The following is a 144,179-nucleotide window of genomic DNA, read 5'->3' on the forward strand; positions in this document are numbered from 1 at the left end:
GCCCTATGTCTCCAGCCACCTGCCATACATCTTGTGTCAGTTACGCCCACTTGCAAAGAGTAAGTTTAACCAGCACAAAACAGATTTTACATATAAGGACCTAGCTGGAATAAAACTTCTAAATTTAATATCTAGCTGAGACTTCTTTGCTAAAACACAGGCTCATACTTGTTCTTTTAACCTCTGCAGTTTGCAGGAGAGAAAATAAACAACATAAGTTATCTCTTTTCAGCAGAAGATTTGATTGCTGCAATAAATGTTTAAATAACTTAGATTTTCATGATACATGAGTAATACAAAACTTTTGCTCATTAGTTTTGTTAACTCTGTGCTTCCTGTTATTTGAACAAAATATATTGTTTTCCATACATAACATAGTGTGGTGGATTTTGTAACATGATGTATAAAAAGGGTAACAAAGCTCATTGAATTCTTCTAATTTACTATATGGGTGGAGTTCAGAGTTCTCTGTCTTGGGAAAACTAATCACTTAAACTTTCAAAAGGCTGATTTTCTTAAAGTCTACAGCTTGTGCGCATGGCAAGTTACTGTACTATAAGCCAGTGTGTGAATCTACAGCGCAGCAATCTTACTGCGTTGTAGCAGGGTCCACACAGGATGTGACTGCAGGGCAAGCGGGTGAACTGTAGAGTCACACCCTAGCTTGGAGCACAGCAACTTGACATCTAGACAAGCCCAAAGGCTTTGTCAGTTTCCCAAGTGAGTTCTTTCCCTCACAAGGCAGAATTGCTTCCTTGACTGAGTCACCAAGTTCCTGCTGACTCTTTATCCTATGAAGAAACATCCATTGTACACTCTACAAAACTATATTGCAGTATGTTGTATTTGCCAACATGCAGGACTTGCCATCCAAAGATAACACGCATTACACTGCAAAACAGAGATGGCGCAGAGTGAGTCAAAGGCAGCAACAAACCCCAGGGCTCCTGGCTTGCAATCCTGTGTCCTACCCGCTGGAAGCACTGCCTCCCCAATGGGCACTTTCAAACTGGTTTTAAGCCCCGTTCAGACTGTATTTTTTCATATACTATAAAACTTGACTCAATTTGTGCCAGAAACTGCCAGGTTTTGGGTTTTATTTTCCATCTGTGAATTATGTTTCCTTAAAAAACCACAGCCCTCTTGAAGTACCTTAGAAATGCACCATAAGCACTAAGCCAATGTTAGACAGTAATTAATGAGGCAAATTACATGTCAGGATGTGCTGGTGATAACTGTTTTCCACTGAGGACAGAAGCAGTGAAATTTTCCAGCACAACAACAGAAGCACTGTTTCCCTTACCTCCCAGCAAGACAAAAAATGAACTCCACCTCACACAAATCATAGAAGATTAGGGTTGGAAGAGGCCTCAGGAGGTCATCTAGTCCAACCCCCTGCTCAAAGCAGGATACTCTACTGCAGCCCTGCAAATACTCTACTGCAGCCCTGCAAACATTCACCGACCTGAGACTATCCCATTAGCAACACTTGGAATGACCTATGTGCTGCAGTTAGGTAGGCCAACCTGGGGAAGTCTGACCTTTAACCCCCTCACTCTTTTTTTGTCTGCATGCCCAAGAGGAAATCACATGCATGGCACAAGCCTGACCCAGAATATTGCAGGGAGGAGGATATTTTGTGCGAATAAGGAAGGGCAGGGACTGCAAGATGAATCACCGAAACAATAATTATCCTGAGGAAAAACCTTGGAGGGTGGATTAACTGTGATAACTGCCTTTTCAAGGTAACAACGTGAACTGTCAACTCTCCTGAACTGTTCGAAACAGTTTAGCACAAAAAGAGAAAAAGGAAAAAAAAAAATTGGAAGAGCATAAAAAGTGATCTGGCCAAAGAGGCACCCTTCAATTCCAAACTGATAGGATTGAAGCTTGTAATTGTTACACACTATGCAACAGTAACTGCTTCCAAAACTATTTTTAGCATACCGCACATATAGTGAAAATAAATAAAAAGACAGAGTTGCCATAAAGCCAGGAAATAAACTTTTGAAACTATTTAGCTTTTGGCTAAGCAAGGCAATTGAGCTACAGCATTCCTGAGTGTGCATGACAGTCTCTGATAAAGTGAACTCTAAACCATCATTTTCTCTTCCAACTCCAAGCTGTAAAGTAACAATCAGCACTTTTAAAATCGACCACACTTGAATCTTAAGCCCCTGTGTTCACTACAGGGCCAGCAGTGGTTTTATATCTAGTTTACTACTCATCTGACCTGGTTAGAACAAACGTGGCTGAGTCATGTTCACACATCAGCATTTTTTGCTCCACAACACAATCGCGCGTGTGTCTATATCTACCACTCTGGCTAACCATGTTTGTATCAGTGCAGGCTGGGGAAATCTGGGCAGTGGCCCCTTAGTGCTTCAGCAGGAGCTAGTGTCCAGAGGGCATGCACACAGAATAGGATCAGCAGCAAGTCAGACAATGCACTCAGAGATGTCCTCCTGCCCAGAGCTAGAAGGAAGGAGTGGTAGCCAAACTGGTTACTCAGCTATGCTTGTTTATGGGCTACTCTCTAAAATACAAACAAACAAACAAACCAAGAGTGCCAGGCCAGGCCAGTCCACCAGTAAGGCTCATTGGTAAGCATTGTTACCAATCAAGCATTAGGCACAGTGTGTGGGCAGACAAGTCATGGGCCTGACTCCACTCCCACTGAAGACAATGGTAAAACTTCCATTGACTCCAACGATGATGGATCAAGCTCCCTGTTTACAGGCCTCCAGGTCACTGTGGTCTTAGCTACAGCCAGGAATTTTAGCAAAATATTCCCAGCCTTGCTGCTATTGGTGGGAGCCCTAATGTACACAGGCACCAGCTTCCTCAAGGCCCTGGGGGTGCTCAACCCTTGCTCCACCCCTGCCCCCCATCTTTCCGCCCCCTCCCTGAAGCGCGCCCCATCCCTGCTCCTCCTCCTACCCCTCCCACCACCTCCTGCATGCTGTGGAACACCAGATCATGGCTAGGGTGACCAGACAGCATGTGTGAAAAATTGGGACGGGGTGGGGGGTAACAGGTGCCTTTATAAGACAACCCCAAATATCGGGACTGTCCCTATAAAATTGGGACATTTTGTCACCCTAATCACTGTGGGCGGGAGGCACTGAGAGGGAGGGGGAGGAGTTGATTGACGGGACTGCCGGCAGAGAGGAGGCCCAGGAGGAGAGTGGGGGAGCTTACTGCCAGTGCGTGTTCCAGCCCTGGGGCACCCATGGAGTCAGTGCCTATGCTAATGTAGACAAGACACCAGTGCCTTCCAGTGTTTTCACCACTAGGTGAATTAAATCTGCTTACGATATTTTAAACACTGGTTGCTGCCGGAGCCTTCGCTACACTAGGGTTCCCATCAGCATGCTTAACCTGATGACAGCACTTTTGCTAAAATTGCCTTGTGTAGTCTTGGCCTGACAGAGTTACTTACTTGGTTAAAATATCTTGTATCACTCATTCTCTGTATTGCACCTGATCAGAAAAGATCACTATCAAATTTGTACTAACACCATTTGTCAAATAAGCCAGAATTAGAAAGATACAAAACAGTGGCAAACAATTTCTCACGCTGCTTTGTGGTAACATTATTTTGCTTTGACGTGCAGGCTCCTCTCCTCTCCCCGTGCAGACACAAAGGTAAAAAAATCACACATTTTGCACCCGAGGAATGCAGTACCAGGCTCATAGTGATGTGTTTTAAATAAATGCTTTTCCTGCAGTATTTAGAAACAAGCTCAACATCTGCCAGAAACACACAAGTTTAAGACAGTTATGAAAAGTATAAGCAGATATAGACTTCCCAGAATAAAAATGAGTTTGGAAGAGGGGATTGGAAAGTCTGGACTGGGTGCTTCTCAGACACTTCTTTCTCACTCTGATTGCGAGGGCTTAAATTTCATGACCACAGGCTGTTCTGAAAACAAACCTCCACCAATTTAACACTCTAAAATCTACTGCTGTGTAGTTAACTACATACATTATTTACAGTGAAATACTCAATCATAGCAGTTGTCCATCCACTCCAGTATCCATTCTCAGAGTGATCGATACCAGATGCTTCAGAGGAAGGTGTAAGCCCCCATAATGGGCAATTGCACAGTAGCTGATCATAGGAAATATTGCTTCCTAACCCCAAGTGGTTAGTGTTGGCTTATGCCCCAAAGCATGAATGTTTATATCCTTGATATATTTCAGCCTAACTGTGAATGCTTTCATTATCCATACAAGTGTCTAGTCCTTTTCTGAATCCAACTAAATTCCATCAGGCCTAGCGGCAATGAGTTCTACAGGCTAATTACGTGTTGTGTAAAAAAACCCGCCACACACGCATTTCCTTATACCAATTTTATATGGATGCTTTTCAATTTCATTGAGTTTGAGAGTAAATAAGGACCTTCCATTTGACAGTCTCTAGACTAATCATTATTTTATATACGTCTGTCATGTCTCCCATCTAAATTAAGCAGTCCTGATCTTTTCAGTCTCTCTTCACACAAAGACTCTCCATGTCCAGAATAATTTTCATTGCCTGTCTTTGAACTCCAACTTACCCTAAAAAGAAAAGGAGTACTTGTGGCACTTTAGAGACTAACCAATTTATTTGAGCATAAGCTTTCGTGAGCTACAGCTCACTTCATCAGATGCATACCGTGGAAAGTATAGAAGATCTTTTTATACACACAAAGCATGAAAAAATGGGTGTTTACCACTACAAAAGGTTTTCTCTCCCCCCACCCCACTCTCCTGCTGGTAATAGCTTATCTAAAGTGATCACTCTCCTTACAATGTGTATGATAATCAAGTTGGGCCATTTCCAGCACAAATCCAGGTTTTCTCCCCCCCCCCCCCCACACACACACACAAACCCACTCTCCTGTTGGTAATAGCTTATCTAAAGTGATCACTCTCCTTACAATGTGTATGATAATCAAGGTGGGCCATTTCCAGCACAAATCCAGGGTTTAACAAGAACGTCTAAGGAGGGGAGGGGTAGGAAAAAACAAGCGGAAATAGGTTACCTTGCATAATGACTTAGCCACTCCCAGTCTCTATTCAAGCCTAAGTTAATTGTATCCAATTTGCAAATGAATTCCAATTCAACAGTCTCTCGCTGGAGTCTGGTTTTGAAGTTTTTTTGTTGTAATATCGCAACTTTCATGTCTGTAATCGCGTGACCAGAGAGATTGAAGTGTTTTCCGACTGGTTTATAAATGTTATAATTCTTGACATCTGATTTGTGTCCATTTGTTCTTTTACGTAGAGACTGTCCAGTTTGATCAATGTACATGGCAGAGGGGCATTGCTGGCACATATCACATTGGTGGATGTGCAGGTGAACGAGCCTCTGATAGTGTGGCTGATGTTATTAGGCCCTATGATGGTGTCCCCTGAATCCATGTGGGCACGTGGCAATGGGCTTTGTTGCAAGGATAGGTTCCTGGGTTAGTGGTTCTGTTGTGTGGTATGTGGTTGCTGGTGAGTATTTGCTTCAGGTTGGGGGGCTGTCTGTAGGCAAGGACTGGCCTGTCTCCCAAGATTTGTGAGTGTGTTGGGTCATCCTTCAGGATAGGTTGTAGATCCTTAATAATGCGTTGGAGGGGTTTTAGTTGGGGGCTGAAGGTGACGGCTAGTGGCGTTCTGTTATTTTCTTTGTTAGGTGTCCTGTAGTAGGTGACTTCTGGGAACTCTTCTGGCTCTATCAATCTGTTTCTTCACTTCAGCAGGTGGGTATTGTAGTTGTAAGAATGCTTGATAGAGATCTTGTAGGTGTTTGTCTCTGTCTGAGGGGTTGGAGCAAATGCGGTTGTATCGCAGAGCTTGGCTGTAGACAATGGATCGTGTGGTGTAGTCAGGGTGAAAGCTGGAGGCATGTAGGTAGGAATAGCGGTCAGTAGGTTTCCGGTATAGGGTGGTGTTTATGTGACCATCGTTTATTAGCACTGTAGTCTCCAGGAAGTGGATCTCTTGTGTGGACTGGACCAGGATGAGGTTGATGGTGGGATGGAAATTGTTGAAATGATGGTGGAATTCCTCAAGGGCTTCTTTTCCATGGGTCCAGATGATGAAGATGTCATCAATATAGCGCAAGTAGAGTAGGGGCGTTAGGGGACTAGAGCTGAGGAAGCGTTGTTCTAAATCAGCCATAAAAATGTTGGCATACTGTGGGGCCATGTGGGTACCCATAGCAGTGCCGCTGATTTGAAGGTATACCTTGTCCCCAAATGTAAAATAGTTATGGGTAAGGACAAAGTCACAAAGTTCAGCCACCAGGTTAGCCGTGACATTATTGGGGATAGTGTTCTTGATGGCTTGTAGTCCATCTTTGTGTGGAATGTTGGTGTAGAGGGCTTCTACATCCATAGTGGCCAGGATGGTGTTATCAGGAAGATCACTGATGGATTGTAGTTTCCTCAGGAAGTCAGTGGTGTCTCGAAGGTAGCTGGGAGTGCTGGTAGCATAAGGCCTGAGGAGGGAGTCTACATAGCCAGACAATCCTGCTGTCAGGGTGCCAATGCCTGAGATGATGGGGCGCCCAGGATTTCCAGGTTTATGGATCTTGGGTAGTAGGTAGCATATATCCCAGGTCGGGGTTCCAGGGGTGTGTCTGTGCGGATTTGATCTTGTGCTTTTTCAGGGAGTTTCTTGAGCAACTGCTGTAGTTTCTTTTGGTAACTCTCAGTGGGATCAGAGGGTAATGGCTTGTAGAAAGTGGTGTTGGAGAGCTGCCGAGCAGCCTCTTGTTCATATTCCGACCTATTCATGATGACAACAGCACCTCCTTTGTCAGCCTTTTTGATTATGATGTCAGAGTTGTTTCTGAGGCTGTGGATGGCATTGTGTTCTGCACGGCTGAGGTTGTGGGGCAAGTGATGCTGCTTTTCCACAATTTCAGCCCGGACACGTCGGCAGAAGCACTCTATGTAGAAGTCCAGTCTGCTGTCTCGACCTTCAGGAGGAGTCCACCTAGAATCCTTCTTTTTGTAGTGTTGGTAGGGAGGTCTCTGTGGATTAGTATGTTGTTCAGAGGTGTGTTGGAAATATTCCTTGAGTTGGAGACGTTGAAAATAGGATTCTAGGTCACCACAGAACTGTATCATGTTCGTAGGGGTGGAGGGGCAGAAGGAGAGGCCCCGAGATAGGACAGCTGCTTCTGCTGGGCTAAGAGTATAGTTGGATAGGTTAACAATATTGCTGGGTGGGTTGAGGGAACCATTGCTGTGGCCCCTTGTGGCATGTAGTAGTTTAGAAAGTTTAGTGTCCTTTTTCTTTTGTAGAGAAGCAAAGTGTGTGTTGTAAATGGCTTGTATAGTTTTAGTAAAGTCCAGCCACGAGGAAGTTTGTGTGGAAGGTTGTAAGGAGAGTGATCACTTTAGATAAGCTATTACCAACAGGAGAGTGGGTTTGGGGGTGAGAGGGGGGAGAAAACCTGGATTTGTGCTGGAAATGGCCCAACTTGATTATCATACACATTGTAAGGAGAGTGATCACTTTAGGTAAGCTATTACCAGCAGGAGAATGGGGTGGGGGGGGGGGGAGAGAAAACCTTTTGTAGTGGTAAACACCCATTTTTTCATGCTTTGTGTGTATAAAAAGATCTTCTATACTTTCCACAGTATGCATCCGATGAAGTGAGCTGTAGCTCACGAAAGCTTATGCTCAAATAAATTGGTTAGTCTCTAAGGTGCCACAAGTACTCCTTTTCTTTTTGCGAATACAGACTAACACGGCTGTTACTCTGAAACTTACCCTAAATCATTTAAAGAGGGAGTGACCAGAACTTAATATAGTATTCCATGTGATGAAGGTATATCATTGACATTACAATATTCTATAGTTCATTCAATTCAATCCACAGCAACAGTCCAAAAAAGAAGAGAGAGAGAGAGAGAGAGAGAGAGTGTGTGTGTGTTTACAAACATACATTTTATTTGCTTTTTTGACTGCATATTGAGGAGATATTTTCCAAGCTGCCCACAATGACATCTTGGTCTTTTCCCCTGAGTGGTTATATGCACCTGAGGAAGTGAGCTGTAGCTCACGAAAGCTTATGCTCTAATAAATTGGTTAGTCTCTAAGGTGCCACAAGTACTCCTTATAATTTTATTTATGACCTAGGGGGAAAGGCTTTAATATTTTTCAACTATAACTCCAAAAAGTTTTAAAAGGGTGTAAAACACCCCTGTTCCCCAACTTTGACTCAGTTGTGACGAGTACTGTCACTAGAGGAAAATATAACATCTACTGGAACAGATCAGTTTCCTTTACTATGAGCTTTTTGTTTTTAGGGCTTTCCTTTGCATACTATAGAAGCTAGAGCTAAAAAGTGTTCAACTAGAAACTAGTATTAATTTTTCCTCATGTCTAAATTATGAGAGTAAGTAATCACTGCAGTAAGAGTGAGAAAACCCACAGCCTGTTTGTCAATGCCAGGAAAACAATAGTGCACTTTGCCTCTGAAAAGTCACTACACTGAAACAGGAAGCGTGCTGCCAGTTTAATATTAGCCTGATGACTGATGGGAGGAGTGGTACGATTACAAATGTTGTTTGGGAAAAGTTTTTTTTTTCTTTTCTCCCCCCACATCCTCACTATGTTTAAAGAAATATTCACATTTATAAGGACACAACTAGTGGCATGGAGTCTATTTCTGTAGTGAATAAATTTAGGATGCTAGTCAGCCAAAGACTGTACCTAATACTTATGTGTGAGCTGCTTCCATGGGCCTTGGTCTGTGAAGTACAATGGTATTAGAAGAGAAAGTGCTTTATTATAGCACTGATGTAACATGCTTCTGTGCTTCTTTTAGTGTCACCTGCTGTAGGGGTTGGATAACTATTTCTTAAATGGACAGAAGAACACAGGTCTGGAGGGTAGCAAAAAATGGCTATACACAGAGGCCAATGTAATGGTTTTAAAATAAAAGTGGTTTTAATTCAGTGCTGCTTGCTTAACAGCCCTGAAGACTCAGGTCCCATGTTAATCTACAGGCCAGGTACAGCCTGGACAGTGATAATGCAAGCTTCCCCACCCTGCCCCTTTCCCACCTGCCTCTCTTCTGATCAGCAGGGCTGTAGGAGTAGGTTAGCCCTTGCGCCCTTTCTGTCCTTGTCCACTCTGCTAGGATTGCCGGCAGCATTCACTTGGTTGTTGGATATTTGTTTGTAATATTTTATGAGGTCCTGTTTTTTCCAACAGTCTACCCTGGAAATTTGGAGTCTTAAAACAGGACACCTCGGTGTCCTCCTGTGCTCAGGAGCAACCCCTCATTCTTCCTTTCCAGCAGGGGGCACTGCTGCAGGCTTTGGAAAGCCATCCGCCCCAGACCCCAGAGAAAGCAGCTGCAGCAGCACTTTCAGGTGGAGGATGGTAGCTGCCGTGCCACCTTATCACCACCTCCAGAGCCTGATGGGTGGCACCAGCCCAGGTGGTGAGGGGTCTGTGGGGAGGGGACAGGTGACCCTGCTTGTCTCTCACCTTACGTATACACAATAAGAACTCAACAACCAATTTTGAATTGGAGACGGTTGTCACTAAGTGCATTTACACCTTCCTTCCTTTGGGCAAATTGATTTCTGGGATCAAGTGATAGTCGAGGTTAAAATCCCTGTTATAGAGCTTTGGGTGTTAGTTCATTAAGGGACACCATTTAATCCATCTCAGGACACAAGGGGTGGACGCAAAAGGTCACTGTGTGTCATCTTTATGCCTCCCCCACAATCCTGGGGCCAGTTCACTCCTAGGTATAAGCAAGAATAGTTTCTGAGGCCTTTCTGGCAGCTGGGGATTGGGAGAACATGCGGGCACACTGGATACACCTAACCTCAAGATGGTTCAGGCTGGAGTGGTGCAAAGCTAGCTATGCTGGCCCAATGCCAGGGAATCCTTGGGTGGCTAGCCAGCCAAACTGGCCTTGCACCACCAAACAGAAATCACCTGCAACAGGGGCCTGCATCTGGCCCATGTTTTCTGCATTGAAGCAGCACAAACTGCAATTGGGGGAGGTTTTTTGTGGGGGAGGGGAAAATTAGTGTTTTAAACGTTGTTAATTAAAAAAAAAAGTTGCACAAACTCCCCTGCAGTGAATTTAGGGCTAAGGAAGGAGTCCAGAGAGGCAGCCAGGGAGACTAACTCTCCCTACCACACAGATCCAGCATGGGCCTCCACAGCCCAGTGGGTGGCAACAGCACCAGCCCAGGAGAAGTGTGTGTGCGCCTGGGGGCGGGTGACAGATGTCTCTGTTTGTCATTCTGACATTTGGTTAAGGAGATTTAGAACATTTTTCCTAATATGTTACCTAACTCTAAGGGTAATTCAGTATTGGAACAGGTTGCCTAGAGAGGTTGTAGAATCCGCACCATTAGAGGCTTTTAAGAACAGGTTAGACAAACATCTGGTAGGGATGATCTAGGTATGCTTGGTCCAGCTGTTCACTAGATGACCTCTGGAGAGCTCTTCCAGCCCTGTTTTCCTATGATTATGTGTTTCTATGGGCAGCAGAAGACTGGTCAGAAAATGGAGAAATAAATGCATTACATTACTTGAAAGTGGTTCTTGTTTAAAAAAAATTTTTTTTGCTTTCTTTCTTTGCCTGATTTGGATTTTTTTTTTAAAGCGATGGCTGGGGAAGGAATTTTCAACAACCAGGAAAAGAAAAAGATGGAAAAAAGAGGAAAAAAAAAAGAAAAATATCAAAAGAAAATATTGAAAAAAAATCAAATATGGATACATTTGTCAGAGATGGACAATATCCAGAACAAACCTTGTTGAATTAGGGTTAATTCCATAAGATTTAGGTTAATACCTTTGGGGTTAAAACCATTGTGTTAAAAATGCAAGAATATAGATGTTGTTGTGGCATTGCATGTACCTTTTCTAGTCGGGAGGGGGGATGCTAATGTACTTCCTCCGTCATCAGCCTTTGAAGCCACCCTTCCCCTCTTCCCCCAGGGAGATTTGCACATACCTGCACCTTGTTTTTAATATGTCTTCTCTGTAATGCTTTTAAACCTTCAGAATAAAGGCTTACTTAGAAAGAGCTGAGTGGTAACTTATATCTGTAGCGATCACTTATCAGTCTCTGACAAGAAAGCAAGCAGATCTGTATAGGCAGACTGTCTTTGCTGGGAAATACCCGGTGAAGGCAGGGAGCTGTGCAGCCTGGACATATCCTAGTCAAAGGGGTGACTCCACCCAAGAAAGGCAACAGCTGGGGAACTGGAAGCCTGGGAACAGATGTCCTTGCTGGACCACTGAGGGGAAATACAGATGCAGTTGCCCTGAACTGTGACTGTCAAGGTTCCTTCCCCACTCTGAACTCTAGGGTACAGATGTGGGGACCTGCAAGAAAACTCCCTAAGCTTATTTTTACCAGCTTAGGTTAAAACTTCCCCAAGGTACAAACTATTTTACCTTTTGCCCTTGGACTTTATTGCTGCCACCACCAAGCGTCTAACAGATATATAACCGGGAAAAAGCCCGCTTGGAAACGTCTTTCCCCCCCAAATCCTCCCCAAACCCTACACCCCCTTTCCTGGGGAAGGCTTGATAAAAATCCGCACCAATTTGCATAGGTGAACACAGACACAAACCCTTGGATCTTGAGAACAATGAAAAAGCAATCAGGTTCTTAAAAGAAGAATTTTAATTGAAGAAAAAAAGTAAAAGAATAACCTCTGTAAAATCAGGATGGTAAATACCTTACAGGGTAATCAGATTCAAAACACAGAGAATCCCTCTAGGCAAAACCTTAAGTTACAAAAAGACACAAAAACAGGAATATACATTCCATTCAGCACTGCTATTTTATCAGCCATTTAAACAAAACAGAATCTAACACATATCTAGCTATATTACTTACTAAGTTCTAAGACTCCATTCCTTGTCTGTTCCCAGCAAAGGCATCACACAGACAGAGAGAACCTTTGTTTCTCCCCCCATCCAGCTTTGAAAATATCTTGTCTCCTCATTGGTCATTTTGGTCAGGTGCCAGCGAGGTTATCCTAGCTTCTTAACCCTTTACAGGTGAAAGGGTTTTTCCTCTGGCCAGGAGGGATTTTAAAGGCGTTTACCCTTCCGTTTATATTTATGACAGTGACATATGGCAGCAGTGTTTGTGGGATCTGTAACAATGTAAATTGATTGAGTACTGTAGAAGTACACAGAGAAAAAGGTTTCAGTAGTCTTTTCAGAAAAGGAATAACAAAAAGAGAGATGGGGAAAATGAATGATGAGCAGCTGAAGACAAGTCAGCGGATTGATTTATGTGGACAAAGGGAGGTCAGCTCTGAAGACAGAACCAAACCACAGTTAGCTGAGTTGCTGTATTCTAGTGACCAGCTGACAAATGATGGTCTGGGTTTGCAAAGAACCTCCAGCCTGCTTACAGGAGGGTCCATCTGATGGGGAGATGGGAAGCCAGGAAGAAGCTGACAGAGGGAGCAGCTGTGTTCCATCAAGACCACGTACACCACTGCAACCACCAGCAGTGCCAGCACCACCATGAGATAGAGAAGTGAAGGAAACCAGCACCAGCGCAGGGATGCCAGCACGCAGGGCTGACTCTAGGTGTTTTGCTGCCCCAAGCTCTGAAAGCGCAACTGCAAAAGCAAAAAAAAAAAAAAAAGGATGGCCAGAATGCCGCCCCTGGAGTTGTGCCACCCCAAGCACATGCTTGCTTTGCTGGTACCTAGAGCTGGTCCTGCCAGCACCAAGGAACGCCAATGCCAGCATGAGAGAGAAGAGAAGGAGAAGCAGCGTAGGCATGAGGAGAGAGAAACGGACAGGGACCATCAATATCAGATTGAGATGGAGAAATTACACAAGCAGAACCATAGTCCAGTAGGTAGAACCAGTCCCCAGGTCCCTGTCCTGGTAGGTGGTGTAGACTCCAAATTTCTCCTTCGCTTTAGGGAGGGGATGACATGGATGTGTTCCTGCATGCTTTTGAAATGGGGTGTGACTTGAACATGGTGGGGAAAGGGGACATGGTAAGGTATCTGGCTCCACTACAGTCTGGGACAAAGGCCTCCGATGTTTTCATCCTAACAGGAAGGGAGGATTATAAAGATTATGATAATTGTAAACATGTTTAAACTGATCCTTGAAGCGTACAGGAGATGGTTTTGGGGAGTTCAGAAAAAAGGGGACATGACCTTGGCTGAGGTTTCAACTCAAATTATGTAAGGAAATGGGGAACTGGTTGGGGGGTTACTACGATCAAAGACGTCTACGGGTTAATGGGGATAGAAGAAGTCTATAAACTCTTCCACTTGGACCTGAAAGCATGGTTAATAAACAAAAATCCTAGAGATATTTGTTATGATAGCTGGAGAACTGGAAGACCAGCATGTGGATAGTTGTCCTGGGTTTGATAGAAAACCAACAGGGAAGGAATGGGATCAGAGGACAAGGATCGGGCTCAAGCCGAGATTCACACCCGGTGGCTGGGAAACCACCTCCACGAAGCTCTGGGAAAGTGGGGAGAAGGGGTGTGCCAGACGTGGCCAGCAGGGTCACTTTGCTGAGTCCCCATGAAGTGCTGGTAAGGCCAGCTGCACCTCCCCTCACAGAGTTAACTGTGTGACTGAACCTCCAGAGGGAGGGAGTCACCAAACCATTTGGCCAATGGCATATAATGTTCACCCCTTCCCCCCGCACAGCGTACATGTCATACAGCCGATGGCCAGTGGGAGCAGAAGGGGGTGGTTAATGGGGAGACAATCACAGGATGGAGAGATACTGGGCCTGCTAAGATGACAGTTAAGCCCCATGGAGTGAAACCCCATCAAATGTCCCAGGGGATGAAATGCGGGTTCAGGTTCCTGGTGTAAAAGCCCTCACTTGACCTACAGCACAGCTCTCAATACAGACCCAGGAAGGGCTGGGCTGCTGGGGGTAGGTGTGTTGTCAGATATTCTGTATTCTTTGCTTCTGTGAAATGATGTTACACATCACTGAAAAGAGAAAGGGTAAATGAGGCTCCCCCAGTTAGCCTCAGACAGGCAGGAGGGAGTGAGAGCAAAAATGCAAATAGACTAGCTGAGGTGTGTGTGTGTGTGTGTGTGTGTGTGTGACATTCCCTCAGGAAGTGTCCAAGAGGACTCAAGTTACATCCCCAGCTAAAGCAGACAAGTGCCTGAGGAGAGAAGAGATGAGATCACTGCCGGCTCCAGAGAAGGGACCAGACCTACTAACTTCAAAGGGAAACGTGCTGGGCCCTAAAGCCCAGATCAGGCAATTAAGCTCTCTGCCAACCCTTCCAGGGACCCAGGGGGCAGTAAAGCATGATGCTGGCAGTGTCTCCAGCCAAAATAGGGACACTGAGGCAGCTGTGGTGCACTGTCAAATCTATAACACCCACCTCAGGATGGGAAATGCCCCAGTAGAGAGTCAGACATCTGCTTGGGAGATGACAAAGGTAACCTGTAGCCAGGAAGGAAGAGAGTGTAAATCTCCCACAGTCTGCTTGCCTGATGGGCTACGAAAACAAAGGATCCTGAGGTAGGTGGGAGAGGGAATTCCGCTCATCTTTACTCAGGGTGTGGGGAACAAAAGGCCACCCTGATAGGGGATCAATATACCTCCGTCTCTCTCCAGAGAAACTGAGGTGAGGTCAGCAGCTGGAGTCCCCAGGCCCTGACCCTAGGGGAGGTGGGGCAGAATCTGGCTATGGGGGGTGAAGAGTCTCCGTGGTTCGACTCTTCCGCTGTTAAAAGCAGTGCCTGGTTGAGAGCCACTATACAGGGAGGAAGCCCTGACAGATTTCTCCCTTTGGTCTAAAGAATAGCTGCTTGTAATATTCTCAGGGGCTGGGGAACCTCAATCCAGACCTGAGTGAACCATGGGATACCACACACGCTCCTTAAAACCACATGGGAGGTGGAATTGGGAGAATCAGGTCTTAAGTTTAAACTCAGATGTTCTGGGGTAACAAGAGTAAGAATGGGCATGTGAAAGCTCAGTCCCATAGATTCCAAAGAGAGAATTTATGCAGGATCATTGTCAAATAACTCCGTACAGATTTCTAAAGGAAATATGCTGGCTTGATAGCAGGAGATTTATTATCTGAACAGGAGATATATGAAATTGTGAAAAGTAATGGCAAAATGGCCATGCAGGGACTAAACCTGTCCAGGGAATAAGTCAGTGTGTTCCCCATGGGTGCCAGTCAGCAACCTAGTTGCACTCACTTCGGGGGGGGGGGGGGGGGAATGTGACAGACTGACACTATCACGTAATATCCTAAACAAACCTTATGGAATTAACAAACTTTAATGAATTAGGGTGAATGCCTTTGGGACGCCTTGTATTAAAAAGGCAGTTGGGTATGTGTTGTCGTGGCATTGCATGTACCTTCTCTAGTAGGGCGGTGTGTGTGTGTGTGTGCTAATATACTTCCTCCATCATCCTTTGAAGCCACTCCTCTGGGCAGATTTGCATATGCTAGTTCAAACTGGATCCTCCAAAGTCCAGACCAAAAAAAAAAAAAAAGACTTCTGGATAAAAGCCTGGGCTTTAACGTGATTCAGGGCCTTCTTCCTGATCCTGCACACGGGCAGAACCCCGATCCACAGAAGGCTCCATTCCTTACGGGAGGATTGGATGGAGTCGGCCTACAGAGGCCTCATAAGACTTTGTGCTTTTTCTGAGCTGAAGCTCTGACGAACTTGTGACCTCAAAGAAACTACTCAGGTGGGGGTGATGCCCGATAAGATTATTAGCATGCATGTAGGTTCTTTCATTGTTTTTAATATGTCTTTTCTGTAATGCCTTTAAACCTTCAGAATAAAGTAGGCTTACTTGGAAAGAGCTGAGTGGTAATGTATAGCTGTAACAACTACTCTGTTATCAGTTGCTGACAAGAAAGCAAGCAGTTCTATTTAGGCTTTGCTGGGAATGACACACTGAAGGCAGGGAGCTGTGCAGCCTGTCAGAAGAGGTGAGATGTGGGTCTCCACCCAAGAAAGGCAACAGCTGGGGAGCCGGAAGGCTGAGAGTGGGTGTCCTTGCTGGTTCACTGAGGGGAAACACAGCCCTGCACTGTGACATTTTCTAGAAAAAAGTTAATAAAACAAATGTTTTAAATAAGAAATTTTTCAACCAGGTCTAGACAGCAGCAGTGCAAGCTTTGCAATAGAACTGCCTTGACAAAGTGTCAGAGAGTTCAATCTGTGCGTCCATTCAGTCTTTGTCCTCTCTGCTGTAGGGTAAAATTCAATGGTAATGCAAATTTAATGGTAACACCTTTCAGTTGATTCTGAATGCCTTGGGCCACATTACAATTACTGCACAAAAACCTACATTTAGATAAGGTATTTGCATGTGCATCCGTTAGAGAGCATGACCAAATTATCTCAGAATGTTTTCCATGAATACCTCACTCTAATAAAAGGAGGAGTTGCTGGGCCTGGGCTTGCATCTGTTGCATTTGCTTTGGGTGAACATGCTGGCAAATCAGTGTGATGGCAAGAGCATTCACACAAACTGCATGTTAGAGAACTTTCACAGAAAGCGACTTTTGAACTCACATGAGCTAACGATGGTTTCGATGGTTTCGTCTCAAGATCACAGCTTCAGTTCAAAGCAGGATGAACAGTGATCAAATCTTTTGTTTACCCTCCATGGCTGTTCGGTGGCCTCGGACCAATTGTAAGTGCACACAAAATGCTCCACAGAAATTGGCACTGTTGTTGGCTCTTGGAGCAAACAGGCCCAAGAACTGAGTGATTGAATCTACAAGATGCAGAGCATTCTCAGCTCCCATTGACTAGGCTCTAGAGACAAAAAGAATGTAGTCTCCTCAGGTAGGGCTGTACCTGTGCTGTGGATAAAGACATTCACTCCAGTATCCTTAATGTAGCACCTTTCACAAATTTACACGGTGCTGGATCCTCAGCTGGTGCAAATCAGCAGAGCTCTACTGAAGCCAATGGGGTTACACAAATTTACACCAACTAAGGATCTGTCCCAACACTCCTAAAAATCTAAACAAAACTGAACCCTTTGTGCCCTAATACTAGTTTGCCTCTATTTAGGGTGACAAGATGTCCCGATTTTATAGGCCTGGTCTTGATCTTCAGGGCAACCTCCCATCCTCTGTCCTGATTTTTCACACTTGGTGTCTGGTCACCCTACCTCTATCTGACATGGTAACCTTTATATTTTCTCAGTCATACAAAGGTCATGTTAGAACTTGATCAATTTTCTTCTATGCCATTATACCTCTGCAGTTTACAGGTATGTGTGTGATACCTTTCATTTATTTACTCTACAATTGCGGTTTGGAAATTTATATCTGAAGGGCAGTAAGAATCATCTTGAAGAGGTTAACTGACCCCATGGTAAACAGATGTGCATTAAGTAACACTTCCCATAAACACAAATTAGCGTTTTAGCTTCGTCAGGCATTTTCCAGGAAAACATGTTTTGATAGATTAGCACTGTTTATATAGTTTTAAAGAAAATACTGAATGCAAGTTCTTTTGCTTTACATCATGAGATAAAACACACTTCCAATTATGTAAATAGAGAGAATTTCCTGGCCTCATGAGGTAGTAGGAAGTTCTTTGTAGGACCGTGGAATCCTACTTTCTGCAATGCTGGGGTTCACAGTTAGCAATTAAAGTTATTTGCTACTAGCAAAGGTTACTTGAACAACAATCAAATCCAGTACAGTACTTTCCCCTCCTTATACTTCACTGCTGATTTAAGAATAGTTGTTAGGTTATAAGACGGGCCAGGGCTGAAGTTTCAATGTATGTTGTAACAAAGTCTGATTAACTTCTTGTATCTAGCATGGTTTACTACTATGGGTGTTGAACAGGGCTGACCGTGTCCACACTAGCAGGACTAATGTTTTCAACACCAGTTGAATGGGGTTAGAGAAGCCATGTTTGACACCCATTTTCATAGCATAGCCACAGCCTTGGCTGGCTGTGTTTCCTCACTGTGAGGATGTTCTCCCCATTGTTCACTTTTTCCTCTTTTCACATTATTTGCTCCTCCATCCCCTATATATTCCCCAAGCACAACAAACTCTCCTCTACACAAGCCAGCATCTCTAGCTTTCTGGTTCTTGCACCACTCAAAGCCACGTCAAATATTTTCTGGATCAGGTCCACTGTGATCAAGACCTTCGTCTAGCGACAATTATCATCTTTTCACCTCCACATCCATTTATAAATGTGCAAAGGAAATGTCAGTGTTAAAGACAAAAACAGCAAATGCCTAAGTGCATATTGTGATGAGCTGGGATTTTTTTTTTTTATGAATATGGTACAAGCCTCTGTGTGGCTGTTTATGATGGGTTGCTTGCTATGGGGTAATATAAAAAGGGACTGCTAAAGAAACCAAGCAGGAAAGGTAAAACGTTGGCCCACATAAGGAGTATCCATAGACACACTCAAACACAATAGCCAGATTTTATGAGAAGAGAAAGATCAAAGGGAACAATAAACCATTACAGGAACAGGGGCCGAGAAGAGAAGGGGTGAGAGGAAGTGTTCAGCGTGTGGGGAGGCTGACACAGACTGGAGCTGCAGGCAGGCAGGCCCACCCTCTCTAAGCAAGGCTTAAGCATCTAGGCCAGGAGCAGCTAAAAGGTTTAGTAAGATGCATGCTGTTAGGCCTCCCTGTGCTATTTTTAACCTAAGTCTCTGGATGCTGCATTCCTACTGTAAATATTAATCAATACTCTCTCAGAAGGCTGTGCGGTCCCTGTGTATTAACCATTAGTCACAGCCCAGCGTCCAGACCCCTGCTGGGCGAGCTGAAGTAGTCCTGGTTGGTACCCAGGGGTTGTAAACCAGCTCTCGGTCTAAGCGTGGATGAATTGCGGAACTCCACCCCAGGAGAGGTAAAGGCCTAAGGCGTGGCACCTGTGGGGGTGTACTCAGACCATGAGAAGGGTCAGTAGTGCAGCTAGCCCCATACACAAAAAAGGCAAGAGTAACAATTTCAAAAGTGACTCTGTCACTTAGGTTCCTAAGCCCTGGTCTACACTAGGACTTTAGGTCGAATTTAGCAGCGTTAAATCGATGTAAACCTGCACCCGTCCACACAATGAAGCCCTTTATTTCGACTTAAAGGGCTCTTAAAATCGATTTCCTTACTCCACCCCTGACAAGTGGATTAGCGCTTAAATCGGCCTTGCCGGGTCGAATTCAGGGTACTGTGAACACAATTAGACGGTATTGGCCTCTGGGAGCTATCCCAGAGTGCTGCATTGTGACTGCTCTGGACAGCACTCTCAACTCAGATGCATGATTGTTTGCCGTTGCTCTGACTCAGGGAGGGGCGACTGACGACACGGCTTACAGGGTTGGCTTACAGGGAGTTAAAATCAACAAAGGGGGTAGCTTTACATCAAGGAGTATTTCAGGCAGGACTTCACGGAGGGTTCCAATAAGAAATGGTGCACCTAAGTTATTGTTCTTATTGGAACAAGGAGGTTAGTCTGGCCTCTGATTGATACATGACTAGATTTACCTCGCTGCACCTTCTCTGTGAGTGACTGCAGTGTGACCTAGAGGAATGAGTCCCCTAGACGGGGGGCAAAGGGGCGGGGGTTGCAAATGAGTACAAAACAAAACTGGTCTATTTCTTGTTTTGATCCACTCCATCTATCTTTTACATCTTTGGCTGGCAGCAGATGGTGCAGAAGGACTGCATGCCATCCACATCTCATGGCTGCTCGGCAGAAGATGGTACAATAGGACTGCTAGCCATCCTCATCTCTTGCCTGCCCGGCAGAAGATGATGCAATAGGACTGCTAGCAATCCGTATCACCTGCCTGCTCACCATTAGATGGTTCAATAGGACTGACTGCAGGACTAAAGAGAATGACCTGATCAAGTCACTCCAAATTTAGTCCCTGCGCCCATGTCTGCCCAGGCGCTCCTGATTGACCTCACAGAGGCAACCAGGAGCACCTTGGACATGACGATGACGGCTACCAGTCCTATTGCACCATCTGCTGCCACAAGGCAATGGGTTGCTGCTGCTGTGTAGCAATGCAGTACCGCGTCTGCCAGCACCCAGGAGACGTACGGTGACAGTGAGCTGAGCGGGCTCCATGCTTGCCGTGGTATGGCGTCTGCACAGGTAACTCAGGAAACAATTGTCTGCCCTTGCTTTCACGGAGAGAGAGAGGGAGGGAGGGAACAGGGGCCTGACGATATGTACCCAGAACCACCCGCGACAATGTTTTAGCCCCATCAGGCAATGGGATCTCAACCCAGAATTCCGATGGGCAGCAGAGACTGCGGGAACTGTGGGATAGCTACCCACAGTGCAACGCTCCGGAAGTCGACTCTAGCCTCGGTTCTGTGGAAGCACTCCACCGAGTTAATGCACTTAATGCACTTAGAGCATTTTCTGTGGGGACACACATACTCGAATATATAAAACCGATTTCTAAAAAAACGACTTCTATAAATTCGACCTAATTTCATAGTGTAGACATACCCTAAGTCACTTACAGAGAAACTTAAACATTCTGAAAATGTTACTCTTGTTTTTTTCTGTGTTGTTACGTGTCTTGGTTACTAGGCTGCACTGCAGTCTCTTTTTGGAGTCTCACCAACATTATTCAAGGTACATTAGAATGGCAGATCCATACAGTACTCAGAGGATAATCATGTGGGTCTCTCTTTTTACATTTCCTCAATTGTGGAGAATCCATACCATCTGAAACCCAAAGCACACAAAGTACCTAGAAGAGACCCTCCATTAACCAACAGGAATAGAACTGTGCAGAGGCCAGCAGTTTGGGTTTGCAGGGGTTCGTGTAGACCTTTTATTTTATTTGTACCCCTTGATTTCCACTTGGAGTCAGGTGTTTGAGTGAACCCAAAATTCAAAGAGAAACTTGGCCAATACCCCCTGGTTTCATGTGGGAACCTCTGAGTTGTACTTGCTTCACACTCAAAACTAAAAGTCAGCACACGTGTGACAAGCTAAAGTTGCATCAGAGAGATAGTTGGGTGCCCATGTTTAATATGAACAACTCTCTCCAAGAGCTGGCGTTTAACCAAGGTGGTACAAACTTGGCAGAAATCTCTGGCTGCTTTCCTTCCAAGAAGCTTAACAGTCAGCAAACTCCAAAAACACAGAAACTAAACAAGACAACTCTTAGCTTTACCCAGAGCTTTCATCCTGGCTTCTCTTCTGCTCTTCTCAGCTCAGCTCCTTGTCTCGGTCTCCCCCTGGGGAGTAACTTAATTCTTCTAAGGCATGATGGGAGATGATCAGTTACTAAGGTCAGCTGTACCTAATTAGCTTTCAGCTGGAAGAGCTTCCCTGTGCTAATGCTACACTCTGTTTGGGAATTAACCCCTTGAAACCACAGGCCACTGTATATCTTGGCAGGGCTTTCTCTCAGGAACACCATTAGGGTGACAGTCAGAAGGACTGCAGATTCCTCACCCAGGGGGCACAAAAATCCCACAGGTCCTCTCTCAGCATCCTCAAGTCTGTGTCCTGGGCTCACTTCTAGTGTTCCCAATTTTGGTTGGAGGGACTCCTGGAGCTTTGATCACATGACCTAACCTTTAATTAAAGATTAATTTTTAATTCCTGGTGACTCCCGGACAATCCTGGAGGGTTGGCAACCCTACTTGAGATTCTCAACAGAGCTTTCAAATGGTTTGTAAATTCTGCATTTCAAAATCTAAAACTGGTCTAAGTCCCCAATATTGCTCCTGGCATTCTGAATGCCGGAGTCTGGACACTGAGGGACATAGACAATGGGTTACATGGGCCCCTGGCCTGCCAACATTCTGGAAAGCAGGCCCAGCCCCACCAATGTTTGAGCTGGGTTGCAACCAGAATTTTGCTAAGGCTGGGGGCCAGGTTATCTGCCTGGCTACCACCTAAATTTGAGTGGCATTGCAACTTGGTACATGGGGTTGCCAGACGGTAGGGTAGCTGGGCTAAATTTGAGTAGCATTGTGAGCAGGTGCACGGGTGGCCCTGCCGCCCCTCCATCATCCATGCCTACTTTGGGGGTTTTACTCCTCAGGCCCTCAAGTATAATGGCTTGGCCACTTATATCCCTACTGGGGGCTTTGCCCCTGACCCCCAGCAAAAATTTTACAAACCCGGCACCTATGCCAAGGGACTCTGTTTCATCCTTCCTGAATCCTGACCTGCAGCAACTGCTTACATAATTTACCCATCCCAGGATGCACTTCTGCAGCCTGCTATTTATTATTTGTTTTACTATTCACTTGGCAGTCTGTAAATGAAGTTGTAAAACTGAGATTTTAAAAAGAGGCATTATGGCAGTCAGCCTTGTGATGTATTAGAATAGCAGACAACAATGTACCCTGGAAATTTGTAAATGTTATTTATTTATTGTATTTATTGTTTTAAAAACAACCATTTAGGACATAAGTGTATTAACCTCTCAAATTCTGCCCCTGAAAAGATTCCCCAGACTGACTATTATAGGAGATGTTTTGACAACAGAACAGTGCAGCTATCATTAACCTGATAAAAGGGAGCCAGAATTTGGAATATTGATGGTATGTGTTTCTAGGATCTAGTTACAAAATGGGCTTTTAATCACATTCCCTACCATGAATTTGTGTTGTAAGAGGCCATCTTTTTAAAGCTTTCTTTTTTGGGGGTAACTTTGGATCTTTATGCTTATGAAAAATAAGACATCAATAACCCTGACCAGAGCCAAGCACTGTGCAAACTTCCTTACTAGGCTTAGCCAAGGCAGCAGTGAATCTATCGTATGCAGAGTGTCACTGTTGCTAGCCTGTTTTCTGGGTTTATGATAGAATCCAAAGGACTATATCAAGGTGACCAGACTCATCTTGCTCTTCTGACCTAATCCATATTTGAGCCTACAGTTTCACAGCTGATCTGCTAGCATATTAACTCACTGTACCACCTAAATCCTAAAAGCAACCCAGATAGAAAATTAATAGAAAACAATTGTGGAAACAAATGATGAATGATTCAAGGGTCTAACTTGGGTCTTGTCTTTGTTCAGGAGAAAGTTGTCACTGCTAAATAAAGAGATGGAAATGCATTCTTTGAGTAGCATATGATGACAGTGAATGTATCAGATCTGGAAAAAACGGCTCCCACTTCTCCAGAACATATGCTTTCTCAGAATTGTGAACATCTTGCAAGAAAGATGAGGGCTGTTGGCAGGTCCAGAGAGGCCCGGGCCACTTCCAGCTTTTGAGGCCCCTAGCCATAATAAAAATAAAAAATGATGACACATGAAAACAAAATAAGGCACCAAAATAAAGTGAGACAATTTGAATATTTTTTTTATTTGACAAATGCTTTTCTAGCCTTTTTCTGTGCAAACACACTAATTATTGAGGAAAAATCTAGCTTTTGTGCAATGTCACAGTTGATATTAAAGCATGGTGAGTCCATTTAAATGCTCTTGTCCCATAGTTGAATGGTGATAGTTCTATACTTGCTTCAACACATTGAAGGTGCATTCACCTGAAGCCACTGATGCAGGCAAATTGACAAAAATACACAATGCAATTGTGATATTAGGAAACACCCCAGAGAGTCCAAGTTCAAGTATTTTTTGAAGCAATTCCTTTGGCTTGCAATCCAATTTAAAGGTAGTGGAATATATTCGTTTGGGGAAGATGACCTTCTCACTGAGGTCTTTTGAGATTTCTTTGTTGTGCTGTTGCTGAAATTGTTCAGCTGCAGAAAGTAGATCTTCGTTACTCAGTCTCTTGAACTGCCAAAGAAACCCCAAAAGGGAACAAATTAGTTGCAGTGACTCAAATCAACGTGTAAGACCTGATTGAATAGAGTCAATGATGACAAGGAAGAAGCTCGGCATCGGATTCAGTAGGTAAGTTGAGATTGGTGGAGAGCTCATGAAATGCCAATATTCTGTGCTACTAATTTGGACTCAGTCAGGATCGCCTCCCATTGTTCACGAATCTGTTGAATGGCATTGATAAGACTTTCAATGTTATCCCTCTCAACATCAAGTGTAGCATTGCATGCTTCAATTACCAGATTAGTTTGGTGAATCATTGCAAGTAGCTTCATTCACAAAGATGACATCAGAATGCATTCAAATTTGGACATGTGCTTCTGAATAGGCTGAAGTTCAGTTCAAGCCTGTGCAGTGAGATTGAGAGATTCAAGCTCATTTAAAGCCTTTCTCACTGAATTCAAATGCTGCTCCACAGGTTGAACACCATCAATCCGTGCAGACCATCTAGTTTTGGACATCCCATGCAGTGAAAAAGGAAGATATTGCTTCAGAATTTCCCACCTTTGTGGACTGCTACAGAAGAGATTGTACATTTGCTGAACAGTTCCAAAGGAAGTAATTGCCTCCTTGCATGATTCAACTACAAGGTTTAGTGTGTGGTTTCCACAGCTGGAGAAAATATAGTTTGAATTATACTCAAGCAGAACTGCTTGTACACTTTTGTACTTCCCAGCCATATTAGATCCATTGTCATAGGCTTGACCAACGCAGACTTGAAAATCTAACTAAAAACCTTCTAGAATTGCTAGTACTTGAGCAGCAATTTCTTTCCCAGTTTTTCTTGTGAAATTATCAAACAAAATAAACCTTTCTTCAATTGAAAATTTTGAACTGTTTACAATCTTAACATAGCGAATAAACAATGTAGTCTGTTCCTCCTGAGAACAATCTGGAGTGGCATCAACAATGTTTGAAAAATACTTGACATTTTGAACCTCATCAAGAATTGTTGTTTGTATGAATGACCCACATTACACAGCTCAATAAACTTGTTTTCTATGCATGTGGAGAGATAATGGACTTGCATGCACTTTTGACTCTCTTGCAATTCTCGAACATGTTTAACATGCTCTAAGAAAAGTGGGCCATATTTGCTGAGAAGCTCAACTATGCCTAGAAATTTGCCATTTGCATGATTACCAATATGTTGACTGGAACCAAAGAAAGCCAATCCCTGCTCAGAAAGAAAAAGGATAACAGTCAGGACGTGCTCAAGAAGGGTTTTTTTTGCCAGTTATTAGTTTCTGTAGAGAGTTCAGTCAAGAGTAAATTCTCAACTGAACTTTTAGCTGATGCTGCCCTACTGGCTGATTTCCATGCAACATAGTTTTCTTTGTGTGACGTTGAACTCTCATGTGATGGTATTCGATCTTCCAACTTCCTCCAAACTCTGTTCATGCTCCATCCTGATTGATCAGAGAGAACTGATGCATTAGCAGCACTTTTGTTCAAAATGAAGCAGGGTGCACAGTACAGAGATTGTTTTTCCATATTCCAGCATAACCAGTCTCTTGTGCAGGTCTCACCATTTGGAAGTTTTTGTCAGCAGACAAGTAGGGAAAGCATGCTTATCAGCATCTCATGGAATGTTACTTGGAATTTCAAAACAACTAATTTGAAGAAAAGATTGCATTTGGGCAGCATTGCTCTTGTCAATAATTCCAATGTCTGTCACAGTTAAAGCTGTAGTACTCATAAATTGCTCTTGCTGTGTAAGATCTACATCTTCCTGTTGCTGTTGAGTTTCTTGATCGTACACAGGATCTTCTGCTGCATCTGTTACTGTTGGCACATCTCCTTCTTGACTACTGTTCCCATGTTCAGGTATTGGCATTGAAATATCACCTGTTGCAGTTCTGGAGTTTTCATTATCTCTAGCATTGTTTGTTGGGTAAGGTCTGTTTTCCAGTGGTTTAAGAAATGAAGTTATTGGCTTTGAGCTCTTCGCTGCTGCTTCACTCAGTCTCTTGCTTGCACCACTTTCTAATCTCCTCTTCATAGTGATCTATCTGGTCAATATGTAGCCTATCCACACTTGAAATATTCTGCTTTAAATAAGTAGCTTATCTACTCTTGAAATCTTCTACTGTAAACATGTACACAAATGCTGAATGGTACACAAATGCTGAAAAGACTTAAAATGAAGGAATACTAATTAAGACCACAAAATGAAACAGTAAGACAGGTTATTATCCTTATCACTGAATCAAAACTCAAGCACGCAAGGTATAATATAACAGGCTGAGCTGAAGACAAAGGGATGACATGTATATAGTAAACACAGCCATGGATACAGACAGAGGGATAATGTCCAAAAATTTCAAATGTGTGTCCTCACAAAACTCACTGTACAAGACGGTCCTCACAAATTTTGCCTTGAATCTGGGCCTATAGACTACGAAAGCTTAAGATAATGTCCAAGCTGCCAAGCTAGGGCTCAACCAACCAACCAGTCACGTCTTTTAGCTACCATATGAAGATAATAATGAGGAATTTTCACACATAAATAATTCCTTAGTCAACTCGACGTAAAATTATAAAGACACTAAAATGTAACAATTCTCTACCTTTCAACACACACTTGATCCAGCACCAGCCACTAGTAGTGGTTTGTTTATATAATTAGCTGATCTGAAAGGACACGTTCATCACAGTCTAATCTTGTGCCATCAAACCGATATATTTTTATTAAAATTTATGAACATTTTTAATTCTTTAATATGACAAAATCTATATTGGTTAACAAAAAAAATTATGTCTTTTACCAAATCACATCTCTTATTTGCTTAAATTTGCAGCTCTAAGCTGAGAGAGTGTGTCACATTTTGGTCCGATAGGGATGCGCATAAAAACAAATTGTGAAACTTATCAAATGCCAAAAAATTAACATGTGTCTAAATTTGAGGCACCCTTTGAGCTTGAGACCCAGGCCAAGTGGCCCTCCTAGCCCCCCCTCTTATTGGCTCTGGCTGTTGGTCTGAAGAGAGGGCTGAGAGTCAGGAACTTACAAGTTCCAGTCCTAATTCTACACATCAACTCACCCTATGGCCCTGGACAGAACACTTAGCCTCTCTAAGCATTAGATCTCTTCATCTGCCATATGGGAATAATGGAGAGACAAGGTGGGTGAGTGAATATCTTTTATTGGACCCACTTCTGTTGGTGAGAGAGATAAGCTTTTGAATAATGGCAAAATGGAGTTTACCTACCTCACCATGCAGCCCAATACCCAGCAAAGTATTATCTTACAGAATAGGTGAATATGTCAGTACTATTAGTTAATTATTATTTGTATTATCATAGCACCTAGAAGGCCTCATCATGGACCAGGACCCCATTGGCCTAGGCATAGTGAAGCCTTTTTTCTAAATGATCGGGTCAGCAGAACACAGTCCTGCTGGTTTGGCTCCTTAGGCCAGGAGCAAGTATCCAGTGTAACAGTCCTCTGAGATTTCCACTTGTTTCCAGAAGACCAAATGACAAAATTTACAGCCTTAGTGTTGGTAAAAAAAAAAAAAAGCTACTGATTGAAACAGTAGTAGGGTGTAAGGCAACATTCTGAGGCAGGCTGGCTCAGTGGCTCTAGATTCTATCAGGGTTGCACCATGGTTAGATTAATAGTCTCTGTTCAGGATTTTAATCTTTAGAATACTCCCCCAGTGAACCATGGGTTCTGAGGTTCCTTGTCGGCTACTTTTAAGGCCCATTTATATTTTGGTTGTGTTAGGCCTTGCTGGTTTCTATGCTCCCTCCTTTGTTCTCACATCTCTGTGGTATATTCGCTAGTCCCTTTTTTTGCCCTGTATTTGTGTTAACTTTCCTGAAGTCCACAGGTTTTGCTCTTGTACCACAATTTTCTGTTGAAATCAATGTTGTATGTCAGAGGGCTCCATATTTTTTTATTTTAATGAGTTGTACTGGTTTTATTGTATAGTGTTTAAATGCTATCTAATAGGCACACTGTAAAGGAAAATGGTGCGTATAGACACATTATAGGCTAGGCAAAACAAGTGAGAAGTCTAGATTAGGCTCCAGAGACTGTTGGGAGGGTCTATAGAGCAATTTAGGACTAATACACTATCAGACACCTCACCAAGCCAGATACCCTGTCTTCACACATTACACTCTGCAAAGGCTCACTATATACACACACCTCAGCACAAAGTAAATATCATGTGAACCAACAGAATAAGAGAAAGTCAACAGCACAGTAAGCGATTTGACTCCACTTTCTGAGGAGGGTTTTGTGCTTCATGCTTTTGCTGTGGTGTTGAACCATAAGGAGACAACAATGTGCTTGGTCTTAACCTAGACTGTTACTTCTTCAGACAAACAGCTGACCTAGAGTTTTTCATGCTACTCATATCAGCTGGGAAAATCAAGTGTTTCTAGGTTCAGTATCAGAGACAACAAAGAAAAAAACAGGGATTGAATTCTAAAGAGCTCCTGAATTTTATCTTATTTTGCATATCAAATTAGAAGACAGCAGGGAACATGAATTGAATCTGGAGTGGGCATTTTAAATTACTCTCTTATTTCTTCAATGTTTAGAGATGAGTTTGGTCTCAACACCCAATGTACATTTCTGAATTTATAACAACTACGGCTGGTCAAGATCTCAGCACTGTAGACTGGGTATAACCTTCCACACAATCTGTTCCCATTATATGTGGAGTTCAAGCAAAAGTGTGGGTAAGAGAACTATTGTTTTATAGCATCATTAGAAACATCAGTATTATTGTTAATGCAGCACTTAAATTTGAAGTGTCATTTAAAATTTGCTTTGGGCGTAAGCACTAACCCATAGAAAAGATATGATACTGTCATATATATATATGCATCGATAACTATTGTTAGGGCAGAAGTCACCAGATGGCACTATTACACAGTCTCAAGAATTCTCTCAGTGTGTGAACAGTGTTGAATTTTTGATGAAATGCTGCATTATTGTTAATTTTTTTATGTATATTCTTTTAGGGGGGCTGTGGCAAGCAGCAAGGGAGCTTGTTTTCTGCGTTAATATCTTTAACTAGTCAATTTCTTGGGGCAGAAATTAGCTCAGGGAAGCAGACATTGGTGTTTGGGCTGAGATTCTGGAAAGGGGATTGTCTGCCTGCTGTTTGTGATCACATCTGTTCAATGACTGTTGAATATCGTGTAAATAAAACAAGTTACACTAAAAAAATACCCAGGCTCTGCATCACTGATTTCTCTTCCAATGAGAAACAAAACTGCAAGGCTCCGAAGTCTACCACCACTTGGCCAAGGAGCAACAATATACAGAAAATCATGCAAGGTCTGGAATTCTAAAATGTACAGAAACAGGAGTACATTGTGCACCTCTTTAACGTGAATACAAAACCATTTAATCACATGTCAGCAAGACAGAAGAAGAAGAGCTCTCTGTAAGAGCAAAAGCTTGTCTCTCTCTCCAGCAGAGGCTGGTCCAATAAAAGATATTACCTCACCGGCCTTCTTTCTCTAATATCCTGGGACTGATATGGCTACAGCACTGCATGACAGCAAAGTAGTAAGAGACAAAAAACCAAAAGTTAAATAACAGTGTTGTGAAAAAAAGTCTTGGGATCATCCACATGGAAGTGTGGGGATTATTTTCATATGGGAGGCTTGGAGGTGCAGTTTAAGTCTGTCACAGTCTGGCTTCCTTGAGGGAGGTTTATAGGGCACTTAGTGGCCAGGGTAATGGCCTCCCACTCTCATGTAAGGCCAAGATCCCTGGGTAGAAACTCCTCAAATCCCATGGAACTGTCTGTATTATTATGGCAGTAGTGACTAGATGCCCCACCGTCATGGATCAGAACCCCATTGTGCTAGGTGCTGTACAAACACAAAAAATATGGTCCCTGCCCTAATTCGGTACAGGCAAAGCATATGCTATGGCAATAGGTACTTTGGAAATGCAGATAGGTTAGAAAGATAAATTGTGTTTCCAACATCTGCAGCACTTCTGCACAGTGTAAAATTGGGGGTCTGGGAAACACAGATAGTGCATATGCTTCCCTACTAAACCAATGTAACTTGGGTGTGAAACACATTCACGGGAAAATGTTCCTCTGTGCAAAACTGTCCTACACAGTCCAAATAGGCTGTTTATATACTCTCCAGGGGCCCATTTGAATACAAATGCGATCAATTCTGAGAGTGTGTATGTTCAGGACACCATGCTCTCCAAAGTACTCAGCATGCCTACTACAGAATGCTATTGTCCCCCTCTTCCACACCTGATCCATATGGCAGTAGATGGTGTTACATGCATTTTCCAGCATGATAGCCAGCGGTGGGGCTCACTGTGAGAAACAACACAAAGTGATAAGCCATGCTGATCTGGGGGGATAATGCAGTGCAAATAGGAACAACATTTTTATGCATGCCTTTTCATGGATTTCACCCTTTTCCATGGGTTTTCCTACAGTAGGAATCATTATAATTAATATTTTATCATTAGTATCTAAAATTAACATTTATTTGCTGCCTTGCTTCTAAGAAATATGCCCTTTGAGGTGCTTGGAAAATACCGTATGCAATATAGAACATGTGTAATACTGCTCTGGACATGGTGCTGGGTAACTTTCTGACCTAGTGTAGGTTGTAGTCATACCTTAAAACATTTTCCATCTGAGACTGCAAATGCCTTGGGCAGGAAACACGGCCAAAAAGTTCAAACCCAAGTGCCCAAAGTTAACCTCCCAAATCCACAATTAGGTATCTAAATGAAAGTGGCCTGATTTTCAGAAGTGCTGAGCTCCCACTGATTTCAATGGGAGCTGCTGGATGTTGACCTTAAGGTTCTAATTTTGACTCCTGTTTTTGAAAAATTGAGCTGTCTTGTGCAGTGCAAACTAGACTGCCAGTGCTAACACTTCAATAAGTGATTTAAAACACCACCAAAAAATTTCTGTCTTATCTGAATTCTGGGTTCTGCAAGTTTTTTTTAAAAGCAGAACATTTTAGTTGAGACCAAAGTCAAATCCCCCCGTGGGGTTTACTTATAATTTTCTCTCAGGTACTGACGTTAACATTTAGTGCTAGATGCAGGACCCATTTTCTTCCACTAGATGGTGCATTTACAAAGAAAACTTACCTTGTCTCCTCTCTAGGTATTATCAGAACAAATCTGTGGTTCATCTGTGCTTCAAATAGTCCCCCCCCCCCCCGTCCCCCCGGTGTGTGTGTAAAGTTTGCACATGTGGTTTCCCCCTCACATTTTATTTTGTTTTGATCACAAGGTGCAGAGCTGATCATCCACCTCATGCAGTCTGAACCAGGCTAAATATATGCCTAAGGGAACAGTTGCCAAAGAAACTTGATATAAAAATGAAACTTTTGTTACATCAAAACACACAGAAAGAAGAACCACCCTCACAGTACACATGTATACACACAAATGATTGTGAACATAGCTCAGAATAATGGTGATTTGTTTTTGTGTTAACGCCAAAGGGTTACAATCTCACACCTATCTGGGGGATCTTCGTGGGGTAGAGCCACCCAGTTCCATAAGCAAACACTTCAGGATTTAAGTGTGGATTTTTTAACAGCTCATATTGCCTTGAGTACCAGTGCCCAGCCACTAACCAGTCAATTAATAGAACGTTTGTACATTGCTTTCCTATTCCTAGCTTTTCAAACTTACTCAGTTATTTCAAATCAACTTTCTAGTACAAATCATGAAGCCCTGTCATTGTTTTTGGTTTTCAGAAAAATACTATGAGCAGAACAATTCCAGCACCACACCCCTGTTATCATTTAGGTAACCCTCCCTGTCTGCTATATTTTAAGCAGATAAAAATATAGTCACCGTATCCGCGTTAATTCCCGCAACCCCATGACCGCACAAAACCCTCTCCAACAAGTGAGCATTGTTAAAGGCTCCTGCTCACGGTGTTTTAAGCAGCAAAATCAGCCTCCACCCCCAAACCTGACAAACAACTGTAAGAAGGTAATCAAGAACTACAGCTATGAGGAATAGGCACATATGCTGCAAAACCAGTGAGGTTCGCTAGCAACCAGGCAACAAACAAGGTTAAGAAAGTGAAGGGCAAGCAGACTAGGTAAATGCTTCAGCCGGTTTGTATAGAATTGCTTTCTCTTAAAAGCATTGTACTGATGATGATGTCCAGTAGCTCCTTGCTATACACTTTCTCCTGATGGGGGACAGCTAGTAGGCTAATGCCCAGTGATACCTGATCCGAAACCATCCTTTCGGCTTTGACACAAAGAGCCCCTAGCAGGACACTTGACTGCCACCTGGCGAGCAGCTAAATGCCCCCATCTTTGTCATTAAATACATCAATCAAAAAATAAGTGGAAAGGGCAACCGACGAAGTCTTTAGGCAACAATGAGCTTTTTCTCTCTGGGCTGTTGTCTGGTAGTCTAGCCTTCCTTTAATACAAGTAGATACGATCTAAATTGTCCTGGGCTGAGGACTTCGCTCAGTGGTGCTGAACACAGAAAGAGTTCTCTTTCTCAAGCAGCCTCTGCCATGCCCCTGGCTGACAGGGACGCTGCTGCTGGGAGAGGGTTTATCTCAGTGATCATTTGTTAATCCTGACTCGGAAATCGGGGGGGCGGTGAGGGGGACGGGGGTGCAGGGAAGTGAGATGAAAAAATTAAGAAGTGGGTAGGCAGAAAGAGGGGAGGAGCATTTGGGCTGGTGGCAAACACATAAAACCAGCCGGTATGTTCACCCCACAGAGCAAAACAGGAAAACTATCCCCACATAAAACTTCAGATCCCCCTTCCCTCCCTGACAGGGAACAAAACCACACATCAACGAGGCGAGAGTACGGCGGGGGGATGGTGGGGTGGTGGGAGGGAAAGAAAGCTTGGAAAACCCTAAACGATGAAGAGAAAGGAGAAGGGAAAACGGATCATCCTAGCGAAAGATTAAAGCAATGCAGATCGGTGTAGCCTAGCATACTAAAGTGTCAGGAGGTTTGCACACCTTTGGGGGGTTCTGCATAGCTTCACAAGCGTATTTACTGCAGTGTCTCATAAGGAAATTAACCTGTTACACTCCTTCTAGTTGGGACTGTCATTCAGTAGAGTCTATGCTCCTTTCCCTGATCCTTGACTTAAGGAAGGACTGCAGAAACCCACCTTCCGCTTAGGAGAATCGGTGGTGCTTCTTTACAAGCAGGTGGTCTGTTTGCGCTTTCTTATTCCCTTCTCCCCCCTCACTCCCCCACCTCCCGGCTGGACAACTCCCTCCTTTGGAGAACACGCCCAAGTAGCTGAAGAAGAGAGGGGGAAAAAGAAGAGATAGATAGTAACATTGAACCTGAGGAGAGATCCAGAGCTGCTGCGTGCAGAGAGCGATCACTGCAGCCTATACATTCCCAGCACTAAAGTATTACGTGTGACAGGCATACAAATCCGGAATAAAAAGAAAAAGAGAGAGAGAGAGAGAGAGAGACAGACAGACACAGGGTGGGTGAGTGAGAGAGAGAGAGAGAGAGAGAGAGAGAGAGAGAGAGAGAGAGAGAGAGAGAGAGAGAGACCCAGCTGAGGGATATGGTGTTTGTCTCTTGGGATTTACAAACACACACCGCCTGTTCAGATCACAAGAGGGTTTGTCTGTTTTGTCTGCACTACCTTGACCCGGAGCTGCACTGTCTGAGGCAACGAGAAATTAACCAGCACGAATAGCATTAGAGGCATCCTTTTGCATGGTGATCTGAAAAACAGCAAACAAGGAATATGAACAGGAAAACAAGGCGTTGGATTTTCCATATCTTTCTGAGCCTAGGGATTGTATATATCAAAATTGGGTAAGTAACTTAAAAAAAAAAAAACCCCACACACAAACGATTTCTCTCTGCCTATCCTGTCCAGACCTGTTAATATTTATCTGGGAAAGTTTGGAAGACTGTTGTTATTTTTTATTAAAGACAGAGCAGAAATGCTATTGCCTTTCAGTGAATTCTTGGTGTGTCGTGTAGAGCTGGGGAATGTGAAAGTCATTGGTGATGTGCCGGAAGCATGACTGGAATGGCAATGTGCTGGGGTTATTTTTATGCTCTTTCTGTACCTACCGTATCCCCTGAAATCAAACCAAACTCTGCTTTCACATGCATGGCGAGTATCGCTTCAATGGGATCTGAAAGGACATTTGTCAGCCGTTCAGGAGAGCGAGCACCGGCGAGAGTGGCCGCCGGCTCCCTACCCTTTCCTCCCCCGGGACCTCCGGGGAAACCATCTCCTCTCTTCCCAGGTGCAAACTACTTGATGGACTGTTGCTGAGGGGGGATAAGGACCTGCGCCTGTCCCCTGGGCGCGCAACAGCGATCTCGCAGGGCCGCCATGGGTCACCCTGCCATTAGCTGCTGGACTGGTCAAAGTGGGCGCTTTTATTTATTAAAAGCAACGGGAAATAAAATACGCGCCAGCGCTCCGGCTATCCGGAGCCAGACCCGCTCCGCTCACTTGTAGATCAGCAGCACCTTTTAGCATCACACCTCACCCAAGTCAGAGGCGTTATTCTGCAAGGGCGGGGAGTGGGGCGGCAGCCCAGGATCGGAGGGGAGGGGCCGCTTTATTTTTCCTAACTGCACTAATTTAATAGCTTAATAAAACAATGACGATGATAATAATGATAACCCCCCAGCCCTTGGAGCGTGTGCCTGTTCTGGGCCCTAGAGTTGCATGCGCTCTAATTTATGAATCAGGAAGTTGGGTCACGTTATGGCAAAAGCCCACGCGCTCTTTATCTCTCTTTTAATTATAGACCGAAAAAAAAATGATGGGGGGGGAGGGGAGGGCGAGGCTCTGATATCCGTGAAATTGATCCACTCTTTCCTTTAAACGTCATTATTCTAGTCTTATCCCCAGGCTCCGCAAGGGACGGCCTGGGGAGGGCAACAAGCCCAGCAGAAAGTTGGGGTGGTCTTGGCCAGGGGCTGGTTGAGTAAAATGATGGTTTGGTTTTGCTGGAGTATGTGCCGTAATCTATCAGTGGCATGAGCCAACAGCCGGGGGAGGGCTTTAAACGCACGGTGCCTAGTGAATACCCCAGCAGGGTTACAGAGGATGGGGCTTTCTCTGTCCTCCGCTGGGGGTCAGCCCCTTTATCTCCTTTACACCAGTCTATTGACTGACACAAAGCGGCCTGAAAACCGCTTGCTCCGGGGAGAGGTCACTAAAGGTACCGTCACAGCGTGAATGTGACAGGTTTCAGAGTAGCAGCCGTGTTAGTTGTTCGTCTCTTAGGTGCCACAAGTGCTCCTTTTCTTTTCGCGTGAATGTGGAAATCCTAGGTTGAAAGCGCTTTCAAGGCAGAGAACATGCTTTGAAGTGAGAAGATGCCTCCTTCTGAAAGCGCCTGTAAGAAGGCTGCCGCCTCAGGAATCGATTGGCTCTGAAAGCTGCGCTACTAATTTTATTTGTTCTGAGTCTTTCCCCCTTCTTCTCTCATTCCAGGGGTTTTTCCTCTGTGGTGGCTCTGGGGGCCAGCATCATCTGTAACAAGATCCCGGGTTTAGCTCCTAGACAGAGGGCAATCTGTCAGAGCAGACCCGATGCTATCATAGTGATCGGAGAAGGGTCTCAAATGGGAATCAACGAATGTCAATTTCAATTCCGAAATGGACGCTGGAATTGCTCTGCCTTGGGGGAAAGGACGGTCTTCGGAAAAGAGCTGAAAGTGGGTATGTTACCTCTTTACTGGTTATTGCAAGGTTTGGACCTGAAGTCCACCAAAAGGTTAGCAAAAAGGGTTTGGTACACATCAAAATGTCACAGAATCATACATGCTAGGGCTGGGAAAGACCTGCCAGGGCACCCAGTCTGTGCCAGCCAGTGCAGGATCAGTCCCTTTAGTGTATTTTCACCTGCCCCCTTCTCTAGGATTACCAAAATAGATATCTGTGAATTTTCCCTATAGGATATCTAGTGAAACCCTCCCAAATACTCTAAAAAAGCACTTATATAACAAATAAGCCATCTTCCTCTAAATATCCCACAGTCCTATACTTGTAAAGCCTGTGCCCTGTGCCTTTTTTCATGTATGTACAACACACAACAGGACTTGGAGATTTGGATCTGGTTAGGGGTTTTGTTGGGAGACAGGGTATTGAAGAGAAGCTAGGTTTTGGACTCTACACACAAAGCTCATGAGCCATTCTCTTTAGAGATCAGCCCCAAAGGGTGGACTATTTAGACCAGTTTTCAGAGTAGCAGCCGTGTTAGTCTGTATTCACAAAAAGAAAAGGAGTACTTGTGGCACCTTAGCGACTAACAAATTTATTTGAGCATAAGCTTTGGTGAGCTACATCAGATGAAGTGAGCTGTAGCTCACGAAAGCTTATGCTCAAATAAATTTGTTAGTCTCTAAGGTGCCACAATACTCCTTTTCTTTTTATTTAGACCAGTAAGCTCAAGAAAGCTAACTGTTTATTTGGTGAGAGATTGGTTCCTTCGAAAACAGAATCAGAAAACACACACCTGCCAGTTTAGAATTCAACCCAACCCAGACCTTAGATGCAGTTAATATCTGGGCATTCAAGTCTGAACCACATCCACAGTCAAAGGGGTTCTAATCTGATTTTCCAATTTGGGCTCATCTCTCTCAGTCATACATGTTGGGGTTTTTTTGTACTAACAGCTGAAGCTACATTTTAAAATTGCACTCAAATAGCATCAATAAAAATACAAATTTAGATGTGAGGAAATTTCTAAGGAAGGGGGAAACACTGTCTTCAGACCTAGTATTGTAGAACTTATGGCACCTGAGGGCTTCTTTGTGTTTGTTGATCATGTCATACTTGGGAACAGTGAGAAGAGTTAAGGATAAAATTTCAGCCTTAAGGGCCATAGTCACCTTTCAATTCCCAATTTAAAATGGTCACTGATACCATTATGAGTTCCATGTTCGACAGTAGAATCCACCGATCTGGGGTTCTATGCCTTGGACTGTGACAGTGCCCAGGGACCCAACGAGTTTAGATTCAGGAGGGAACGCTGTCATAATAGAGAGCTAAAGTATTCTGTGGGACTTGGGAAGCAAGATGTAGCATTGGCAAGGCAAGGAGCCAAGAGTGCCAGGGGCACTTTTACACCAGGAGTATTGGGCTCTTTGATTTGTTGTGCAGGGCCTTTGGTTCATTGTGAAGCCCTTTGGTTGGATTGGATTCAGGCCCCACTTTGTCTTAATCCAGCCAGGGCAGGTGGACCAGGGCAGGATATGGCCTAACTATAATACCGGTATGGCATTCCTTGTGCACCCAAGATACCTATCAAAGTCATTGGGATTGGTACACAAAGAATGCAGCATTGGCCTCTATATAGCTGAAGTTCCTCACTTAGGCAGGTTTAAGTACATGTTTTAGTATTACTCAAATGTAGGTGTGTGTGATTTCCAGTGCTCATGGTTTTATGCAAGAACAAAAACAGGGAAAAGTCTGAAGATTTTTTATTGAAGGCCATTGGGCTCTCAACACCTCTGAAATCCGGCACTATGTCTCAGATTGGTCACCCAAAGACTGGGGCATACAACATTAGTGAATACTTCTCAAATTGTGTCCGTTACACTGGAAAACTGTAACTGCTTCAATAGAGTTGGCTCATTCTGGCCACTGATTTATGCAGGCACGTGTCTGACTGATCTCAACCATAGGTCTGCTTGGAAGGCTGGTAGGATCGGACCACTCTAATCCAACAGTTACATATATATCTGTAAAAAGAAAATGTGTGTGCCCAAGAGCAACAAACATGCAGAGTTATTGTGGTATGTTGGGTAACACTGTCAGTTTTTTTCAAAATTGATTTAGCTGGTAGGCTATATTTAGGTACTTTTAAAGAAAGTCAATATTAAAGGAAGTGGATTTGATCCATCTTTGAAGTGTTACCTCATATCTAATTACCCATTATAATGTTTACATAGATAGGTGTATTCAAACATATCAGGCCAAAGTCATCCCTGGTGTAGCTCCATCAGAACTTATACCAGGATTGAACGTGGACCATAATGAACAAAACTCACTTAAAATGCATAAGTTTTATGTTCCGATTTAAACAATGTTTACACTTGCATTTCAAAATACACTATATGCATCTTGCTCGCAAAGTGCGTAAGAAAGACAATCAATCCCATGCAAAAAAGCAGCTTTTTTGGAGCTCAGGAGTATACCCTTGGGATCTTTAATGGCAAGTCTGATTTCAGTACAAACTGTTATGGCTGAGTTAACTCACTGAAAAATAGTGGGTCTATTGGGTGCCACTAAATATTAATAACATTAGTGACAGGTTTCAGAGTAACAGCTGTGTTAGTCTGTATTTGCAAAAAGAAAAGGAGTACTTGTGGCACCTTAGAGACTAACCAATTTATTTGAGCATCACGAAAGCTTATGCTCAAATAAATTGGTTAGTCTCTAAGGTGCCACAAGTACTCCTTTTCTTTTTGCAAATAACATTAGTGTAACCATTTGTGTTCTTCTCTGTTTCTTGTCTGTAACAGCATGTGTGGAAACCCTTGCACATTTGATTCAGACAATATCATTTTATAAGAAGATGGGGAAAAAATCATTCAGTTCCTAGGATTCTCTAAGCTGCTCACTGTTTTCCATTCCCCTTTATCAACTGTTCTTTCCATCTCCCGAAGCCCTGTAAAGAACCAGTAGGAACTACAATTTACAATAATCTAAGCTAATATTTCACTGTGTTAAGAAGGGCAAATCCTATACCTAGTAAATACAAAGGCCAGATTTAATGCCCACAACTAAGATAAGATAAAAGAGAAAGTCTCAGATTTGTTATCATAAATACTGGCAGTGGGGACAGGAATGACACATGCAATATGAAATGTTAAATCTAAAATATCTCCCATATGGTAACCAATGCACTAATTACAATGCAATTGAATATTAATCTTCAAAATATTTTTCATTACTATATTTTTCTATATGAGTAGTAGCTGTAGATCTCTACTTTCTTATTCCTTTCACACGATTACTCCAGATTGCCATTAGAATGCTACAAGTGTAAAAGGTACTAAAATATTAGTTAACATGTGAACACTGATGATGTTTCTCAGTATGGTTGAATCTTTAAGATTGTTATCTTGGAAGTAGGCAGGATCCCACAACTGCAATTTGCAATAAAATCATTTGACCGCATGACATCATTCTGCCTTCTCTATTAGTTGAGTGCCATGTGACTTTAAAGTGGCATTGTGGTGCCTGTACTAAGATTAGGATGCAAATTCAAAAAGACTGTAATGTAACTTGTTGAAATGCATCATTCAGTGATTACAACATGGGCGTATATGTGTACTAATACCATACAAAGTACCCCAAAAGAAATTCTATCAGTCTGTGCCGATTCAGCCATACAACTCCTATGCTAACTGGAGTTGTGTGTGTAAATCTATGATAATAGGTTACCTTGACAACTGCATAGTCATGCATACTAGACTGTTCTATACTTAGTACCTATCTTTAAAAAAGGGAAACAAAGAAGACCTCAGGAACTATAGATCTCGTCACCCTAACGTCAATATCTGGAAAGATACTGGAACAAATTATTGAACAATCAATTACTGTGCATCTAGAGGATAATAGGGCGATAGCCAACATGGATTTGTCAAGAACAAATAATAATAAACCAACCTAAGTTCCTTCTTTGACAGGGTTACTGGCCTAACTAATGTGGGGAAGCAGTGATATATCTTGATTTTAGTAAGGCGTTTGACATATTATCACACAATATTCACAAGAAAATTAGGGAAACGTCATCTAGATGAAAATACTATACGGTGGGTGAACAACTGGTTGAAAGACCATACTCAAGTAGTCATCAATGGTTACTATTCAATATTTTCATTAATGACTTGAATAAATGAGGTGGAGAGTATGCTTATAACATTTGTGGATGACACCATGCAGGGAGGAATTGTAATCACTTTGGAGGAAAGGATTAGAATTCAAAATGACCTTGACAAATTGGTCTGAAATCAACAAGATGAACTTCAGTAAAGACAAGTGCAAAGTACTGCACTTAGGAAGGAAAAATTAAATGCACAAATACAAAGTGTGTATGACTGGCTAGTCAGTAGTACTGCTGAGAAGGATCTGGGGGTTATAGTGGATGAGAGTCAACAATGTGATGTAGTGGTGAAAAAGGCTAATATCATGCTAGAGTGTATTAAGAGGAGTAAGACATGGAAGGTAATTGTTCCACTCTACTCAGTGCTGGTAAGGTTCGAATGGATTATTATGTTCGGTTTTGGGTACCAAGCTTTAAGAAAGATGTGGACAAATTGGAAACAGTCCAGAGGAGAGCAACGAAAGTGATAAAAGGTTTAGAAAACCTTACCTATAAGGAAAGCTTAAAAAAACTGGATATGTTTAATCTTGAGAAAAGAAGAGAGAGAGAGGGGACCTTTTGAGGTCTTCAAATATATTAAGGGCTATTATAAAGAGGATGTAATCAACTGCCCTCTATGTGTATAGGTGGGACAAGAAATAATCATCTTAAACTGCAGCAAGGGAGATTTAGGTTAGAGATTAGGAAAAAACTTCCTAACTATAAATACTGTTAAGTACTAGAATGGGCTATCAAGGGAAGTTGTGGAATCCCCATTAAGAACAGAATAGACAAACACCTGTCAGACATGGTCTAAGTATATTTGATACTGCTTCAGTGCATGGGGATGGAGTAGATGATCTTTTGGGGTCGCCTCCAGCCCTATCTTTTTATGACATCAGATACAGTTTTATTATCAATCTGACTCCTGGGATATCATTATTTTATTACTTTTGTCTTTACTTGGTAGTCTGAATTCTGATATTGTGCAAGTGTAACCAAACTGATACAAGTTTAATTTTCTTTCTTTTGTTGATTCTGGACTGTGACTCAGGAGATCTGGGTTCTAATCCTAACTCTGCCATTGATCTGCTGGGTAACACTGGGCAAGTCATGTCCCCTTCTCTCTGATTCACTTTATCCATCTGTAAAATATGGATAAAGATTTTGACCTCCTTTGTTAAGATCATTGAGGTCTATGAATGAAAAGCACCACATAAGAGCTAGATATTATTATTTGTAAACTTTTTTTGAGAAGTCACATATAACTTTGCTAATCTGTTTTTCAAGGATAGTTTTGGACAAAGGATTATAGCTAGTGACCACTTAAATTTATTCACTATCAACATGGCATATTTCTGTTCAGGTACTGGGTTCCCAAATATATTCACAGTGAGTCTTCATCCCATTTACTGCATATATTTCATTTCTAGTGTTATACAGTATACAGTAGTTTGTCCTTCAAGAGCAAGACTTTACTGATATTTGAATATGGATATCTGGTCATAACAATTGGTAATGATAATGTCAATAACAGTGCAGGTGATGTGGTGATTCAGTTATGAGTGTTTTTTAAATTAACAAATGCATAACGATGTCCACACTTCAGCATTTTGGGACTTTCCATCACCAAAGCCATAAAGTCTTCAGAGTAAGACAGCCCAAGGATTCTGCTCACATCTATTCAAATGAAGTGTCAGAGAGGATCCAAAGGCCTGACCATGCAGATGCGTCTTTTGCAACAACATGAAGCTCCAGTTTGGGCTTTCATGGAACTCTGAAAGAGCAAATTAAACCCTGAGGGGTTTCCACTGAATACTCAGCAGACCAACCCAGAGGATGTAATACCATGCACAGAGCAAACGTGAACCTGCTAATTGCCATAGCTATGACAGGACACGAACAGAGTGTTAATCTCTCAAACAACTGAGCCCTGACTCCTAGTTCCTGTGGCGATTAACTGCACCCAGAATATGAGAGTATCAAGCTGATGTGATGATGCAAGACACAAGGAAAAAGATGTTTCTGTTTCTGATTACCTTAATGACACTATGATACAGTTGTGCCTTTGCAATGTGACAAGACAAAGTTGAAAGCAAATTCAATGCAAGTCAATAGAAACCTGGCAAAACTAAAACCAACTTCAGTGAAGGTCTTTGAAGATTCTGTGACAGACATTAAACAGGAAGAACTTCAACACAAGTCTATTAAGACCCTATGACTCTGCCATAACGTGACACAGCAAAACTAAAAGTAATTTCAAGGCAAGTCTGTGGAGACTCCCCTCACTGAGACATTGCCTGTGAAAAACATTGAACACAACCTTTGGAGAGAGGACACGATGATCCGATTACACAGAAAACACATGAGACACTATTGCCATGCATGTGCCTGAGACTAAAAAAGTCAACTTTAGACAAAAGGATCTCACTGCAGATTTGAATGTTAAAAAACCTAAAAATAATGAAGACGTACATTGTACAACAAAAGCAAGAATATCCTGAGTGACACATCTGCCAAACATTGTTAAATTAACTCATTGTTAACTCATAACTTCCATCGTGATGGACAATCCTCTTGGCCTTGCCTATGCTAGCAAAAATGGGACCTTGGATTGATTGCTGGTACAGTCAATAGTGCAGCTTTAGTAGGCAGGGATGATTAGAAGAGACTGATAAATAGCTGAGTCCTGCTTACGCTGCAGCTGACAACATTGGTACCACTGGCAGAGCTCAACAAATGAGGACACATTTTGGGGAATGTATGTGCAGCCTTAGTGTGTGTGGGCGTGGGGTGAGGGGAGGGAGGCTCACTATAATGTGGAAAGTTACGTTCCACAGACCTTTATCCTGCACATACTACTCATGTGAGTAGTGCAACTGAAGTCAAAGGGACTACCCATGTGAATGACGTGAACAGAATCTGGCCCATGTGCATTACAATCGGCCAAATTCAGCACTGATTTGCACTTTGTGCAATACTTTTAACTTAGGGAGAATCTCAGTCAAAGAAGTTAAGTGATCTATGCAGGTTCATAGAGGGGACAAGGTGTTAGGAGTTATTAGCTCCTACCTACTTACATTCTCAGACCAACAGACCATGCTTCTCTTCCAGCAACATCCTTAACTCTTGTTCACTGAGTGATTTACATTCCACATAGTCTCATGATAGTAATGGGAGAGAAACTTCTTGGAGTGGTCTGAGTGAAAGTGGAGTCTTCCATTCTCACACTTCCCCATGAATGACAAATATTCTGAAGGCCAAATTATGCCCTCTGTAATACCAGTGTAACCCTCTTATCTTCCATGGGCTTGCAGTGTAACTAGCTAGCCTTGTAATTGGAATTTATTAAACAATTGTTTTGTAGATGCACAAAAGTGAAAAGAATTCAGCTCATTTTCCCATACCTGAGGTAGCAGGAGAAAAACGTAGTAACACTTATTTTGTCACTAATGTGTACAGATCTGACTTGCAGTAAACACACATCTGTCCAGTAAAAAAAATTACCATCTTTAGTCACTTTTCAGATTAGAAATGCATTTTCAATTATATCATTTCATCAGAATTATTTTTCTATCACGTCTTTGGACCAACATTTTTTGGTATTCAATTCCAGGGTAATTTCATGGGACAGGCTTTAAAATTTTTGATTTTTTGAATTCCAAAGAGCAAATATTAGGCCTAGGAGATCACAATAAAATGATTTGCAGAAGGAAAGTAGGTTAAAATTAAATTAGTTTTTATAGTCAGAGAGAAGATATTTGCCCAAGGAAACAAACAGGCAAAGCTGCCATCTTAGCAAAAGGTTTCTGTTTGGTATTGTGCCATTAATACAATACAGACCTTACTTTTTCCAAATGCAACCAGTGATTGATTAAAGATTTGCATATGCAGTAATGCAGGCTTAGTTATTCACCAGACAAAAAACTGTTCCTGCAAAAACAGAGGTGAGGCTGAAAATCTGGCATAATATATCTAAAAACCAGCATGTTGCTTTATGCCAAAGAGTCAATCTTTCTAGGCTGTGACTATCACAGTAAGATAAAAACATTGCCCCAAGGTCACATTAGTTGGAATTCACATCAGAAGGCTCTCATACCTGCCTTCAAATGTATCTTGTGAGTACATGTTTTAGAGAAACAAAAAGATTACATTACATTAGAATGTAGAATAACTAAATGCCTATTGCAGGGTCACTATATAGGGTTTTTCTGAAAGAAAATATAACTACATAAAACACATTTTGACACAGTGTCGTATAAGAAGTGAAGATATATAAAAGGGACGATCCATATCTTCTGAAATACCGAATGATAGGTCTGATTTTACAATATCTGTGCCTTGAGTAACTATTTTATACACTTAAAATAGGATTTGCTTTTGAAATGGAATATACCTGTTTGTATCCCATTTCAGAATTTCATATTATTAATCTGTGTTGATGAAACATCATAAAATGTAGACTGATAAATGGGCAATAACTAAAGCCTCTGAAGATGGGAAATATTTCCTGCTTACCTTTTTAAATACAATTCACCCTATTTCTTTAAACTGGTGAGCTAAGAATTTTTAATTTGGCATCCTCAACTTCATTTCAAGTCAGCAGAATTATTGGGAGCTCTCAGCATCCAGGTTTAGGCCCTTAACTGGAAAAATGGTCATACTTTAATTTTTAAAGCTGCCTTTTAAAATTAATTACACATGCTACTTTAAGAATCAAGCCCGTGCGCGCTCTCTTGCTCTCAAAAAGGCAGACCGAGATAAGTAGTCAGAGGATGAGTTCTGCTCTCCATTTTACTAGCTATGAATTATGATCTCTATAGAGATGTGAAGTAATGTTAGTCATGGCACATAATTGGCAAGGTACGCTGTATTTTCCATCTTTCTATTTTCACAATCAACATATATTTCAGTTCATGTCACTGCAGATAACTCCCTCCCTGACCCCTTGGCTTTAAATAGCAGAAAATACAACGTATGTTTTCCAGTGAGATAAATACAAATTTGTCTTTTTTATTTCCCAGATTAGTCAATTTATGGTTGGGCTGATATGGGGGGAACAAAACTTTTAAAAAATATACTTAGAATCTTAGAGTTGAGCTGCTCAACACCACCAGCTCTCACTGACTTCTTTGGGAGTGGAGGGCACTCAGCACCTTACAGGATTAGATCCTAATTTCCTATGTAATGCCAAACATACCCTGATTATTACGGCACTGATACACATACATTTTACAAAAGGGTTTAATTTAAATTAATTACAAATGAAGAACTCTCTTTTAAAGAAGAACAGAAATGTTTGGGGCAGGGGGGAAAAGACTGGCAATCCCAAATCAAGTAACAGAATATGGATCTATGTTTGCCTCAAGTACACAAACAGATCCCGCACTGACTTGCCAGATCCCAGTCCTGTCAACACTTTATTCATGGAGGTAAAGTGATGGATGTGCAGGTTTGTAGGATTAGGGCTGTAGTGTACAGTACGCATTTCCTATAGTTACATTAAATGTTAGAAGAGCCACACTGTGGCCAACTTAACAAGTGTTAAGTTTATGCTGCACTCTCTTCTTGACTTCAGTAGCTGTTCTGTGCAAGAAGCAACTGTCATACATACACTTTTAAGTACAAATAAACACATTTAAAAACTAAAAGGGTCAAAACATTATTCCCTCATTCAAGTATTTGCTAAATCTGAGTTCAAAGTTTCCCCCTGAAGCAGCTGATGGTGTAACTGATGCTAAACTCACAGAAGTTCGAGATAGAAGAGACCTAGTAGATCACCAAGCCCATCCCCTGAAAGGTCAGGATATTGTTCTTTTCATAGAATATAACTTTGCTTTAGATGTTGCAAGAAAAACACAAGAACCTGAAAGCATGAATTTGTGTCTTGGCAGCTAAAAGACGTAACACCACTCCTTAAGTATTTTTTACCTACTGTTTATGGCATATTTCATACCCTTTATTTCTATGTATTTAATAATCATCAGAACAAGTGATCTCTTCACCAAAAAGCACTTCATATTTGACCATGCACTGATATCTTGGTATTGCTTGTCTATCTATGGATTTGTACTGCCCAAACAAAAGAATTCTTCGTGTTTTACAGCTTACTAAATACTTGATCTGATATTCAGCAACAGAGGGAGTTTCCATTCATAAAGTGTGAGCAGTATGGAACTGGTGGTATTTATGGTTTAGTTTATTCATGATAATCCCAGTGCTTCTATTTATGACATGTAAGGAGCTTCTCAGCATCTCCTGTGGTTGGTATTACTGTGCAGTCCTTGGTGACAGGACTGAAGACAGCTTTGGAATTATCACATGTTACAATGAGAAGGATCTATTCCATTGTCCAAAGACAGAACTCCAGTGAATCAGAAGACAGATAAGGCACTACCAGTTGCTCTGTGATAGTGAAGTCTCAATGGTTTTTAGAGCCATGAATACCAAACTATATTCCATCAAAGCAAACAGTACTATGGTACTGGTAGAGCAAGACATGTGGGAGAGCAAGAATTTCTTCCAATAGCCCAGTGCATAGGTTAAGTCCAGAAGAAAGTAGAAAAAGCAGAAGATATTCATGTCCAACACTGAAGAAGAAACCCGTGTTCCTAGAGCACTGAAGCACTTGTTCAAGTATAGTTCAGCTTAACGTAAAGATTGTACCTGTAATGTAGCCAAGATCAGAAACAGCTTGATCATCTCCCATGTAATTACAGGTGCAACCTTTACTTGCACAAATAGATATTTTTCTAAAGGTTTCTAAAATCTGATGTTCTAAAGTTATTATCCTTTGTAGGCCTTGCTCACCATAGACAAAAAGGAGGGAATAAGTTACTAGCTGGTTAGGAGGCTTAAGGACAATTTCCTCACTGTGACTTTGTCTCTATGCTTGAATTTCTCCCCCATCCCTGTCTTTAGCTTTGCAGCAACTTTTGCAAAGCAGAAAGAGTGGAGAGTAGGGCAGTGTACCAGTCCATCAATTGACTTCTTAGCCTAAGTGGATTTTGCCAAGTTGTTTATAAGTATTTATGCAATACAAGCCAAAATATGGCTTCCCCTTCATGGGCACCTCATGGGAACAAGAGGCAGACATAATGCAGCTGCTTGGGAGAGCGTGGGGAAGATTGAGGGGTAGCCTAGCATTACTAGAGGGGTGCTGCATATCCTAACGGGGGCACGTCAAAATGAGTTTAACTCTAGCTAGAGTACCAGTCAGTACAAGCTACAACTTTTGTACAAGAGTAGAAAACTCTCCACCCTCCCCCAGCAATCCTAGGAGGCTTATGTAGGCACCACACCTCATTCCACCCCCCACTCAGATGCCCCAGGCATTCTGCACCCCAGCACTCCATTGGCTGGAAGAACCATAATTTGGATGTATGACATTTCCTTCACTGACCCAACCTCCTGGACTGTGGTTTGCATGGATCCTACTCATCCCCTCTTAGTTTGTTCATTGTATAGATTTATATTAAATTGAAACTCCAAGAGGAGTTGTAAGTAAAGATTATTAAGATTTGCTATGGATGTCACCACCTTGCAAATATTTTTTTTTAAATTTCTGGGTCCCTTTCTGATGTTTTTAGCTGTTGGGTTGGAGGATTGTTCATGTGACATATTTCCAGTCTGGCAGATCATTCCTATGAATATATTCTGTCTCTTCAGAGTTCCCCCTTAAGACATGCTCTTTCGCTTTTACACCCCATGTCTGACTTTCTTAGGCATTTACAGAGTGCCAAGCAATGCTGTTTGGGGTTCTCCAACCTTTCAGGTTCTACAGATGAGAGAGGATCACTGAAACAAGCTTTCCTAATCACCCTCCTTCCCCCAGGGAAAGTGTTGTGAGTGTTCTGGATATCCCCCAAAGAGGGCTCCATGGTTAATAGTGTGGAAACCACTGCTCTGAGCCCTATTCATCTTTCCCTTCCTTCTTTACAGCATCCCTTTGTCATCCCCTCACAATAAAAACTTGGCAGGAATAATTACTTGCTTCTTTGCCCTTGCTTTTCTTTGACTCTAACAATCTTTTTATGCCACTTTACCTCTTTTCCTTGTACAAGTGTTTCTGGTCCCGTCTATAAAGCACTTTTGATGCTATAATCATCAGTAGCTCTGGATTTAAAAATACTTCTACTACTACTAAAATAACTGCACTGGCTTGAGGTTAAAGCCTGAGCCCTTAGAATGGTACTTCTAGCAATAAGAACGCGAATTTTACACTGCTAAATCTTTGCAGGAAAGTGAAGGTAAGGGAGCTAATTTGGCTGTGAGATGCATATACATACATTCCTGACAGATGGAGGAAGTAGAGTGAAATTATTCCACTTTAGTTCTGGCTCTTTCAAAACTCACCGTGGGTTGTTCCCCATGTTGTCCTTACATGGTGCTGTAGCAACATTTCAAGGTGAAGACTAACTGTAAGCGGGTGTAGTTAGTGTATTTTAAGACATCTTGTGCCCAGCCTCATCCCTTCCCCTCCTTAATAGATTACTCCTGCTGTGACATATACCTGCACATAAAGATGTGTGAGGCAGAAGCTGGCCAGAAATTGAACACACTGCAACAGTGCTTTTGATGTTTTAATGCGCACCTGTTTTCTGGCCAAATGCAGAGTGTGCCAAAACCAAAAACTTAAAAAAAAATCTTTATTCAGTAAAAGAAAAAAAGAGACATGTCCCACCCCTCCCTTAGTTAATCTCTCTCACTCTCTTTTTTAAAAAAGTATAATATATGCAGTGTTCTGAGCAAAACACATATTACAGAGTAGGTTAAATCTTGCACTTTATAACTTACTTGCTTGAATACAAAGGTAAAAGTCCTGTTGCACCTTTTGAGTATTTAAAGCACAATCATGGAACTGGCACAAAAGCAGTAAAATTAGATAAACACAAAATTACATATACTAATGCCAGAATGTCTCACTACACCATTTATATTCCTAAGGACAGAACAAGTGTAACTGCTTCAGCATATGAGTCATCTATGCAAAACACAGCAGCCTGAAATAGATGAGACAAGTGTGTGATACATTATGAATACTGTATGAGGCTTTGAGTCTTCCCATGTGGTGAATTCCTTTGGATACCTGCCTTCTTTACAGTGCAATCTCCTGTCCTTCAGCACTGAAGAGCTGACAACTGTTTTTCCACAAAAGAGGAGATTTTTTTTTAAAATTTGACATTACTTCTGATTTACAGTGGTTTAAGTAGGATTAGAGTCAGGCCCATGTCTTTTTCTTATGTGAAGAAAAGCAATTCCTGAAAACAACCTTTGTTAGATGAGAAATGGTGCATCTAAAGCAAAAATACGAACAGATGTAAATGTAGACCTAAAGAATCCACTCCCTTCCACAGAATAATCTAATGAGAAATAATTTTGCTTAGTATCTCTGCAAGGCTCACCCCACAAAGTTGCCAAGTCATCCCTTAAAGGGTTTTAAGGCCCATTTACTATAGAGATGCCCCATAAACTGTAGGAAATCCTAGAGATCTCAGTGCATCCAACTTTGACAGCCTCCTTCCTGGCAGCACAACCTCTTTAGTAGCCTCCTTAGTAAACTAGGTAGGATGTCCCAGTTTACCATAACTGTCTGAAGAGGATGGCTTTTATGAAGACAAATCATACTTCACTGATCTATTAGAATTCTTTGAGGGGGTCAAAGAAACATGAGGACAAGGATGCTCCAATGGATATAGTGTACTTGGACTTTAAGAAAGCCTTTGACAAAGTCCCTCATCAAAGGCTCTTAAGCAAACTAAGCAATCTCTTAGGGAGCCTAGTTCACCAAGGGTATGTCTACACGACAACTAAAGACCTGTGGGATGGCCTTGGTTGGCCTGGGTCAGCTGACTGGGAATCAGGCCATGAGGTTAAAAATGCAGTGTAAATGTTCAGGCTCGGGCTGGAGCTCTGGCTCTGAGATCCCGTGTGGGGAGAGGGTCTCCAAACCTTGGCTCCAATCTTAGCCAGAATGTCTACACTGCTATTTTTAGCCCTACAGCCTGAGCCCTGGAGTCAATTTACCTGGGTTCTGACACTTGGAGCTGCGGGTTTTTTATTGCAGGGTAGATGTACCCTCAGTGTTTTGGAGTTGTAGACCAGGATCTTGAACTGGAGGCTACTGGAGACTTCTCCTTCTCCTTTAAATTTTCATGACAAACCAGTAGTCCAACAATAATAGATCGGCAGAGTCTGCAGAGGCATAAATATCCCATCAATTCAACATTGATATAAATTGTTTCTTTTACGAAGGACAAATCAAGAAATCTTTTAGGAAAGTCTTTGATTGCTAGTTCATTTGTAAACATAGCACACAGTACCATCAGCGGAAAGACTGTTCATGCTGATAATTGGCAAAGAAGTTTCCTTATTAATAGATTGTTGTTTTTTTTTCTCTCCATTATGCTTCCTTGCCATGAGGTAAGAAAGTAGATATTTTTCATTAAAAGAATGAACCACTTAGAGACAAACATAAAAATATAGATCACATATGTGAAGAGAGATGCTGCTGAGAATGAAGTGTCTGTAATATTTCCTTCCTTAACTGATGTTTCTCATGAAGTCTGATGAATAACAGAAATTTGCTTGTTCCATGAATCATAAGCTATCACCAGTAGTTGTTTGGAATATGACAGGGCTGAGTTGGCAGATGTTTAACAAGGGGATTACATCTTCCTATCCATCCTCTCTTTATAAAAGGCCTGATTCTAATCCTATTGAAGCAAATAAGAATTTTGTCACCCACTACAGTGGTGACAAAAATTTGAAATTTTTCCTTTAAAATGGGAAAGTTTGATAATTTTGGAAAAAAAAAATCTAATTTTTTTTTCAAATTGGGAGTTTTATCAATTTTCCACAAACAGTTCTGATGAATTGACATTTTTTCAGCAAAAAACATTTAGTTGGAAAACACCCAACTAGCTCTAATGATAACCCAGAAAAATATGTATGTGGTTATCTGGATAACACCTACGCTTAAATATACTGCAGCCTGGAGCTCTATTTTTTCAGAGAGTGCCTAAACATCAACAAAAATCAAAACTTTGAATGGTGGAGTACTGCCTATGTCTGCATGTTTACAACACTTCTAATTATAACCATATGGCATTTGAACTGCACTGACTTGCACATATTTTTCTAAATAACCCTATCACAAATGTTGTCCCATATATTTACAGCACTGTTTTAATTTCAGGTAGCAGAGAAGCAGCTTTCACATATGCCATCATTGCTGCTGGAGTAGCACATGCGATCACTGCTGCCTGTACCCAGGGAAACCTAAGCGACTGTGGTTGTGATAAAGAAAAACAGGGACAGTACCATAAAGACGAAGGATGGAAATGGGGAGGCTGTTCTGCTGACATCAGATATGGAATAGGATTCGCCAAAGTGTTTGTGGATGCAAGGGAGATTAAACAGAACGCAAGGACTCTCATGAACTTGCACAACAACGAGGCGGGGCGTAAGGTAGGTATCTCTCTGCTCTCCACCGTCATATGACAATTCCTTGTCTAGAATCAGAGGTCTGATTACAACACAATGTTCAGAATGAAATGTGCTTTAAGGCTAATGCCATTTTACAGTAGCCGAATAGGCACTTTTGTAAGCTACACAAACTTGTTGGATGATCCATCTGTCAAATATTTGTCTAAATGTTGCTCTTTCCAGTCATAAAACAGAAAATGCAAACAAACAGTTTAGCTGGAAAGTCAAATGGTGCTCAAGATAGAAAGCTTGCCTGCTACTGTGTGGCTGAATCTGCTTCTCTTCAGGTTCAGACATGAACTTCTCATCATTCAGTTGAAAAGGGATCACTTTCAACCCAACTGTCTAAACCTTGCTCTTTGTGTGGGGACTACAGCTAAAGGAAAAAAAACTTGAGTGAAGTGGAACTAAGAGACCACAGACTGACTCATTTTAACACAACATAATATATACACACATAAGGCAGGGTTATCATTTTAAATGGAGCGCTCCCCCACAATTCCTTAGAACCAGCAGCTTAAAGCACATTCATGCAGAAACAGTGGTTGAACTCTTGTCTCCCTGGCAGCTTTAAACATGTACATTTTATGTGGAATCTACACAGCAATTCTGGGAATCTTGACATCTCTTGGTTTTGCTTCCTTTGCAATATATTGCAGTGTATTCAGATTTCCTATTGTCATGTGGCAAAGACGGAGGCCTTGGCACTCCTGTGTAGCAGAGCTGTGCTCAGCACAGGACTCGTGAAGCGGGCCACCAGTGTCCTCCTCAGATCCTCGTGAGCTGGATTGATCCCCAGGATACATGAGAGCAGCCTCGGAGCACTCTAACTTGTGATAGCTAGAAATTGCCCAATGTGGGTCTTTACACTGGCCAGTGGCACAAAGGGGCCAGGATCTCTGGCCCATAGGACATTAAATTACTATGCGCGAGTGTGGTCCTACTCTGAAAAGCAACTGTGTAAAAACACCTTCTTATTGAACAGATCTGCTCCCTGTGGTTTAGAGTCCTGTCTGCTGACTTTAGTGGTTAGTGATTTTTTTACCGCCTTTTAAATACTGTTAAGTATTACAGAGCAAGAGAGCTAAGGACAGTGAGCTGGAGTCTGTTCCTTCAGGTGCATCATCAACAGAATGGTTCACCAAATAATGGCCTCAGTGACTCCTGTGCAGCCCCATGGCCTTTGCTGGGTTTGCACAGTGTAACTGAATGAGACTCAGCAAACAGTTCTGTTATTGATACACAGTTCCCTTCCAGAGTGGAAGGGCTCTTGAACATAGTAATTCACTGTCCTACAGCCCTATCTTGGCCCTTGCTCCAGCCCCTTGAGTTAAAATAATTCCCATGCTTTCTTAGCTCTTTATTTCACTTTCTCCACTGTTGGCATTTCAATGGAATTTTTCAGCCAGCCCATAAGTGGTGGCTTTGTCTTTGTCTTGGTGCTGGATTTGAGTAGATTGAAGTGGAAAGTGGCTTGAAGACACTAATATTTCTGTTGCAGTAACAATAATTAGGGCTCTGAGAGATCACAAGACCACAGCATTTGGGACTTGAAAAAGAACGACGGCTTCTGTCACAAACAACAGCATAGCCTTCCTCAGACTTATTCCCGCTGAAAGCTAGAGAGGTTATGTTAACAATTTCTTTTTTCAGTGTTCCAAACGCCTGGGTCTGGCACTCCAGTGCAGAGATGATCTCTCAGAACACTAAGTTGTTATCACAACAGAATATTAATGTCTCCCGAACTTATCTCATATAGAGTAACTGTTCAAAGAGCTTGATTCTAACAGTCCCTGTGCTAGGCTCCAGTGCTCTGAGAATCAGCCTCTTGGCTGCTAGGCTCCTTACAGCAGATGAGTTAGCATACCTGTTTGTATTCCACCATCTTGTTTAACACGTAGGGTCACATTTATTCTGTTACACCAGTGTAACTCCACTGAAGTCAACGATAACAGAGGAAATTGGACCATTATATGTGGATTCCCACCTTTTGTGTTGTCACTTGCAAGAGCTGGTTCATGGAGAGGCTCATTTCCACCTAACTGGTACAGCTCAGGGCTGGCAGAAAGAGAAGAAGCTTAAAATGGCTTACTGAAATCTGGCTGGCTGTAAGCTTGTTTGGCACTGGGGATTGTTTTATGAAAGCATCACTAGTGCACAGCTGAAGGATGGGGCAAAGCATCCCAAACTTTACATATTATAGTTACAGGGCCCAGGTTTTCAGAATTATATAGACAAAAATGTATTAGACATCAGGATCCTAGGATGTGATTTTGGGCCCCACTATAGCCGTACGTATGTTTCTGTGGCAGAGCACAGGGGTCGTAGAAGTCCTGGAGCCAGCCAAGGCAGAGGCACATTTGCCTCTTGTCTTGCTAGACTGTGAGCTTTGTGTTGTGCCTCTGAGACATGCAGCACAAAATGTTCTTCCTGGTCCTTTGCTTTTAGCACCAATGTGCACACAATCACAATGACTTTATGGCTAATTTGTGTGCACAAATTTGTGTGTCCTAAAAAACTGGAGCCTGGGAAGTTTCACTGTGTTTGTGTTACTATCTGGAAGAGCTTGTGGTGTGTGCTATCTTTGGCAAACTGCCAGGTCTCCAGCAAGCTCAGAAACTATTCTGATATGGAGATATTTATATGCCTGTTACTGAAACTCTCACAGTGCCGAACTACTGATCTTATTTGAAATCTTTAATGATCCAGTGGGGTGCGAGACCAACACAAGCCTGGGAAGGTGTTATTGCATGTCCACAAACCAGTAGAGAATGAAGAACTAATGACTGTGTTTAGTACAGAGATCAGGCTTTGCTCCCATATACCTGTGAGGGATCACAATGTTTTCATCACCTGTTCCATTCTACAGCAAGCACTGATTGAGGGCTTACATCAACGTGGGAGAGACTGCTGACTTTAAATGCTGAAATTGGACACGCAAAAGATTGGCATGTTGTGTGTCAACAGGCAGCACTCAAGGAATATCTGAGATCCGTATATTTTTGGGGCTCTTTTTCCAAGAGATTCCAAATACTAGGAATAACCTGGTCTACTCTAGGAGACTTACCTACTGCTGACAACAGTTGTCAGCAATTGGTTCTCTGGAACAGCCTATAGTTTAACTGCTAGTGCAGACAGGATAAGAGAGTTATCAGCTGGGTTTCAGCAAGCGTGTTTGAGACTGATTAAGTAAGAAGAGTAACAAGGGAAGAACGTTAGTAGGTATCGGTAGGTACTTCAGGTGTAGGTGTTGATTTTTGCCATGCATTTTTTAGTTTATTCTGATTTTAATCTCAGCCTCCTTCTCCTGACAGGTTTCAGAGTAGCAGCTGTGTTAGTCTGTATCTGCAAAAAGAACAGGAGTACTTTTGGCACCTCAGAGACTAACAAATTTATTTGAGCATAAGCTTTTGTGAGCTACAGCTCACATCATCGGATGCATACAGTAGAAAATACAGCGGGGAGATTTTATATACACAGACAACATGAAACAATGGGTGTTACCATACACACTGTAACGAGAGTGATGAGGTAAGGTGAGCTATTACCAGCAGGAGAGAAAAAAAACCTTTTGTAGTGACAGATTGACAGACCCAGAAGAGTACCCAGAAGTCACCTACTACAGGACAGGCCCAACAAAGAAAATAATAGAATGCCACTAGCTGTCACCTTCAGCCCCCAACTAAAACCTCTCCAGCGCATCATCAAGGATCTACATCCTATCCTGGAGGACGACCCATCACTCTCACAGATCTTGGGAGACAGGCTAGTCCTTGCTTACAGACAGCCCCCCAACCTGAAGCAAATACTCACCAGCAACCACATACCACACAACAAAAACACTAACCCAGGAACCTATCCTTGCAACAAAGCCCATTGCCAACTGTGTCCACATCTATTCAGGGGACACCATCATAGGGCCTAATCACATCAGCCACACTATCAGAGGCTCGTTCACCTGCACATCTACCAATGTGATATATGCCATCATGTGCCAGCAATGCCCCTCTGCCATGTACATTGGCCAAGCTGGACAGTCTCTATGTAAAAGAATAAATGGACACAAATCAGACATCAAGAATTATAACATTCAAAAACCAATTGGAGAACACTTCAATCTCTCTGGTCACTCGATTACAGACCTAAAAGTGGCAATTCTTTAACAAAAAAACTTCAAAAACAGACTCCAACGAGAGACTGCTGAATTGGAATTAATTTGCAAACTGGTCACAATTAACTTAGGCTTGAATAAAGACTGGGAGTGGATGGGTCATGACATAAAGTAAAAGTATTTTCCCCATGTTTATTCCTCCCCCCTGCCCCCCCCCCCCACTGTTCCTCAGCCGTTCTTGTCAACTGCTGGAAATGGCCCACCTTGATTATCACTACAAAAAGTTTTTTTCTCTCCTGCTGGTAATAGCTCACCTTACCTGATCACTCTCGTTACAGTGTGTATGGTAACACCCATTGTTTCATGTTGTCTGTGTTTATAAAATCTCCCCACTGTATTTTCTACTGAATGAATCTGATGATGTGAGCTGTAGCTCATGAAAGCTTATGCTCAGATAAATTTGTTAGTCTCTGAGGTGCCACAAGTACTCCTTTTCTTCTCCTGACAGTGTCTCACTAGTGTAATAGCTAATGAACTCTGATGCCTAGAAAGCAGTAACATTCAGATCAAGGATAATATAATGAGTGCCCTCATGTAGAATCAATTTGTACAATGTGTTCCTGGTCCCTAACCCCATCTATGCTAGGAAATAGACCCAGTACTGACAATGGGTGTCAGCAACTGGTCTCATGTATGTACGGTATCTACAAAGGTTTATCTGCTTGGGTCAAGGGATAAACAGTTTTCATCTGTATCTCTGCGTTTCCGTCTGACCTGTGCAAGCAGAAGTTCTCCCAGTTTCTTCAATAGTTGCTCCTGTACTGCAGCGCTGGAGTTCCCAGAAACTCTTTTTAGGGTACATCTGCACTGCAGCTGGAGGTATAATTCCCAGCTTGGGTAGGCATCCACATGCTCACTTTGATTGAGGTAGCACTAAACATAGCAGCATAGCTGCAGTGGTGCAGGTTAGCCACCCAAGTAAAATCCCCTCCAGGCCCTCCTCATTAAGTACTTGCATAGCTAGCCCATGCCACCGCCCGGGATACACTGCTATTTTTAGTGCACTAGCTCAATCAAAGTTCGCACATGAACATCTACCCAAGATGGAAATTACAAATTACAGTCCTGGAAGTGATTTTTGCATGCACCCTGAAAAATGGCCCAATCAATGTTAGAAGCCGTAGTTCATTTGTCTGGCATGTCTGTCTCTGTTAAGAGGGCTCCTGTAGTTCTCTCCCATATCTGAGACATGTCACATCAGGTGTCCCTTGCTTCAGTGAATTAGTATGTCCTGAAATGCTGATTTACCACAGTGAGAAGCAAGCAACATAGGGAGAATTGTAGGAGAATTCATAACAGCTGTGTCAGAAAATGGAGATAAAGCTCCTATTAATTTGTAGGCATGATTCAACTACTGACCTGCTCTTAGAATTTCCACTAACTGCATGGGAATCCCATACAAGGAACAACTGTGGAACTGAATCCTCAGTTAGCAAATTAGACTTACCACATACAGAGGTACTTGAATTATTGCAGGTAACTCCCACTGCTGAAGGGTAGTTCTGGTCTAGGGGGAAAAGATTACATTTCTACCAGTATAACTGCTAAAATAGCAAAGTACGCATGAAAGGGCCTAGAGATTTTGGTGATTTGACTGAAAGATTTTCATTCTGAGTCAGAGGCAAGGACATTATCAAATTGCTCTCTCTCTCTCCCTCTCTCTCTGACATTGCAGTTCTGTGAATGACATCTTGCATCAGAGTTACATCATATTAAATATAACGCCACATTATGAGTCATTGTTATAAATCATGACACAGGCTACATTAGAAGGCTTTTGCAATTCAAGGGCACATCAAGGTGGATTTTTATTTGATGTTTCTCTTTGCAGACACACATAGGTGTGCTAACTTGTAATTCTATCATGCATTGGTAGTGCTCCAATGCTTTTTGGGCTCTTGAGTTTAAATATGCATTGTAGATGAGGTTCAGAGCGAGCATAACAGAGGATTACTGTAACTATCAAGCAAGGCTGTGAGAAATTACAAGGGGTGCAGCCCCCCAAATTGATCCAGTAACTCTGAGAATTAATCTACTGTAATATTTACTGTCCTATTTTTTGGGAAGAGGAAGTTGAGATGAAACCGTGCCATAGGATTCCCACAAAACTATTGTGTGATGCCTAACGTGATATTCTAGTCCCCTTTCCTGTCCATGTCTCTTTTATTGCCTAGCAAAGAGTTTAACCTCAGAAATAGGTTTGGATTCCTCAGACATGCTGCCTTGTAACTTTCCCCACCCTCTTTTGGTGCTAGTATCACCAGACCCCCACAGTGAGGTCAAAGAAGTTAACTGCAAATCTGCAGTTGACAGCAGTTCTCACTCAATTCAATCTGAACATGTTTGACTTCAGTCCATGCATGCTGACGAACATGGCAACATGAACATGAAATAACAGTGTCAGCTCTTGGGGGCGGGAACTATTTTTTTAACATAGCACCCTGCACACTATTGACACTTAAAACAACAGTAAGCAATAGCTTGAAAAAATGTGTGAAATTAAAGGCCAGGTAAATATTTTAAAATTTCAAATTGATGCATGAGCTTTAAAGGAACTAACAACATTGCCTGGAGCCAGACAAAATGCAGTCAGGCATTGTAAAAGCTACCAAGAGTTCTACCACTGTACCCCACCCCCTGCCTGTGCATGCTTGAGGCTTGATTCACCCTTGCTGGTGTGGAATAGGGACGGAATGCAGTTGATCAAATGGGAGCAGCTGCACCTGAGGGAGGATACCTCCATTGCTGTCCTTCCAAGGGGTCCAGCCAGGGGAGGGCAGTTTTAAAGTACAATCTGGGTGCCATAGGTGCTCCATGTGTGAAGACTGTCAAGGATTTATGCTGGCTGGCTCCAGGCCCTCCAGAAGAACGCATTTGTGGATTGTCTTGCACAGCTACAACCTCTTGTCTAGTCAGATTTTCTGCGATGAGGGACCTACTTCTTGGGCTCCGCCAGCTTGTGTAACGCTGACAGACGCCAGCATTACAAACCTAGGACCTCTGAAGCTCAGTGTATGTAGCTAGCCTTTGATGTATGAGCTAAAAGCCACCTGGCTACATCAAAGGACCTCTAAAGCTCAGTCTGTCTCGGTAGCAGACTCATCAATCTCTAGATTGTCTGGGTGCCCCTAGAGTGGAACAGAGCACCATACCAAGTAGGCATGGGTGACACTTGCATGGGTGGAACCCCAGGGGAAATCAAGCCTGTGGCAACCCTTGAACAGACTGCCACTCACCATCATTTGTGTTGCAGCTTTGTTATGTATTTATAAAAAGAAAAGGAGTACTTGTGGCACCTTAGAGACTAACCAATTTATTTGAGCATAAGCTTTCGTGAGCTACAGCTCACTTCAAGCTTATGCTCAAATAAATTGGTTAGTCTCTAAGGTGCCACAAGTCCTCCTTTTCTTTTTGCGAATACAGACTAACACGGCTGTTACTCTGAAACCTATGTATTTATAGTGTCTCTTGGAGAGCGCAGTCATTGTACTATCCTTTAGCAAGGTGCAAAGCAGGGTGCAAAACCCTCCCTGAGCTAGCCACTGTGGAACAGAGATGGAGCTAAGGCCATGCCTGCCCTCCCCACCTCATCAGAGATGGCTGTGTCACAAGAGTGCTAGCAGGGAGCAGCCACAGCGCCATGACAGCACGAGGAGTGAGCACGGGGAGAATGCCCCTTGTACTGGGAAAAGAGCCTGCCACAATCTGGCTCTTAGAGAGCTTTGAACGGAGACCAACTGACCAATGTACAGTAACCAAACGTATGTACTTTTGTATTCAAATATCCCAACAGTCACACTAACAGGAGTGTCTTAAATGGGTTATACATCAGGATAAATGCTCCACTGTGTCTGGAGCTGCTGAAAATTAAGGTAGACTCCAGAGAGTCGAAGAGACCAATTTATAGTGGAATAATTAAAACCTGGGTGAGGCTGCTCTGTTACCATAATATCACTTGATCACTGATACCAAAAGTATCTGCAGCAGAGCCGTATGTTTCTTGAAGCTCAGAACTTCCTAATGCCCTTTAAAAAGTTACACTAGTTATTTTCTAACTTTGCTTCAAAAACCTACTGATCTTTGCTTTTAGAAACGTCCAGTGTTTCACTTTTTGCATGCCCTTTAAATGTAAAGCTGATAATCCACTTTCCCCATTACAGTTAGGCAGTAAATATGAATGGAATAACCACAATTGCTAGTTATTTCTGAGTGAAAATAGTTTAAAGTTGTAAATAGTCTCTCAGGAGTTGATTCTCCACCTTCTGTTCAGTTGCTCATATCACTGGGTGTCAGGAACATTTGGAGAGGCAAATATATCCAGGAGAACTGGCTGTTGCACCATACCATTTCAAAAGGGGATGTAACATGTAGAAACACCAATATGTCTGGCTTCGGAGTGTGGAAAGCCACTTAGTCACAGAAATCCCAAAAGTGCCTGTATGGTGTACGGAACTGGTCCAATCTTTTCTCTTTTCTTTGTCTGTTTGCTTCTACAATGAATGGTAAATCTGTCATGTACAACGCTGAAGTATTAACAGCCAAATCCTGTCCCACTGAAGACAATGGCCAAATTCCCACGGACTACAAAGAAGTAGGATTGGCCTTACGCCTGGGAGTCTGTCACTGTATTGTACTATGAAACAAAGGATCAGAGTTTGGGTCCTAGGCCCCTGAGGAACGGAGGCTGGGAGCCTTGTGGAGACAAACAGACTACGTCACTGGTTTAACTTCATTGCCTTCAGTGGATTTGCTCCTAACGTGCAATGATGTGAGCTCAGGATAAAGCCTAGTATGTGTTCATTCCTTTATGAAGAGGGAATGCTTTTTACGTAGGTCATTTTTTCCTTCTGGATGGTAGCTGGAGAGATGTTGTCAGGTTCCACTAGGAGCTGTATTTAGTCCTTCTGGCCAGAGGAGGTTATTGCAATACTGGAGTCCAAAAGTGTGGGGCAGGGTGAGTGAGGACATAGAGGAGACAGGGATGCATAGAGCTGAAGAAATAAAGGGAATCTCAAAGGAAACTCACCAAAAACACAAATGAAAATATCTTACACGATAAACTGTCAAAAGCAGCGTGCGGCATTTCACTCAAACCTGTGATCTCAATATATGGAAGCTCTACTGCTAAAACTGCATGTACCATTTTGAAAATACTCCTCTAGGCACCCAAATATCCCCACACATTGGCTTGCTCAATGATTTAACAGTGTTTCAAGTCAGCTTGGTTGAAGCCAGGAGAAGAACAAACCAAAAAAATTGGGGACTTATGGGGCTCATCCAAATGTTTATGGGTATAAACAAAGGTAACAAGGCTGCTCCCAGCAAGCTGCTTCCAACTTCCCAGTTGGTGTGGTTCCTAGGTCCAGCCAAATGCAGAAGAAGAGGATGAGTCAGCCCAATTTAGAGTCCTTTCCTGACAGAGCAGCTTGTTTTAGTGAGACCTGGACATATCCCACCCCTGCAATCCCTGCGCTATTGTAGACATTCTGCTCAGGGAGAGTGTATTTACCTTCTCCTTGATGACCACCGAATGGGGCCTGTACAACCCATCACTATAACGATGCCCTGATGTCATAGTTCCAGGCAATCTCCTGAAGAGGCATTAGACACAGCAAGTTGTTTCTGGCAAGCCCACCTACAACTCCTTTGACATGCAGTTTGTAAGGTAGGATTTTCAGGAGGGCCCAGCATTGAATGAACGCTGCTCCCAGTAAAGTCAATGGTGAAACTTCCATTCATTTCAATGGGAACAAAGTAAGGGAAATGAGGAACAATTTGGAACCTCCACCCTCCATTTTCCTCTCTTAACGCTCCCCCCCCTGCAGCCGGCATGAATGTTTGCACTACACCTGACAGGCCTATGCAGGGTAATTTCCTAGGTGTGAAAAAAAAATTACAGGTCCTGGGCTCTCTCATAGTATTTTGTTTGTATTTGAAGGGATCAAAGATCTATTTTATGGCTTTCCTACTGCTTTTAGATAATAGTCTTAAAACAAGACTAAACTTGACAGACAAGCTCTGCATCTTCTCAACAGCCCAGAGTAAAGATAAAGGGAACATTAATGTTATTCTAAATTATGAGAAGGAATCAGACTGCACAAGAGCTGTAATCCACAAGAATGAATTTTCATTCCACTTGTCCTCCACTTTCAACTCATCAGAAGTTGTGATACATGGTCCTACTTGTATTTTGGCTTTCAACTCCCTCTTATATCTTATGTGGTTGAAAATTGAATTCCTGATTTACACCAAAGATTAGGGAATGATAAATGCTATCACTTACCTGCAGTCACAATTTTAGAGGATTCTGGCATTATGAGCAAAACAGGCATTTCATGTGGGTGATTACTAGTGCTGACAATGATAGGTAAGAAAGGGCCATGTCCTGTTAATAAATAATAAAACCCCTCTCAAGTTCCACATTTAATATCATGAATTTTTCATAACAGAAACAATCAGAGGATCACTATAATGATTAATTTGCTTAAATAATACAAAGTCACTGGCTGGTTCACAAACTTTTCAAGGAACATGGGAGATGTTTCCAAAGTTAATCCATGTTTGCTCTTTGGATAGTTGGCAGCATATGTCATTTAGAGACCACTGAGATCCACGACTGTCACGGGGTCCACTCACCACAGCGGCACCTCCTGCTGGCCATCCTGGGGATTAGCTCTGTCAGTTGTGCGCCCTCTTCAGGGGGTGCCTCTCCTGTTGTCCTCTCACCCTGCGGACCCGCCTCACTCCAGGAACTGCAGCATCCTCTTCATTATTCTCCCTTCTGGAGTTACCTAAAGTCCTTCTATAGAAATAGTCCCAGGCAGTCTTCTCCTGTGCTGCCCTGATGATGCCATTTACCCAGTGGCCGGTAGGGGAACCTGGGCCTGCCCTGTACTCTGGGTTCCAATCCAGGGACCCTCAGCTCAGCAGTTCTGAGCTCTACCCTCTCAGCCCTCACTGCTCCTTTCCTGGACTGCTTCCTACTCTTCCTTGTTCCCCCCTTCTCTGAGAGTACCAGCTCCAAACCAACTTCTTCCTCTCTCTTCCAAGGGAGTGACTGCCCTTTTCCCCAGGCACCCTGTCTGTTCTCAGCTCCTGGGGTTTAGGCCCCATTTATTTCTGTTCACCATCAATTCCCTGCTCCCTGGCTCTCCCTCCAGGTGCAGCATGTGGAGTTAATTGGTCTACCTGGCCACTTTAACCCCTTCAAATCCCTGGACACACCATCACAAGTACCCTAGGAGAAATGAAGGATTATTTTAGACATTATATAGTCCACTGCTCTATAGGTCTGATCCAGTTCCCACTGAAGTCTATGGAAAGATGCCCTATGATTTCAGTGTGCTTTAGATTAGGCCCTCTAAGAGTTGTTGGTGTCCCATTAATATTCCAAAACCAAAACACTTTGTTTTACACTTGTTTAGAGACAACAGTGTACTTACTTATCACATCACTTACAAAACCTAAACACTGAAAGCAAAGAAATGGAATGTTTAAGAGCATTGTAAATCTTACCCTACTCACATACTAAAAACCACAAACATATTATTGTGGTCAAGATAAAGAAATGCACATTACATTACATCACAACACGGCAATCTTAACTCTGTCCCATGGATGGTAGAGGCTTTTTCTGTATAATTTCTGTTATCTTGATCTTGGTTATGTTGAAATATGTTTTCCTTTGTACTTGTTTTTGGAATTTCCCTGTGTAGTTGGGTGTGTGGGTCAGTGACTTTGTTTGTGTTTTTGATGTTCATTTGCCTACATAAAGGGAAAAGAACATCATAGGCTAACATTTTCAAACTTGGCACTTAAAGTTAGGACTCTTAAAGTGGTGGTAAGATTTTCAGAGGTAGGTGCTTAACATGACTGGACTGCCATTAAATTTCATTGGGAGTTATAGGTATCCAGCACCTCTGAAATTCAAGTCTCTTATTTAGGTGTCTAAATATGGATTTGTGCATCTACCCTAGGCATGACAATATGGATATTTTGGCCATTAAAAATTAAATAAATGGAATAGAGGAGCCGCCAGATTTTAAAGGATTTATTGGTGCTTGGCAAGTTAACTTCTTTGCAAGTTTTTGACAATCTAATAACTGTTTGGCTAGGTCCTTCTGGAATGCCATTTTCCACACACCTAAAGAGATGGGTGTTTATACCACACATAACCTACAACACGTATTAGACTAAGGCTCCTATGCAGTCTTGCTTCATTCAGTGCATTCCTGAGAAGATATATTCATTCACTATGCAGTTACATGAGTTATACATGTTTAATGCTCCTCCCATCATGGGGTGTCAGCAGGAATGGAACCTGGGGCCTTCAGCACAAGCCTCTACAACCTGAGCCAAAGAAGTGTTGGTGTACCTGACTCTTACCCTATGTGTGGGCCAGATATTGTGGTCTGTGTGTGAGACACAGTACCCATAGCTCAGGTATTACATATGCATGCCTCTTCCTCCAAACATTGGTAAACAGTGCTAGAAAGGTCTAACAAGTTCCATAACTGACAATACAGAAACCCATGCTCTTAAAGAGCCTTGCAAAGGTGAGTAAGCATTATAAGCCCACTTTTACAGTTGGCCTAAATAAAGATGTTTGAAGCAATGCATGTGAGAGGCACTTGGCTTCAATGGAGTTGCAATAGTTTAAACCAGCAGACAGTTTAGCCCAATGAATGTAAGTTTCTCAAAGTAGCCTGTAGTGGCCCGGTGGGTGAGGGAATATCTTTTATTGGTTATGTTGGTGAGAGTGATGAGCTTTCAAGCTTACACAGATGACCTGAAGAAAGGCTCACCTACCTTATCTCTCTAATGTCCTGGGGCGAACACTGCTACAACAACACTACATACTATAAAGGCTGCTTAAGAAGTTTGTAGCACAGTGGAGACTAGAATCCTGCGCTCTGCAAAGCCATGAGCTCTGAGAATGCGAAATGCAATCCAGACATACAAAGGACTTGGCACTAGCCTAGGCCATTCAGATGGGCTAGAAAGGTTTGATTTAATGAAAAGAAGTGCACAGAAATCTGGAAGCAAGCAGTTTAAAACCCACTCAGTAAAAAACCAGCATATCATCTTGGGAAAACAATGGCAAAAGTTAAGATGCCTGTTGTGGAAACATGAGAGAGTGACATGCTCTTTAAAAGGCTAACCTGCAGAGTATGCGCTGTGAGAGCTTGTGAAGGAGCAGAGTCTTTGCACAGCCAGGAAAAGATAAGACCCATATTGCCAGACATAGAGCTGAAGATGAAATGCCCATTATAATTCCGAGCATTCTACTAATCAGCACAGAGTAACAGGTACAAGTACTGTTAGATGACTGTGTAGCTAATATTTCCTGGCACTCTACTAATGAGTACAGAGTAATAGGTACATGTACTGTTACATGACTATATAGCTAAAGTGGGAATTAATGCCAGAACTATCATTTGTGTTTTCAAAAATGATGTACTGAAAACTTGTGCACAAAAGATTTGAGGTTTTAGAAAAATGATCTGAGTAGAAACATATTCTGGACTTCACTTTAACAACATATTCAGATTTATCATCATTGGGTCATAAATGGTTAAAAGCACTTAACACCTAAACTGATCCAAGGTATCTAAAATACCTAATATTCTAAAAAGGTTAGATGAAAAATATATTGAAGTGCTTGCTCCTATAATGGCTTTAGTAAAATGCTAAGTCACATATGGCTGCAGAGGAGATGCCAGATTCATCAAGACCAGATATTGAAGTGCTTGCTCCTGTAATGGCTTTAGTAAAATGCTAAGTCACATATGGCTGCAGAGGAGATGCCAGATTCAAGACCAGAGCAGTGCCATAAGTCAAAAGCAGGGACTGTTGCAAAATCTTTAGGAGAACTGGTTAGCCAAGGTGTCCTGACATTTTTGGAACCTGCAAAGCACACAATGGACCAAACTCCTTTAGAATTTGGTCCATTGTGGGCATACAGAAAGAAGATGGCAGTGTCCACATTTGCAGAAACTATGAAGTAGATTTGGATCCATTTCCAGTGCTAAAAACAGAGCATCTTTTTCCACTGCTAGAAGGTGGCAATATTAATGAAATTAGATTTGCCTTAAGCATACTAGTAGGTGAAACACAATCAAGAGCCTTTAAATATCTGACCATCAATATTCTTATGGGGCTATTTCCATATGGCTTTTCCCTGGAGTGGCTAGCACATTGGCTATATTACGACATATAAATGGTCCAGTATGAAAGTGTTTAAGTGAAGTGATCAACCATTTGGATGGCATACTAATGAAGGTGACAATGATGAAATTTATTTGAGGAGCTTGGAATGCATATAAAAAGAACCCAAAAGGTTTGGTTTACAGGGTTGTTTTTTTGTTTTGTTTTTTTAAAGGAGAAACTTGCCTTTTTTTCTAGTCAGGAGACGTAAGATAAATGATGCAAGTAGAAGGGTTAAAACCGCTTCCAGAAAAAAAAAGTGGAACAGTTTCCAAAATAACTATGCCTAGGCATGCCACAGTAGTCAGATCCCTAGTTAACTGGGTGACACTTTATATTTAAGGTTCCTTTTGTAGATGGTTTATACAGGGCTAATAAGTGATTAATAAATGATTAATAAAATAGATGTTGTAAGCATATTACAGGCATGAGTGATATGTATTATAGATGGGTATACGCACACCAGTACAAGATGTGATAGGTAGTTATAAGCCATGATTGCAAGCAATCTATTGTCCTGTTAAACTCTAATTGATTAACCCTTTACTAAAAGATTATTTATTAACCCCTTATAAGCAATTTCTAAATTGAACCTTAATATAAAGAGGGGCCATTCATTTTATTTGGGAACTTTGCTATCTAACATGTCTACAGTAGTAAATAGAAAGACGTTTGTTAATAAAGAATACGAGTACTTGTGGCACCTTAGAGACTAACCAATTTATTTGAGCATGAGCTTTTATTTGAGCATGAGCTGTAGCTCATGAAAGCTCATGCTCAAATAAATTGGTTAGTCTCTAAGGTGCCACAAGTACTCCTTTTCTTTTTGTGAATACAGACTAACACGGCTGTTACTCTGAAACCTGTTAATAAAGAATAGTAACTGGGTTCGGAATGAAGAAGGTAATAGGGCATTTGAGCACACCAAGAATTTATTAATATGTACCGAGATGTCAGTACATCTGAATCCCAAATTAGAACTTTTAGCATGTGGTGTCCCACCTGTAGGTATAGATGCCATCATACCACATAAAATGCCTGTTGGGACCAAGACAAATTAATTACAGATTCTGTAAGCAAAACCAAAACACTAAACAAACTTTTGTTTAGAAAAAGAATCTCTGGGTATTATATTTGGAATCAGGAAATTCCAGGTACTTATGCATGGGAGGAAATTTTCATTGACAGCAGGCCAGAAGCTCCTTGTTAAAATTCTTGGCCTGAAGAAGAGTATGCTAATCTTTGTAACCTAGCAGCTGCTGAGATAGGCTCTGATGGTAGGATCTTATCTCTGATAAGTATAATCTATCTGAAAACATGGAAGTGCTGATGTATTATCCCAGTTGCAATTAGAGGTTGCAAATCCTTTAAAGCCAAGTCCAATTTTTAGAATTTTTGTTTTTGGAAGAAGTTCCTATTTCTGCAAGAAGAATGCAGCAGTGACAAAGAGCCAGTTCTTAAACTAAATTAATTAAAACTGCATATTTCAGAGGGTGATGTGAATGTTTTGTATGGTGAACATACACAGTGTGGAAAGATGAACTCACAACAGAGTGACTCTATACTGTTGGGTTTCTGTGCGATGACAATGAAATCCTTGCAAGTCACATTGTTGGAAAAATTGCATGAAGGCCACACTTTAGCTAAAAAAGCTAAAGCTGTCACTGTCACTATTTTTTTAAAAGCCAGATTTGTATCAAGATATTGAGTTGGTGAGTGTACAATGTGATGTATCACCACAGGCCCATAACGTGCCTACTCCTAGATCCCGATATCTTTGGAAATACGATTTGAACCCATGACAAAGAATTCATGTCAATTTTGTAAACCAAAAAGACTTGAGCCTAACTGGGTATTCTTTCCTAAAGAATACTCTTGGAGATTGCAGGGGAGGAGACAGGAGAAAATTGAATAAAAGTGTCATTTAAAAAGTAATTAGTTCAGGGACATATCTTCTGACTGTAAAAGTAACGTTAAGAGATAAATACATCAGTAATTTACTGTGAAGTATAAAATGTTATTAGACTCCGAAGCTTAAAAACACTAACTCTGTGAATGAAACGTGAAGAAATACTGTGCCTTTTCCAGATTCAGAAGATTTATTTCCCTTTATGGGCAAAGCAGAGGCTTGACAGTCTGTCAGTTTTGCCTTTATCAAGACACTGTCAGAGACAGTGCTTCCTAACTGAGAGATTTGGATAGAAGTAGCCGGGAAATCACCTGAAAAGTCTGAATTATAATGAGAAAAAATACACTAGCTGCATTTTTGGGATATATATGCTTTGCACAGTTTTATTTATCCAATAACTGGAGGGTTAATTATCTCAGTTCATGCACACAGGTACATGAGCCTCTGTGAGTTATATTGGTTAGAAATGTTTGGAACCAATAAGAGGTGATATTACTTTGTAACTAGTATTCTTGCCACTACAGGGTTTAACTAAAATAGCACAAAAGAGATGTTTTCTGATGAGCTGTCTGGAAATTGGTGAGGCTGTTGTTTTTGTTTCTATCACTCTTTGGAAGTCATTTTCTTGATAGCTTAAGCATTTGTTAAAGAGATCTAGTTGGGTCACTCATGATTCTTCGATGTAGAACACCAGCATCTCTTAACTCAAAGTACTTGACTCCCAATGGAGAAAGTTGCAAGGAAGATGGAATTCAATGGAAATCAGTCAACAATCAAACACATCACTTTGTGGACATTCGCGGCGACAAGAATGGATTCCAGTTGTGTCATTTCTTGCTTCCATTACAGTCTTTGCACAATAATGAGGAATGAATCATTCCCTGCAACTAAGATTGCAGTGACAACTGTCAATGACAAGACACAGGAATATTCCATTCCTAGTAGAGTAAGGTTGTAATTAAACCTGAATAAGACAGAACTTTCATTCATTCTATTCTCAAACTCATCACTGTAAATAGGTTTATATTATTACAGCACATTTTATCCAGAAGTACCTTCAAAGCACTTCATAAATAACTTACAGAAATGTGTACTATACATTCAGCAACTTTGAGTGAAAAAGCACAACTATCCTGCCTTATAATGGTAACTTCACACACTACTAATGGAAGAAGCAAGTCTGAAAGCAAAACGTAGGCTAAAGATTCCTCTCTTGTGGCCCACTGGATTTTTGCCTGTACTTGGACTGCAGTACTGAGCTCCTAGGTCGAAGTGTGCACTAAGAAAGTGACTTTTTAAACCATGACCATGTCTTTGCTTTTCTTACGTCTTGCAGAGTACAACACCAGTCATTTATTTTATAGATGATCTATCTGTGAACATGCAGCAAGGAAGATAGATCAAAAGGTAATAAGTTGTTATGGTGATGTCAGGTATAATTCCAGAATATCACTACCGTCATCTTCCTTGCAAGTTAATGAAAGTTGCCTCCAGGTTAGGGGAGTTCACCTAATCTGCTTTTTTCTTTTCCACATCCATCATCTTTTCCTTCATTTTTGGCTTGAACATGCCATCCATTATCTCTTTGGAGACGAAGGTAATGCACAGTAAGGCACAATCTTATATCAAAAGGGAGATGGACTAGATAATATAATGTTCACCCCACAACCCAAACACCTATAATTTCATGACACCAGCACTTTTTCCAATCAGTTTCAATGTCACTTCATGAAAAAGCCAGTACTTTAGGGCAACAGGGCCATTTAATCTCATATATTGCAATCTATCATCTCCACAAAGCGTCAGAATTTTGCTTGGATGAGAGCAAGCGACAATCCCAAATAAAACTTTCCTTGTGTCATTGTCCCATTTCACCCAGGACATCATACTTCTGGTTATGTTTTATAATACATGTAACTATGTATTGAATCGTTCTATGGTTTGGTTACCTTCTAGTGATTGCTGTTGACAATACTTTTAGCCCATGGCAGAACAGGTAGTTTCCTCCCAATGCAGCACAGAAATCAGATGAAATAAATAATCAGATAGTTGCTTTTTCCTATTAAAATTAAGAAAAAGCTGGAAAATTTAGATTTTTTTTTCAAAAGCTGTTTTTCCAAGTACCTTTTTATTACTCTATTTTTTATATTTCCTATGTGATGACACTTATTTGGCACTGCACTATCTAACCTAATCTAGGTGATAATGGATCTTCCTATGGTTATTTTTTAAAAACAAACGGTTGCCGTTTAGCAACAACAGTGATAGTTATGTTTTCAAACATAATTCCATTTTCTCTGTGAAAATATTTGGATTAACATTTGCAGTCTGTAGATTCTGACGTTTAAACGAAACTGGTGCCAGCCTTGGAGGTAGCTGGTCTTTGATATTCACCAAGAACAACAGTAGCCACTGGTTTGATATAAACAAAATTCGAATTTTCTTTTCTAAAACTACTTGTAAGTGCAGAGATGTTTTATTTGCAACTTTATTTTAAAAGCTTGATTGCCAATAAAGTAATGGGGATAAGTAATTTGCAATGCATTTCCTGATACAGGAACTCATGTAGTCATACTGGTAAAAAGGCTTGAATGCATAATCATGAAATACTTTTGTTATTAGTCCAGAGCCAACTGACAGAAGAAAGGGTGGTTTAAAATGTTTGCCATTAGATTGCAAGCTTAGTCACTGACATTCACCTTAGGAGTATGTTTGAAATCCAACCTTGAGCCAAGTGATTAAATCATTCATTTCAAAGGTCCTAATTAAACAAGCTGAATTTGTTAGTTTCAATCTACATTTTGATGGACAGTGGGTGGCAGCTGAGGTCTGTTCATATGATATCTAAAAGGAAGCAATCCAGGAGACCACTGTGTTATCAAACATGATAGAACTGGAAGAAAGGAGGGAAGGGGAAGTAAGAATCTTAATATATGGTTCTACTCTGAAAAGGGACTCAAATATGGAGCATTCTATGTTTATTGTGCCTCGGATTCGATATCAGATTTGCTCAGTTATCTACAGGTGTTGCTGAGATAGAAGTAACTGTGGGCATAATATGGCAAGCAGCATCTTGGTGAAGACACCTGAGAACTTAGGAATCTAGTTTGACCTCTGGGTCCAAAATTATGTTTTCAGGGTTGTCGGGGGAGGGGGGGGATTAAGTACTGAGCAAGTTTGATACAGAATCTTTGAGACATATACATGGAATCCTATAAGGCCATTTTTATAATCACTTTTCAGAATTGAGCAGGGCTAGAAAGCATTATACCTTGGGGGGAAGGGTTATCCCCAAACTGGCTAGTGCAGGGTTTTTTCCTCTGAAGCTGCTGGTGCTAGCTGTGGTCACTGACAGGACATTGGACTAGATAGATCCCTGATCTGATCACGTATGACAGTTCCTATGATTTGAAGGAGAGGGTCCTGTCTTGTGGATTAAGTCAGGGAGGGCATTCCATGCACGCATTTAGGAAGAATGGGAGAATCTGTGTCACTTACTGTCCATATTCTTCAAAAGTGATATTGTTTCTGCAGAGTTCTATTCTCTTTTCAAAACTATTCTTTAAAACAATAACTCACATTAATGGGTCCTGTAAAGTGTATTTTCTTCCTCTCTTTGTTTCTTTGGTATCAACAGAGGTGAAAAAAAAATCATTTAGAGCAGTGGTTCTCAATCAGGTGTCCGGGTCCCCTTAGGGGGCCTTGAGCAGGTTTCAGGGAGACCTCTAAGCAGGGCCAACATTAGACTTGCTGGGGCCTAGGGCAGAAAGCTGATGCCCCACCACATGGGGCTGAAGCCCGGGTCCCTGAGCCCTGCCACCCAGGGCTGAAGCTGAAGCCTGAGCAATGTAGCTTTGTGGGGGGCCCCTGTGGGGCCCCAGGCAATTGTCCTGCTTGCTACCCCCTACTGACAACCCTGGCTTTTATATGCAGAAAACCAGTTATTGTGGCACAGGTGGGCTGTGGAGTTTTTATAGCATGTGGGGGAGGGGGAGCGGGGAAGGAAGGAGGAGCTCAGAAAGAAAAAAGGTTAAGAACCTCTGATTTAGAGCATAGTAGTCCAGTGTGGTATTTATCATCATCACAGGAAAATCAGACATAGGATAGTCTAAAAAAAGCAGTTTCACTACATTCCTCCCAACTTTTCTCTTCAGACTTCGTCTGTGTCCTTCTGGGTATTTTTCCTCTTTTTTTCTATACAGTGCTGATCAATAAAATATACAATAGCTCTTCTTCCCCAATGACATCGACCTCAGGGAGAAACAAACTACATTTATTTGAATACTACTCAATTTTCCTGGGCTGACAGCGACAGGGGGTAGCGTGCCTGTGCAATGACATTAGTTTCTTTACTTGTTTATCTCATGCAAATACAAAGCATGTTTGGAAAACAGTTATTATGGGATGGCGACTTTTCCATAATGCAAAAGCAAAGGGATGGTTGATATCCAAGGGTAACACATGTAAGATTAGGGTGTTGTGTTTTTTAAACCCTCGTCAACTATGTATAAGAAAACTCTGGAACTCAGCATGGAGGCCAAGAATCAAAGCCATCATATGACTGCATAAGCCATGAAAAAGTTACACGGAATACCAGTCTTCACGTTTAGGCTCATATGGAGGTCATCAGCTAGAATCAGGAAGAAATCTATTTGCCCTTCAGAAACAGACCATTTATTATCAAGGTAGGATTATTTATTGGGTGAAATTCTTGAGTTATGTCCCAAAGCAGAAAATACTGCACCTTAGAAAGCACCTCTTGCATGGTCACTACCAGGCGTATGTTTCGTCTATCAATAGTATTCTGGGCGTCCTCAAGGACAAGTGAACAATGGTCCTGCTTGATTTTGTTTAGCTGTCTTCTGTTCCTAGCGTAAGATTGACTCTTATGGGTGGTGGTGGGGGTAAAGATGCCACATGACCTTGGCATAGATGATTGGCAGTTTGCCAGCCACTTTCTGTTTGAAACTGAACATTCACCTGCAATCAATGGGGTTGACTGTTCAGAATTCTTGTTGTAATATTTCTTCTGTAGTAGTCGGCTGCCATATTAGTTTTTTGCTAACAGCTTCAGGGGTAATGGCCTTTAACTCAAGAAGATTGTTAGATGCTGAAGTCCTTTCCCCCCAGTTTACCATGGAATTTCAATTTAAAATGTTACTACATTACTACAGGTTTCAGAATAGCAGCCGTGTTAGTCTGTATTCGCAAAAAGAAAAGGAGGACTTGTGGCACCTTAGCGACTAACACATTTATTTGAGCATAAGCTTTCGTGAGCTACAGCTCACTTCATCGGCATCCGATGTGTTAGCCGCTAAGGTGCCACAAGTACTCCTTTTCTTTTTACATTACTACACACTGTTTTGCAACAGCTCCCTTTTAAAAAAGAGAGATTTAGTAGTAGTCCACTGAACAGAGATCATCTTTCCTGGTTAATTCAACTAGATCTTTGCTAACCTTGGAGCAAGGTTAATCAAGTAGTTTCAGTGCTCTTCCAAGTTGTTTCAAGCAGATTTCACACTTATCTTTGATAGCAGCATTCATGCCTGGCCAGAAATTGACATCTCAGGCTCTCTTCATACACTGCTCAATGGATAGAGGGGTCTTGTATACAAAGCTTAGCATTTATGACGTCATGCTGTATAGTACTATAAACAAGATGTCCTTCATACAGAATATGCAACAGCTTAATCTGTATGGTTCAGATCCACAAAAGCACTTGGGCACCTAAGTCCCAGTGGCAGGTGCCACTGCGATCCACAAAATTGCCACTTGGCTGCCTGCTAAACTCACTCAGTTCCTAAATTTTCAGGGTCAAAGTTCCCTAGGTGACTAAGTTTCTGCCTCTGGGCATGTGCATTGCTGCCTCACTCTAGGCTTCCAGATGCCCATCTCAGAGCTTAGTCCCAGTGCAATCCACAAAAGTGGGGAAAGATGGGTTCAGCAGTGCCTATCTCACCTGTGGTGCCCAATCCAGTAGCCCGTGCTCAGAGGCCACCCAGTGGGTCAGGTCCCATTCAAATTCTGGCTGGGGGAGCAGGTAGTGGTGCCCACCTTATAACTTTTAGCCCAATGGTTAGAGTACTCACTTGGGATGTGGGAGATCAGGTTAAATTCCTCCCTCAGGCAGATGGGGAGAAAGGGTTTGAACAGGGATCTCCTCCACCTCTCAGAAGAGTGCTCTAACCACTGAGCTATGGGATGTTCAGATATAGGGTTCCCTCAGTCCTTCCTGTTGAAGCTGTTCCACTTTGGTTAAATAAAGAGTCATTGGTGCAGGGGGACTGGACTTTGGTCTCCCACCTCCCAGGTGTCATTCTCCCTCTCTCTCTCTCTGGTCCAATTTGAACAAATGCCTTTACCTTTCTTGGTTATGGTCAAACTCCTCCGAACCTGATTGTCACACATTGTATACTCTCTCATGGTATTGCCAATGTTTTTACCCCAAATCAACAGATCCTCAGGTATTATTTCCAGATCCTCAAAGGTCTGGGGTACGATGCTTTGATACACTTCCTGTTCAAGGCAATCCCAAAGGGAAGTTGCTCAAACATATCTACCACAGTGAGAGTTGAAGGTACACAGTTTTGTACTTTCAGTATGAAATTGGACCTGCCAAAACTCTTGGCATACATCCCAAACTTAAACAACTCTTACATTTGGAAGCAGAGACATGATCTTATTTTACCATCTGGCTAAGCTCCCATTACTAATAGGACTTTATCAGGTGTGCCACCAAAAATATGTGTATCATATATTTATATTGATGTACTTATTTGATCTGTAATGCAACCCATGCTGTTAAACCCCTCATCATATTGTTTTGCCTCCTGTTCAGGTAAGTTATACCCCTGTTTGATCACAGGCATGTGAACTCTGCTCTTCAACTCAAATACACTTGTCTTTCCCTGCCATTATTCTAAACTCTGAGTGAAACCTGTCCTTATGTAGGCATTCTAGTGTGGCTTTGCCACCGAGCTCATTTTATACCAGCTACGTGAACCAAGCTTAGTTTTAACATTGGGTGGTCACTAATCTTTTTGTGTGTATGCATTCTGGGGTTACAGCACCCTGCTCCAGTATCTAATCCAATGTCACCAACCCAACCTGTTGTAGAAACTTGATTTGTAAATGTATTTACAGACTCAAAGAACTGTTTCTGCCTTATCATTTTATTCTGAAAGTGTATGTTTGTGAATCTATCTTACCGTTAAGGCATCACACTTCTGCAAATTGAATACGAGCCAACAATGTGATGCAGTTGCAAAAAAAAAACATTTGGGACATATTAACAAGAGTATCATATACAAGACACAAGAGGTAATTGTTTTACTCTACATAGCCCTGGTGAGGCTTCGGCTGGAGTATTGTGTCCAGTTTTGGGCACCACACTTTAAGAAAGATGTGAACCCATTAGAAAGTCCAGAGGAGAGCAACAAAAAATGATAAGAGGTTTGGAAAATCTGACCTATGAGGAAGGGTTGAAAGATTTTAGCATTTTTAGTCTAAAGAGATTAGAAGAATGAGGGGGAACCTAGTAACTGTCTTCAAATATATAAAAGGCTGTTATAAAGAGGATGGTGATCAACTGTTCACCAAGCATAGGACAGATAGTAATCGGCTTAATCTGCAACAAGGGAGATTTAGGTTAGATATGAGGAAAACCTTTCTAACTGGAAGAATAGTTAAGCAATGGAACAAGTTACCTAGGGAAGTTGTGGAATGCCCAACATTGGAGTTTTTAAAGAACAGCTTAGACAAAACACCTATCTGGGATGGTCTAGGTATACTTGGTCCTGCCTCACCATGAGGGGATGGACTAGATGGCTTCTCAAGGTCCCTTCCAGCCCCTACATTTCTATGGTTCTATGGAAATGCTTGCTCTTATTGCATGGATGACAACACACCCCTTATGCTTGACCCCCTTTGCATCATCTTGTGATTGCCCTCACATTTATAGTAAACAAATCTGGTCTCTGCTATTTGTTTGCTTTTATTTTTAGGTGGTAGTAGTCATTTTTAATTAGATGCATTTCAGGTTTTTCACTGCTTGTTAACTCTTATTTGTGAAGTACAGTTTTCACTAGCTCTGCAGATCTCCACTGCTCTTTTCAAAGTCAGGTCTATTTCTTTTAATAACCTTGCTTTGCCCAGATTACCAGTTTCAGCACAAATAATTTGGTCTTTAATTAGTTCATCTGGTAACTGGTCAAATTTATATGACTTAGCTTTATGACATCAGTCTGTAACACAGGGTATGTCTACACTTGGAGCTGGGAAGCGATTACCACTTTGAGGAGACATATTCACTCTTATTGAGCTAGCAAGGTAAAAGCTGTGGTGGAATGAGGAGCATGAAGAGCTAGACACCCTGAGTATGTACCCACCTGCAATGCTAGGTACATACATGGGGGAAGGGAGGCCTAGCCCCTCCCATGACTCCAGCCACCAAGGCTATACTCTATTTTTAGCACATTCTTGAGCTGAGCTAGTGCAGGTATGTCTCCTCAAGCTGGGAATTACAACCCTAGCTGAAAGGTAGACATACCCATAGAGATCAACAGTCTCTTCTGGTATGTGGTTTCTTGTAAAGAAAATGTCTCTTTCCCACGTGACATTCTTGTAAGTACTTGTCTTGAAGTTTCTGAAGGATTTTGTCTAGTGGTTGGCTTTACCCTTCATGGTCCCACTAGAAAATTATGTAGATCTCCAATATTTCTGGGTCTGGCACATGTAAATTGTGGGTGAGGTAGGGTTGCCCAGTTTTCGACCAGAACACCCTGTCAAAAAGGGACCCTGCTGCCTCCAGTCAGCACTGCTGACCAGGCCGTTAAAAGTACAATTGGTGACACAGCGGGGCTAAGGCAGGCTCCCTTTCTGCCCTGGCTCTGCGCAGTTCCCAGAAGCAGTGGCATGTCCCCCGTCCAGCTCCTACATGTAGGGGCAGCCAGGGGGCTCCACATGCTGCCCCACCCAAAGTGCCGGCTCTGCAGCTTCCATTGGCCAGGAATCACAGCCAATGGGAGCTGTGGTGGCAGCGCCTGGGGATTGGGAAGTGTGCAGAGCCACCTGGCCATGCCTCAGTGTAGGAACCGGAGAGGGGACATGCTGCTACTTCCAGGAGCTGCTTGAGGTAAATGCCGCCTGGAACCTGCATCCCTGACCCCCTCCTGCACCCCGAACCCCTGCCCCAACCCTGATCACCTCCTGCCCTCCAAACCCCTCAGTCCCAGCCCAGAGCACCCTCCTACACCCCAAACCTCTCATCCCCAGCCCCACCCCAGTGTTTGCACCACCAGCTGTAGCCCTCACTTCCCCTGCACCCCAACCCCCTGCCCCAGCCCAGAGCCCCCTCCCACACCCTGAACCCCTCATTTCTGGCCCCACCCCAGAACCTGCACCTCCAGCCCAGAGCCTGTACCTCCTCCCACAGCCCAACCCCCGCCTCAGCCTGGAGCCCCCTCCCATACTCCAAACCCTCTGGCTCCACCCCCCCCAGCCCAGAGCCCCCTCCTGCACTGTAAATACCGCATCCCTGGCCCCATCCCAGAGCCCACACCCCCCAGCTGGAGCCCTCACCCATTCTCACATCCCAACCCACTGCCTCAGCCCAGGAGCCCCCTCCCACACCTTTGACTTCTCTTTTCTGGCCCCACCCTGGAGCCCGCACCCCAAACTGCAGCCCTCACCCCCTCCCGCACCTCAACCCCCTCAGCCAGCCCGCTGAAAATGAGTGAGTGAGTGAGGGTGCGGAGAGCGAGCGATAGAGGGAGGGGGGGATGGAGTGAGCAGGGTTGGGGCCTCAGAGAAGGGGCGGGGCAGGACCTCAGAGGAGGGGCAGGGTAGGGGGTGGGGCAAGGGTGTTTGGTTTTGTGCAAGTAGAAAGTTGGCAACCAGAGGGTGAGGGAACGATTTCATCCTCTCCAACTTCTCTCATACTACTTGCTTACTGTACAGCAGGTAAGTTTTGCAACCACCTCCTCCACTTTTCTGCCACCCTCTCTTCCAGATAGAGGGTGGCTTCATTTTTCCAATGGCTGATTTTTTTTCCTGAATGCCATGTAATAAAGGTACACATAGGAATACTTGTAGGAGACTGGTATATTTCCTGGTCCCTCACGTGACATCAGCCAAAGTTACAAAAGATTATACCCCGGTTATGGCAGGGATCAGAGTATGCTTTGACTGCAGTGGCTACATACATTCCTTCAAACACTGAGGATCCATATTTCATATATAGAACGGGGCCAGATTCATCTCTGCTGGTAGAGAGGTCCTCTCCAGCTCAGGGGTTATATTTAGGAGTCCCCAGAGCAGGGTACGCTGCAGAAACCCTGTTGGTGAAGGCTGCTCAGGAGGTATAATGACTTTGTGAATCTTATGGCCTGCCCTACTCACTTTTTGGGTGACTTTTTGCCACCAAGGGCCTGTGTCCTAGTTTGTGCTGACAGAGTAAAGCACTCTCAGTGCATTGGTGTCACACCAAACTCAGGATCTTGCATTGTCCCTGAAAGGTAGGCTATATTGACCCAGTAAAACTGTCCCAGAACAGTGTATCAATGGATTGGCAAGTGAAATTGTGAAAAATAAACTATTTTAAAAAAAGAAAGTATGGAATTCCGACTAACTTTGGTAATAGAAATGCTACAAGATCTGATCTGACAACATATTATAGAAAAGTGAGACATGAAATTAGTTCTCATCCTGTATATTTTCCTCCTACTTTTTTCTTCTTTGTCCATTGTTTAAACTCCACATGGAAGTGCCCAAAGATGGGATAGCTGCTGGTAATATCACCAGAGAGTACTTGTGCAGGTTTTCCTTTCCACACCCTTTTAATGTAAACTATTTCCCAGAGGCTAATGGCGGGTGAGAGAAAGATCAACAAATACTGACAGTTTACTGTAGGAACTTGAAAAAAAGTGGGCAAAACTAAAAACACTCCCTTTGTCAGCAATTAGCACAGTCCCGAGCATTCACTGGTACACAACAGATGTGCCTTCTGTGGCTGATAATGTTAGGTATGGTAAGTGAAGAAACAAAGGACAGAGGTTTGCAATTAGGCACTCCCCAGACCCCAGTATTTTAAAGCAAATCAAACTATGGTAAATTAATTCCTAGTCTAATGTGAAAAATATGAGCCACTAACTAAATCTTCAAACAAACAGATCCTGACTTCCCCAAAATATGGCAACTTGACATTTTTATATTTATTTTTTGTAATGGAGAATGATGGGCTTTTAAGGGTAAGCTGCTTCCTTTGAGCAGCAAACATGCAGTGTGAGCTCCCGGAGGCCAATACCTTTGAATTGCGTCCACACTAACCCTAATTGGAAACGACGATGTCGATTTCAGCGCAAATCCCCTCATTGGGGAGGAGTACAGAAATTGGTTTGAAGCCCTTTATGTCGAAAAAATGGCTTCATTGTCTGGATGGGTGTAGGGTTAATTCGATTTAACGCTGCTAAACCTGACATAAACTCATAGTGTAGACCAGGCCAAAGAGAATAGCTCCACACCTCCTCACCAACTACTTTAGGTAGCCACATATCACCCAGGTCTTTCCTTGCATTTATGAAGACAACTGAATTACTGGTGGGATATTAAGGTAACCTGAAAGCATAAAGGTGCCACTGTATGTACCTTTTAATGCAGGACAAATAACCCAAGCATCTGACATCACAATACTACAGTGTAACAGACCACCATATTGCAGAGTTTTGCTTTGTTTCAGGTAGAGGATAGACTGTATACAGAGTTATGTTTTTGATTGGTCTCTTGCCAAACTTGCTCGGTAGTGGATTGGAAGCAGCAGCAGGAAGAAAGGGATAGAGGAGAATAATCTATAAGAGGGATGGTGGGTTGAAGGTAGGAAGAGTGGATTAGGAGGAAAGACAGAGGTGGGATGGGAAGTGCACTTGCATTTGCAAGTTACAATGGATCACTTATGGAGATATGTCGGGATGAATTTGGCACAGTGACTCTAAACTTGCCCCACCTAGATGATGCATAAAAACACAAAAAGAGTTAGCTTTTTCGTCTAAACTTACATTAAAAACAACTAAAAGGGTACCATCAGGTATGGCACAACACAAAAATAATTGTTTTGTTCTTCTAAAAGGAACCCATAATGTTTGGGTTCATTTACTATTATTCAAAAGTATCATGTTCAAATGAAGTCAGGTCTTTTTATCCCAATGGCTTGCGCCCAGTCCTAACTGAGACCAGAAAACTTCCTCAGCTAGTTCCAGCTGGCATCAAGATATGTCACACAGAACAGCAAGCTCAACACATGGCATAGATCCTTTCAATTGTTGATCCATTGCATCAGCTTACTCAGCTCTTTCCAACCGAACTGTTTATTCCCTCAGTGATCACTGTCTGTAAACGGGATGTTACTGAAAGGGAACTGAGGCTATCTAAAATGTAAACTACATTTAGGGGGGAAAAAACCTCATGACTAGATTGATAATAAAACATCAATTTCAAGACAATTTGTACTATTCTGGGATGGAGGATTCATGTGAGAATTAGTACAAGGCTATTAGGCCTTATTATTTTTCTTGCCACTCTGAATATTTGCACTAGGTTGCAAAACCAGCCTCTTGAACAAGACAAGTTATCAAAATGAGAAATGTATCACAGATCACCTCAAAAAATGGATACATTACAAATAAGGCTGAGAGAATCTATATTATTTTCAGGTTGCTGAGCTCTGGCTCCTTTTTTGTCTCCCCATCTAGCTCCTTGGTGTACTACCATTATGAATGACTGAGCAATAACAATGCAGTAACTGAATGAGTAAGGAAGTATCTCAAAATAACCAAAATAATCCATAATGTAAGCCTAAATTTAAGCAGAGCTGCAAAGATGTTCAGATGCAGATCTGAATCTAAAAACTTTTCCAGATCTGGATTTTGGTCCATCCATTAGATAGATCACTGCTACTCATTAAATTTGGATCTGGATGCAAACTGTCCCATAATTCCCCAAAATGTGATCTATTGTACCCTAAAATTATTGCCATCGTCTGTTCAGAATTATACTCTCCAGATACTTTACCAATCCTGGCATCAGTCCAACCTCATTGACTTCCATGACAGTCCAACACATGGAACAAAAGCGAGATCAGGCCATATCTAATATTTTTTGAACTCCAACTTTTCAATGTTTGGAAAATTCAAACAAAAACACAAAAGCCTAGTAACATTTTTTTTGGTAGCAGACATGCAATACTGTTCCAACTTTCCTCAGAAGGCTAAGCAATAGCACTTACTATACGACCTATAAAGCTACAGTATATAAGAACAGTAAGTGTAGCACCTATACTTGCAATGCTTAAAGTAGCCTGATTGTTTCCATCTTCAGTAGCCCCAACTTGCACAAGAATTGGTCTGGTCAGCACCAGATATTAACTAAAATTCTGTGGTTGGGATTAAGTAGCACACAATTTAAGAAGCCCACCATTTGTGTTGTGATTTAAGACTCTCCTAAGTACACAGCAAACCTTTTTTTGAACATATAGAGTTTACATCGGAAGAGAAATCTACAATTGTACTACAATGAAGGCTGAGAATTTTACAGACTAAGGGGTCTTGTCTTCTTCTCCACATGGAGAATAGACTTGAGTACCTGGCACATAATAAAACTACTACATAGGAAAGTAATGTATAGATTTTCTTAGATGTAACATTAATATGAAGCATTTATGTGTGTATGTCTATCTATACATTACCATGAGGCGAAACTGGTGAAAGTTTTTCTGCAACGTTTTTTACTAGCTTGTTTCATGCCATTTTCAGGTCTAAATACTGGAATGGAATTTATTTTCCCAGTTTGGTTTGCAAAATCCATTTGTAGCAAAAATCATTGCATTTTCAGAATTTGGTACATATGAGATTCCATGTGAAAATACCATACTCGAGGTGTGTTATTTGTGCTTCTCTGCAACTCCCCATCTTCTTGGCATATGCCAAAATTGCAATATAGACACATCAGGCTGGGCACAGTATAAACACATAGTAAGCAATGGGAAGACCACAGTTGGTGGTTAAAGACACCATTTTTGCTTTTGTTTGAAATTGGATAAAGTTCTCCTCTCTGATCAACATGGGGTAGGGAGGGAATCAGTTGACCTCAATAGGCGTTTGATGCCTGTGACAATTACACAGCCCCAGCACGTGAGATCTGCAGCCAGGGCGGTCATGAATTTTGACCTGGGTTTAGTAGCCGTTGCTATAAAGAGCACTTTTGAGAACAATAGTTCATTACATCCGATCAATGTCTCTTTGATGGAGTCTTATTGTTTTAACACAGTCTGTGTTCTTTCAAATCTAGATTCTTGAAGAAAACATGAAATTAGAGTGCAAATGCCATGGAGTTTCAGGATCTTGTACGACTAAGACATGCTGGACAACCCTTCCTAAATTCCGGGAGCTAGGCTACATCCTTAAGGACAAATACAATGACGCAGTTCAGGTTGAACCGGTGAGGGCGAGTCGCAACAAGCGTCCAACCTTCCTTAAAATAAAGAAGCCACTGTCCTACCGCAAACCCATGGATACAGATTTAGTGTACATCGAAAAATCTCCCAACTACTGCGAAGAAGACCCTGTCACTGGCAGCGTGGGAACACAGGGCAGAATGTGCAACAAAACAGCCCAGCAGTCCAATGGCTGTGATCTGATGTGCTGTGGTCGAGGTTACAATACTCACCAGTACTCACGCGTGTGGCAGTGCAACTGCAAATTTCACTGGTGCTGCTACGTAAAGTGTAATACGTGCAGCGAAAGAACAGAAGTGCACACCTGCAAATAGCCGCGTGGCTGGCGAAGGTGACGCCGGATCCTTAGGCATGAATACATTTGCACATGAGCTCAACAGAACTACTCAAGCCTGTAGCAAAGGCCCCGCTTCCTTCCAGAAGAAAAGCTAATGAACGGAGCTGTCTTTTCCTTTCATGTTTCAGTACCTAGGTGGCTACACATTAAAGGCTTGTATAAATTATCCCCCAAACCAAACCAAAACAGAAAAACAAGCCACCCTGACGCACAAAACCGAGGAAAAAAAAATCACCTCAGCTAATCTGCACTTCCAAAGCTTAATGCAGGGGCTGCCTTATGAAAAGAACACCCAGTCAAGTGAAAAGAAAAGCAGTACTTGTGGCACCTTAGAGACTAACCAATTTCACCAGTCAAGTGAAAAAAATCTGAGAGCTTGGCAACTGACTCTTTCGGTTTGGAAAAAGATGGTTAAATACACAAGCTACTGTGCATAAGGGATGGGTTGGGTGGGGGAAACAAAACAAAACTTTAAAATGGTCTTTGCACAGGATGGGGGTGACAATGCCCCAGTGTGAATTCCTACTTAAGTGTGGATTATGCAGATTTAGGTTTCTACACTTGTGAAAAGCTTCTGCTGGTCTTGCCTGTCTTTCCATTTCACACAATTTGCTACAGCAAGTAGAACTGTTGAAGTTTTCCATAGACACTGGTTTATCTGCCTTTCTTTTTTTGTGCTGCAGATTTTAGCACAGGGATTTGGGACATCTGGGCATAATAATAGCAATATTTAACAATTTATTCAGATAAAACTAATATTAATTTATTTAAATAAAAAAGAACTCTACAACATTTTTGGAACTATTCTGCAATTAAAGTAGATAGCTTGCTTTCTTTGTGGAATAATTATTTTGTAGATACGGCAAGGAAAAAACTGAAGCTGTATATATTATTCTTTACTTGGATATTTCTACTAGTTGGATTTGCAGGATATTTTCTGCAGTACTAGATGTTTAAGTACAAAAGCAGGCATCTTTTATAATTTTTTTCTGTTTGCTGCTAGTTGTCTGGAAAAATCAAACTGGTAGTGATTATAATCTCTTTACAATACACTTTTTTTTTCCAATTAAAGAGGAGCATTATGAAAATCCAGTTTGGAATACATCAAAAATAAATATGAAACTCCAGACAAACTTCCACCTTTGGAAAATGAACCATAGGATAAGAGTATATTTTGTAAGAGACTATTTTTATATGAATATTTTATTTATACTATGTCTGCTTGTATAATTCTATAACCTGTACTTTTTCCTCAAAACAGGCATATAATTTGTAACTCTTAGGCTATTTAACAGATAAAGGCTGATTAGTTTGTGGACACAACAGCAGCAAGCAGGATACATTTAGCTGCAATTGGTAGATGTGTCAAAATGCAGAATGAACTTTCTCTCCGGATGTGTGTACAAACTGGCTCTTTTCCTGCAGTTCAATTTGCAGAATATGCAAAACAAGAACAGGGTATGTAGCATCAATTTTGTCACATGGCTTGAATTCATGATTGGTATTAACTGGATGCTCATTTTTCCCATTCAGAAAAAAAATCTGAATTAGCTTCCCACATGCGTCAGTCATTAAACTGTGGTGTTATGACTAGCAAATGTGCTGTGTGTGCTGTCAGTTAAACCTCTATATTGTGTTACTGTCAAATTTGATTTTATCAGTGGAAGACTATAGACTATGACTGTAAAAACTAGCATGACACACATCGCCTGATTCTCATAGATAAGATACAAAGCTTACAGTTTTTGTTCAACTGGTTTTGGCATTTGCCTTATTCTTTCTCTCCAAAAAGTTCTGAGTCAAAAAACTCAAACCACATTTAGGCAAACATTAAACAATCTATTTCTCCAAAGTCCCATTAAGTCCTCCTTGTGCTTTCTTTTGATATTTCCTTTCTCATCTGGGAAACTAGAAGTGATGTGGGTGAGTAAATAAATATTCCCACTCCAGCTGGAATCTTTTTGCTTGCTTCTCCTGCCTGAATCATTTAAAGCCTGACCCACAGTTCTAATTTCAATGGTGGTTTTGCGTGAGTAAGGAATACAGGACTGTGCTCTTATTGATATCACATGTTCCAATGTTTGGGACATATGACAAACACTTCCACCGTTGAGAAATGTGAGATCACTCAGTCAAAAAGGTCGAGACAACTGACAAAAAGGGAAACAAACAACTTATCTAGGAGGCTGTGCTCTCCAATGACTCCCATTGATATTAATAGGTATTAGAACAAATAGATAACAAGCAAATTAGGAATGGGTCTGATCCATTGATTTTTGTAGGCGTTTGCCTGTACTAGGACTGCAAGGTTGGGACCACTTGAGAAAGGAAATGATGGAAGTAGTACAATATAATTTTACAGGATTTGGGTAATATAATGTATTTTCAGAATTGCCCTGAATGCAGACTATTGTTTACATATACACACACACAAAATACCTGCTCCTTACAATGTACAATTAAGATTAAGGATATAGTGTTTCTTTGCAGATCTGCCATTTACCATGTTACAGCAACTCAGACACCAATATATGAGATATCAAAGTAGAAGTCGGATAAGGTTAACACAGTTTACTTTCAACCTTATGACTTGTCAACATGACACAAGTTAAAAGTAGTATTTTTTTTATAATGGAGCTTATATTTTTTCAGGATTCTAAATTTTGTGTATTAAAGATTGAAAATGGGACCTAAAATTCAAGAATATACATACAATATGGAGATTAATTACAGTTATATACATGGTTTAATAATGCAGATCTCTGATATAGTTAATCATGGGGCAATTTTTTTTTAGAGTATGCATTGGCTTTCATTAAATAGATACACAACACAGTCAACAGTTTGTTGTTCTTCACTGATTACAGTAATCTAACAAAGTGTTATTTTTGCAGTATGTTTTGACCATAGGAAAAGCATTCTGTAAAACTGCTGCTTTCTGTATATTTCGATACATTGGTGATGCACAGCGTACAACTAGCACATTAACTCTTAAAAGACAGATTTCTTTAAAGAATTTTAATCACAATAATAAAGAACTGGATGGATATACAAAGAAAATCTATTTATTTTTATTGCAGAACTAGAAAAGAGATTGATTAGCTTACCAATTCTTAAATGTTTTGCAGTGGAAATATTCTCATTTGTGAAATCAGTTTAACATTTACATAAGAAACAACACTGGCCCTGACATTGTTCCTATATTTGCAGTTTTCTGGTGGTCCAAATATTAGGAAGGGTGTCTTTCATCTGTTTTGAAGTTGAATTTCAAGTTAGGAATACTGCATTTGACAAGTAGCCCTACAAGTTCAGAAATGAGGAAAATGTAGAGCTGCAGTCTACTAGAAAGTGTCTGAAAGTTTGGCTACATCTTACCAGATAAGAGAAAGTTGGCTCATCTGAGTCAGCCATGAGTCCGGAGTTAATTAGCCATTCCCTAAATTTGACTGAATGGCATGAAGAATAAATAGGCGAAAGAAAGATTTATGATTTTGTAGATATTTTTTCCCCAAACAGTTTGTTCTTTGTCCTCAGGGAATAGAAGAGCTCTGTTTGTACTTGGTAAATAACCACACAATGGGAATGAAATGCATACAACTGCAGAGGAATACAGCCTTCAATAGAAAAATTCATCTTTTCATTTCTACTAAATGAGTGGAGTGCTGGATTGATGTTCACGTAAATAACCTGGGTAATGTTCAGAAAGTGAACATGTTCAATATTGTAAAAACAGTAAGAAAGTTAAGAAAAACATTTGAACAAGGATAATTATGAGTTTGGAAATTTTAAAAACCTTACTTGACTTATACTCTTTTTTTTCCACATTGGAATTCCATTTTGTAAAACTGAAAATAAATTCCAAGTGGAATTCTAAAGAAAATTAAAAAGGATTCCATTAATCTATTTCACTTCATGGCCCTAATTTTTTTTTAAGTTGACAACTATCTTGATCACAGTTAGCTTGCATACTTGGAAAAGTACTTGCATAAAACAAGAATCCATCAATGACCTAAAGTTTTCTTTGCCATGTTTGCACAAAACTAATGGAGACGTATCTTTCAACAGTGATAATTAAACTGAAAACCTCCCTAAAATGTAAAGTTAATTGGCTCATTTGGTAAATGGCAAGGTTATTCTGAGGTTGCACAGTTAACTTGAGACAAGGAAAGATACATATGAACCATCTCATGAGTACAGGATTTAATAGTATATTTCAGAGATTATAAAACTGTTTAAGCAAAACTCAGTTTTAAAAGCCCATTTGTATGGTTAAATTTGGAAATGGGGCAGGCTTCTGTTGCCCAAATGAAAATTCAGTATAAATACTTCAGATAACATTTGTACATTTAAATAATAGACATTTGGAAAGACCACAATGGACACCCAAGTTGGTATGCTGACACAGCAGCACACACGCACCTATAAAATAAGATTAGTTGCACACAAGTCCCCCAAATCTATTGTTGCTAGGACTATTCTGCGGAGTGTATGCATATGAACCTGCCAGAACTGGGATAGCAAGTTCTGCCATGTGCTTCTGCTGCCAATAACAAAGTTTTCCAGCATATGCACTTACATGTAGTGCAAACTACAACATAGCTTGCAGTATTTAACATAGTGGGTTTTATCATGCATCATGCCGTACTGGCCGTGGCCTATAGAATTCTCCTAAATTCTAAAACACTCAACTGAGTAATGTTGTGTGCAACTTTCAGAATATGATGCCTCCCAACTGGTTAACAAGGGATGTTTTCCTCCAGGAAAACATTAATTCGGAGTGTGTGGGAGTTCTTCTTAAAGGCATATTTTCTAACACTGAACAAAAATTCAGAGAATTCTAACTTTGGGAACAAATGTTAATGATATATTGTAAGTTAATCAACGAAGAGGTACAACTGGAGTTAAGGTACTCCTTGTTTGAAGTAAAGGTGCCAGAATCACTCAGCTTTGCAATTCTCTCACTCTTACCATTCCAGATACATTTTTAAACCATTGAGACTATTTCTGATCATGCTTTTGGAGTTATGTGAAAGCACCAGTTATTTCTTGTGTATTCCTGGATTTGATCTACAGCAAAACATTGAATAGAGGGGGGCTGTGTGAGAGAGCGATCTCCCTAATTATTGACACATGTTAAGTTTCAAAATAAACATACTGGATGTGGGATCTGCAAAATGCTCGTGAGTATCTTACAAGAGAGATCACACTTCTTATTCTGTGAAGTATGGCACCCTAAGTTGCCTGTTTTCTCCACTGGCTGTCTGTTGTATCTCCTCTGATGACTGTATTTTGGACAATGAAGCCACCATATTACCACCTTCTTCGGCAAACCAACTCCACTGGAAGAAGCTATTATTTTTTTCTGGGGGAAAGGGATGCCAGATTTGGCTGCGTGCATGAGAGAGCAAGTAAGTGGGGTGGTAAGAAAGGATACAATCAAAATACCCACTTCACCTGTGAGCACCTTCATGTTTAGATGCACCTGAATTTTCTCCAAATGGATAAGCCCAGCTCTAGTTTTTATGCCTGCTATACTCAATCATCCGTTTTCCCCTCAATCGGTAATGTAGACTGCAAATACCACTTCATAGTCCCAGGTTAACTGACAAGTCACAAGCCTCGTGCCACATAAACCTAACACTACTAGTTACAGGTCATAATCTTATTTTAAAAAACGAGATATGCACAAGTGTGCCTTGGGATCAATGCATTGTGCACAGAACCCTATTCTCATTGTGCACAGAACCCTATTCTGAAAACCCTTCTGTCACATTTTCACCTCTACTTGGAGCCAGTGTGCAAGTTTGGAGAATGGATGTGCTGCCTGCTCAATAGTTTAGCTAGTATTTTATATCCCTCTTGCACTGGCAGGGAAATTAATTGGGTGGGGGGGTGAAATTAAGTTTAGCTATCTAGTCTACCTCCCTATATTACTGATGGTTTGCCAATTATCGTAGCAGCTAGATGCAAGAATATGGTAAAACAGAAAGGCATATGGTATAAAACAAAAATGTCCATCCAGTCTTGACGTGTTCCTATCATTCTATCGCACGTGGTATGAGAAGTCTGGAAACAGTCTTTACCTACAGCATGATATCCAGCTAGTAGACCAATTCAGGTCTAGAATGAAAAGTCAGACTGTTTGAAGGTTATTTCATACTAAATCAGCAGAGTAGAGAAGCTCAGCTGTTTCTTTAATTGTGCTACACAGGGAGAATTTTAAACATTCACTAGTGACCAAATTTCCACTTCCATCTGGTCTGTTGTAAATACTGGGTTGTAGTGAAAAATATGGAGGAATAGTGCTAAATTCTGACCTCAGTCATGTACACTTACTGATTTAAACGGGATTGCAGAGGTATGCAAAGAGCAAAATGCAGTGGATGGTGCCTAAGAAGATCTGTTCAAAGTATTTACTCATATTGTTTGCACCCCTTTCTTCATGCATATGTTTCCCTATTCTCATGCAGTTAGTTTTGAACTCACCGCAACAACACACAGTTTAAATTGTTGCAATGCAAACTGATTATAAGGTGGACTTATAAGATTCTGCAAATGGCCATCTCTCCTTGTATATTCAAAATCGGCTGGGGAGTTTTGTGGAGCCCTCCAATGCCGTAACTTTAAAATCTCAAGTACTTTTCTGTAGTCTCAGCAGCAGAGCATGGTGTTTTTAAAGCAATGGTATCAGGACTTTGCAGAAAAGCAGCAAGAGCTGCTGGGGGTTGGAGTGTTTGGGAAGTAGCTTTAGGCAGGGGAAGGCAGGTCAGGGGACAAGGAACATCCTAAGAAGTAGTGAAAAGAACATTATAGCCCATCACAGAGAAAGAAAGAAATGACCTCAGAGGAATAAAATGAAGCCCAGAGATGCGTTGGAGTGGAGGAAAGAAATAAAGGAAGGTCACTGAAAACCATTAAGGAAGACAGAGAAAGAAGATTATTGGATTCATTGGGGAAAGGAGGGAGGGATATTGGTAGCTTGACTAAAATGACTTGCTTTGTAACCTAAGTTAGTGCTGTCCAGCTGATGGCCCAAAGGTCAGAATTAGCCCACAAGATGATTTCACCTGTCCCATGTCCCCTTTTCAAAATTAAAAATAATATTTATTGGTGTGGTGCACTGGAGTCTAGCACCCGTAGGATACATGACCAAGGAGAAAAAGCTTGAACACAGAGGAAAACATTTCTAGCTGTTAACAGCCCTTTATCAATTGCATTGAGACAGTAATAAATCTCTTTTGTGAGGAGGTTCCTCAGTTTCAGTTTATGTTCAATAACTTCACATCTATACATAAGACTATAGAGGTGCGTGCACATATGGACAATTTGTTCTGCAAATATATTGTTCATTTACAATCTGATCCTTCATTGGTTTAAAGATAGACAGATCTGGTTTAAGCAACAGGAGAAGTTAAATGCTGACTTAAGCTATCAGGGAGCACATTTTGTCCAGAGATTTTTGATTTATCCAGATATATAGTGAGATCCATCTCAAGAAGAGAAGGAAGTACAATTGTGATGAGAGTGATGACTGAACTAAAATCTTGTACTTAAATTATATCTTGTAGAAATAAACTAAAATGTATAGGGTTTCCCTGCGTTAAGATAATTATTCTTTGCACTTTTGTAGTACTAACCAGTGAAGCAGCGAAAGTGTTCTGCAAAAAGTATAGTATTAAACCTCATGATACTCTGGTTTGATTATCCAGCATTATTATCCCCATATAATGAAGGGAAACTGAGGCACAGAAGTTAAGTGACCTGTCCACAGGCACATAGGAAGTCTGTGGAAAAGTCAGGAATAGAAACCAAGTCTCCTGACTTCTAGGATGTTACTTTAAGAACTAGATTAACGTCTGGTCTCTAAACATAACAACAACAAACAAAATACATGTTGAGATTTAATGACAAAATTTATTTTTTAAACAGAAGTCTTTTTAAAATCAGCTTTCCTTCCTCTTACTGTATATGCCAATAACTCAGGATAGAGATTGCCTCTTTCTTCTCCTACAATGACTTCCCCAATTCCTGAATAATAATGAATAATTAATAAATAGAACCTTCACATTGCTTAATTATTAGTGATGTTGCAGTGGAACTTAGACAAAACCCGAGCTCAGGGTTTGTCTAACAATTTCACCTTTAAACACATTTTTAACACTAGCTTTAAAAAGAAGGTGATAGAGAATAGGCCTAGAAGTCAGAAGACCTGCATTCTAATCCCAGTATTGGCAGTAAATGAGCTTGGGCAAATCAAAAGCAAACATATAATGGATCAAGCTCTCCATATGTAAAATGGGAATACTACTACTTATCCACCTCTCAAGTGGTATTGTGATGCTTTATCCGGAAAGGTCTAGGAAACAGTTTGGAAATGGAAGTGGTAAATTCTATTACTTCTATATTTAACGTCTGCAGGGAACGGCCTGCCACCTAAAGAGGGAGATGTGAGGTGACTCAACCTAGATGACAAGCTGTGCTCACACTAAGTACGCATGGTGAGACTTGGAGAATAAGTACAAAAAATGGACTGGAGTCTTTCTGAAAAGTTAGAAAGGCAATTTATCTGCTTCTGTCTCTCTCTTTGTACTAAGTTTGGGCACCAGTCAGATTATTTCAACGCTTGCCCATCTCTAATTGCATTTCTAATGAACTGAATTCAGATTAAACACTAAAGAGAAAAAACTTCTCGGAACATATATTGTGTTTATTTAGGCCAGGCCAGTTTGTATGAAAGTACAAAATCAATCAAGGCCTAAAAGGAAGCTGGCAAACAGTCAGTGCTTTAGCAGATCTTCACTTCCTCCATGAGAAAGCCAGTGGCAGAGGGCTGACAAATTCTTAGCACTTATAACATCAGTTTATTTAATAACAAGATGAGTAAAGGTGATACAATGACTTGAATTGATGACTATGGCACCAAAGTTGTCATTCTGATGACTTGTTTGGGCAGAAAGAGTGGTAGTAGCGGGGTGATAGATTGTTCATTCTTTATCCTGCTACAATGACATCTGCTTTATTCACAGATCAGCCACCAGTTGCTACAACAACGCCAGTGTGCTTTAGAAAATGTTGTTGAGCTGCTGAGAGAATCTTGGCTACCCATTAGCAAAATGTTAACTATGCAAAACCAAATAGCGTCCGGTTTTGTTGTTGGAAAAAAGTCAACGTTCTGCAATAAGTAAGACTGTCAAAAAGAATTTACATTCAAAAAGTAGAGAGGGGGTTTAACCCATGATATCACCATGATTCCACCCTCCCCCCCCCCCCGAATTCATTAGTAAGCCATTAGGTTCAAAGAATGGAGAAAATAAATAATGAGATTTAAACAGAAAGAACAAATGCACTTTCCACAGAACAGCTTGGTGTCTGCAGCATTCCGACATGTACATTGCCCTCCATTTTCCTGTGTACTATTTTGGATTTTAACAGCAATCCTTTGCTAAGGAGGGGGTTATTTATTTACTTATTTAACACGTAACATTTTCAGAAGATGCCAAGGGCTGCTAAACACTGTGAGAAATCTGATTTGGATACCAGATAAAGTCTCTTGCTTCCAGCTCCCATGGGAGGTAAGGGAACCTTGTCTTCCTATATACCAGTCCCCACAAAGGACCAAATTATAGACAAAGTATTCACAGGCATCTGGAAGAGGGTGTCTTTTTCTTCCAGCCAGAGAATGCTGCTGTGACGCTGGGGAGGGATAGGGTACTCCTACTGGAGGGTGAATGATGTGCCCAATGAGGCAGGAGTGATGTCTGAGGAGTGGGAGAATGATCCAATTGGCAACTAGCTATGAACAGTCCAGTGAAAACTCACTCATTGTCTGGACAATGGACAAATATTCTGATACATCTAGTGTGGCAGCAACTACAGGCTTAGGAGATTAGCCCGAGCAACAAAATTTGGATCTGATTTCCCTCAAACTAGAAAAAATGTTGCTTGTCATTTTATCTTAACGGGATTAAGGCTTAGTCTGCATCCCATTGCAGCTGAGAACTAATTTGCAGCACCCATCACGCATAGAGCAGGCATTGAGGGCAGAGAGCACTCTTCTTCTTTTAAAGCAAGTAACTTCACTATATTTATTACCCAAATAAATTCTCAGTATTTTCCACAGAATAACATTTTATTCCTAATTCTTTTTATCCTGCACACCTTCCAAATGACTCATGAACCACTCTTCTTCCTTCATTTTTATTCCGTCAGCAAGATCTGCCTCATTCTTCATATTTAACCTTATTGGATGCTAAAAATATTAAGGTAATATTAATGTAAGTCTGCTGTGTTCATTTACAGTCCAAATGCAGTATGAAGGAACAGCCAGAAAGGATTTACATTAGCGTGACAGAAGTAAAAGTTTAACAGCTTTATTGACATAATTATCCAATAATTTCTAAGCAACTAATTTCAACACTTACCTCTAAAAATCATAAATATAATAGTACTTTAAAAAAAGTATGTCATTGAAGTTTTGAACCAGTAGATCTAAAGCTCATTCAGAGACCTGAGACCAGGGCAGATTGGAGATGATACTCATCACTACTGGGAGAAGAGGGGAGGTGGAATCTGGCCAAAAAACTGCCAGGAACCATTGAAGCTCAGGAAGTCACAGAGATCCTACATACGAGATAGTGAGACAGTGTTAATACCTTGTGTGAGGAAGAAAAAAATAATAACAGAGAAAACAGCTACAAAAAAAGTTACATATTAAGCAATTTACTTATGCCGAGGTCAGCTGACTAAATAAACCAGTACAGTTGTAGTATTTAACATAACAAGTATTCTACAATGAAGAACATACCTGGTTTTTGATGTTTTTTAACCCTGTCCTTGGCATCATAAGAACGGCCATACTGGGTCAGACCAACTGTCCATCAAGCCCAGTATCCTGTCCTCTGACAGTGGCCAATGGCAGGTGCCCCAAAGGGAATGAACAGACAGGTTATCACAAGTGATCCATGCCCTGTCACCCAATCCCAGCTTCTGGCAAACAGAGGCTATGGACACCGTTCCTGCCCATCCTGGCTAATAGCCATTGATGGACCTATCTTCCATGAATCTAGCTAGCTCCTTTTTGAACCCTGTTATAGGATTGGCCTTGACAACACCCTCTGGCAAGGAGTTCCAGAGATTGACAGTGCATTGCGTGAAAAAATACTTTCTTGTGTTTGTTTTAAACCTGCTACCTATTAATTTCATTTGGTGGCCCCTTGTTCTTGTATTATGAGAAGGAGTAAATAACACTTCCTTATTTACTCCTTCTCATAATACAAGAACAAGAGGCCACCAAATGAAATTAATCTTTTGAAGTTTTCTCTATATATGCTCTTCTTTCCCAGTACTGGGATTTCCATCTCTTCCATCACCTCTGAAATAACAAATAGACAATGTATGTTAATATTATCCTTGTCACCACCACATTGTTTATATTTGTAAAAAGATATTTCATAAAAGTGCCAACAGGCCAATGGAAATGATGGCAGTTCCTCACCATCATCTGAATGGGGGGGATCTGGAAGCTTTGTGGGATAAAATGGATCACATCCTGGATCGGTAGGGGATCTACACTCCCCATACATTGTTTGGATGGGAAGTCATGTTGTAGCCCATAAAGCTTTAGGCTGCTCAATCTCATCTTAAAGGGAAGGGGCTTCTTGACTTTCCTTGATGCTCTCCACTATTAATGTTAGTCCTGTAACCGTAAAGGCACCTGAAAAATGGGAACATGGCTTTGGATATTAGCACAGCATAAATTCTATTCTTCAAACCTTAATGGAGGGAAGATACACTTGGAAAATATTTTCCCTTCTTGAAGCTTAAAATATTGCTCAAGTTTCAGAAGTAGTGGTGGAAATTTTTGCTCCTACCCCATATCGTTGCAAGAAAACTCCTTATGCCCATATTTGGAATTCCTACTCAAAATATTTCCCATTTAGATTCCACATGTAATCTATTTTTGAATCTGAAGGGCAGAACACCATACCCACCTGTCAAATCACAAATACAAGAGAACATGTAAATGTAAGACCGGGGGAATGGGCAACTTATTATGTTATTGCTCATCACTTAGAGATTCCTGGGTTCAAATTATTACTTTGTTGCTCTCAACATAGGTCCCATTTGGTCAATTAATAAAACCACCATAAGCTTTGCTACAACTGAGAGTCTCAGCTGAGCCAAAGCCTGGTAAGATATAGAGTTACTGCAGGTCAGGATTCAGGAATACTGGCAGATATATTAGGGTAACTAAGCAGTGGGCTAAATTCTGATCTCAGTTACACTGGTGTAAATCTGGAATAAGTATTTATTTTAATTAAATTACGTGGGTGGAAATCCAGAGTAAGTGAGAACACAATTTGGCCCAATGTCCTATCAGTGCTTCACTTTCCTGAGATGCAATTCTCTCACAATTTATGTAGAACAAAAGACTAGGGGGATGGATCACTTGATGGTGACCTGTTCTCTTCATTCCCTCTGGAGCACTTGGCATTGGCCACTGTTGGAAGACAGGATACTGGGCTAGCTGGACCTTTGGTCTGACCCAGGATGGCCGTTCTTATGACTAAGTCAAAAGGGCTCTGTTTATTACAGGTACAGTAAGCAGGAGAAGGCGGGTGGTGTCGTCATGACTACAAACTGAAATCTCTCTGTCTTGCAAGTTTACCAGATTACATTCTGTTCGAGTTGAAATAATATCTGTAAGAAGCCACTAACATCTGATAGTGACTCAGAGTCAAGGGAGAGATGGTGGAGTTGGCACAGGCCCTGAGCCTATTTGCACGATAGATTAGTGTCAATGGGTAGCATGCTCTATCAGTATCTCCCTGCTCTCCACCAACATAGGTTCCTTGTGTTATCGCTGATTTGCATGAGCAGAGCATAAGGATTTCAGCCAGCAGAGTCATTTGTTTCATGGCTGCTGAGTTTAGAAAAAGAAAACCCAACCCTGCTATCTTACAGTTTGCCATTTTAAACCTAATTATATACTTGGAGCATTATTTCCGGAAAATATGAGTATGCCCTTACCAAAGAGGCATGGATAACATCTTAATCTGCCAGAAACAGGATTAGTTTTGACAGAGTTGTGTTTACAAACATAAATTGTATCACCTTTTTTTTAAAACAGCACCTGTGTACACCTGGAACGAGACAGTAGTTAATAATTTATGTTGGACAGTGATGACGGCTGTTTTTACTGGAATTATGCCATAACTTAGTGTCTACTACTATGCCCTGTTGGGTCAAGACAATACATCAGTCAAGTAAACCACTTAAGTAAATTATTGAGCACTTAAATTTACTTTTTCCACCTAATATGTAATTACTTCCTTGAGCCAACATTCCCCTTGCATCACCTGTCTGAGATGCTCTTTGTTTTTCTGGAAGGCTGAATATTAACTGGGGTTAAATTAAAGCTGCAACGTAGTTGTTCCCCAAAATTCTGATTCTAGTGAACAAGCTCCACCAATTTATTAGCTTTGGCTGACAATTCCCTGCCATTGACCCATTAAAATCCCTCATCACCGTGAGCCTAGCAGTTGTGGTTTGCCCATTAGGTTCATGGTATAAAATGAATCTAATGAATCTGCTAAAAACCACACTGCTTAGCCACTGGGAAAGTTAAATCTCTCCCCAAGGGTTGGAGACAGTGGAGCTTGATACAGCTCATGGTATGTGAAGAATGAGATCTCAACATCATGACCTTCATCTACACATCAGTTTTGAAGTGGTGGAGGAGTTTGATGACTCTATATGAGAGAACCGAGACAGAAAGTTGGGATTTAGAAGTGAGAGATCTTCATGGAGTCTGGTGAGAAGCAGAGTCCCACAGAGTTGTACTTGAGACTAGATATTCTAAACTTGTATTAGCAATTCAGACAAAAAGTATGATCATCACACTTGATACAAAAACAGAAGGAGAGGTTCAGACTTAGACATAGTTCACTTGAACAGAAATAATGCCAGAGCTAAGAGTAGTTTAAATGGCATTTAATTAGTTAATAGAGTCATGGAAACAGATCTAGGCAGATTGATGAACCCAAACTTTAAATTCTTGGTCCAATGTGTAGTTGTAATAGGATGTTAAACTAATAAGAAGTTGGCTTGTATCAATGGGGGAAAGTGATGTGCTAGAGAGAAAAATTTTGAGTGCTACTCAGAGCCCCTTGTTAAATTTTGGACACTGAGGAAGGGGGTGTTGGAGTGATTTCTCTGTCAGAGAGATGTCACACCTTTCCAGATACTGCTCAGTTACCCTCGTCAGAGATGTCTTAATTTCAGGGGCTTATAAAATTCATTTGGAAGAGTAATTTTCTTCCCCCTTTAAGAAGGGATCAATTTGGACCAAATGCCAGGCATTTCCAAAAGGTGTCATAGAGGAGGATGCCTCTACCTCCCACTACAAGTTCTTCACACACACTTCAAATTACACAGGTTGCACGCTGGGCTATATAGTATGTTCATAATAGAGCCCACTGTGTTTTCTACACTGCTTTGGGGTGTGTTCAGAAAGTCTACCGAGCCTGAATACACCAACAAAGACCTTGACACATCCATTAGTTCTTCTATTAGTTTGGGGTCCACTACTGTAAAGGAGGTTATCACTGCCTGAAGGATGCATGAGAGGGAAAGGTATGCAGTGCCTTAGAAGGATGATTGGTGTCTCCAATGCCCGGAAAACTATCAGTGTTTTTGCGGGGTGCAGACTTAACTGTGCAGCTTGATGGATTCTTTGGGGCAGCATAGCTGAACCAGCAGGTTGCTGAACTTTTTAAAGCTCATCAGTATCCTGGGGAATTTCCTTAGGATCACCAAAGCCCAATAGGAACCTCACCAAGGTCATCATTAGCCCATGTGTCATTCTGATGTTTCTATTTCAGCAGTTTATAATGTTTACAATCAGAGTGTAAAGTTCAGAACTGTAGTTCTGCGCACCACATTTTGACCAGATGAATCTACTAAGCATAATTCTAAGTGTTACCATTTGTGTCCCCAAATAAGGCAAAAATCACCTTTTAGAACCATAAAATGTGTTTTATCAACTGTTTTCCCCGTGTTCCATCTAATTAAAAGTTCTGGAGAGAACATGCAAAACCCACAGAGTAAACATAAAATGAAACATCATGGGAATGGAATTTACATTAAAGTTCTCACTGTATTCACATAAAATGACTCTAGGCTGAAAATCTCCCCCAGGTCATGGATGACACTTTAAGTTATATTTGATAACAGAATTTGATTAGTGATATTGATAACTCCAATAAATTGCTGTGAGCAAGCATGGTTTCATAGCTCAGATTATTTATAATTTAGAGGAACTACACAATGAAGAGATGCATTATGAAGATAAACTCTTTTTCAGTTAGATAGTGTATGATCAATAGGCCATTCAGTGGTTGATTAAACAGACTTGCAAAACATGAAACAGTATCTCCAATGTTAACAATTTTAGATCTGTGTATTCACAAAACGTGCAGTGTGGCACACATGTTTTAAATTGATTTCAAAATACCATATCTGTAGCACACCAGAGACATTAGCTGTACCCAATATAGCAGATAACATAAAGGAGCAGATCCTGCTCTAATTGAGATCAATGGCACAAGTCACATATGTCTTTTATGAGAGCAGGCCCATTACATTCTAGGTATACTTGGCTTAGAGTAAAAGTCATCCCTGTGAGGAATGCCAACACAAGACCAATGCGATGCTCTAAGCACACTGAAGCCATATTTGATGATGACAGCGGTAACTAAATACAGAGAGCATGCGTGAGATGTTTGAGAGTATAGCTCTTGTGGTAGCCCTCTGCATAGGGGTGAATTTCACGCTTAAGATACACTAGATAACATTAATGGAAATGTAAAGTACACACGTGTGCTGTAAGCTACAATGCTCTTGATTCTTAATTGACTAAAAGAAACATTTACGGAGAGTCTGAAAGTAACTGCAAATTTGATAACATGGCCAAAATGACCACTTAGGATTACTATCAAAACTCAAATTTACCCCTTTCCCCACATCTAAAAATAATTTTGAACCTGCATGTCAAATACACAAAGTTAAATAGCTCATCAGTCATTGAGTAGTCTGACTTAGTTCTATGATCTTAAGTTAAAAAATTGTTTTCATTTCTAATATTTCATGTTATCCTACATTTGTATGAATATAACAGAAGTTACAAGGTGTTTTTTAGGTCAGACTCACATGTTCATGAAACTCTACTGAATCTCATTTACAGCAATCCTTTTTATTCCAACGTGAGATTATGGAAATCCACTTTTTATTTGATTTACTCTAACAGGTCCTGCTTGTATCAATTGCACTGCCATCAAAGGAAACTGCTCTGCATGTCAATAGGCAATAGAATGTTGTTATTAAGGTAGCTCATATCTGGTTCCTGATAAGTATACAGTAGCAGACATAATTATGGCACTGAGACCTGATCCCTCTTTTACATTTTTTTTCCCCTTTCCAAGTAAGATCTGGATACCAAACACATTGAGGTTTTGTTTTTTTTAAAGAGTTGGTTGATATTGGGGAAAATAGCCAGAAAACAGAAATCGTTCAAGTTCTTCAAATGAAAAAAACAAGTGATCTGAGGGCCAGACTCTACCTCCCCAGGAGTACCATTTGTGTGTATGTACATAAGGATAAAATAAGGCCCTCTTTCTCCGCATCAGGGCTAAGCAGAATCCCGGTCCATTGAGCTCTGGTAACAGCTCCTTCCCTACTCCAAAAAGGGGCAGACAGACGATGGCACAGGGGGTAAACTGATCCACATAAGAAGTGTAAGTAGCCAGCCTCTTCCTCCCAATGCTCCATGTGTGGTTTGGCACCACCCCCAGTGGATTATGCCAGTCAAGTTCCAAGACTGAACTACCTAAGGAAGAGGCCAGGTCTTCCCTTCTATCCTGACAGTGTGCTCAGCACTGCACGGTATTTAACAGATTATAAACAATTAATTAATTAATTAGGGCAAATTTGATTCTATCCAAAGGTGGGAAAACCCTATAGATATAATAGCATGCTTTGGGGTTCATCAACTGTACTTTAGTATATGAAACATTCAGTTACTTGTGGATGGCGGGTGACTGGTTGAACATTTTGATGCTCCACTTTTTTTCTCCTCCCTATTTCATTCAGTTTCACACACAAAAAGCTCATGCAAACTCTTTCCTTTTCACTCCCCCTCAGTCCCTCACTCTAATATTCAGGAGAAAAGAAGCGCTCACAGTTGCTGCTCTCCGTTTGCTGGTTCTCCTTCTGTCCTTTCAGTCTCCCTCACAAGGAGGAGGGACCTTTGGGTCCCTTCACTCTTGCCCCTCCCCCTAAAAACAAATTGAGAATCGAAATGCAATGATGCCATCATGAATTTATTCAGTGTGTTACCATTCATTTCAGCAGCTCTGTTGATGCCTGCGCTTTGCGCGGGTGCAGTTTCCCGCTAGCTGGTTGGGCATCACTGTTTTTGGTGGTTGTTTTTAAGGCTGAGGTGACTGTTTCTAGTAACATTGAGGCTTGTGATGAGGAGCCAGGCTGCTGGAATAAAGGACAGTAAGATCACAGGCTTGAAGGGGTTTGTTCACCTAAATTTGCAGCTCTGTTGAGCCGTTTTCAGGGACTTTAGTTATTGCTCTTCTCTGTATGTCAAGCCAGGGGTTTTGATGCTAATTTGTTGGCACTGGAAGCTCACAATGCAAGTCATAGATTCCATGACATTATTCAGTTACAGATAACACAAACTACATTTATATTTAAGTGGCATATTGATTACCTTCTGTGGGTTGCGAAAGTTTGCTTTTACCCAGTTTCTATAATTGATAAAGGGTTATGTTACAAAGGCACCTCAGAGTTTCAACTATTGAAATCTGGCCAGTAATCTCTCTCTGTTCATGAACTGAGTTTTCAGCACTGAGTTTCATGTATTTGTTCTGCTTTAACAAGTCTACTCATTGCAAATACTTTGAGGAGATCTTCAGCAGATTGAGAAACGGACATTTCCATAGGGTGTGAACATTTTGGCACAATGTTTTCAGATTAGTTGCACTACACAGTGATCCTAACAGTAATTTTTTCTGTTCCTTATGAATCCTCTGAAGTGGTCTGTGCACAGAATGGAAAACAAATATAGGCCTGTGATAGGCGTTATCTGTAGCTGAAGTGGCTGCCACACGGAGGACTACAAGCTTGAATGAAATTAACTAACCAGTTGTGGTAGGGGAATTATTGACACATGGGTGGTGATTGCTGGGCTAATTAGGCAATTGGCTCAGTAACTGGGAGTATATATAACTGGTGTGCGGGGTGGGACAGGAAGAAAAGTGTGAGCTGGGTGGAGGAGAGAAGCTGTGTGAAAGGCTCCTTCTGCCATGTACCCGTACTACATTCTGTCCTGTCTGGAAATGGAGGATTAAAGGTAAATGTGGCAGAAAAGAAACAGACTGTATTTGTGATTGTGAAACCATGAAAACAGGCCAGGTTGTGCTGCTCATGGGGTAGCTGAAGAGGCTCTAGTGACGAGGTCCTATGTGGCAAACCATTACTCATGCATTGACTTCAGTGGCACTAGCTGAGTGAGTAAAGGCTGTTACTTAAGGGTTAGTAGGATTGGGGCCAAAATTCTGATCTTTAAGTATGAAAGAGTTTCAGAATCCTGCAACCAAGCAACCCCCTGCAGCTAGATTGCCCTCTTATTGTCAGTAAGAAGAGGGAAAATTAGACAAAAATCTAACTATACAAAGGTCCCTACATTGTACTCTGAAGATTGTGCAGACTGGGTTTGGCACGTTCACGTTTCAAAGTTCAGCACCTCACACTGAGAAACCTATGATGTAACCCATGGAAACTTCAGTCCTCAGAACAATCAAAAAAGCATCCCAACTGATCTTGACTGCCATGTTGGAGTATACAGTGAGAGATTCTCTAAGGTAACACCATTAGAAACTGAAACCAGCAGTTGGAAGCCATGAAATAATTTTTAGAAAAGTTATGTATTCACTGCTTCTGAGTTGGCTTCAGGGGTAGCACTGCATAGAGTACATTCCAATAATCTATCCTGGAAGTAACAAAGATATGAAAAGACTGTCACACAGTGTGCATTAGGAAGGAAATGTTATACCATTTGGACTAACTGTAGATGAAAAAAGGCATTAAAGGGTATCATTGCTACCTGAGAACCTAGGAATAGTGATGGATGCATCAAGAACCTGAGGTTTCAAAACATTTCAGCAAAACTTGGACAGGCATTACATGGTGCTTCCTCTTAAAACAACAAAAAATGCTTCCCCCTACCAACAAATATCACCTTCATCCCTACTGGGTTAAGTCAAAACCATTGTGACCTTATCCCAATTCCTTTTCTGATCAGACACTGAGGAATGAGACTGCAGAACCTGGCTTTGATGAACAAAAGCCAAGTATCATCAGTGTATTTAATTGCTCCACAGCCCTGAACATCTCAATCTTAACTGGACATTGGACAGGATGGAAGATGAGACAGAATTCTGCAACGCTCCACATGTAAAAGCTTTGGAGTGCGGGGTGGGGGATGAGCAATTGTTCAGCATTAGCCTCCTGAAAGCCTACTCCACCTGCCTCTGCAACATCTCATGGACAAGTCAACAATACCTTGTGATCAATGATATACCATTCCAAGAAACTATCTTACAAAACAAATACCTAATAAAGTTAGTGCAGGAACATTATCCTTATCCACTGCTAGAAGGAACTCGATAACTGTGGGTAAGATAGACTTTCAAACCCAGACCTGAAACCAAATATATAGTGATCCAAGAAATCTGTTGCTCCAACATCACCTTCTGAATCACTTTCCCTAAGAAAGGGAGGCTTGAAAATGGCAAAAATGGACAAACTGCTGATGTGATAAGCAAATGTCTGATCATAGCTTGCTTACGTTTGCTTGGCATTTTGCCTACCGCACTGGGAGTAGTTAAGTTGAACTACATAGCATAACTAGAGTCAAACAGATTTTTCTACTAACCAAACTGGGGGGCATTTCAGCCCAGAAACAAGGCATCCAACAAATATCTTTCAAATATTTTTTACTATCTCTAAAATCCCCTTGACACCTCATTGTACATGAACAATATCCCACAATGTGACAACAGAAATATGCGTCCATAAGTGTAGTGAAATGAATGCTACAACAGGGCTTGTGGCATCACACAATAATGCATTCTGAGACATGCTGAGTGGAAAGGACCTCATTAAAGGTAAACTGGAAAGTTATTTCTATACTGAATGGCTCTTCAGTCTAGTGAGTGGGGACATTCAGCACATATTTCCTTAACTCATCTCTTCTGGTCTTCCCTTCTATCCTGACACTGCTCAGCACTGCACAATATTTAACAGATTATAAACAATTAATTAATTAGGGCAAATTTGATTCTATCCAAAGGTGGGAAAACCCTATAGATTTAATAGCGTGCTTTGGGGTTCATCAACCGTACTTTAGTATATGAAACATTCAGTTACTTGTGGATGGCGGGTGATATATTTGTTTCTGGAGATCAGTGGGAACAAAACTGCTTTTTAAATATCAACCGCTATCATAAGTTCTGAATGGACATAGCTATTTGAGAAACCTGTTGTGTTAAGACTTGCCATAACCTCATGACATTAAGGTCATGGGTCAAATCCAAGAGGCTGAATCTGGGAGAAGTTACCTTTCCTCTGACGTTATATGGCATGATCTTCAATTTCTAATAGTCGGGTTCACATCCAACTGTGCATCAATGCATTCAGAATTACCAGATTGCTGCTGTCACCTAGCACTCTGATGTGTACTTATGAATGGTGAGTGAAAGAGTACAATCTAACTCAGAAAAATCCCAGAAATAGAAGCTGGTGAATCAAGTACTATAACATGTCCATTTAATACAGTTAAGTTACACACTACCTTTTTTGGCCAACTGTTTATCAAAAGCGTTAAATTCAGTATACATCTCTTTGAACTAGATATTTCTATAAGTAGATACTATTACATAATACATAACACTAGATGATTGTGGCAAATTCCACTTTGACACACAGGCCAAATGAAGCTCATTTGTTGCGGCCTGGCATGTTGCTGTATTTTTTCTTAAACTGCCATGTTATCACAAGATTTTTTTTTTAAATATTCCTTATAATCTTTCCCCATGTGGGGCTTCATTCTGCTTCCACTGAAGTTAATGGCCAATAGTTTCTCAAATCTCTGTGAAGTGAATGAAGCTCCACATGGGTGTGACAGTTCACCTGCACACTGCATGTTGCAGGACTGAGACCTTAAATTTTAATCTCTCCTTTGCAGAGACTGTATCTCTGTGTGTATAGTTCCCAGCATAATAGAGCCCCCATCCGGATGGCTTCTGTAAAATAAATGTTTGACAACTCAAGAACATCTGAAAGGGCAAATAGATAAAATTCATCAAGTACGGAAATTTTCAACCCAAAAGGCAAATCCTTCAAAATATTAAGAGTATAGTACAATAGAGTTTTATAATGGTAACTGTTTTTCAAGTTTTACAACAGCAACTGACACCCCTGTTTGCTACAAATGGCTATGTGTTTTTCACTAGAAATAGTCTCCCTTCTGCAAAATTCTTCTCTATAAGAAAAATTAACTTGGAAATGTGAAAGATCTGATGAGCTCTTGCAATTTATTGGTCTGAAATAAGAGTAGCAGGGTTAAAGAGACTGATAATCACCAAAACCTCAAGATCCGGACTATCATGCCTTAAAGATTTAATTACTAAAACATGAAAAGGGCATTATTGTCCTCTTTTGCTGGAAGAGAGAAGCGCTACAGATTGATTCATACATACCAACCTGTGTGTGCTGATGGTGATCAGTAAGAAGAACTACAAATTTACCAAGAAAATAGAATGGAGGTCAATTTTGGAAAGGTTCCTTTTTAAAGTAATGGATGTGAATGTTAAATGCCTTCAGAAGTGATCTGAGCAGGAAGATAAATACATTGCAATTAAATGAGCTGTGCTTAACCTTTTAAGGCTGTGCCACTGTGTCCTTTCTAAGTGAAGGCATGAAGAGCACTTCATTCCCTGTTCAACTATTTTCAGACGTGAGTTGTGTATGGTTCCAACCTTTAAAAAGACTTCAAACCCTGTTGGGTCCCCTTTCCTCATTACTTGAGAACAAATTAAAGCAGATTAATTACAAGACATGCAAGTATTGCAAAACATTAAAACACTGCTTTTTTCTTATTTACAATGAAGCAGAAGTTTGCCCCAACTGTGTAAGATTTGCAGAGGTGGCAAAATATCTATTTGATGGAAATGGTAAATGTCTGCAAGCTTTGAAGTTTAAGGTGACTGAAGCAACTAGTTATTTCAAAACAAAAACACATATTAAATAAAACATTTGCCACAGAAACATTAATTCCTAATTAGTGTGGCTAATTATCTGTTTCATTTGTTTTCAGTATGTACCACAATATTATACAGAGTATGCCTTTTCATTAGGCACCAATGCTCTTTTGTATTTGAGACACATGTGCAGTATAGTCAGTATTTAAACATTACACTTCAAACAATGCAATCATCATCCTTGTATCTTGTGGGTGAAATTTTCAAAAGCAACCCCTTACTTTGTACCCATAATTTGTTCATGCATTGAAAAACCCATATTTACTCTCACAAATAGCAAAAATTAAAAACTGCAGACACAAATTTAGAGGATCAGCTGAAATTATGATCCTATATATCAACTTCAATATAGAAATAGAGCTGACATGCAAAATTCAGATTCAAACTTCCTCAAAGCCTCAGACAGATGATGTTCATGTCTGCAATTCTGGATATAACAGTCTACCTCAGTGACAACTAATGTTGAAACGGAGCCAGAAGGGACCAAATGCCTTTGATAGAAAGAGGGAAAAGTTCAATGTTAAAATCAAATCTATTCTTGAAACTGAAGAGAAACAAAAACTAACCTAAAATAATGTAAGAAATGTCAGTTATATATATAAAAATTGACCAATGCTGAATAGTAATGAGAGAGCATGCAACTAGTTCTTCCTTTGATTATTTATATAGCAAATTAAGTGTGCTAGGCAAGTTACAGAAGGCTGAAAAGATATGGTCCCTGTCCCAAAGAATTTAAAAATCTCAGTGCCCAGCCCTACAAGCTGATCTATGCAGGTAGACCTTTATATCCGCACAGAGCCTCATGGAAATCTACAGGACTATGAACAGAAGAATAATAGGGCTATGCACGGGAGCTCAGACAAGATGATCATGATGATCCCTTCTGGCCTTAAAGTCTATGAGTAAGAGGTCCGTCCACATAGACCAGTTTGCAGGACTGGCACCAAAGTTTAAGTATATAATGGCAGCAAGTGAGTTAAACTCCCTCTGAGCCCTGCACAGTGGGACCCAGGATAATTAAGGCATGTGACTTTCCAGCGGAAGGGCTGATACAAAAAACTTGTCCTAGGGTAAAATTTTCCAAAGCACCTATGTGGCTTGGGAGCCTATGTTCCATTTTCAAAAGTGACTTTGGAGCCGAAGTCCCCCTGAAAGGCCACGAGACTCCTAAGTCACTTCTGAAAATGGGACATGGGCTTCCAAGACACTTAGGTGGTTTGGAAAATTTTATGCCTAGTCTAGTTTTCAAAAACTCAAACATCGCTACAACAGTTTGCTTTGTAATGTGTGTGGCATACAGAGAATACATTATAGTGTGATGTGGCATAAAGCATTTGTCAGAATGAATTTAGCATGGCTGGCATAAGTGACTCATGAGTGATACAGTAATGACATACCCTAAACTCATGTGGATAAAACCTTTGTAATCACACTGTCATGTAGTCCATATATATGTATATAGTCAACAGTGCACTTAAAGACATTTTTTTTTCTATTTTGCAAAATGTTATTGGTTTGAAGGAGATGAACTCCGAAGGCCTGCTTATGCTAAAACATTAGGTTGACCCAGAAACATTACTGAGGGGTGTGAAAAATCCACACTCCTGAGCAATGTAGTTAAGCTGACCTAACCCTCAATGTAGACAGTCCTAGGTCTAGTCAGTGATTTGTTCCAGGTCTGCTTTAAAGGTTCAGTTATTTAGTTAACAGATCTTTCTAGAGTGATACCCATAGATGTTTATGATTTTTTAGGTTTATGACTTAAGTTGAATTCCCAGTAGACTCAGAACTCAAAGATCAGAGGAGGCTGTTGAAAGTATTTCCAATTGTCTGCCGTAGAACTTGCTAAAGCTTGTTAGTCAGATCCATACAGAATAAAAAAGAACGGGGTATGGTAACCACTAGTTGCATATAATTTCAGTGTTCTATGCAAACTAAAACATAGTCCAGAATGATGCTAATTTTCATTACAACCTGTATAATCATTCTTCTATATCTTTAAGCAAATAAGCCCTGCAACATTGCTATGTCAGAATAAATCAGAGTATCCAAATGGCTCTAAGTCTGTTAAAAGAGGTTTACCAGTGTGTGTGTGATGCATTCTCTTCCCATTACTAAAGTAAAAGGCACTAGCAGATGATAGGGATGTCATGCTATTCAATTCTGCACAATATATATCCAAATCAACATTTAAACAGATCTAAAGTGTAACGGACATACGCCGCAGAATGTGCACTCTCTCAGACGAGTGATTCTGTTGTGAGAGATTCTTCTCCTTTGTGTGTTTCCTGGAAATATTTTATTATGCACTTAATGTAGTTTAGAAAAGTAATAATCTTTTAAACCTGCTGGGACAAATTATACTGCCGGGTAACAGGACTGCACAGGTTCAGCTGAGACCCAATGTAAGTCGAACATATCTCCAGCCCTGTGCATTGCCATGGGGAGACTGCCAGTGGTGCAGAATGTGTGGGGCGTTTTCAGAACGCAGTAGCCATTCAGTACTGGGGGTACGGGTGGTGGTGGGGAGGAATGGGGGGAGACGCGGGGGAGACTGTCCTCACCTCATTTTTACAACTGTGATTTAGGGGGAGATTTGAACCCAGCAGGGATCAAAAAAGCAGTAGGATAAAATGAGGCATGGCCTAAAAATTGGATGAAAGTTTAAAAATGATTAATTTTCCCTTCCTGGCCTGCAAATCCCTCGAATGTTGGGGATGGCTTGCTCCCACAGTATGGGAAGGACTCTTTGTGGGGGCAGGTGTGGGACTTGCTAGCCCCAATGAGTCTGACACAGAGGATAGGCGCTAGAAGCACCAGTAATCCTTCCAGTGGAACCACTCGAGTGTCTTAAAACACACCATCCCTGTGGGGCTTCCCAACCACTTATCTCCCTCTTCTCCTCTCTCCCCTTCTTACATATCTACCAGTGAAGAGTAAATTATTCCACCTCTACATCCTTGGGATACCTAGATCTGCCACCTTTATTTTAATCTGTTCACCCCTTAACACACACAAGCAACTCACCAACTAAGATGGATTTTCAGAGTAACAGCCGTGTTAGTCTGTATTTGCAAAAAGAAAAGGAGGACTTGTGGCACCTTAGAGACGAACCAATTTATTTGAGCATAAGCTTTCATGAATGCATCCGATGAAGTGAGCTGTAGCTCACGAAAGCTTATGCTCAGATAAATTGGTTCGTCTCTAAGGTTCCACTAGTACTCCTTTTCACCCTAGTACTGGTAATTTGAGCCTTCAGTGCTCACTTCTTCCATCTCCTATACTACCAATATTGCACAGTCAGAGTTTCTAAGGGAGAGGATCTATTCTGAGGAGGTTTGAACAAACTGATTTAGATGAAGGACCGGATTATCTGAACCGTCACCTATGCCTCAAATTGACCTTTATCTGAAATTCAATAAAGACTGGTTAACTTTTTGTCTGTACTGCTTGAATCTGGTTCAGAAGGGCAATGGAAGTATCAGAAGCTCTTGTGAAACTCAAAGTCCAATGTTACAGAACAAAGAAGTTCAGATACTGAAAAATTGCCTTTTATGTTTCAGGCTGAAACACTACAGAGATGGCAAGCACAGTCTGTTATGAAACAAGCCCTGCCCCCTTGAACTTTATGGGATGTACATATTCATTTTAAGAAAAGGAGTACTTGTGGCACCTTAGAGACTAACCAATTTATTTGAGCATGAGCTTTCGTGAGCTACAGCTCACTTCATCAGAAGTGCATCTGATGAAGTGAGCTGTAGCTCACGAAAGCTCATGCTCAAATAAATTGGTTAGTCTCTAAGGTGCCACAAGTACTCCTTTTCTTTTTGCGAATACAGACTAACACGGCTGTTACTCTGAAACCTGTCATATTCATTTTGTTCTCTTTATTAAATTTCTTAAACACCGCCTGATTTTTCTACTGTATATTCCTCAAAAAAAGTTAAAATCAATTATTCTTTAAATTACCTATTTCTTCCAACTCTTAAGATAGTTGTCTTTAATCATCTAATAGTTGCTTGCTACTCCCTATTTAATCACCACCTCAAAAGTATTGAAAATGCAATGATTCTACCTCCTCTGGTTAGTAAGACCTGTGTATTATAGTAAGCTTCTCTTCATTTATCATAGCTGGTTCATTACTTGAATCTGGAACAAACTCATCTTTTGGTTTCTATAAGGAAAAAAACCAGATGTGTAGTTTATACAAATGGATAGTTTTTCTTAATCTTCCTGACATTAGTAAATAGTCATTTTATAATCCTGCATATCAGAGTTGAACAGTTTCTTTTTCCCTTTAATTTTAAGGACTGCAAACGATTAGCAAAATGCTGCTTTAATGAACTTCATCTTTCATTTTCATTCCAGCTACTTTTGTAGTCACCTGTCAGCATAAATGAATTTCTTCCAAGGAGAATGACAATGATCTTACGTTTTATACCACACACATATAAATGAAGGGCAGCCTTAGAAAATGTAAGATTTCCCAGAGCTTCCACTACAAACACTACTCCTGAGGAAAGGAGCTGAGAGGTGGAGTCATTCACTGTGCATATAAGCAATAGCAAAAGGGTAAGGAAGGTCTTGTGCCTAAACAACAGAATCAGGACTCAGAAGATCCAAGTTGATTTCAACTCCATTATGCAGCTCCCATATAACTGTGGGATCATCACTTAAGCCAAAGTTTTCACTGATTTTACTGTGAACCTCAGTTTTTGGATACTGCATTTACGAATTTGCCTGTGGAAGATGTTTTCACAGTGCTAACCATCAGTGATACTAAATGGTCTCATAGCCCCCAGTGTTAGCAAACATAACTGTCCTGCATTCATAAACCCTAGTTTTTAAAATGCTTATAAGTAAGGTATTTGTTAGTTTTTAAACTTTTTTGAACAACGAAATGGCCTAATTCTCACTGGGGACTAGCCACTCTGAACATTTAATGTGGTTTTTAAGTTGTATCTGAGATAAAGAGTCTTAAAATTTAAATAAAATGGAGAAAAGAGGTTCCCCCAAGCCCAGCTTTCAATAACTCAGAAATGGCTGAATGGATTTAGCTCAAATTTACAAGGAATTGAAAATGGGGGAGAGGGACTGGCAAAAAGACTTGGCTCCCACCATTTCTCAGGACTGCATAATGAATGAAATGTTTAACAGAGGAGAGAACATAGGGCTCACAATATGTATTAGTTAAAGGGATTTTTGAAGCCATCTGTCCACCAGCTTTAGCTAATAGCTGAATGACAATTCTTTTTGAAAGCAAAAAAGGACAGACATTCTAATCTTCTAGCTCTTCATCCTCCACTGCAGACAAACTAAAACCACTGCAGTTTTTAGGAACGGAGGCTGTGAACTTTTTCTGAAGGAGAACTTTTTGCAAGTGCTTTAAGTTGTGGTGTTGACAATGCTTACGTCACCATTTTGACATTTTGCATGGATAGTACCTTTGAGAGAACTACATAAAAACTTTATAAAAATAATTAAACCTCAAGGTAGCTATTATAAACATTTTACAGACACAAAAACTGAGCACGGAGAGGTTCAGTAACTTGCCCAAGACCAGACCACATGCTAATAAGTCAGAATCAGGAATAGAACTTAGGAGGCTGACTCCTGGTCCCTTGCTTTAACCACTCAGACTATCTATGGCTGATTCTGTTCCCAGTGAAAAAATTCTCTTACTGACTTTTTCATAACTTTATTTCATCAAGGAAAGAAGGTTGAAAAAATTAATTCATGATAACTATACTTTGGAGAACTCTGAGCAAAATACAAAATGCATCAGCTGATCAGGGCAAAACTTCAAGCTGTGGGAATCCAATAAATAGGAATGCAGGCACCTGATCAATCTCAACTTTACCATTGCGCTTATGAGGCAACCAATAATATTCTTTAGGCATAATGCTTGTGGAAGCTTGAATATTCAGGATAAAATTCACCATGATTTAGCTCCTTTGATCTCCAAAAATTGTGCATTGTTGAGTCAATACAAATGTGTAAAAAAACGAAAAAATGTTTAACCACTAACCATTTATTGCCAGGCGTGGGAAGATGACGTGTTAATTTATGCAACAGGATTTGGAGAGCAATGTAAAGAGAAAGAAAAGCATCCAGGCAAATGTCTTGGGTGCATCCTGGCCTAATGGCTCTTTGCACCTGGCAAATCAGCAAATTAAAGCAAACAAATGAAAGAAATAAGTTCATATTTCTGAAGAAAAGAAAATAAGGTAATTTCCCCCATTCCCATTCAAAGTTCACATTATTATACTTTCCCAGGGCTATTCCATGTAAGTTGTTACCATCCTTCACAGCCATTGTTTAGACAGCTTGAGCAGTGGCAATGGAAGTAAAGAAGATATTTATGTAGTCAGGACTGCAGCATAGAAGTGCATCCTTGGTCCTAATTTTTAAAGCAAGAAGATGTTGCTATAAAAGATTGCATTATGAAGTGAGTTTAATCTCCTCAAAGTGATATCCAGTTTTCAGATAATCAAATCTTCTGTCCCAACATAGCAAGTAGTACTTTAGCCATATACTATTGTGCTGTTAACTCATTTGGTTTAGATGCATAGTTTGTTACAGTGAGTTCCAATAGAATACACATTACAGTGCATAGCTGAAGTGCAACAAAAGGCTAATGTGCTGAAGCCTCACAAGCAGACTTGTTTGATACACACCGTATAAATGGTTCAATTCTAAAGTAGAATGCAAAGAAGGGGGTTTTCAGGAGTTAAAAAACGTTTGTGCTGCTCTGCCGATGAGGCAATGCCCTACCATGCAAGAGTGTGGGATCTAGTGCATTGCTCTTGGGGCACGTGGGTTTGATAGATGTCATGCTTAGTTCCTGAGGGGGAACTGATGGGCCTGTCCAAGCTGTCATGGAAGCCAATAGCAAAACTGTCATGGACTTCCATAGGAGCAAGCTTAGGGGCCAGCATGTCCTCCCGTATCTTCCTTTCCAGCCATTTCAAGAGCTATATTGAAGAGCTCTGGAAGAAGCTGCATCTGGCTCAGCTGAAATAGGATCTATGATGATGGAGGGAGTGACAGCAAGAATTGGAAGGGCATCAATCCATCTCTGGGGTTCTTGGAGGAGAGAGGAGACAGAGAGGAAGAATATAATTTCATTTAAGTGTTTTTGGGGAAAACTATTGTAATTGTTTCAAGAACAGCAAATTATTGTTAATTTTAGCCCTGTTATATTCAGAATAAAGGTTCTAATTTAGATGTATTTTATGGTAACACATAGCTGCAGTGCCTATCATTGCAACAGAGGGACAAAAACTATGGTCAAACTCTGGTTCACGTGCTTCCATCCCAAGCACGGAAGGGAACAAATTAACTCCAATACAGTATCCTGCCTCCAGGCAGGAGGGTGGAGTGGATAGGCAGCAGAAGTTGGGGTCTGGGGCCCCCAGCACAGATTGATCCTGAGCCCATAAAACTGGACAGCTGGCAGCATGTACTAAACACTGTACATGTACTAAACACTACTTCCTGAGACTGCTACTCAAAAAACGGGACAATCCTGGGAAAACCTGGACTGGTGACTAAACTGCCAATGTCTCCAGTTGGGAATTTTGCCTAGGAAAGGACAGTGGGTTTGGTCCCAAAGTAGGTATCTTCAAGAAAGTATCTTTCAGTCAAATACTGCAGTACTAACAGCACCTAAAGCTGCTGTAAGCCAGAAGATGAGGATTCCCTTAGCGCAGGAGGATCCCCAGATAGCATAGCGTTAGAATATTCCACTCTTGCCATCCCCTCTCCACAGAACAGGGGGAATTCCAAGATGGGCCAGGGGGCATCAGGAGGAGGTGGGGTGATGTTTAATAAGCGTTCGGTAAAACAGTCTGTGAAGGGCCATTATCTCTCTGTACTTTCTGCACTTATAGGTAGCTGGAAACAGTAGGTATTGGCCGCAATGAAAAGGGAATAAGGAAAGCCCAGGGAATTATAGACCAGTCATCTTAACTTCAGTACCCAGAAAGATAATGGACCAAATAAATAATCAATTTGTAAGTACCTGGATGATAATAAGGTGATAAGCAACAGTCAACATGGATTTGTCAAAAACAAATATCAAACCAACGTAATATCCTTCTTTGACAGGGTAACAAGCCTTGTGGATGGGGGCAGGGGGAAGAGGGGGAAGCAGTAGATGAGATGTATCTCAGCTTTAGTAAGGCTTTTGATATTGTCTCACATGACATTCTCATAAACAAACTAGGAAAATATAGCCCAGATGAACCTACTATAAGGTAGGTGCCCAACTGGTTGGAAAAGCATACTCAGAAAGTGGTTATCAACAGTTCACAATCAATCTGGAAGGGCATATTGAGTGGGGCCCTGTACTGGGACTGGTTCTATACAATATCTTTGTAAATGATTTGGATAATGGCATAAAGAGTACACTTATAAAGTTTGTGGATGATACCAAGCTGGGCAGGGTTGCAAGCACTGTGGAGGAAAGGATTAGAATTCAAAATGATCTTGACAAACTGGAGAAATGGCCTGAAATAAATAGGATGAAATTCCGTGAGGACAAATGCAAAATACTGCACTTTGGAAGGAATAATCAATTGCACAAATACAAAATGGGAAGTGGCTGCTGAGGAAGGAGCACTGTTGTCATAAATATAAAGGGAAGGGTAAACCCCTTTGAAATCCCTCCTGGCCAGGGGAAAGCTCCTCTCACCTGTAAAGGGTTAAGAAGCTAAAGGTAACCTCGCTGGCACCTGACCAAAATGACCAATGAGGAGACAAGATACTTTCAAAAGCTGGGAGGAGGGAGAGAAACAAAGGGTCTGTGTGTCTGTCTATAGTCTATATGCTGGTCTTTACCGGGGGTAGACCAGGAATGGAGTCTTAGAACTTTTAGTAAGTAATCTAGCTAGGTATGTGTTAGATTATGATTTCTTTAAATGGCTGAGAAAAGAATTGTGCTGAATAGAATAACTATTTCTGTCTGTGTATCTTTTTTGTAACTTAAGGTTTTGCCTAGAGGGGTTCTCTGTTTTTGAATCTAATTACCCTGTAAGATATCTACCATCCTGATTTTACAGGGGGGATTTCTTTATTTCTATTTACTTCTATTTTTATTAAAAGTCTTCTTGTAAGAAAACTGAATGTTTTTTAATTGTTCTCAGATCCAAGGGTTTGGGTCTGTGGTCACCTATGCAATTGGTGAGGCTTTTTATCCAACATTTCCCAGGAAAGGGGGGGTGCAAGTGTTGGGAGGATTGTTCATTGTTCTTAAGATCCAAGGGTCTGGGTCTGTAGTCACCTAGGCAAATTGGTGAGGCTTTTTACCAAACCTTGTCCAGGAAGTGGGGTGCAAGGTTTTGGGAAGTATTTTGGGGGGAAAGACGCGTCCAAACAGCTCTTCCCCAGTAACCAGTATTAGTTTGGTGGTGGTAGCGGCCAGTCCAAGGACAACGGGTGGAATATTTTGTACCTTGGGGAAGTTTTGACCTAAGCTGGTAAAGATAAGCTTAGGAGGTTTTTCATGCAGGTCCCCTCATCTGTACCCTAGAGTTCAGAGTGGGGGAGGAACCTTGACAACTGTAGAAAAGGATCTGGGGGTCATAGTGCATCACAAACTAAATATGAGTCAATAATGTAACACTGGTACAAAAAAGTGACCATCATTCTGGGATGTATTAGCAGGAGTGTTGTAAGCAAGACACAAGAAGTAATTCTTCCACTCTACTCAGTACTGGTAAGGCCTCAACTGGAGTATTGTGTTCACAGTTTGGGGCACCATACTTTGGGAAAGATATGGACTAATTGCAGAAAGTCCAGAGGAGATCAACAAAAATGATGAAAGGTCTAGAAAACATGACCTGTGAGGATAGATTGAAAAAGTTTGGTTTGTTTAGTCTAGAGAAGAGAAGACTGAGGGGTAGGGGGACATAACAGTCTTAAGTACATAAGAGGTTATTATAAAGAGAAGGGTGATAAATTGTTCTCCTTAACCACTAAGGACAGGACAAGAAGTAGTGGGCTTAAATTGCAGCAAGAAAGATTTAAGTTATGCATTAGTAAAAACTTCCTAACTCAGTGTAGCTAAGCACTGGAACAAATTACTTAAGGAGGTTGTGGCATCTGTCATTAGAGGTTTTTAAGAACAGGTTAGACAAACACCTATCAGGGATAGTCTAGATAACACCTAATCCTGCCTCAGTGAAAGGGACTGGACTAGATGACTTATTGAGGACCCTTCTAGTCCTACATTTCTATGATTCTATGATATCAGATTGATGGATCAATGGGATGATCCAGTATGATAAATTCTGTGATTCTAGTACATGTAAGATTGGCTAAGTCAGAAGTCAAACTTGAAAAGCACAACCGGAGAAACGCCACAATTCTCTTATAGTTTTCTTTTATAATGTTGTCATTTCTATTTTAGTTTACAAGATTTCCTGACAGCATAGACCTCTGAGCAAGCGTGTCTATTTGGACATTATTTTTGAAATAGACAAGTCTTTACACAAATAATATGCAATCTATAAATAAAGACTTTAACATCAAATGGGTATTTGCTAGTGTGGTTATGTAATCCTCCATATATATGATTATATATGTAGTCAATGTGGCGAATATAAAGGCACATTTAAATATTTCTGATTTAGCATTAGGATGAGAAATAGTTGTTCATGACAAATGGCAAGTAGCAGGTTTTAAAAGATGACCTTGATCCCACAAACACAGGTACTACTCGGGCACCAAGTTAAGCATGTGCTAAAGTGTTTGCAGCACCAGGGCACAGCTGAGCAAAAGCTGAACTTTTATTTGCTTTATCGTGTGAATAGGACAGCTGTGTAAAAAGCATGTCAAATTTTGGACCTGCATAAATAAACAACATCTACTGGTCTGAAACTAATAAAAATACCGACAGGACTGTATTTAAATTGGGACTGGGGAACAATCTGAAATAACTGTGCATCATTTTATCTGCCAGTGGGCTGATAAGTAGAGTGCGGGGACTGAATGCGGCTTTTGTTTAAAAGCATTTGAAATGATAAGAACCAAAATCCTTACAAAGAGATGTGGCCAAGCTACATTACTAGCTGGACACAACTGAAAACTAACTAAAATGGCAAATTACTTACTTGGCAAATATAGAAACATAGCCCAAGCCCGTGCCAACTCCCAGTCCCAAGCCTACTAAGGCAATTGAACAAAGGCCTTTCACAGGCAATGTAATTTAGGCTACCTGACTTAGTAAGAATGGTCAGGTGTATAAAGGGGCCTCATGGAACACTAGACAGAGAGAAATTCACATGGAGTAAGTGAAGCGCTTTGCTGGCATGTGGACGTAGGTTCCGGAGGCTATTCTCAATACAGAAGACAATCACTGGCAGGTAATAAAGGAGGCATTTATGTGATATGTCAGCAGTTAGTGCAAAGCTTAAAAGAAATGAGATCATGTGGCAAGATAGCATTCTCTGCTTTTCCCTGAGGGGAAGGAGCATTACTGTTATTACTATAAGCCATTGTTACCGCTACTTCTTTGAAATAAAGTGTGACACAGTATCGTCAGCTGATACTTGTGCGATCGCAGCTATCATAAATTGTGGTTTTCCAGAATATTAATCTCTGGTTACACCATGCAGCTACCATACAAACATGTAGTGTAGATATAAAGGCAGTCCTCTAGATAAAATTGCTGCAATTTACTGCTTTACTTTAAGATTTCAGAAGGTTTTTTTTACATGTAAATCAGAGAAGTGACAGTTTAATACAGTACCAGTTTCACTTGGCAGGGGACAGTATAAATTTAGTGGTTGTATCCCATAAGGCCAAATGCGGGAATCCTTACATTGACTAAACTCCCACTGATAGCAACAAGAAATTTCCTAGAATAAGGACAGATTAAAAACGGAGTAAGGACTCAGGATCTGGCTTGTATACTATAATACTGTTTAAACAGTTTACACTGCATTTCAGATTAGACTTTAAAACCCAAAGTTCTATCTCTTCAGAAGGAACATTTAAGATACAGTGTCACATTGCTAATTGTCCTTGGCCAAAATAATACTACTTAGCACTTATACAACACTTCTCATCCACACATCTCAAAGCATTTTACAAATTCATATTCTACAGGTGGGGAAACTGAGGCAAGAAAAGGTTGAAATGACTTGTCCAAAGTCACACAGTGAGTCAATAGCAGAATAAGGAATAAAGCCCAAGTTTCTCAAATCCTGGTGCCCTATTCATGAGAAATGCTGAGATGAAGTTGCCCATAAGAACCGATTACCATTCATTTATAAGTTTCATATTGGAAAATTAACTCTGAAAACTATCTTTAAATTTGGTCTGTAAAACCAATCACAGTCAAACACTTTTCATCAACATATTCTCATTGCACTGATACAAAACAAAAGAACACATTTACCACAGGACATGGCCTTCAAATGGAAAACTACTTTACGTGTTTAGATCAATCCAAATTCTCTTAATACTCAATTGACTTGAACTGCTTGCATGAAATTCAATACAAGCATTCAAACACAAAGATATTTGATCTCTATTATACCAGATGACTGAAATTAACATTATCATATCTATGAAAAACACACCAAATCGCAGACTCACACAAGTACAATTGGGTTTTTGAAACCATTACAATGCTTCTCAAATTTACATGAACAGTGAGACACTGAAAGTCTCTTACCAGACTAATTGATTTTATTTGAAAGGACTACTTTTGGAGAACTAGCGAAGACAAATGAAGGGCTGACATGTTGCATGTATATTGCAATTATTTGTTAACAGTTTCACAAAAAACATTATAGAAATGCAGAGACCAACATACTCCTAAAACTGAACTGTGCTGGGTTTGTTAAGGTGTTCGATAACAATCACATGAAACTAACTGCAGAACTGAAAAAAATCTGCATATACCATTTGATACAAGTACGTCAGTTGGATAGTGTAGGGAAAAATTTTCCCTGACCAATTTCACCAGGACACTAATCAGTAATGCATTAGTAAATAGTAAGCAGATAGAAGCAGTTTCAAAACTGAGGAAGAACTTCATTTATATACATCACAGTGCTGCATGACCATGCCCTTCAGGGTTCAAGACAAACCACAGGTAAAAGTAGGGTGTAAAAGTCCACAGAGTTTATTCAGGCTGTTCTCCCTCATACCTCTAGGCAAGGGTTCCTCGCAACAGCCTTGTTAGGCCCCTCAGGCCTCTCCCAGCCAGCATAGACTACCCAATAATCTCCTTATAGTAGGCAAAGAAAGAATCCCATGAAGAAAAATGTAATAGCCCTACACCAGGCCCATCTTCCTCCCAGGCGGCCCTGGCAATCAGCAGTCTCTGCAGAGGTTCTGGGCCAGTCCTTTACTCAGGAGGTCTATTCTCCTCCTTAGTCAGTCAGTTACTTCTCTTTTAAACTGCCCCTTCATTAGCTGACAGCGAGTGCGAGATACCAGGCTCACAGCAGCTTGTTAACCCTTGCTGGCTCAGTGTGGGGTTGATATATCCCATCCCATGCTGAACTGCATTTCATGCAACTAAGGGTACATATGCAAAGCAGCTGGTAGATGTAATTCCCAGCTTGGGTAGACATACAGGCACTGGCCATAATAGAAGCCTGAGTACATACCAGTGGTGCCGGACGAGCGACTAAGCTGAGCCATCATGGCTCCATTGCGATTTTTAGTGCATTAGCTTGAGTAGAGATAGTGTGTGTACATCTGCCCCAACTGCATCTTTTTAGGACACACAAACTTCACAAACCCTGGGCTAGCCTCCAGTAGAGAGCTCATGCATGGTTTCTCAGATGCTTAGCTCCTTGGAACATCGGCTGCTTCCAGCACCTTAGCGAAAGTTAATTCTATTTGGTTATGGTGTAAGAGCCCTCGAACTTTTCCACCTTGGGTTCTATTTACCATTAGGAATATCCACGACACTCCCAATTATGTCAGCTGAATACTTACGATCAGTCAGAATATGGAATATGCACAACCACAGTCATCTCATCTGCACTTAAAAATGCCCTTCTGTTTCTTCCTGCAATTTGCAATGGTGTGAGAGAGGAGTGATTGAACAGTATATCCATAGACCAGGTGGGAAAATACCCAGAGTTTCTGTATTAGTTTGTCTCTTCCCCAATGCATTTTTGTACAGGATGAGAACACTTTATTCACACTGAAGTTACACACAGCACACAATTGTACCTTATACAATAAAGTGGTGCCATACTTAAGTGGGACTTAAGTAGTCCACTGGCTAAAGATTTATATTTATATTTTCCATTTGTTAGCGAGTTGCAAAATATTCAAGGTTTATTATCTCCTCCTGAGTGAATCAGAAGGGTTTTCTATTCCCCTTATTATTATTTGCATTACAATAACACACAGAAGCCCAATCAGATCAGAGCCCCAATGTGTTAGTCACGGTACAAACCAGTAATAGGTGTCAGTTCCTGTCCAGAAGAGCTTAAAATCTACATTAAATCAAGATACAAGGAGAGCAGTCAGCAAATAATTGGAGGGAATTGTGGGCTTTGTGGATGAGGATCACAGTGATCTACATTGTTATGTAGAATAGTTATATGCACAATTTGCAGGTTTTATTTATTTTATATTATAAATATAAAAACAAATAGATATTAATGTCAGTACATCCAGTTGGCCAGCTGTCTAACCAGTATCAGCTGGCAATTTACTGCAGGCATTGTGGTAGAAATGGGTCATGAAAAGGAATGTGAAAGAGGACAGGCTTATGGATTAATTTGGAAAAGCTTTTCCATGCACAAAGAGCAGCATGGTGGAAAGTGTAAATGTGTTTGTGGAAGAAATGGCCAAATGGGCAATGGGACTTGGCATTGCTGGTGGAGGAAAGGAGGAGAAAGGTAATGATAGAGAGCTAGAGTTTATGTTGTGATGGAGTAAGAGTGTGCAGAGAATGAGTTTGCATTTGATGCAGTGAAGAGGAGGGAGGCAATGGAAGAACTCAGAGGCAAGTGAGGTCAAGGGTGGATTGTTTTATAACGGATGAGACCAAAGCTTGGTCGTATTGTGGGAAATCCAAGGAAAGCAAGAGATTGAGGAGAAAGATGAGTGAGGGGTGTGAGTAGGTGAAAAGGAGGTCAAGGAGTGGGAAAGGATGGGAACTTGATAAGGCAGAGGACAGGTGAGGAATCTCAGAGTCAGTGACAGGAGAGGAGTAAAACAGAAAGAGGTAAGTGGGAAAGGGGAGTTAATGCTAGATCCTGGTGAACTTGTCTTTGAAAAATTCAGCAAGATCCTGTGAAGAGAAGGAGGGGGAGGATTAGAGGTGAGAGACTAAAGTGGCAGATAGGCATCTGGGACAGCAGGTGTAGGAGTCAACAAGGGCAGAGAAGTACTGCTATCGGTCAAAGCAGAGGAAGAGAAAACAAATGCATAGTGCAGCAAGTCCACATGACTTTTTCCAGAGGCACTCATTCAACAGCATGGAAGCAGAAGTGGAATGAGAGTAGATATTGGGGATAAAGCTAGATTTGGTGGGACAGACTACAGTGGGAGAGAGGGACAAAGGAGTAGAGAGTGGTGGAAAATACACAGTGGAGAAAGTCAACAGAAGAAAGGGGAGAGAGAAGGGGGGCTGAGAAGTTGTGAACATCGATGGATTGGAGGTCACAGAAAGACTAGGTGGTGGGATATTGGGAAGACGGCAGTGTTGAAGGAGATAAGTTGGTGGCCAACAAGCTAGAATTCAGTGATGCAGACACCAGAGACAGAGAAGTGCTTAGTTAAGACAAGGTTTGGTGAGTTTGGGAGAGCATGGTCCAGCATTGCAGGTCAAGTGAAGTGGCAAATGAGAGGCGGTGAAGGTTTAATAATAAATTATGAAACAAGTATGATGCTATAATGACTGGAAACCACAACCAGGTGGACTGGTCTAGCAAAGGATATCATGGATGTTGAAATCACTAAGGTTGAAGTTCCTAGAACAGCCACCCCTTCCCATTCCCAGTGTTCATATTCTAAAATATTTGACAGTTTCTATTTCAGTATGGTCAGCTTTCTCGTATAGCTATAGATTTCAGTTACAACTATGACCAGAAGAGTGGTGCTCTTTCACACTGTATATCAGGATAATGTTAGGAGGTTTATCAACATAAAGCCTTTATTACATCCATTGGCATAAGTATTTAAATCCTCCTATATGGTGTGACAAAAGTTCCTCCTCTGCTTTGGTGGGTCCTGCGCTTATTGGCTGATTTGCTCACCTCAGAGGTTCACGGCAGCCCTCAGTTTGGCCACTTTCGTGGCTCAAATCTGCCATTCACTCAGTCAGCCTCATCACTGACCAGCATGGGGAAAAGGAAGAAGAACAATCCCCGCAGTCTCTGCTGATCCACCTAGTGGATCGGAGAACAGGCCAGAGACCTTCCCCTCTGGTGGAACCCACAGTCTAGGTCAACTCCTCCGGGTATCAAGTAGAGATTTGAGGGGATGGAGGGATGAGGGGAACCTGGACCTGCCCTCTTCTCTGGATTCCAGCCCAGGCCCTGTGGATTGCAGCTGTCTACAGTGGCTCCTGTAACAGCTGCGTGACAGCTACAACTCCCTGGGCTACTTCCCCATGGCCTCCTCCCAACACCTTCTTTATTCTCACCACAGGACCTTCCTCCTGATGTCTGATAATGCTTGTACTTCTCAGTCTTCCAGTAGTACGCCTTCTCACTCTCACCTTCTTGTGCCTCTTGCTCCCAGCTCCTCACATGCACACCACAAACTGAAGTGAGATCCTTTTTAAACCCAGGTGCCCTGATTAGCCTGCCTATCTTAATTGATTCTGGCAGCTTCTTGATTGGCTGCAGGTGTTCTAATCAGCCTATCTGCCTTAATTGTTTCAAGAAAGTTCCTGATTGTTCTGGAACTTTCCCTGTTACCTTAACCAGGGAAAAGGGACCTACTTAACCTGGGGCTAATATATCTGCCTTCTATCACTCTCTGGTAGACGGGGATATCAGTTGGTGGCTCCTTCACGGAGCCGTGAGCACGGGCGTGTACTTGGCGTGGTTCACCCCTATCCCAGACACCTGCCCCTTTTGTGGCGTGAGGGAAACCCTGGCACACATATATTTGGAGTGTGCCAGGCTGCAGCCCCTTTTCCGGCTCCTCACGAATATTTTATTACGCTTTTGGCTACACTTTTCCCCTCACTTTTTTATCTACACACTCCCCATCCGTGGCCCCACAAAATCGTGAGCTCTCCTGGTTAACCTCCTCCTAGCCCTAGCTAAAACAGCCATTTATAAAACCAGAGAGGGGAGGTTGGCTAATGAAGTGTCCCGCGATTGTAGGGCCATTTTCCGATCCTCAGTACATTCATGTATCCAGGCGGAATTCCTCTGGGTGGCGTCCGCCGACTCCCTTGATGCCTTCGAGGAGCGGCGGGCGCTGTCCGAGGTTCTCTGCTCAGTGACCCCGTCCGGTTCCTCCGTCTGACCCTTTGATTGAGGGGAAGAGTGAGAGACCCCAGACCCAGCCGTCGCCGCTGTGGATACCATCATCACTGTCACCTAGGAGGGGTCCTATAACACGTGGGTGTAACCCCCCCCACCCCCAAACCGCCCACCCCCTCAGCCGTGCCCATCTTGTCGGGCACTCTCAGGAGAGGAATAATTGGTGACACTGGGCGTGGCACTAGGTAACTCGAGGGGGTGGAAGACCACGAGTGTCGAGGAAGCCCCCCCGCTCTAGGCCACCAGGTAACTCAGGAGGGTGGAAGACCACAAGTGTTGAGGAAGCCCCCCCACTCTGAGCCCAGGCTAGCCTGAACACTTCTCCCTCCTGAAGGCTGCTGTGTTATACCTTGTGTTTGCTTTTGTTTTGTTTCATAGTTTTGCTTTATCCTTTTTGGTGATTCTTTGTAAGTGTTACATAAATAAAATTCTTTTCTGCTTCAAAAAAAAAATCACTCTCCTGTAGACGGGCATATCAGTTGGTGGCTCCTTCACATAGCCGTGAGCACGGGCGTGTACTTGGCGTGGTTCACCCCATCCCAGACACCTGCCCCTTTTGCGGCATGAGGGAAACCCTGGCACACATATATTTGGAGTGTGCCAGGCTGCAGCCCCTATTCTGGCTCCTCACCAATATTTTATTACGCTTTTGGTTGCACTTTTCCCCTCAGCTTCTCATTTATACACTCCCTATCCGTGGCCCCACAAAGTCACGGGATCTCCTGGTCAACCTCCTCCTGGCCCTAGCTAAAATGGCCATCTATAAAACCAGAGTGAGGAGATTGGCTGATGGAGTCTCCTGTGACTGTGGGGCCTATTTCCGATCCTCCGTCCGTTCACGTATCTGGGCAGAGTTCCTCTGGGCAGCGTTCACTGACTCCCTTGACTCCTTTGAGGAACAGTGGGCCCTTTCCGGGGTTCTCTGCTCGGTGTCCCCATCTGGTTCCCTTCGTTTGACCCTTTGACCACACTCCTGTCCCTGTTATTTCATTAGTTGTCCCCGGTATTTATTTGGTGTCCAGGTCCTGGGGATCCCCCTCTTAGGCTGGGGGGGATCCTTTAGCAGTGGGCAGGCAAAGCCGCCACTTCCCAGATCCCAATAGGATCACTCTCCTGTAGCCATCTGGCCTGACCCTGTCACAATGGGCACTGACTGATATTGCAGTAACTATCATATGAAGGCCAAAGATCACATACATGACTAAACTAACCTCTGCTTCATCTCCTGATTTCCTTTTATTAAAGATGAATCAAATGTAATTCCAAGGAAGACATTTTGATTCCATTTCATTTCTCATATGCATCCTCATTGTATCCCCTCAAGGAACAGTAAATTCTTAAAAAAAAAAACTATTGCAGGATCCTATTTATAGTCAACTTGACATTTTCAGCAATAGAAAGTAGTAATCCATAACATATTCCAGGATGTGGAATCAACTAGCGTACACAGAACTTTTATAACAGTTACACTTAATTAATTTTTTTTTAATAATTACTTCCCCTACATTTCTCTGCTTTCCCTCTCCTCCTCTCTTGCCCCTTTTCTTCTGCTACAGGGCTTCATTCAATAACTCTCACACCCTAACTGGCCCTTAGATGCCTAAAGAATAGACAGTAGCCTGGTGTATGGTTCAACTTTGACATTTAACATAGTCACTTTTCAATTTCTTACCCAACAGATCTTCTCCTGATGTACAACCAAAATTGCATCTGTTCGTTTTACTGAAAAAAAAAAAGAAGTTGTTTTTTTAAAAAAAATACAGCATTTTGCTCCATACAGCCACCAGAGCTAAGAGAGCAAGACCTGGATTTTATTCTGGTTTACTCAGGATCAACTAAATGGTTAATTAAATTACAACGGCAGACCCAAATTCTGCCCTTGGTTATACCTGTTTAGGACCTCAGAAGAAAATGGAGTTGGGTAATCGAGGGCTGAATCTTTTCTGGAGAATCTATTTAGGTGGTGGTGCACAAGGCAGGAGCAACCAGAAACAGCTCACCTCTCTGATCTCCGCTTGAGTTTGCAGGGCTAAAGAACCCCAAACCAATAATTTTATTACTAATTAACTAAGCAAATTTCACATGCAAATCAATGCAATACAACAAAGGCAGGACACCACAATGGAGTTTTTCCTTTAATCCAGGCTTTGAAAGGGAGTCCTTCAGTGCCTGCCCAGGCCTCTTAGGGTATTTCTACACTGCAGTTAAACATCTGCAGCTGGCCCACATCAGGTGGCTCAGGCTTCAGGGCTGTAACATTGCAGTGTAGACATTTAGGCTTGGGCTGGAGTCCAATCTCTGGGACCTGCAAGACCTTACATTGCAGTACAGATACACCCTAAGGCAGGGATCTCAAACTCAAATCACCACGAGGGCCAGATGAGGACTAGTACATTGGCCCGAGGGCCGCATCACTGACACCTTTTCATATAAAGATACAAAAGCCCCCTGCTCTGCCCCTGGCCCCGCCCCCACTCCATCTCTTCCATGAGGCCCCACCTCTGCCCCACCACTTCCCATCCCTTCCCCATTCCCATTCCAACCCCTTCCCCAAATACCTGGCCCTGCCCCACCTCTTCTCCGCCTCCTCCCCTGAGCACGCGGCTCCCCACCCCTCCCCCCTCTCTCCTGGAAAGCGCTAAGCACCACCAAACAGCTGTTTGGTGGCAGGAAGCACCTGGAGGTAGACAGAGGAGTGGGGATACGGTGTGCTGGGGATGGGGAGAGGGGGCGGCATGTGAGGGGAGCTTGGTGGCCACAGGAAATAACTCCGCGGGCCGCATTGTGTTTGAGACACCTGCTCTAAGGTAATAAGAACTCGAGTTGGCAGACCCTCAGCTTGTTAACCTAGGACTTGAGCATCTAGGCTCATTTTTAATCCCGTGTTAGGAATTGTTGGACTCTGGGCCCAACTTGGGACTCCAGTGTCTAAACCACATTATGCGGGCTCAAGTTCAACCCCGATATCCCAGACGCTTCCCAAAATGTGGCCACTCAAGCCCTTTTTTTGCGGTGCAGTGTGGGAAAAGTTGACTGTCCACCAAATCTGACTATTCAGAGGACAATGAAAGTCATCCTATAAGATTGTGGAATGCTTTTTATGAACTCCCAGAGCACAAGTCCAGTGGTGCTGCATTTACACTGCAAAGCAATAAGGCTTGAACCCTGTATCCTGGCTTGTCTCAGGCTCAGCCCCTCCAGCTCCATGGGGTTCTGGGATCCTGGGTCCAAGCACTAGGTTAGCGTGATTTGTGTGTAGATGGACGGGGGGAGGGTTATGCTTGAGCCTGATTTCAAACCCTGGGCTTACGTTACAGTGTAGACATACCCTTAGTGACTTCAGGCCAGTAGCAGGGTAGTTTGAAGCACTGCTACTTGGAAGGATTGTAGGGAAGGAAGAGTGCACAAGGGAAAGAGATAGTGGGAAGAAAGGAGAGCTATAGAGAAGAAATTTATATGGCATCAGTTTCATTAGTTTACTTAGTTCCTGATAGACAGATTAGTACCAAAGTACCAGTATCTTTGAAAAATAGTGTATTTATATATATAATTAAAGCAAAGCCATATACAAGATTTAGGACTTAAATCTAAATAGTAGCTTGTTTTCTTTCCTTTAAAGAAAGTTAAAATTTCTAAAGTCACAAGAAGAAAACAAACTGTCCATTTTCAGAGAAACAGTGACCTGTAACTGAAACAAAGACATGCACAGGAAGACATTTTTCTAAATTAAATGCAATCTTTATGCGTACATAATCCTCTGTAGCTACTCAGTTTGTTTGATCTACCGTTATACTAAATAAAATATTAAATTAATACATTATATTAATTATTATAAACCACAAATACACACTATTATGATCAGTCTTATCTTTATTGATCTGTAGCCAGAACCCTGAGTTTTTACACAAACAAAATGTCCCCTTGAAATCAATGAGAGTTTTGACGGAATCAGGCCTATGGGATCTGGTATTGTCTAACAGCCCAATCCTTTGAAGTGTTGAGCATCTCCCGCAGAGGACTGATGAATACTTACACACTCAGACTCACAGGAGATGCTCAGCAACTTGTAGGACCCTGGCCCAGATCCTCAAAGGTATTTAGGCTCCTCACTTCCATAGGTCTGCTTCCTTCCCCAGATCTGCTTATAGGACTGCTTCCTTTCCCAGATCTGAAGAGCTCTGTCTAGCTTAAAACTTTTATCTTCCATCAAAAGAAATTGGTCCAATAAAATATATTACCTCACCAGTCTCACCTCTATCACAACAATAAGTCAACGGATATAAAACATACTGTTAAAAAGACTTAATATTCTGTAATATTAAAAATAGCAATCTTTAAAAAAGGGTAATACTCATAATATAAACTCCCTGGCAAAAGACTCCTTCCAGTCTCCTACTGCAAGGTAATTGACCCTTGATTTTCATTATGCTTTTGGCTTGGGACACATAACTCATTTTGTGGTCAATTATCTCACTGTAGCGTCCATAACAGTGGTTTGTGTAAAGTGATATTGTGGGTATAACCAGATTTGTTAAGGTCTCACTGAGCATGAGAATACATGCCTATGCTCAGATAACTGCCAATCTACTCAATATAATTAGTCAGAACCTGGGGAGAGATGCATTTTTCTCCTGGAAAATGATCAGAATGTAAATGGATGGTGCTAATATTAGAACAACCTTAAGTTCCTGTATTTCAAGGATACAGTTCCGCAAACTGGTCATTTTAGAGGCCTTTCCCTAATCCATCAGACCCACCTGTCCCCAGGTATTGATCTCCCCTTAGTCCATTTGCCACATAGTGAATCATTTTAATTTGCAAATGATGAGCTGATAGTTTTGAGAAGGAGGTTTTCTGAAGATGTCTGTATGGCAGAATGTACCTTTGTATTCACTCCCCGCATACCAGTGTAATAATCTTTGAACAAAATATGCCTTGTAAGGTATCATTTGAAAACTAATTTGCTTTCAGTAATGTCATGGTAAAATGTATGTAACATTATATGTAAAGATATGAACATAAACCAAAAGCAGGACTGAAGTGTGTTTACCAGACAAGTCTGGGGAGTGGGTAAATCTGCTTCTCAAAGACAAAAGACAAGCTGATGCCTCTAAGCCAGGTGTCATCAAAGCTGATGGGCCATCATGTGTCACGTGGCCATTCTTTGGCATGGAAGGGGGGCAGGAACAAACAGATCTACATCTTCTTTCACCACTAGACTCCTTGACTCCAATCTCACAGCAGAAATTAACTTTATCTAGGGGTAACTCTCAGGAAAATGCATTTCAATGGACTACTGAACTGTAGAAGTGAGGGGGAAAGCATCCCAAGTTCTCTCCCTATCCATCTTTTTCCTCTACACCTAAGATGACAAAGGAAACAGCAGTTAGATTTTGGGAGCAGACACTGGCCTGAGAGGTTGGTCATGGAAACACCCTGAATCAAGTCGAGTTTGGTAAGTTTAGTACTAGAAAGTGTTTTACCTTTATTTCTCTTGTAACCATTTCTGACTTTAATGCCTTATACTCACTTAAAAACCTGTCTCCTTGTAGTTAATTAAAGAATAAAACAAGTTTATTTAAGACGAATCCAGTTTTCTTTGGTAACTTCATTTGAGATAGCAGACTGTTTTATGTTGATCTCCTTAGAGGGGCAATGGATCTAATATATCTGGACTGTTCAGGAGAGGGATTGACAGTGCAGAACACACATTTAGGAGGAAAATCCGGGACTGGGAGTGTACTGGGGGTCACCCTGCAAGTGGTAACCAAGGTGGAAGCCAGTGTGTGACTGATGTGTGGCTGGCAGACTGCAGCTATACACAGACACTCTGGGTGCTACCTGCATGCTGTTTGTGAGTGGCCCAGGTGGGAGCTATAGCAGAGAAGCACTGGGAGACGCCCAAGTTTGCAGGGTAGGGGGTGACACAGCCCCTCATTGATCTGAATTGCACGGTGGAATGTCATAGTGGGAATTTAGGAAATACCAATTCAGAGCAGTGATGTGAGAGTTACACAGGGAGAATGTTAGGCAGGTATAGGGGAGACAAGACCCCTTTAAGTGGGCAAACTGCATGTCACAGGTTCAGTGAAAGCTCATGTTTGTGGTAGTCTCATTGCCTAGCTGAAATCAGTTATTGTGCAAGGAAGACTCAACCTTACATTCTTTTCCCTCCTCCTGTAGGGTGCTTATGTTTTTGAAGCAACTGCAAGTATGATTGGGTTAATCTTTGTTAATGTTTATACCGTGAGTCTGTGTTGACAACAATCTTTTTTTTAAAAAAAATAGGTGTGGGGTTAGTGAGCTTGTATTATTTGACAATTGACTTCTCTTAGATGTATTTAGAAATTATAGCCTGTAAGTGATTAGAGAGGTTGTCATAGAAAGTGAGAATTTCCCACCTTTGTGATTTGTGCACCCATTTTATTTATTTCCCATGTTTCCACTTTCTAGTATTATCTATGATTGTTACAGGTGGAAGATGTCTCCTTGTTGGGAGGCTATGGAAAGGGTGAGGTGGGTGGGTAAGGAAATTGAGTTAGTGGGTTTGATACTACTGTCAGTACAATTCTCTATAGATAAAGGTGAACCTTGAGAACAGAAGCAGGCAACGAGTTTCAGGTTTCTTTGGCAAATTCCTTTAGCTGCCACTGAAAAAAAAATTCACATGGCCAAGATGAAACAGGTATGATGGATTCCATCACATCAAGGTTTTAGCTGGGTAAAGAGTCTGTTGTGACTAAGGCAGAACCATTTCTGAATTCTATCATGTGGTGTCACCAATATCTGACAAATACCACTGTGACCTGCTCAGATGATGCATAGTTTTGGCATAGTTGGTTCCAGACGGCAATCCATCAGCCTCATGTATAACAAATGAGGGAAAGATAATTGCTTTTTTTTCATCCTGAGTGAGCTGGATAGCCATGGAGATGAGTTATTCAAGCACATGGCTCACATATTTGACTCTGGGACAGAATCAGATTTATAGTTCTGAGGGTTCACAGACCACCAATGCTAGCAGGGTTGAAAACCCTCAGTTGATTTTGCTCAGCTGACATTAATCTGTGAATGATGGCTGGCACTAATGTCCAAAGGCATTTTACTGTGTGTTCCAACATGAGCTCAGCTTGGCTGGCACTTGGCCTCCTGAAACTGATGGACCATCTGTGTTTTAGGCAGAGGATCAAAGGGAGCTCCTTCAGATTCCCATCCTGGTCTGTGGCTCTGGGTTTAGCTATTTCAGATATCTGGGTCACTCCTATTGGGTGTTCAGACGACCACCTCCTTTGGGTGTTCTCACAGAGGTAGGATATTAGATCACAGCCTTGAAGGCTTTCAAAAGTCAGATTTTTTATTCTCCACATCATTTGAAACATATCTAATTGTCTTTTTGCATCCAATGTGTCAGTCAGTTCACCAACAGTTGTCACCTGTTAAAGGTGGGCTCCTCACCAGGCCCTCCTTGCCTTTGATGGGCAGAGGCCATTGTGATTTAACACGGAATTTGTCCAGATGTACTGAAGAGCTAGGACTGAGGCAAAAAGTTGCTGTTCTCAGCCAAAGGCACTACAAGGAACTGTCCACCTGAACCCTTTCTGCTGATGAACAGCCTGACACTCTGAACTGCCTTGCTCCAGCAGCACTTCCTTCAGTTGATTATTGTGATGAACTTGTGACATTCTTTGCAAATAAAAAGATAAACTCTGGGCTGCTTTTGCCAGCCTTCATGATAAGAACTGCAGGTTTCCACTGGAATGTCATCCCATGGCTGCATTTGATTGAATTCCTGAAGCTGCTAAGTGTCCTCCGAGGTCCCCAAAGTCCACTGCTCTACGGCTCTGTCCCTTCTACTTCCTGGCTGCTTAAGATAAGTAGGGTAACTGTGCTGTTATTACGACAGTCATTATCGAAGACCTCAGTTAGCAATGGCAAGATGCTGACCGTCCTTCAAAGTACACCCTTCGTCAAGAAAAGAAAGGTTACTTACCTTACAGTAATTGGAGTTCTCGGAGATGTGGGTGTCATAGTGCCTTAGTGGGTCACAACTGAGAATATCAAATTCAGGACAAACTACTGAGAAATAGGTCAAGCACCCCCCAAAACTGGTGGTTATTCTCCCATAAGATATACAAGACCAGCAACAAAAGTAAACTTCTGTTTCACCACACTGGCTAACAAGAAGTCAGAAAAGCAGTCTCCTTAGGTATTCCAGTCCTTGTATCACCCCCAAAAACACTAGACTTAATGATCAGTGGTTATTTAAAACCAGTTTCATCAACCACGGCGTTCTTCTGATCCCAAAGGACCAGCAACATACCCAGGTCAATATATAACTCAAATCTTACCCAATAATCATGCTGTTGCCAATACATACAATAATTGCAAGGTTCTTGGATCAGACTTAAAGCAGTGATGAACTAAACTGCTGGCTTGTTAAGTCTCTGGTTGCTTCCAAATGATTTGCAAGGTCCTCAGTTCCTTGGTTAGAATGCTCCCATTCGTATAAGTTCATCATCCAGAGCTTAGAGCAGGAAAGAAGCAAAATGGAGATGCTTCCAGGGCCTTTTACAGTTTCTGCCATGTGGAGGAAAACCCATGGTTTCAAACAAAGCCCTCAGCATAGCTAGTGGAAAAATACCGGTAACAAGATGACGTTTACGGTCATGTGATTTAGTCACATGCCCTTGCATGCTTCACTGAGTCATAGCAGAGGCCATTACACATACTCTAGTTAGAACGTTCACATGACATTAGGTGTGGATAGGCTTCTTCCAGGACCATTGTGTTCGTTGATGAGCTATGAACTTGAATACTCCATTCACAATGTGCTGGCCAGACTGGATGCAAATTACCCTATGGGTAATGATACTTGCATACAAATAGGATATTCATATTCAGCAAACCATAACTTTTCCATTGACACCTTACTTGGCACACTTTGTACAAGATTTGTTGTGATTATACAACAATAGTAGCAACAATGTCCTTTGTGGTCGTATTTTAATCATATAACATCACAGTGTGGTTTTATGGGAATTCACTGTGGGCGCAAATGTGCTCCATGCGGCAGGGACTGGAAGCTCTTCAATAGTAGTGTGTGTTAGTCTGTGCCTACGCTTGCACCTCCTCATGCTTTCAATAGAGGGCACAAAAGGGTGTGTGTGTGTGTGTGTGTGACCACCTCTCCAGTTCCAACTCTACAGAGCATCATATGATGATCTGAGCAGAGTGTAAGGAGGACGGGTCGTGAATACCCACAGACACCATACATCTCGAAGAACGCTAGTTTCTACAATGTAAGTAACCTTCCTTTCTTCTTCAAGTGCTGGTCCCTATAGGTATTCACTGTGTGTGACTCCCAAGCAGTGCTCATTGGAGGAGGAAGGTGGGAGGAAGTATGTTATTTCACGACTTGGGCTCTCATAGAATGGTCCCCAAAAGTTTGAGAAGGAGGAGCTTTTCAAAATAAGATCATAGCAAAGGATGATGCAGGAAGAAATCCATGTAGTCTTTGGGAAGAGATTGCTTTTCCCTTCATTGTTTTGGCAATAGTGACAAACAACTTTGGATACTTCCAAAAGGGTGCCATTCTGTGCAGGTAGCAGGCTAGAGCCATACACACACTCAGGGAATGGAGCCTTGTCTCCTCCAAGCTGTGGTGAGGCTTAGGGTAAAAACATCAGAACGTGAACAGTCTGGTTAAGGTGAAACTCAGAAAGCACTTTAGTTATGTAGTCATAATGAAACCTCATCCTTGTGAAAATATGTACCCAGCAGATCAGGGCCCCAAGCTCTCTAATCCTTCTAGCAGAGGTAATTGCTGTTAAGAAGTTGACTTTCAAAGAAAGGTGAAGGAAAGAACAGAAACCAAGCATTCAAACTGGTCCTATGAGAGTGGAGAGGACTAGGTTCAGATCTCAAGCAGGGATTAGTTTTGAAAGTGGAGGGACTATCCTTATAATGCCCTTCAGGAACTTTGTAGTTGTAGGGAGAGTAAAGACTCAGTATCACCTGTGGGTGAGCACTTTTCACAAAGTGACCACCCTATATCTGACCTGCCAGTCCTCATCCTCAAAGGAAACCTGCACAACACTTTCAAGAGATGAGCCTGGGAGCTTAAATTCATTACTCTGCCGGACACCAACAATCAGACACTTTTTTGTCCTATGACTGCAGAAGTGCAAATGGGGCACTCTACTTTAAATGGACTCTTACAATATGTGCTACCTACTTATGCTAAACAATCTGTTCCACCTTGTATTTCACTGTGACACTGGGAGTTCCTTTCCTTGACCTGAAGAAGAGCTCTGTGTGACTTGAAAGCTTGTCTCTCTCACCAACAGAAGTTGGTCCAATAAAAGATATTACCTCACCCACCTCATCTCTCTAATATTCTGGGACCGACAAGGCTAAAACTATTGTCCAATGGTGGGGCCAGCAGCCCACAGGATCTAGTTCCAGCTGATTGGGAGTGGGGAGAGATGGGAAGCAAAAGGGATTAATCTGGTCCTCCAGTTCCCGGCTGGGTTCCAGAACCAGTGAAAAATGAATAACGGCTTGATTGGGTTGGGACCTCCTGCAGCAGGATTGATTCTGAGAAAATCAGAGACTCCAGGTCCTCATACATAGCTAAGTCCTCCAGGAGAGCACAGCAAGGCCCCTCTGAGGTGAGCTGCCCAATGTCTTGGGCTTTGTCTGGACCTTCAGTGCAGTCTCAGAGGTGGCAAATCTGTGCACAGGCCATACCATCAGAGAGAACCCTTTGACCTTAGCCAGTACCGGCGCTAACCATCCTTCAGCATGTTGTTTCAGGGCACTAGAAGCCCTGGTACCACTAATGTCACCTTTCCTCTATGAGCTCTTTGTGGTCCCATTCCAGGGCATGGAGTCTTGGGAGGTGCCAGAGATGGGGAGAGGATCCTTTTTCAAGGATGTGTGTGCAGACTTGTCCCTCTTCTTGTGTTTGCCAGTTTCCTCCTCATGCTTCCTTTTCCGGGAGTCTCTGTGCTTGGTTGAGGACACTGAATTGCTGGTGTCAGATGCCAATCTATTGCTGCCTAGTGGCTTCGCATGCGTGAAAGGGGAGCAGGAGGGCTCAGGATCCAAGCAGAATCTCATGGAGAGACCCACAAGGTATATTTGGAGCTTAAGTTCACAAGACTGCTAGGTACATAGATGGAAAGCACTGTAGATGCTGCACCTCAAGGAGATGTGGGCCTCCCCAAGGCACTTGAAACAGGTGTCACTCACTGGGAAGAGCCAGGGGCAGGCCAGTCCAGGCTTAAAGCCTGGTACACGGGAGGATAATAAGTACCCAAAACAAAGGGGTCGGGGGGAACCGCTGATCTCCAACTAAATAACTAGCAGTAAAACTAAATTATTCACAATATTTACAGATTCTATTCAGGAGTACTGAAGAAGAGAACAATGGACACAGAAAGTTCCAACCCAGACTATGAGTGGAAGAAAAGGAACTGGAGAGGTGATCAGTGCATGTCATCTTTTATGTCCTCTGCTGAAAGCACAAGGAGGCAGAAGGCATGAGCACAGACCAACAGACACTGTTAAAGAGTTTCTAGCCCTAGGTGCATGGAGCTCATGGGCAGCCACAGTGACTACCACTAGGAACCAGCACTTGAAGAACAATCATCGCTCCACACTGGAATGCTTGTCAGTTACTGCTTAGTCTGAAGCTTTCCATTCAGGGAAAAGTGATTGAGCAGCTGGTGAATGTTCATTTCAAAGCATACTTGGGCATCAGACATACCAGGCAGGTTTCAGTCTTCCTTTGACATGGACATTGTACTTCTCAAGGTCATGCATGATCTCCATGGGTTTAGCGTGGAGGTCAGTGGGCCATGTTAGTTTTGGTGGAGTCAGGCCTGCTGATGGGTGGGGGGGGCGGAGGGGAGGCAAATGGGGCAATTGTCCAGGAGCCTGGAAAATTTAAAAGGGGGCCCGGGCCCTTTTAAATCTCCTGGTCAGGCTGCAGGGCTCCTAGGCACGCGTGGGGTGGTACCTGCGGTGAAGGCAGCTGGGTGCGTATGTGGAAGCTCTCATCGTGCAGGAAGAGCACACCCAGCAGCGCAGCTGGTGGCAGCTCATTGGGCACCAGCCAGCACAGGTGCAACACCACCCAAATGACAGGCAGACTGTGGCTTGTGTGTGTGTGCACCAGCCGCTGCATGTGGTCCAACTCCGCACCATGTGGGGATGCCACGCCGGGCTTGGGAGCCCATTGACTGTTCTGCCCTGGGGCCTGGAATTGCTGTCGGCGGGCTTGGGTGGAGTTCTCAGGCACTTCTGATATAATTCACCATGGTTTGGTGTCTTGGTCACTGAGGGACAATGCTATTCTCCAGGGGTTCTACCCATACCCAGAATACGAGATAATCAGTGGTATTAGGTAATTGTGGGTCATTACCAAAAATTATTTGAAGTTTGGTATCCCTTGTGGTTTTATCCTTTATCTCATGTTGTTCAATGTATATATGAAGCCTCCTGGTAAGGTAATTTGGAAATACAAGGCAAATCATCATCAGTATGCTGGTCATAAGTAACCATGTATCTCTTGCTCCATGGACCTTCAAGTTCAGCCTCTGCACTGAAAGAACGCTTAAGCAATATTATCATCTGAATGCTTAGCAGCTACATGGTCCTCAATCCTGAGAAGAAAAGAGTTAATCTACAAGAAGCTTCCTCCTCCTCCTCAATGTCCCTGTTTCCTGCGTATATTCATTCACAAGTGGTGTTGGGGTAAGAGAACGTGGATGTCACATCTGACCATGCCCTTCCGTGCCAAGCAATACCTTCTATTGTGGCATAAAAGTACCTTTCAGTTACGGTGCAGCTAATGCAAACTCTGCAAGAAATACCTTAATGGCCTTGCAACAACACCACATGCCCTTGCAGCCATGAAGCTTAAATACAATTCCTTCTTGGCTGAGCAGTGCTATCACCTGCAGCTGGTTCTGAATACAGGACTACATCTGTTGGCTCATTTGAACTATTGTAATCATTTTATGCCTGCTCTGCATTCTTTACATTGGCTGTCTATTTTTTAAAGCTCTTTTGTGGAGCTGGCCTAGGCTACATTTGAGACCTACCCCTTCAGGCTTTCCCTGACACTTATCTTTGGTCACATTTGCCCACTATTTAAGGATCCCATCATTACATCTCACATCAGCAGGTGATCACACTTCTGCTCTGGTTAAAATATAATTATGCAAACCATTGTTGCTACCACTGCTATATAATTGCAGGAAATCTTATACAAAATATAACTTATGGCCAGAAAGGGTTAAGCAGCTTGCAGGCTGAATGACCCAGAGCCCACCTTTCAAGTCATGTTAGAAAGATATTTGAATGGTAATTAGGGCCATTCATGGTAAATAGGCTAGAACGTTGAAATGCAAACCTGTATTGTTAGAAGTTAGAAATGATACTAATTGTGTGCATCTTTGATGCTAGCCATGTAAACAGACAGTTTCTGTCTGACACTGTAAACTATTAATTCAGAGATCAAAAGAGAATATTAACATTTAGATGAATCCTGGGTAAAGTAATGTCATTGTCTACATGTCTCTTTGAATTTTGTGATAGGCTGCCTAATGGATAAGTTTCCCTATGTTAATTTTTGTAACTAATTACTGGTGTTGTTTAGAAAACAGGTTACATCAAAAGCCTATTGTTTACCCAGGACTGTGTGGTCAAATGAAGGCTAGAAAACAGTATAAAAGACCATTGGGTCTGGATACTTTTATCTCAGATCTGCTTGAGGTTTCATACAGGGGAAGCCAAAGACACAAGGACTGAGATCCCAGTTCTGACTGGACCATCCTGAAATATAAACATTGGACTATAACCTATGAACTATTTCTGAAAGAACTCTTTGCAACTACAAATCTCACCATCTCTGCTATGAATCTGAACCTCAAGACTTGAATTCATGTCTGTATGTATACTGATCTTTTAACCATATGTGACACTCTGTACCTTGCAGGAACACCCTACACCCCCATGTTCATCTTTATAAAATGATTGTATTGTATCTAATGCAAAGTTTGTCATGTCGGGTGTCTTCGGAAGGCTCATGATGCACTTGAGCATGGTTGTTATAGTAATTGATACAGTAATGTTACAGGTTATAATTTCATGTATATAGTTATGAGGCTGAAAATGTATCCTTATGGCTTAAGTCAAGCTGAAGCAAAAACTCACCAAGAACAGAGAGGCAGTTCACACCTCATCAGGGCAGGTATGGGACAAACCCAGCCCAGCCTCACAGGAACAAAGGAGGCTGGCCTAGGCAGCAACAAAAGAATCTGTTAAACTCTCAAGGGAGTCACCCCCCTTCCTTTGGTCAGTTTGGAACTCTGATCAGGTAATGCTCACCTGACTCTGAAGGGGAAGGGCAAAGCCAAGAGGGAAGAAAGGACATGATAAAAGGGAGATACATTAGCCATGCTCTCTCTCTCTCTCAATTCCACCTACATCTACAGACAACACACCAAGCAACTGAAGCACTGATCAAAGGGGAGACCCTGGCTGAAGAGCAAGCAGCCAGCCTGTGCTGAGAAGCACCTAAGTTTGTAAGGGCATTGAAAGTGTTAAGAGCAGCTTAGAATGTGTTTTGCTTTTATTTCATTTGACCAAATCTGACTTGTTATGCTTTGAGTTATAATCACTTAAAATCTATCTTTATAGTTAATACATTTGTTTGTTTATTCTACCTGATGCAGTGTATTTGGTTTGAGGCATGTCAGAGGCTTCCCTCAGAATAACAAGCCTGTTACATATACATTTCTTTGTTAAATTGACAAACTCAAATAAGCTTGCAGCATCCAGCGGGCATAACCGGACACTGCAAGACGGAGGTTCCTAGGGTTGTGTCTGGGACTGGAGATATTGGCTAGTGTCATTTGGTTGCACAATCAAAGGAGCAGTTTACATGCCAGAGGCTGTGTGTGAACAGCCCAGGAGTGGGGGTTCTCACAGCAGAGCAGGGTAAGGCTGGCTCCCAGAGTCAAGGATTGGAGTGGCCTAGCAGATCACTGGTCTAGACAACACCAGAGGGGAACATCACACCATACTCTCTCTTTTTTTAAATAAATTTTAGTTTAGTTAATAAAAAATTGGCTGTATGCGTGTATTTGGGTAAGATCTGGAATATTTATTAACCTCGAGGTAGTGTGGCCAATCCTTTGGGATTAGCAGGATTTTTTCTTTGATATGATGAAATAAGATTTTCAGAAATCTCCATCATGTTTGACTTGGGTACCTGGATGGAGACCTGAGGCTGGGTTACTTCAAGGAAACTGTGTTGTTTGGACTTCTGAGTAACCAGAAAGGTATAACAGAAGCTGCTTAGTGCTGGCTTGGTAAATCTAAGTATTAAATTATCCACCAGTTTTGAGGTTGTCTGACCCATTCTTTGCAGTTCACCATAACTGAGTGACCTCAGCTGGCTCCCCACTAGGACTCCAGTCACATCCAGTAAGACCTGTGCTGCAGAACTTGCTCCCTCCCACATATCAGTTATTTTTGTCCCTCCTCTTCTAAAACCACGATGAGGGGCCCCTTCCAATACACTTAAAGATGGTGTTAGAACCACCGCTAGATTCTATGACACTCTTCCCTTTTTCCTTTTAACTTAGAAGCCCTCATTTGCTTATGCGTGTTTGCATTTTAAGAGGGAGATATTTTATTAAGTCTCTATTATACTACATTTGTTTATACTACTGTACAGTATACCATAACAAAATATCTCCCTCTTAAAATGCAAACACGCATAAGCAAATGAGGGCTTCTAAGTCATGCCCCATGTGTGGGTGGAGGGGAAGAGGAGTAGCTACTCCTCTATGTAATCCTACTGCTGCTCTTACTAATTGGTTCAGAAAAGCAAGGTTCTGATATACATAAAAAAAATTCTACCACCCATTGCCCCCAACTCTTGCATGCATTTAATAGGTGGAGTTGTTCAACACTAAAGGTCATTTGAAGTCCTTCTAGGTCAAAGCAGGTATTTTAGTGCCTACACAGCACTTTATACTTGTGTATTAGACAGTGAACTCTTCACATTACGTGCTGCTTTGCCGATTCAGCTCACAGCTATGAGACAGCAAAGTCAGCCAGTCAAACAGTGCTTAGATGCCATGATCCCACTAAACTGCTGTCTCCTAGGAGATTCAATTCCTTATTCTCCCAGTACCTGGATTTTTTAGCACAGCCTCAGGAAGAAGGATTCTTTCAACAGTGCACTGCAAATAGTTTGAATATTAAATCAGTTTCCAATGGCTTCATCCAATTTCGTGATGATGTCAAGTTTCAACATTTAAAACCCTTATTTGGTTTCATTTGGAAATTACAGTTCAACATATATAGAATTAGGACAAGTACATTGTGTACATATAAAATTTACATTTTACTATATATATATATAGTAGCTCTGTAGAAATCATATATATATTTGATTTCTACAGAGCTACTTTTATACAGTCATTTCAATGCTGTAATTTTTTTCTGCTCTGCTTTATAGACAATTTTGCAGGAAGTTAGTGACGTGAGAACATTTAAAACAGCTCAAAAACATGTTTTGAAAGTTCATTTTATGCTCAATAAATTCTACAAATTTTGAAAGCAAACATAAGCATTTGATCATTTCAAAGTACTGAGGGATGTGTACTTTGCCATTTGAATTTTAACGTATACATCCCAGACCAAGTGAAGTCCTGTGTTAGCTGCCTTGTTCTGCAGTCTGTCTTTGAATCCTCTTAGGAAAGTCAGGGATACCCACAAACAATAGAATTAAAAATCTCTCTTTAGGACTGGCAAACCATTCAAAGTTCTGTCTAGCTGCTTAGCATAGACTGAGCTAGGCCTCAATAAGAGAATAGGCCCCTAAAGAAGCAATAATTTTCAGATTGTTTTGTACAATGCAGTGATAAAGCTCCCTGTCACATTTTTCTTCCCAGTTACTGAAGCTCCCATTCAGATGAATTGTCACAGCTTCTTCAATCCAAACAAGCACCCTTCCGGCCTTGTTTGCATTAAAATGTGATAAAACTAAAGGTGACTTTAGCACAGCTGTGCAGAAAACTGGATTAGGTCAAAGTGACAGAGTTTGTTAGGGCTTGCCACAAAGGTAGTTCAAGATTTGTCTAGAGTGCTAATGTGGGAGAAGCAAAGGTTTCTTAAACCCAGACATTTGTAATAAGACTACAAAAAAAATACTATTTCTTTTTCAGTAAAGGATAATTCCCAATGGCAGTAGGCCTGCTTGTTGACCTGTTGCAACAGAAAAAATTGGAATGGCACAGCAAAACAAAGTGCCTTTTACTTTTTGTCATTCTTGCTGGCCATCATACAGAAATCAACACTGCTGTCACTTTGCAAAGCACCCAAAAGGCCAAGGTCCAGCATTCTGACAGTATGTTTCAGTTCCAGCTGCTTCAGAACTTTGTGATGAGTTCTTGAAATATAAAATGTTATGTAAACCTTTGTTGGAAAGTAGTAAGAAAGCAGCATTTTGCTTATTCATGATGAATTATTGATAATCAGTCTTTCACCAAAGGAGGCATTTTCACTTCAGAATCTTTTGATCTCAGATTTCTATCTCACTCAAAAAAGAAAAAAAATTGCACCCTCTGCATGCCACCTGCTGGCAATTTTTTGTATCTGGCTAAGAAGAGGGCAGTGTATAGTTATCTTTCCCTGGTGAGACATCTTGACTATGTCAAAAGTCAGAACAGATTCTGTTGTCCTGGAGCTTTCAGCTACTGAAGCAGAACTAGGAAAAGCATCATAAGAAGATATTACTATGCACTGACTTTAATTAGTTCACTTAAGATCCAGAGACGACGATATGAAAGGTGCAACATTGCAAAGGCTCAAATGCAGACATTGAAAACATGCAGAGAATAAGAGATGCTACCATATTACCAGAAGGAATTTCCATGTCTAGTCCTATTGGTCCTATTTTGTATTAGCCTTAAAAAAACAAAAAACAAAAAGAAGCCTGAAGCTGCGATCTATATTACCTGAAATAGCTAAAAAATAGACCGAATACGTACCTATCTGCACACTTACTGAGTAGCTGTATATCGAAAGGGCGTACCTACTCTATAGTGCCTCCTACTGGCCAGGTGTTGCAGAGCCATCCCTTGGCCTCAGTTTTCCCTTCTACTGGGAGTCCCTTAAAAAAATCCACACAGTCCAGATATTCAAAACATTTCCATTCTGGAGTCCAATTAATTAAGTGCCATACAGTCTTTAAAAATAGAACCCAAACCTACGAAGTCTTCACCCCAGTTTTCGTTGGCCCATCTCTTCCACCCTAAGGGTCTGTTCTCTCTTTAAAATTCCTTTGTTTCACCTGAGTCCCAAGCCCCTGCTCCTAAAGATTTGAATCCCTGCAGAATTCAAAACGTAGGCATGGCCTCTCTCCACTGAGAATCTGTCTGCTGCTCTTCCAGGAGCTTGGCTTTGTCCACTGGCCTTCCCTGCTCACTCAGGGTCCTGCAGGAGTCTGTTAATAACAGCATGCAGCTGTCTCCCCTTTTATAAGGCCTAGCTGCCTTTCCTTAAGACTCCTTGGGCAGCAGGCAGTCTAGGTGCACTAGACCCTGCTCCCTCCTAAAGGGGAGCATCACCTGGTGTCATGATATTACAACATTAACTCAACATAGATTTTAAAGATAACTGTCACTGTTTCAATGCCCTGTGCTGGTGCCATTCTCAGTGAGAGCTGCCATTTTACCAACACTTCTCAGCAGGCAGTCCAATCTGATAACACAGCCTGGGAACCACTGAACTTACATGGGTCTAAGAACAGATTTTGGATTGGAAAATTCAGTGGTGCATCTGAATGGAGAACAGCAGGAGGGCATTCAAAATTATTGTCAGGGAAGCACTAAAATTTTAATACAGCTTTCATTTAATAGTGTAAGTGCAATATAAGGTTCATCCCCCTGCAAAGCAGCTACACCTTCTAACCCACCTGGACATGACACTCCGGTAAAGGTGTTGAAAGCTATGTCTCCACTTCAAAAAAGGTGTGGTTTTACTTGGAGATAGATGGGTCACTCAATGTAAAATCCTAGTGGAGATAAAGCACAGGCAGTTTTACCTCAATTTAGCTAGTCAAGGTCCACCCCCACCTTACCCCCCTTGGGGTTTACTTCAACTGGTCACATCAAGATAAAAATTACCCATGTTTTATCTTTTTTGCAGAAAAGACATAGTTGTAGTCACAGTTCAGTACAGGAGTTGCAGTAGCAGAAAGCTGATTGTCAGAAATGGAGCCGAGTTATAACTTCCATAAATTGTTGTATAGTATCACTAGCGGAAATCATGTGCCAAAAGTGCCACATGGTATTTATTTACATCTGGTTAATGTGTACTTCAAAGCTCTTTCCACATGCTGATGCCACTTATCCAAATTACTTTATGATTCTGATGACATCTTAGTTGTGTAAAGTCTTGAGATTTTTAACTGGACATTTATATGGTGTTACCAAGGCTGCACAGTATTCAATGGGATTTATTGTTTTTATTTCAAATGTCCATAGTGCTATTTTTTTCCCCCTAGAGTGAGAAAGTTCGGGTTGGACACCATTCTATAGTGCAAGTTTAATAAGAATTAAGACTTTTTCTACTGTGTGTACACAGAGTTGTGGATCAGTTTTTGTGCCATTAAGGAGTCAAGCACTTGCAATTACAGCAAGTTTAGGGCTTTTAATACACTGAATAGAGAGTCCACTTGGCATCCATATTGTTAGTACATGGTTTCATGATAGCAGTGTCTCTTAGTAAGATGTACAGGGGACCTAAACCCCATGTTTATCTCATACAGGGTCCCAAAATGGCCTATAAAAAGCTAAGTCTGTTTGGGGTGTGGTATTTCTGGAATGAGATCAGAAATTCCTGGAATGTTTTGTAGTAGAACCTCTTATGAACTGAAGAATCAGAAGATCTAAAATTGGATTTCTTACATAAAATGCTGCACTTTTATTACACACTGAATACAAGTCCCAAAGTTTTTAAAAGGTCTAAACAGATCAGAAGCCAGCACACATCTGAGTAGTTCTCCGTACAGCTTGGCAGACGCTCTCAGATTCTGCCTAGCAGGTATATAGCTCCACAAATTGGACAGAATTTAGAAAAGGACAATGAGAATGATTAGGGGCAGGGAACAACTCTCATGCAGAGGAGATTGAAAAGACTGAGATTATTTACTTTACAGGGGACATATAAAAGGAGATATGATAAAAGCATATAAAATAACAAATAGCACAGACATGATAGACTGGGAATTTCTATTCTCCCACTCTTATTATGCAAAAACAAGCGGATGACAGCCAAGAAACTAAAAGGTAGAAGATTGAAAACCAATAATAAAACAAAACAAAAACAAAAAACTTTCATACAACATATAATTAGACTGTGGAACTCTTTGCCACATGATGTTGTTGAGACCAATCACTTAGTATGAGTCAAAGAGTGATTTGGCACTTTACATGGATAATAAGAATATTATAATTTTTATACTTGTTATAACAACTCTGAAGTTTTGCAAGTGATATTAGCCCTCGGGCTTCATAGTTTAAACCAATCTGTAACTATTAGGAGGTAAGAGAATTTCCTGGGGGAAGATTAACCCACAGTAGGCAGTTCTGGGACATCTTATGTTTTCCTTCCCTGCTTGTCACAGGTCAGAAAACATACTAGATATGGGTCTGATTTGATGTGTCAATTCCAATGCTCATTATAATATGTGCAAAGCGTATAATTGTCAAACTTTAATTAGAGCATATTTAGGTATGCCCAAAGAAGGGATAAAAGGTCACCTGACAAGATATTTATAAATGTAAGGTGTGGCCATCCAACTGCATCAAATATCACCCAAAGTAACCGTTGAGGTAACGAATCCCTTTTTAGTTGTCAGGACAGATACAGGTTGGATAAGGATAAGAAATCCCTCCCACAATGACAGGTAGTCAAGGATTGAAAACTAGTGTGTAAATGGACAATTATACAGTTTCCAAGTATGACCATGGGCTTTCTGCATGTGAAAATAGCTACACATGCAAATTTGGCAGATTCAATTTTGGAGACTTTTTCAAAAAATTTAGTTTGCAGTATTAAATCCCTGCAGTTCTAACAGATATTTAAAATAAACTGCTGAGTTTGTGTATCCTTTCTGTGAGACCAGTAATCAAGTATCTACTTAAACACATATAGACTTGCCTATCCAGGTAATTAGATTGCACTTGTTCATGCCCTATCTATAATGTAATATATACCTGGATTTTGCTGGCTGTGCACGGACTTAGAGTAGAGAGAAACCCCAGTTCTCTCTGTTCATGGATGAGAGCTTTTCAAGTCTCCCCACATCTTTATCTAGCCACTGTACATCCTAGTATTATCCATGTCACTAACATCTAAAGATCTCATAAGCCCCTAAATATGCAAGTCAGTGAAAGATACCCTAATGGAAATCCCAGTTGAAAGTTCCCAACTCATTCTAGATGGCCAGGAAGGTTTTGGAACAGGAGTACCAGATTTGTTGGTTTACCGGCTACCAACCCTTCAACTGACACCAAGGATTCCACTGGTGTGCACTAGAATTTCCATTAGACTGTCTTGCGCAAAGCAAGAAAACCATTAGCAGATTTAGCTAGCTTTATTTATAATTGCTGTGCTCCCCTTAAAATGGTTCCTGCTAACACTGGGTTACCACACCACACTAAACAGTTAGAGGTGCTAACTACCCTGTCTTGACCTATTTGTAAAGTCAGCAGATTATGCAACTATAGCTATGAAAATATAGTTATGTGAGAACAATTGAATAGATACCTGTACAAATCTAAATAAGTTACACTTACGTTTACAAACTATATCCTTATATTTTCATACATGTATCTAATTCCTAGTATGTAATTCCTGTACCTAAATTATGTAAATTATGCATGTGTTGAAGAGATTTTGTATACATTTAACAAGTCTACATCACACCGTGTAGTTACCTCTTAGTCATGTTGCACAAAATATATGAATTTCCTCTACATAGCACTTTTCTATGAAGCC

General features: G+C 41.5%; 1 protein-coding gene across 1 annotated transcript; it reads left to right on the forward strand.

The window, feature by feature from the left end:
* The first annotated feature begins 33,289 nt into the window (after positions 1-33,289).
* On the forward strand, positions 33,290-82,638 carry WNT7A (Wnt family member 7A). Its single transcript, XM_084635651.1, has 4 exons — positions 33,290-33,578; positions 35,227-35,453; positions 50,804-51,075; positions 81,717-82,638. The coding sequence occupies exons 1-4, from the start codon at positions 33,508-33,510 to the stop codon at positions 82,194-82,196; spliced, it is 1,050 nt and encodes a 349-aa protein (XP_084491777.1). The 5' UTR covers positions 33,290-33,507; the 3' UTR covers positions 82,197-82,638.
* Positions 82,639-144,179: the final 61,541 nt, after the last annotated feature.

Source organism: Lepidochelys olivacea, assembly GCF_965140295.1.
Source record: "Lepidochelys olivacea isolate rLepOli2 genome assembly, chromosome: 7".
NCBI classification, from domain to species: Eukaryota; Metazoa; Chordata; order Testudines; family Cheloniidae; genus Lepidochelys; species Lepidochelys olivacea.

Bases quoted from the DNA above. Each gene is read 5' to 3' on its own strand.
- WNT7A (XM_084635651.1), top strand. From the start codon at position 33,508: ATGAACAGGAAAACAAGGCGTTGGATTTTCCATATCTTTCTGAGCCTA. The intron at 33,579-35,226 runs GTAAGTAACTTA...CTCTCATTCCAG, and splicing joins ATTGTATATATCAAAATTGG to GGGTTTTTCCTCTGTGGTGG. The intron at 35,454-50,803 runs GTATGTTACCTC...TTTTAATTTCAG, and splicing joins CGGAAAAGAGCTGAAAGTGG to GTAGCAGAGAAGCAGCTTTC.